The sequence below is a fragment of the Chamaea fasciata genome, unplaced genomic scaffold, assembly GCF_029207755.1.
Source record: "Chamaea fasciata isolate MVZ Bird 193981 ecotype frontalis unplaced genomic scaffold, bChaFas1.0.hap1 SCAF_2, whole genome shotgun sequence".
Taxonomy (NCBI): domain Eukaryota; kingdom Metazoa; phylum Chordata; class Aves; order Passeriformes; family Sylviidae; genus Chamaea; species Chamaea fasciata.
The window spans coordinates 54,795,880-54,923,462 of record NW_027094087.1 but is presented as its reverse complement, the minus strand read 5'-3'; the positions used below and the strand labels follow the sequence as shown (position 1 = coordinate 54,923,462).

Sequence of the window (127,583 nt, the reverse complement as noted above, 5' to 3'; positions counted from 1 at the left end):
TCTTTGGCCCGTCCTCCTCCAAACTGAGGACTGGTCATCAGCTGTCGCAGATGGGCAGATCCAGTTGGCTCCCTGCTGCTGGCTTCCTGCCCTGCCCGGCCCCATCACGGTCTCCTGCCCTGTCCAAGGCCACGTTTGAGAGGAGGCTCTGCAGTGTTGCTCGAGAGGAGAGCTCTCATGCCAGGAGGGCAGCAGCCCCTTTGCCATCACACACTTCTCTTCCATCTGTGGAACATGTGGTCCTAATTAATGAGGTTGAGCTGGGAACTTGGTTTTGACTTTTTTTTCCCCCCACTCCGCAGCAGCTTCTTAAAGACTTGATGGTGTCAGTGTTATGAACATGTGGGGGAAAGTGGAGTTGTTGAGAGTTCAAGTTAAGATTTTCATTACTTTCTGTAAATTGTATGAACCTTTGAACTGAATTAATAAACAAACTCGTCTCTTACTCATGCCAAGCCATTCCATCAGATAGTCATTAGAACAAGCAGTAACACAGTAAATTACAAGCTCTGGAAGCTTTTATGGGAAAAGATGAGACATCTTCTACAATTTGGACAAGTTGTAAAGCGTTTCTGCTGAAATGTTAGGGGTGTTTTTTTCAGAATCTCATTTGAAAAACCAGAATCTTTTTCACAGAGAACCTTCACCATAATTACTATGCAGTGTTTCTGGTAACCAGCTCCCAACACAGATTCAATGTGTGCTGTTGCTATTCTGCAGTGCCAGCCCGTGTCACAGCATACTGACTCCAGGCATATCACGAAAGCCTGTTTTGTAAAAAAAATGTCAGGGACATTTTCCTGGATGTGAAAAATCCACCAGCCTAGATTTTAGTGTGTTTGCCTTTGATTTGTGCTGGCATGGACGTCCTTTATTTGTACTGATGTTCAACATTCCTGCTCAAGAGTGAGGTCTCCCTCCTGAAATGTTGAACAGGTGTGTAATGCATGGTATAGCCGATAAAAAGAAGGCTTTTGTGGTAGTGTGTGATAAATTGGGTGTTTAAAAGGAGTTGTAAGGAACATTATATGTTAATAAAAAAAAAGGGCAAAGAACAAAAAAAAACAATTGTTGAGTTTGCTGTTAACGAGGAATAATTTAAAGCAATAAAGACATTTCAAGAAGACTTGCTGATTGCTTTGTATGTGTCTTCAGGACAAATATATTGAGTTACCACGCTGTCTGAGATGAAAAATTTTGTTAGAATATTATACAGTAACACCTGGGTAAAATCTCTGTTTATACTCTTCCAATGTAAACATCTATTTGTGGAGTTGTATTTTACTTTTGCTGTTGCAGAATGGATATTGGTGGATGCCCTGTGCATGTTGGCTTTCCTGGGATAAACTGTATTTCCCAAATAATCAATAGAACAGCAATAGAAATGTTTTATTTAGGGATTTGATGGCGTCATATTGATAGCACCAAAATGGCATTGTAGAAATATCTTCTAGAAAGAAACATTGAGATGAAACATTGATATATTTCTGTCGAATAGGAAACAGGACATAAAAGAAAATTTCAACTGCTCTACAAAAAAGAAGATTTAAAATGGTCCAGAAGATTCTGAGAGTCCAGGACTATTGGACTTGGGGACTTGTTTTGTTTCTGAAATGTAAATTTGTTGCTCTTTCTGTCCAGCCAATTACAAATCATATGTTGATTGAACAGTCACATAGCAATAAAAATCAGAATCTGAAAACTTTCTGTGCATGCATCCTCAACTCCTCCCCCCCACCTTGCATACAGTGCATATAGTTTCTAATTGCATAATTACATAATTCTCAAATAAAACACATGCATGTGTTTTCCTGTCCTTATGAATTGTGTGCAGTGGTTTATATGCTGGGGGTGGAAAAAACACATCAGGTTATGCAGTGTCTTTCAGACAACCTCTTCAGATTTTTCTCACGTGCTCACAAAGACAGTTGAGGAACACAATTGCCGCTCCCCGTTGTTGTGCACCTCTGAAATGCATCTTTCTGATGCTTCCAGCTCTGGCAGATGTTTGGGGAGTGGTGACCCACGACAGGATCTCACACAAATGTGGCGTTTCTCTTCTTTTCGAACATGACAAGAAGGCTGACACCTTACCCATGCAGAGCTGATTTTTTCATAGCAGCCACTTCTGGGTCCTCTCGAAGTGGCTGTCGCTGCAACAGCCACTGGTTCAGTTCATCTGTTTTCTTACATTGGTCCTAAAATCAGTAATAAGTCCCATTGCTCTTTGAAATTACACCCATTTCAAATCAGCATGGAAATGAAGTCTTCGTTTTAAAAAACAAGGTCTTTCTTTCAGAGTGAGAATTTAGGGTCTCTAGGAGACAGCAGTACAAACTGTCACTTCAGCAGGAGCAGATGCAGCTGTGACTTCTTCCAAATAATTATTCCAAACATAAATATTCAAAAACAATTCTCATAAACAGATTTAGAGGAAGGGGGAAAAAAATAAGTGGCTGACCCTCTCAGCTGCTTAACATTGCAACCACTTGCTTCACTTCATAGAGCTGTAGCCACTTGTCTTTGCACGTGTGACACCTGGCCAGGAGTTTGACAGCTTGGGGCAAATTACATCTTCTCTCTGTCCTTACCTGACCGTCTCTCTCAGGGAGCCTTGCTGGTACCTGGAAATTCACGGCCCCAGCTCTCAGCCCTGCTGCAGCTGCACCACTCAGCCCTCTTCTGCTGCTCCCCAGCCAGTCCAGCATCACGTTGGCTGTGCTCACACACACCCACTCAGATCAGAAAGAACACTCTGGTTTAAACCAGATAAAAATAGGTTCTAATGAGAATACAGAACAGATTGGAGTGATCAAGTGCAGGCAGGGCTCAGGCAAGCACACTGACCTGCCCTTTTTATACTCCTTTTTTTCCCCCCACACTTGCTGCTTTCCAATCCACCTCAGTTCCTTCCTTTGCCCACTTTTAATCCATCCCCAGCATCTTGAACTAAGTCTTTTATGTTCTCATGGCCCTTGGAAAACATCCCAAAACAACTTCAATCCCAAAACTCAATCCCAAAAATGTTTTTCCCACCACATCCCTCAATGAGCCTTATACCCATCATCTTATTGTAAATACATCTAGGTGTTTCTCCATGACCCACAAGAGGGTCATGTGTTTGCTCTGCAGGGCCTCACATACTATTGGCACTGAGGCCATGGCAGCCTAATGGTCCTTTCCATGCTTGGAGTTCCCATTTTTCTGTTCAGCTGCTTTGTACCTCTCCTGTCAGGGCAATGAAGGGTTGGCCTGACCTAGAGGGACATCTGAGCTGTGTGAAAGCAAGCAAGCCAAGCTCCTACTGCTGCTTCCCAGTGCAGCACCACTCCCCATCTGATGCCCCACAGCACCAGGAGATGGTAAACCAAAGTGGTCCATTCCCATTGAGGGAGAAAAGGCACAGTGGCTAAAAGCAACTTGAAGAAAAGGAGACCAGCTGGCTGCTGGTGTGTACAAAGCCTGTAGCCAGGGGGAAGCTGTCTAGAAGTCATGAAGGTGTTCCTGTTGTTTCCAAGGTAACTTCCATCTTCTGCCACCAAGGTGAGGCTCAGCCTTTATCATCATGTGAGCAGAAGACAAATAATGGGTCTGATGTGAAAAACAAAGCACACACAAATTCCATGTGTTACCCCAGCTGCTCTGCTAGTGGTTTCTCACCTTCTACCCTTCCACATCAGCCTACTGAGGCAAAGTGGCAGGAACAAGGAATTAATCCACAGCAGCTGAGCCTTCCTGACTAGCTGCCAGATGGAAGTCAGCTAATTCAAAATTACAACAGGTGGCTTTCCAATTGGAGTTATGACTCAAGAGCTCAGGAACCTCATCAGTTGCACAGCTCTTTGATGCCCATACCACATGGATCTGACCTTCCCTGCATGCTCATCTGAGAGGATCCATGAATTCTCCAGCTTGCATTGGCACCAGTTAGGCTTGTTTGTGGCTATTGCCTCAAAGCCATCCAAGGATCTTCTAGGGAAATAAAGGAGTGAAGGCTTCTCAGACTTCATCTCTGTGGCAACCACAAGACAGCTGGGCTGTTGTCACTGAACCAAGTGGCACTTCCTGTGCCGGGTCAGGTGCTTTTGACCTCTGCACCACCTGTGACAAAAGTCACTGTGTTTTAGTTGCCTCTTCCAAACCAGCAGGAGAGAGGAAAAGAGGAGTGAGAGGATGTGCCCACAGTCATGTACTGAGTGTGATACTTTAATCCTTTGGTGTATGCATTATTGTCCACAAAGGAAATTTCCAAGAGCAAAGAAACTATAGGCCATCACTGAAGACTCTGTGCAGTTCTTCCTGACATTATCATGCTGTGTGCTGGCAGGGAGCCCAAATCAAAAACACCAGCCTTCCACAGAGCCCTCCCAGGACACACACCCAGGTTATGGCCCTGCTGCTGCCCCTGGTCCAACATCTTCTCTCCAACACCTTTTAAGAACAGAGACTTCAGTGGGGATAGGGACACAAGTCCTACACGAGAGATCAGGCTAAGCTGTTATGGCAGAATCTAGTACAAGACCAGCACCACAGTGTTGAGGGTTGTAGGGAGATAGTCTTGAGGAAGTTTCTTGAGGAGGTATTAGTATTGATACTCTAGCACAACAAGTGCATGGCCAGGAACCAGAAGGGGATCTGCAATGATACTAAATGCAAACATTATCTGAAAAATTGACAGCAAGAGGCCCTCCTTTCCAGGTATTTCCAGCTTTCCTGGAAGCTGGCATTGTCTTCTCCCAGGTGTCAGCTCTGATTCACCCATAAGACCCTGTGTCACAAAATGTCACATCAATGTGACTTTTTTAGAGAATTTCAGAGCCCAAACCCCAGCACTGCAAATATTGAAGAGTTCCTAGAACTGTGTGCTAAAAAGCTCTGGTTTGGAATATGGACTTAAATTTGGGAGAGGCAAATTTGGGTCTCTTGCAAGCATAAGGGAGTTTTTTTGTTTGGTTGGTTTTTTGTTTTTGTTTTTGTTTTTGTTTTTGTTTTTACCAAATATACCCCCAATTAGAAGTCTTCAACCCTCTCAGGTCACAAATGCTGAGAAGAAATATGTTGGCACCTGTCTTGATTTGGGAAGACAGGTATCTGCCAGGTAAAAGCTGGAGTTTCCCTTGGAATGGAGAGTGTAAACCACCCCCTTTTTTTCCAATTATAAATTTACAATCAGAGGCTCTTAGGCAAAGATTTGGGAATAGGAATAGCAGTTCTTTAGTAGTATGTATTACAAAGCAAACAAACAAACAAAAAACCCCAAACAACTACAGCATTAATAACAAACGAAAACAGTACCAAGAACCTTGAGGGCTTTGTTTCACAAAACCCAGGGCAGTTTGGTCTCGGTGCCCCTGCAGGATCCTCAGAGCACCAAGCTGAAACAGTGGAAAGTCCTGGGCTGGTAGCTGGGATGGCAGGGTGTCCTGGCAGGCAGGGGGTGCAGGGTCACGCTGTAGCAAGAGGAGCAGCGCCGAAGAAGCCGAAGGTGAGGCAGGACTGGCCCAGCTCCCGCGGGTGGCAGAGAAAACTCAGGATTCAGGCCGAACCGGTGATAGTAGATTTCCCAGGACTGGATCCCTTTGGCCACAGTGAAACTTCTCCAGCCAGCAACAGCCCAGCTGTTCTCTCTGTTCTCTCTCTCCGAACGGAATGCCGAAAAAAGAACAACCTCCAGCTGCCTCAAGCTCTGTCCTTTACCTGCGTTATCTCCCCCTTCCAACTTTGTCCACCTCTTTGTTTTGGTTAAGTACTCTCATGTATCCAACACTTGGTCTCCTTGGTAACTTATGGGGAAAAAAATTCTTTAGAGAAAGAAGGAACAAACTTAACTCCCAATAGCACCTAAGAAGAAGCTCCCCAAGTCCCACCCTGGCAATGCTGTACCTCAGGCAAGGAGGCTGGCTGAGGTCTGCTTCCCCATGCAGGGGATGCAGCAATGCCAGGATGAGTGGATCTGTGAGCAGGGAACCTGTCCACCCCAGAGGATCAGACTTCTCCATCTGTGTGGCTGAGCTGACCAGTAGGAATCTTGTGGCCTGCCATCTTGGAGGATGTGGAGAGATCCACTTTGCCTTGTAAACTTCTGGGATGAAATTAAGTATCACAACCATCAGCTGAGGCAACCAGTGAAATTTCTGTCCCATACCTCTTTATCAAATCCTGCTCATCACGGTCCTGGAAAACTGAGTGTGGAAGGAGCTGGCTGGTCACCCACCAGGGTGACCTCAGCACTCAGGGATGGGCACAGACCAACAAATTGATACCTCCTGGGACATGGACAAGTGAATTTGTAACCTCTCATCTAGGATTAAGCATACAGAAAAATCTGGAATCTCGACCAACATCCAAATAGCAATATCAAGTGAGATGATACAGGGAGCTGAGGCATCATCCTACTTTGTCTGCTGTACCCCCTCAATTAGCAATTGAGTAGTCTTGGTTACAAAGTCATATTAAAAACTCTTCAGCAGGAGGAATTCTTGGTTTTGCAGTAAATATGAGACAGTGAAAATCTTCCGAATGCTTGGGAATTTGAAATACATTAGGCACAACTTCACAAAGGCAAAAAAAGCCTTCTTTCTCAGCCTGTCAAAAGATACAGTCTTCAGCTCTTCAAAAAGAGTCAGCCGGGATGAAGTGCTTCCAACATGCAGCATTTCTTACAGCGTAGTTGTTCCGTTTCTGATCTTCCAGCCCTGCTTCTCAAAGAAAATCCTACAATATCTTTGTGAGGTAAATCTGGGAATGATATCTCATTACTTACCTGAATACTAATGTTTTAGAACACATTACCATCCTCCTCTCTGCACCTTTCCCAATTATCAATCTCCCAGTGCTCTACATCGTGCTACTATTATTCTACAAATTACCTGCATCTCTTTTCTCCTTAGGATATAACCACCAATATAGTCTTTATATTCCACAGGTGCTGTCAGATGTCTAGCTCAGACCCAGGTCTAATTAAACCCAGAACAATTTTTCCCAAGATGCAGTTAGGTTTGAAATTCACCTCATCTTCCCTCAGGAGCATACATGCCCCAAAACTCATCTGCTTTCTTCAGATATACTAGCTGGCTTCAGAAAAGCTATTACACCTACATAAAAATCTTTATCTTGAAACCTTTGGCTCTTACAACTGGCATGCCAAAAGGCTTCATAGACTGCAAATAGGAGGGACAGAATGTGACTGGGTCTGTTTTCTAAAAAATAGAGGCGTGACACTGTGACATGCTTCACAGAAGATCCTAAATTCTGTTTCCCAGGACACAGTGGGGTTTGAGCACTAATTTAAAATAGGTGCTGACTTCTGAGTAGCAACAATGATCCATGCTACAAACTCCTGCGAAGTTTAGACTCCCCTGCATTCCTTCAGCCCCTGCCTGGAAGATACACCTCTGCACCCCTTCAGGAGACTCCTCACCATAAGGGAAGCAGTATCTGAGCTGCCCTTTCATCGAGCCTCAGTTCCCCATCTGTAGAATTAGGAAGGAGGGCAGGCTCAGGCTTAGACACTCCAGGCTGTCATCTCCCTCACTGCTTATCCATCGCTGCTTGTGTTTACTTCTGACCACAGCCAGTCTCTCTCCAGACAGCCACCTGCACTGCTCTTTCCCAGGGTTTTGGGCATTCACTGTTGACTTACTGCATGAGAGGGACAGTGTGTCGCCCCAATATTTCCCAGGGCAGCTGTATAATAACTATATTGTACGCTTCCACAGTCGGGAGAGGACTTGAATCTCTTCTCCTTGAAGCCAGGAATCCTGACTGAGACCTTCAGACATGGCTTGGAGAAGGAGCACAGTTCGTGGAAGGCAGCAAGTAGGGCAGAGGATGAGGGAATCTGAACAGTGTGGGCCAAGCCAATGCTGCAGCAATGCCCCCACGGGAAGTGCTGACAGCGTGGGCTGCACGGTGCAGAAGAGAGAGCAGCTCTGGGACCAGCAGGAACCCAGCCTGCAGGGTGACCCTTTGAAGGAGAATCACCACAATACATATTTATCCCGTTTAGAAAACAGTGGAAGTAAACTTCAACTGTGGCCAAGGTTTTAATAAAGCATGAGACCAGCTGAGGCCTTTCTCATACCTGCAGTATTTTCAGCATTCTCCTCCCTCAGGTTGCTCTGTTAGCCCTTAAGGGCTGGGTTTACACTGCTCTTGCTCTCTCTCTCTTCATCTCTAGCAGCATCTCTTTCCTCAATTGGACCTCTAATTTCCATAGATATATGGCAGTATAGTACTTTTAGGCTTTGGTTGAAACTGATGGATGGTTTCAAAAGTTAGGGATGGAGCAACTGTCAAGCAGAAACCTACAGAGACAACATGATCCCAAGGGCTTCCTTTCCACAGAAAAACAAGCTAAATGATATGTAGTCATGACATTCAAGGCTCTATTATAAATCAGAAGCATAGCAGTACAGAAATAATGGGGTGTGAGGAGTCTAAACTTTGGCTTTCTTTAATGTTTGGCTACTTGACTTTGCAATTTTAATGACTCTTTCAAGGAATCATTTTTATATTCAATGCAGTACTTTGTGCAATGCCATGTTAACTTTGATGGACTCTGTTTAAGTGGGGAAAGATGCCTTGTAATTTTCTGTTGATTTTCACCTTTTTTGCATTTTTCCCTCACACACTCGCCCACTGAGAGCAGATTCACAAACCTGTGCACAAATCACAGAGAGTATCAGCAATGCAAAAGCCATCCACATCCTTGTCCCCATGCCATGGATGACGGGAGGCCTATAAGTGTGATCCTTGAGCCTTGCACAGACAGGCTTATTGAACTTGACAGCACCACTTATGTGCAGGGAGATGACTCACTTGAGCAGGGGGCTGTGGAATCTGCCCCTACATGTTGAGCCACTTTCTTCATAGCATATACTGGCTGTTCAGACAACACTCACGTTTCTATTTTCAGTCCCTGTTTACAAGCACAGACTAACAACAGTGAGGGAATGGAAATGCTGCTACCAGCCAGCACTCTCCCGGCACTCTCAAAAGCAGTTTACAGAAACTATGTTATTGGAGAGGATCAGAATGGACAATTGCTCTAAATATATTAAAAGGATGTTATTATCTGCCAGAGACTTCACATTTCCTAAGAGGAACGTGAATGAATATCTGGCACTTTCTCTAGCAGGTTCCAGGAGTAATTACTACTGCGGTGACTGGGACTCTTATCTTTGACAAGTTGTCAAGGATTTCTGAGACTACTGAAGTATCACAATGTTTTCAAAATATCAGCAAATTTTCTAGTGAAGAGCTGTACAGTTATGGGTGCTTGACTGAAGCACCTCTTAATGGCTGTCAGGAGTAATTTGTAGTGCTGCTCAGCAGAGGCAATGGATGGTTTAATATCCAGGCCTTTAGCTCCACACAGACACGTCAGCTAAGTACATATTGTACCCAAAGGAAATTGCTACCCATTCTTTGTACATTTGCTTCTCTTTGTGTGAAGTCCCCTGCTACTCCAACAGGCCAGTTCAAAGTCCCTCATCAAAACTGTAATTGTGGCTCAATCAACAGTGTTTTACAAGAGGAAAAATGGCTTCACCACAAGTGCTCAAAATGGATGTCATGCCAAACTTACAACTCTTCAAGGTGTGAGGACACTTTGCATGACCTGCCTTGATTTTCAAAAGCAGAGTTTTATTAGCAATTATCTCAACGATTTTGTGTTGTTCTCCTTTCTAATACAGCAGTGGGCTCCTTTCTGCAAAGAGTTCTGTATGCCTTGAATGCCCACGATGAGCTGGCAGGCACAAGTAACCTCTTATGTCTGGGTTTTCTTCAGTAGAACATGGTTGATATGTCACTGAGATCAGAACAAAAGGTCAAGGAAAGCAAAACAAAGAAATTTAATCTTGAGTCTACTACTCATCTCTCCACATGCTGAGAAAATCCTTATGTATTTCCCTTTTACAGTTTCAGGCCTCCACATGTTGAAAAACATTATACATCTGTATTAACATAGTATTAATACCTAAGATTAGGTATTAATGAGGGAAAAGCCTATCTCAGCCAAAACAAGGACTCAAAGTCAGTCAAATGAGATTCCATTGGAAGGGAAACCAGACTTCATTATTCCTAGCATTGTTAGAAAGATACCTTCTCTTTCACCCTAGAAGTTCTCCATGTGAACAAAGAAAGTTCAGGTAATTTAACAAAGAGGTTAGCATTCAGCTTTGTTAGAAAAAGCCCCAATGACTCATCCTCAAGATTACATGAAATGAAGAGTTGACCTGATCATGCGGAGACTCCAGAAATGACAAGTGTGTGTGAAACAGGGGGTGAGCTTCAGGAAGGATGTGGTCATATCCTGCAATCTGCAAGTGCTGATTCGAGGGCTGCTGCTGCCAGATTCTCAGTCTCCAGAAGAAAGTGTTCTCACTGGTAAGTCTGCAGTTTTCAAAGAGAAGTAGGCTATAAGAAATGGCCTCTGACAATAAATAATCCTAGAGTCATTGTATTGCTTCCCCCCAGCCCCATGTGTCATTTGCCAGAAGATAAAATTAATCAACATGAGGCCATCAGGGCTAGCTATGATCACGGCCCCTCTCATGACCATTTGACCCCCACATTCTCATTGGATCTTCTTAATCTCATTGGTTTTATTTTCTGTTTTCCTCGGTTCCTTTTCTGTTTATTTTCCTCCCACTGACTGAAATTAATTTCTGTTCTTTTTTTTTTCATGTTTAAGCCATAACAATTAACTAGAAAGCAAAATTTCAGACCTTATTTAACCTCACCCATCAATAGAAATCCAGTAAAATGTGATCCAATTGCAGGTCTGTAACACTTCCTAGTTTATTTATTTCAATTTGGTGGGAAAGCTGTTCTTTGTGGCAAAGAGAATGTGTTTTGCTCTGGTCTGTAATAGTATTGTTAGCTTACGCTGAAAGGAGATAAACCACTCTTGCATAATCACATTTATTAGATCATTAGCACTGTTTTAGAGAAGTGCCAACAAGCGGCACATAGGGAAAAAAGTGAGTTATCAGCAAAGCCCAATAGGCGGAAAAACTATGGAGGGATCCTGCAGGCAGCACACAGCAGTAATGAAGTAGATATATCTGATGTCTCCAGTTAATTATCTCAGTGAGAATTTGTTGTGAAGCACTGCTGTGGCTAAGTTGCAACTAGGTGCAAGGGTGGAACATGAAGTTAGGTGTAAATGCATGTGCGTCGTTTCCTTTAATGACAGCACTGACACACGTGGCATTGAAGGGTATCAGAGTGATCACTTCTGAAGAAGTGACACCCACAAGCTAGATGCCTTTGTTGCTTTTATATGTACACACAATCTCAAAATTATATACACCTGCCTATGCTTTCAGGCTGGCAGGCTTCCCAACAGAAGTGTCCTGTTTTTCTTTAGGAGCCTTGTAGATTTGTTCTTCTGGTCACTAATGTTGTTTTTGCTCAGTTTAGTCACACAGCCTTCTCTTAGTCTCATTGGGGAGCTCCCTCTGCAAAACAGTAGTTCATTAGGAGATAATTTATGCATCAATAATATACCTGGGTGACTGTGCATTGTCCATACCTATAAAATAAGGGGAATATCAGTGGCATAGAATCAAGTTTGTTAAATAATCTTATCTTGTCTTGTCTTGTTAAACACAAGAGAAATAAATCCATTGAAAACAATTTTTTTGGTAACTGAACAAAGATTGCCTTGCTCTTCACCAACTCATTAGTGGAAAATCCAGGAGACGAGTGACTGTAGATGCTGCTGACCTTTTGTGCTGAGGTAGTACATTACCAGAGAAGAGGATCAGAAAAAATGTCAAGGAGTGCAGGAGAACAGGTAAAAACTCAGTTCAATGTAACATTTTCTATACACCTATGATGAAAAGGCACTTTAGAAAGCAACAAGTTGCTGAGACCTCACACTACCTTTGTACTATTACTAGGTTGAAAATGTTGCATGCTCAAAGTCCCTTCTTGAGAGACACTGGTGAAAAAGGCTTGATAATGCTTTTTTATGCTTGAGAGGCACAAAAAGTACCTTGAGTTAAAGAGATAATGCCAATTTGATGGTCATTTTAAAAGAAATTATTTTAAATTAGGTTCCAACCAAGTATCTGAAATTCTCTGACAAGTGTTTTCTTCCTTTGGGGAAAAAAAAAATGCAGTTGTACCTTTCAATTCTCTCTCTTCCCCCACTCCCACTCCTTCCTTGATATGGTGAAAATCGTAACAAGCAAGGGTCCAAGCTGCCTACAGTCAAATTTACTGCACACTGTTAATATGATGGAAGACATGGTATGGGTTGGAACTGCAAGCAGAGGTGCAGTGCCATTACCATGAAAACTAAGTGTTCTCGAATACATAGCACAGATGGAGCTATGTGGGGCTGTAGAAAGAATTAATAGAAAGAATTAAAAAATATTAATTAATGAATGAAGACTGCCCTCTGTTCAGAACTGCCCTTATGTATTGTGTTTTGCAGCAGAAGTGCCATGTTGAAGATTTCATAATGCCTAGGATTGTACTGAAATAGGAGCTCAGCCCTGTGCTTGATGTTTTCCAACTCTCTGCCACAGAACAGCTTGGAGTAAACAAGTCTGATATTAACATGTTGCTCAAAAGCAGTCTGAAAACACAAAAGCTCCAACATGTATTTTTGTCTTAAAAAGATTCAGTGAGTATTCTTTGCTGCCTCAGGAAATAGATATGCAGCTTGATGGGCCATGCCCTGTTTTGGGAATAAGTTACACAGAATTTTTTCTCTTATTCCAAAATAAATTATCATGATCTGCCCAGATGATCTTTGCAGATTATTTCTTCTCTTTTTTCCAGTTTACACAGACCAAAGGCGCCAGAAACAAGAGAATGATGCACTACAGTTGAAGATGGCAAAAGTTTGCCTTCATCTTACTCAAGCAGTTCAAGCAATAATGGTAGTTTTGAGATTTAATTCTTGCATCCTTGTAAGTCCATGAGGTCTTTGCTGGCTGAAAATTCAGGTATTCAAAATACACGGGAGATCCCGGCTGGCCAGCAGAGCTCCGCTGATGCTGTGTTGGACTCGTAACAGAGTAGGACAAGCAACTTTGTAACAATCTCCCTCCATTAGCTTTCTTCCAACATGAGTTTCCCACATGCCGTAATTCGTTGATGAGGAAGTTGGCTGGCAAGAACGAGTGAAGTTGGAGCATCAGCTGTTGGTGGAATGGTCTTCCTGGCTCAAGGCTCCCAAATCAAAATCAGCTTCTGCAGGAGGCTCCCTCTGCGCCTCGCAGTGGATCTCAGCTCTGGCTCCAGACCCAAATATTTTGACCCCATGGAGGCCCAGCACAGCTCTAGTGTACAGAGCTGAGCTCAGGGACTGTCCAGATTTGGGCAGCACTCAGTTCCTCCAGCATGTGGAAACATCTCTGATGGTGTCCATCACTGATATCTTGTGGGACCACCAGCTCCCAGGAGCACATCTTCCCTAGTTCTTGCTGGGCTTTGAGGAAAGAACATGGATTCTCTAATGCAGAACTCCCATCAGCTTCAACAGGGCAGCATCAGGCCTTTTGCATTTTCTGCTGCACTGGTTTTCACCCAGCACTACCAGGCTGCATCAATTAGCCCATTCCTAAAACAGATGAAGAGAAGTTCTGTGTGGCTACTGATGACAATGCCGACTCTACATCTCACCTAGTTGGACAAGGGTAAAATAAAGAGGGAAAGTCTATGCAAGTGCCATCTCACTTCTCAGACACATCTGTTTCCATGCAAGCATGAAGAAAATGAGTGACTAACACACAGCTCTGCAGCTCAGCAGCTGGCCCCTGGATCCTCCTCCATGGCACTAAATGTGTCCCTGGCAAAAACAAGGTTGAGATTTTAAATGAGGAATTAATGAAAATGCACTCTTTTTCCATCTTGTTGTCCCTTTAAATTCAGTTTCCATGGAAACAGGTATGGAAAGGCTGCCTGGAGGAAGCCAGGAGAGATCTCTGCCGGGCTGCCTACCCCCCTGGGTTGCCAGCTGAGACACCCCAATTGTCAGGCTTTTACAGAGGTTTTTGCTATTGTCATTTACACTTGGAATACGAGTGATGACTCCTCATGGATTCCCTCTCTAAGGAGTCCTGAGGTGGTCAGCTATGCTCCTGTCACCTGCTGCTGGGCTCTTTGCAAGCGGAGCTCCTCTCCTTCCATCCAGTGGAGCACAGGCTCATCTGAACCCTTGTGACACTGCTTTGCTGCAAATGTCACCCCTGTTAGAGACATCCGTTCCACTGCTCCTTTCTTTTTGAAATGTGCTGGTGCATGTGATCTGAGTACACAGACTGGGCTGGGAGCAGTGGCAGAGGGACAACGTTATTGTTAATTCAGTGTAAACACTCCGGGGGGGGGGGGGGGGGTGGGCATTTGAGATCCCTCCTGGAGGACTGCATCCAGCCCTGGGGTTCCCAGCGCAAGGCAGACACAGACCCATTGGATTAGGTCCAGAGGAAAGAAAGTAAAATGGTTAAAAGGCTGGACCACCGCTCCTATGAAGGCAGGCTGAGAGATTTGAGCATGTTCAGTCTGGGGAAGCAGAAGCCCCATGGAGACCTTTTTACAGCCTTTTAGTATATTGAAGGGGCTTACAAGAAAGAAAGAAAGAGAGACACCTTTTATTGAGGGTCTGTAGTGAAAGGACAAAGCACAACGGTTTTAAAGAGGGTAGGTTTAGATTGGACATCAGAAAGAAATTATTTCTAATGAAACATTGGAACAAATTGTCCAGAAAGAAATGTTTCTAAATGTTTCTAATGAAATATTGGAATAAATTGTCCAGAGAAATTGTGGAAGCCTTATGCCTAGAAGTGTTCAAGGCCATGTGGGATGGAACCCTGAGCAACCTAATCTAGTAGAAATTGTCCCTGCCCAGGGCAGGAACTAGTTTGGAACTAGATGGTCTTTAAGGTCCCTTTCAACCCAAACTGCTTTTTGATCTTATGAGCAGGATCCAAAGCAGACTGTAAAGTAATGGTGTTTGTGCAGATCCACTCCTTTTCCAGGTGAACAAAACCAAAGGCTCTTAGACCTACAATATGTGGGGGCGACTCAGTCCCAGGAAATGGGGTTAGTCTTACAACTGTTGAGATGCATCCACCTCCATTTTTATTAGCATTTCGGGAGTCTCTAGTGTGTCTGTGTAAGGTTGTCTTAAAGAAAACTGAATTTTCAGAGGAAGTTGACTAACAATATAAGATCTATCCACCCTCCCAGCTGAGTTCTGCAGACAAACACAGTTCCAATGTAAAAACAAGAGCAATTATTAAATGTAATTAATTTTAAATGAAACTAATCCTAATCACCCTAATAGTTCAGTGTTAGCTGTTATTGCTTCACATACATATAAAAACATTATCCTCCTTGGTTACCTAGATGCTTGCCTATAATTAGAAAGCCAGACTATCATATCTGAGATGTAATACTGAGATCATTTTTTGTGAGCCAGATGAGCAATTTCTTGCATTTTGTACCAGAAAAAACCCTCGGCTTGCTGCTGGTAGAGTCTCAGATAGAATATAATCTTCACCGTTGAACAACACGACTTCAAAGAGGATGTAAACTTGTACTGAGGGGAATTCACAGAGCACTGGACATAACCAGAGGCCAAGAGAATCAACCTAAGAGACAGAATTGAACAAACTGAAGTTATTTAGTATGAGAGGAGGCAAATCAAAGCGCTACATCTCAGTAAAAGGATTAAGTAAAGAAGAGAGGAAGATAATAAAATGCTTCCTATACCATAGAATCATGGAGTGGTTTGGATTGGAAAGGACTTTGAAGATCATCTAGTTCAAACCCCCTGCAGTGGAGAGGGACACCTTCCATTAGACCAGGTTGCTCAGAGCTCTGGCCAATCTGGCCTTGAACACTGCCAGGGTTGGGGCAGCCACAACTTCTCTGAGCAACCTGTGCCAGTGTCTCCTGCATGTCCATGTCTTTCTTGTGCTCACAGTGGATAGAAGGGAAGTAATAAGGTTAAACTGCAAAGGGGGAAAACCTTCCTAGAGACAGAGACAGTAGTAAAATAAGGACTTAGGTTTTTCTAAGCCAAATGCCCCATCTCAGAGTAGGATGGGCAGGCACTTTCTCTCTCCTGACATAGGACATTTTCAGTGTCTGAGATGCCCTCCTATCTTCAGACAGACCATTTCAACACTTCCTTGTGAGTTCCCTTTCTGGGAAGCTAAGCTTAATTCTTTACTTTTTATTACTGGTAAACAATTCATCAGCTGTGTTTTCCTCACTTTCGTGGCCTTTGGGCACACCATGATGCTCTGATCCCTTTCGCAGGAGCTGCTCCTCTAGCTGCCATTTCCCTCCCACACAGAAGGGCGCCGTCATGGTAGCGCCTCCTCTCCCCAGGCTGCTCCTCCAGTTCCCCTAGATCATTTGCATGCTGCTGTCTTTCTTCAGCATGCTGGGATAACTCTTCTGGTACAAGGAGGGAATAACTTTCCGCTCTGCTTTGCACTGGTGCTGCCTCACCTTCAGTCCTGTGGGCAGTTTTGGGTGCCACAATATAAAAAAGACATTAAGCTGTTGCAGAGCGTCCTAAGGAGGGCAATGAAGATGGTGAAGGGCCTTGAGGGGAAGCCGTGTGAGGTCCAGCTGAGGCCACTTGGTCTGTTCAGCCTGGAGGAGACTGAGGGGAGACCCCATGGCAGTTACAACTTCCTCCTGACAGGACCCGAGGGAATCGCCTGAAGCTGTCACAGGAGAGGTTTAGGCTGGATATCAGGAAAAGGTTCTTCACCCGTAGGTTGGCTGGGCACTGGAACAGGCTCCCCGGGGAAGTGGTCACAGCACCAAGCCTGAAGGAGCTCAAGAAGCATCTGGACAAAGCTCTCAGGCACATGGTGTGACACTTGGGATATCCTGTGCAAGGCCAGGAGTTGGACCCGATGATCCTTACGGGTGCCTTCGAACCCAGGATATTGTGTGATACTGGGGCTTTATGCGGCCACCACCGATTCCCGCCCTACCCACGGCCCCGCCAGGGCGGGGACCCGAACCCGCGGCCCCAGCGCAGCGAGGGCCCGCCCCGCCCCGCCGTGCGGTGCGAGCGGAGGAGGTTTGTCCCTCACGGGCCGCCGTGTGCCGGGTGCGCTTCTCTGCCGCGCTCGCCGCTTGCTCGTCTCGTCCGCCGCCCGGCCCGGCCGCTGCCCCGCCATGAGCGACAAGGGCGAGCTGGACCTCACCGGCGCCAAGCAGAACACGGGCATGTGGCTGGTGAAGGTGAGGAGCCGCCGCCGCGGCCCCGGGCCCGGCCCAGCGCGGCCTGTGGCAGCCGGGCCCCTCCGTTCGTCGCCGCCCCGCCGTGCCCGGGGTGGGCGCCGTGAGGCCTGGATGGCCCGGGACAGCCACTGTGCCTGTGCCCCTTCTGGGGACAGCGCGGGGTTGGCCCGGATGCCTGCTGAGTAAAGGAGACACCGCAGGGAAAGTTGGGCTGCCGGGGAGCTATCACAGAATCAGAATGTGGAGGGGTTGGAATGAACCTTAAAGATCATTTGGTCTCACCCCCCCCCTGAGGTGGGCAGGGACATCTCCCACTAGACCAGGTGGCTCAAGGCCTTATCCCGCCTATCGCTGAACATCTCCAGGAATGGGGCATCCACAGCCTCTCTGGGTAGCCTGTGCCAATGTCTCACCACCCTCACAGTAAAACATCTCTTCCTTGTCCTTGCTAGTGGTTTGTGACGAGCAACAAACATGGCAGTATAACTTCTATTGCCCCAAAACTTTATGAATTGGAAAAAGTTCTGGGTGTGCCCAGATTCACGCCTTGATTAGAAAACTGTCCTCATCCAAGAAGGAAGGTGAATGCCAATGTTTTGTCATTACAGCTCCCTTTGGTGCTAGTGAAATACAGCTGCAGTGGAGGGGCTGTGAAAAGGCAGTGAGGGTGTCAAAACAAATATGTTTGGTGCGGGGCCACGCTCCAGCCCGGTGCCACCACTAACAGGCTGGCACTGCTCTGTTCCCTGGAGTGTTTTGCTGTCAAGACATTTTGCTGCCAAACCCAAGCATTGTTTCAGTAAAACGAACTTGAAGCTGATGGGGGACCTTGCCCCCTGCCTGCTTTGAGTCCCCTCTGGGTGTGCTCCTCTTTTTCTAGAGCTATATTTATTCTGTCTTGGGAGAAACAGTTCCTTCATCCCCTTCCTCCTTTAGGAATAGGTTCAGACCATCAGCTTGAGAGAACCTGTGGGGACAGGGTGGTACCCAAATATTAGTCCTGGGTGGTGAGGGGGGTGTAACACCATCATGCTTCAACTACCAAAACTTCTTACTGTGGCCCTTAAAAATGGTTGGGGATTTTAGACTTGCTTTGCTGTGCAGAATTTTTGGTGGGCTGGTTGCTGCCTCTTCTGTGGTGACACCTGAGTGTGTGGTGTCACAAAGCCACGATGGACACTGTGCGAATGCTCCAATGGTAGTAGCTTTTCATGGGCACTGTCAATGAATGCTGGCAGCAGAAAGCTGCAGAAGTAGATCATGACATGCTGAGGGACAGGATGGTAAAATAAATGGCAGATGAAATTAGGAGTTGAAAGATCTAACCTGGTGTGCATAGAGAAGAACTATCCTAATTTTATGTGAGCAGCAGTTGGGTTTCTGCTGGTTGTTGTCATTCAGGAGGACTGTTTTTTCCCGTACATGGGGATAACACTGTAAGAACATGTCAAATGGGCTGAGTCAACATTGGACATGATTACAAAAGACATAGAAAACAAAAAAGAAAATAATATTATTGTGCCATCATATTGCCTTTATCTGGAATGCTCTGTGTAGCCCTGGTCTCATCCCCCTGCTGTGGGAACTGTACACTGCACCTGGGAACAGGACAGGGGAGAGCACCAGCTCTGGTCTTGGCAACAAGGAATGATGGCTGTGGAGGGAACTCCTAAATAGATTGTTGCTTTTCAGGCTGGCAGGAGGATTGATTTGGAAATCTGGTAGAGATCTGAAGCAGTGAATAATGTCATGGGTAGATAAGGAAGAAGTGAACAGGGAAAGGTGAAGAGGAAAGAATCAGTTCAAACACAATTAGAGGTGTGTCAGATTATTTCATTGATGGGACTCACTGCAAGCAAAGGAGGTTTTGCACAATGTGTAGTTAAATTTTGGAACTTCTTGCAATTAGAAGTTCTGAATGTCAAAACTTCCCAGAAGCTCAAACACAGTCAAATTCAGGCAAGAAAATTGAATTGAGAGATTAAAAAGTAATAAGCTGCCAAACCCCATGTCTGCTAAAACACCCTATAAATTAGAAGAGCATGCTGTGGAGATATGTTTTCTTCATATGTTCCTCCTGAAGTAACTGCCATTGGCTGCATTTGGAGACAGGACACTGAACTTGCTTGTCCTTTAGTCTGATACAGTTTGATGTTTCCTGAAGCAAGGAATTTTCAGGCACGTTTGTCCTTACAGTTGGTGCCACTCTGTTTAATGAGAAAAGAGGACTGAAAGGAAAGCTGGAGTATTACCCTTCCAAGTAAATGTTGGTGTAGTCCTTCATGCATGTGTTCTGGACTTACATCTGTCTTCTTGTATATTAATGACAGTAAAAAATATTGAAAGGATGCTGACACTGATAGACCATAATGTGGAACATGCAGGAATTTATTGTTTGACTTCCTTCGGACTTGAACTTGGAAACAACCACATCTGTTAGTAGGACTTCCAACTCCGAGGCAAGACAGTGCATAGTACCTGTACTTTTTATCTTCACTAGCTAGGACAACAAGGCTGAATTTATCCTACCTTTGAGGGAGAGAGCATTCAGTTCTGATGGAATAAAAAACCTGGCTTATTTGATTTCCTTTTATCGTGCACTGTGCTAGCACAGGAAGTATTCCAGAGAGACTACTTAACAGGCAATAAAGAAATGTAGTGATGAGTGTTTTAGAAGCATGAACACTAAAAGGAGGTACCATAAAGAGAGTGAGTTGCTTTAGTACAAATCCAGAAAGCAGCTGGATTTTTATTTCTGTGTGTTCAGAGAAAGCTAAGGTGGAGAAATAGTAAGAATATTTTGTTATGTACTTGTGGTAAAGTGAAGCACATATAGTGTTAGTCATTAGAATGTTAATTTCTTGTTCACTGAGCGTGTTGGTCAGATTTTTTTTATTTAATCTGCTGCATTGTTCTACAGCTAGAAAGATAATCTTTATTTAATTATTATTGTATGTTCAAAGAAAAATTAAAACTGAATCTGACATCAGCCTTAGTTTCTGTTGTATGCAGTGCTGTGCAGAGATGATTGGATGGATTGCTACATAGAGAAAGAGCTGATTTAATTTTTTGCTTATAAGTGGAATTAGTTTGTTGCAGATGCTTGTGTGTTCCCTTCTAAAGGGGGTGGAAAGCTGTGCCCAAGCTGGAAGTTGAGTGGAGAGGGGCCCTTGTGTCCTGCAGTGCCTGCAGCCTGCCCTGTGTACTGCAGCCTGGGAGGTTGTATGATATGAGTAACAAGAGAACAGCAGTGGGAAGAGGACTTGAAGTGATGCTCCTCAGTACATCAGATTTGTTCAAGGGATGAAATTGTATTTTTTCTTCTTTGGAGAGAAGACTGTTCTTACCTACAAACCCTAGAAAAAAGGCCACTTGTCCTGAAAGGCTGCATTCAGTTGGGCAGTCACTCAGTCCACAGGTCACTCTTTCTGTGGGTATGTATTTTTAAAAATCCTGCTGTGGCATCTCTGAAAATTCTGCCCTGTAAAAAACAGGTTGCTCTTGTTTGCTCCGTGTTCTTTCAAGGATTGTTAAGACTTTGAAACCTGACTCTTTACCATAATTATTATGTTGAAGTTAAAAGAAAGGTGCATAATGAGACGTCTACAACATTTAAGACTTCATTTAGTCTTTCCTGGTTGTTTATGTCATTAGCATGTGGGTTTGTGAGTAGCACCTGGTTTTATCTGAAGTACCTATGGATAGCTGGAAGTAATCCTTCATAACCCTTTGTCTTTCTCTGCATAGGCCTTGACTGCAGGTGGGCCAGCAGAAGGATGATTAAATGCACTCTTTGAGACTTTCCCATGCAGCTGAAAGGAGTATGATTGATCTGCAACCTCTTAATTTGACTAAATTCCCAGTCTGAATGTATTATATAGCAAGTCAGTGATTTTAACACCATGAGAGCCCTTCAATCCTTGTCCACTCATACTGAATGTGCATCTACCTTATTAGCTGGCAGTATAAATAGAGATTAGGTGCAAGCATGTAATTATATTGCTGTTGAGTCAGCTGGAGCATGTCACAGCATTTATCTTGACTTCAGAAAGAAAACTGTATCTATCTGGCATGGAGTCTCCTGTAGAAAGTTACCACTTTGAAAACTGTAAAAATGTAAGTCAATAGATTGTGCTAGTTCATGGCTTTCTGTTGTGCTTTTGTGGTATTTTTGACCAAAGTTGTCTGAACTTTATGGGAACCTAGAACCTGCCATTTAGTTTGTCTGAGCAGTTGGGGCATCTGGATTTTGTAGTTATTCCACATGTACTTCATGGCATGCTGTGAGTCTAAAGGTAAGTGCTAACTAAGCACCAGTTCCAAGATACCTTCTGGAGTTCTTGAAGAATTGATAAATGCCAAGTTAGTGTTAATTTAATTTGAGCTTTACGAAGTTAGGAGGTTGTTCTTTGTAAGCAAGTTATTGGAATGGGCTCTTTTTCTCCCCAGCTTGGCTTAGTTGGCTCTGTCCAAGACAAAAATTAGGCTTCAAAGTGCTTCTTTGCCCCTTGAAACAGAAAATGCCCCAGGCATAGCTTAGTGCATTTCTCTTACTGGCTGTGCCTCACACCGTTTTTCCATGTGGGCACAGGTGTTTTCAGTGGCTGTGGTCTGTGTGAGCCAGGACAAACTGTGCTGTGGACTGTGTGAGCCAGGACAAACTGTGCTGTGCCAATAAAAAACATGGCTGTAAAGTTCCGGGGAGTGTGCTCTTGCTGGAGGCCTTTATTGTCCATTTTGAGCCCAGGTCACCTGATGCTGCAGTTAGCACAGTCTTTGCCACTGAAGGAATTAGTGTGTAGGTGAGGTAACAGCACTGCAGCAGCTTTTCATCCTCAATTTATGCAGGTCTTGTTCCTCTCCCTGGACTCATCACTACTTTGTGCAGCTGTTCTGGAAAATGGGTTGGGGAGCTGCTTTGGTTGTTCCACCTGCTAAACACAAAATCAGCACAGCTAAAACATAGAAGTCACCCACTCCTCCTAGCTAGATCAGTCTGCTCTTTCCAGCAGCTGCACGCAGACTTTGCCCAATGCAGCAAGGAGCTGGGAATGAGTGGTGGGAGGCAGATTTGCCTGGGGTGGTTCTGCTGTTGGAGGAGTGGCAGTAGGCTGTGGTCTGCTGCTCCATGTGTCTGAGGTTCCCAGACTCTAAGCCTTCCCTTCACAGCAGAAATTGCCTGACTTCTCATCCCTGTGATTGATTGGTTGGGGTTTTTTTTCTCAGAGAGATGATAATTTCTAATGAATATTTCATAGTATAATTTTAGCTGATAAAATATCAAGACTCCTTAGTTTAAGAATATGATGCTGATCTTTTTCTGCCTTTTAGGATTGGATAGTAGTATTTGAGGTTGAAGTTACTAAGATTTTTCTCTCATTTGAGACACTATGTTGGTGTTATTTTTGTGCTACATTGCTCTTTTCTCTTGCTAACAGAATATGTATACACACATATATAAATGTATGTATATGTGCATGTTTATGTATACAACAGCTCAAGAAGTGGGCTGGCATGAGCTTCATAAAGTTCAACAAGGCCAAGCACAAGGTCCTGCACTTGGTTTGGGGCAACCCCCAGTATCAATGCAAGGTGAGAGAGGAAAGGACTGAGAGCAGCTCTGAGGACAAGGACTTGGGGATGCTGGTAGATGAGAGGCTGGTCATGAGCTGGCAATGTGCACTTGCAGCCCAGAAAGGCAGTTCTGTCCAGGGCTGCAACAAAAGCAGCATGGGCAGTATTTCAAGGGAGGGGATTCTGCCCCTCTGCTCTGCTCTGCTCTGCTCTGCTCTGCTCTGCTCTGCTCTGCTCTGCTCTGGTGAGACTTTCCTCTAGATTGCTGTGTCCTGCTCTGGGGCTCCCAACATAAGAAGGATGCAGACTTGCTGCAGCAGGTGCAAAGGATGCCACAAAGATGATCAGAGATCTGGAGCACCTCTTGTGTGAAGACAGATCAAGAGATCTGGCTCTACTCAGCCTGGAGAGGAAAGGGCTCCAGGGAGACCTTATAGGTGCCTTCCAGTGCCTCACAGGGGCTGATGAGAAAGATGGGGACAGACTTTTTAGTAGGGCTTATAGCAGTTGGACATGGAGTAATGATTTTAAGTGAAAGGAGGGTGAATTTAGACTAGTTATAAGGAAGAAATGTTTTATGATGAGGGTGATGAGGCACTCGCCCAGGTTGCCCAGACAAGCTGTTGTTGTGGCATTCCTGGAATCATTCAGGGTCAGGTTGGATGGAGCTCTGGGCTAGAACCAATCTAGTTGCAAATGTCCTTGCTCATTGCAGGGAGTTTGGACTAGCCGTCCATTAAGGCCCCTGCCAACCAAAACCATCTATGGTTCTCTATTGTCTACTATATTTAGCTCATACTTTATTCTGAAGTGGTCAGTATAAAAACATTTAAAGTATTTACACATACACAATTTGTATAGAATTTTAAAATCTGCTTTTCATGAAATCTCTTTTCTTAGGTCCCCAAATACTTGTCACAACAATGGAGTAAAGCTTCAGGAAGAGGTGAAGTGGGAAAACTAAGGATTGTCAAGTAAGCCTTTACTCTACAGTTACTGGCTGCGTTTCTTAGAAGTTACCTGCGTAAAATAAGTGTATGCTGCACCTGTTCTAAGACATAATCCTGTTTCTTGCCAACAGTGTGCATATTCCTGTGATCCATGAACAGTATTTGCTTGTGTAGTGATTAAGAATGTAAACTGTACAAAATTATACTGGGGAGTCACTCTGCCCCATTACATGAGGTTTGATTTCCTACGTTTAAGGAAGCCTAATTGTGAAATTTGCTTTTATATACATGTTTTATTTTGCTGCCTCTGTTCTCACATGCTGACTTTTCCCGTTTATTCTTGGGCATCAGCAAAACAAAAAATTGAGCAGCTCAGGAGTGAAGACAAATAATAGAACTAGAATTTGAATTTGCTTTTTTATCAGGAAAGCTAAACTTGAGGAATTAAGTTATGGAAACATTGTTAAATATTTTTAATATTTATATGTTTATTAAATAATAAATATTTTCTTTTTCAGAAATCAAGGAAGAACGGAAGTAAGTAATTGCTAAACTTTATGTTTTGAATTCTAAAAACTGTTTAGAATGTGCTGGTTTCTAATGTCACTTTTTTTTTGCTATACCTCTAGTGAAGCATTGTACCACAGAATCAGAAAGAGAGAATTCCGTTAGTAGCTCTGCCCATAGATGCCTGTGAGGCTTGCATCAGGTCTCTCTGTTCCCTCACTTTGATTGCCTTCTCTTCAAACATTTTTGAGATGTGTTAGTACAAAAGGCTAAGGAGGATGCACAGGAAAAGCACAGGAAAGGTGTTTGGTGTGAAGCATCCCTCTCAAGTTCCTGGCTGTGGCCTGTGTCTAGGGATTCTGGTTATCCAGTCCCCACTTCCTTAGCTTCTGTACTTAGCATACAGTGTGAACATGGCAAAGGAGCTGTGTTTAAGCCTCTTCTGGGCTGTGTGCAATTCAGGAGTCCCAGGCTAGTAACACTTGTTGTGGTACTTCAGCACTTTTTCTGAGCTCACCTGGCTGTGTGAAACATTTTTCAGCACTCATACTGAGCAGTGGCTGAAGATCTGTTATGCTGTATATTTTAATAAGTAAAATCAAGTTGTTCTCTGGCTTCAGGAGGAAGTAATTTACAACTTTCTGAAAGCTGAGTAAATTTTATTAAGTACATGAACGCTTTGAATTCTGTATTTCAACAAGAGATCAGTGCGGAAGGGCTCTTATATTGCCCTTTATTTTTGGAATAGAAATGTGCTATACTGCTTGTGTTTTCTTTTTGTTTCCCCATAACTTGTGAAACAATGTCATTGAGTCTGTTTAGTAACACTGTGGCAATTGTGACTGTTAGGTGTCATTTACTTTGAATGAAGAGCTCGCAAGCATCAATGATATTGGAGGAAAGCCTGCTTCAGTCAGTGCACCCAGGGAACATCCATTTCTTCTGCAGAGTGTGGGAGGACAGACCTTAACAGTGTTCACAGAAACTTCAGTAGGTAAGTTAGAATTAAACTTGTTATGACTCCAGTATTTCTGCCTTCAATAAACTCAGTGCTGTAACAGACAGAAGACTTGGAAGTCAGATTTTGGCTGTTTTGTTGTTCTGAGTAGATAATAGTGTTGTAATTTGTTTGTGTCTGTCTCATTACTTGGTGCGATTGAGCAACTGACTTAAGTTCTCCAGGGTTGTGTACATTTCAGCTCTGCGTCTGCTGGAGAGAGCAGAGGGAACATGGAATGCAGTACAGAGAGCAGTACATTGTGTGCATTCTCCTTTAGGGTTTTGACTGAAAAAACATGCTTTTGTGTTCCCATGTATTTTTTGTTTGAACTAGTATTTGGTTTTTTCTCCTTGAATTGGTCTCTGCTCTGAATATAATTTTATAGGAATTCTGATTTTCCCTCTATCCATTTTTTTTATTTAATCAATTAAAAATTTTGCATTTCCTAGCAACTGGAAGAAGTTATTTGGATTTACTGAATAGAAGTTATTTTATTAACTGGGAGCAAAGGGTAGTTAGTTACATGAGAAATGGTTGGGATGAAGCATTGAATATGCATAGACCCTGTCAAAGTTGTTTTTGTTTGAGATTAGCAAGCATAACATGCAGTCAGTGAGTTTTCATGAAACTAATTTAAATGCAAAATGGCTAAAATCTTTTACTGTTGTGTTTAAGCTTATACAGTGAGAGTACAATCAAAAATATACTTCATTGTCCTTTTCTTGCTTGACTATTTTTTGCTTTTAAAAATGAATGTGACACAAGTATTCCAAACTCCAGTCAGATTCCTTAGAGGCACCATGTTTCTGAATCTACACTCATGTGCTTAAATGTGTGGGCATGTTTTGAGCTCCGTGTCCATTTTCAACAAATTTCAAAGTGAATTATGGCTAGTGAGAAAACAGATGTCTGAAGAGTGGACTGTGCAGATGTCCCAACTGAAAGAAAGGCTGCTACTGTATTGGATGCCGGAAAATCCCCATGGAAAAACCCACTATACTGACCATGGAAAAACACTCTACAAAAACTTACATATCTTTGCACATCAGTCAATCCACAGTAAGGCAGTAATAGGAAATTGAAATTCACTCATTTCTAGCTTCACAGACCACTATTAGTCTTCATATTATAATTAGCATATTTTTTCTGAAAAGCGTCTTGTTCCTTTTCTTTTTTTAAACTGCACCATGTAACACAAGCAATATGTCAGTTTGAACCCTGGGCCAAAGATTAAGCTGGTATGGAACGGCAGATGTCATTTAGAAGGGTGCAGTTGAGGAATTAGGCAAATGAAATATGGATTTAAAAAGTGCTTCATGCACTATTAGTCTCGGTCAATACCCTTATTGAGGACTGACTTAAATCAACCAGAGCAAAAGGTGTGAAGCAGTTGGGTTTGCTCTGTACAGGGTGGGGGTTTTTTTGGTTGTGGGTTTGTGATTTGCTCCCCCCTCCACCCTTTTTTTGAGCATATTGAATGTCCTAAGATCTATTCTCTGATTAGTCCTTTGACTTTGGGATCCTTATGTTGTAGTGACTGTCTTTTTGATGGCTTTTCTGAAATATGCTGTGGTCTTGGAAGATGCTGTAGGCAGTTTTTATATTCTGGATAATTCGGCACTTCACATTGACTCATCAGGTCATTTAGAGCAAGCAAAAAAGATCAAATTTGACAAGTAATTTAATATTTTCTGCATGATGTAATTTCTAATCTTCTGAATGGCTTTTCCGTGAGTTTTGTTTTGCTTTGTCTTAACTGAACTTGCTTCTCCTACTTGTAGTGTTGGAAGAAATCCTTTAGTTCTTTCGCTGTGAATGTCTGCATCTCTGGTGGTCCCATATTTGTTAATGGACAGTAGCAGGCTCTTCTGAGGTGCAATTTATTGTGTCCGAAATGTAATGAATTGCAGTTTCTTGCTCTTCTGCAGTGTGTATCTGAGCTAATAGGAAGCTTAGTAAAGTAGCTCCCATCCCAGATACTGGCCTGTTAAAAATCTTCACACGTGCTGCATCTTCTCTTTGGATTAGCTTGGGGATTTCTCCCATTTATTTCTTCTCTTTTCCTTTTTCTGTGTTTTGAAATAGCCCCAGTGAATAATACTGAGTACTCTGAAGGTGGTAGTTGCAGAATATCTCCCTAGTTCCTTTGCAAGGCTGTTGCACATGTGGACATTGTGTTGTCTTCATGGCAGGGCAGATCACTGAGGCCTGTGCTGGTGTCCCTGAGCAGGAGGGTAGCAAATCTGGTGGGAAGCATGGCTGCCATCATGTCTGCAGAGGGTTCCAAACCACACTTGTCTCTTGCTGTCTAGGTCTTGCTGTCTAGGCTGCTTTTGGTATTATTTCTGCATTAAATATGAACTACATTCTGTTCCATAAACATCACCATATGTACATCAACAGTTGCTATGCAACAATGCTATTTGTGCTTCCAGTCATTTCGTCTTATCTTTGTCATCAGCTATCATAGCTGTGGTTTTTTGGCGGGTGAAAAGCAGAAGATTTTGCGTATATTTTAATGTGTCTTATTGAACAAAATGAATTCTTCTTATGTGCATGTCGCTAGAAACTATCTAGGGGCAATTCGTGGGCCTGATATGTGGGGTATATTTGGTTAAAATTGTTTTCTGAGCTTCCCACTGGCAGACACCCTAGCATAAGATAATGCTGCAATTTAACAGTAATTTCTTTCTTGGTTGAAGGAATGGGAAGACACTTTTGTTGAACATTTAACTGCAAACCTTTCTGATTATTCTTATACATTACTTCCCTCACTGCTTTAATTGCCTGATGCTTAATTCTTCTGCCAGCATGTAGGGTTTGCTAGATCTTAATATAAATAAAATTGTGGCTTTGTTAGAAATACAAGTTTCTTATTGAACTGGTTTTTGGAAAAATGTGCCATTAAATGACTTGTGAAAACAAAGACCTTGGCAGGCAATTGCATCCCAGACTGTAAAGGACTGATGGGTGGAGGAGAAGATTTTACACTGTAGACACAAATAAAGTATAAGATATTTCTGTAAAGTTGGATGAGATGATTCATTTTATTTAAATTTTGAATCTATCTTCACAACTCCCCCTTCTTAAGTGGGATAGCCGTAATGTCTATTTTTGCATCTTTAAATTTTTTCATGCTCTTTCCATCTTACTGAAAGTAAAAAGTGTTCAGAGAATTCCATTGACAGAACAGACACCAGAGCTTTGCTTCTGAGCAGCGTTCATGCATGGATTGTCTCACTCTTTCATGCTTCACAGAACATTGCTGGCTTTTATAATTTTGTTTTCCTTCAGTTTCCTGAGCCTTCTCTCCTTCAGAAATTCAGTTAATGATGCTCAATTATTTTTTGTGTTCTTGTTCAACAATACACATAACTCTGCCTAATATACCCAAGAACAGCTCCTTTATTCCCATATTCCTTGAATATTCTCCCATTGTTTTGAATTGTTGGGTTTTTTTCCTTTATACATCTTCTCATATATGAAAGGACCTTTTCTGAGTTTGTACATGAATCACACCTACCATATAACATACAATGTGCAATTATATTCCAGTGAAAAAGAATATTCAGAGGTTTTTATTCTGTATTTTGTATATATTATTTTAAAATATCAACTATATCTGGCCATTAAAGAAATGTGAAGGGAACAAACCGTAATAAAAACCTTTCATTAAAGCTGTTACTTCTTTAATTACACTTATTTATTCTCAGTAAAATACACTGTGCTCAGAATCTTGATGCCTTGTAATACTGTTTGCAGTTCTATTAGATAAGTGTATGAATTCTGAAATTCCTCATCAAACTGTTATTTAGGAAATAAACACCCTCACTGTTCTGCCATCTTAGTGCAGCTTGATGAGGAGTTTTGACATGTACCTGTCTACATTAATACTACTTTCCAATTGTTTCTGTTCAGGCTGTTACTTACCCACATATTTCAGTCTCCAGAAGGTTTTTGGATCTAACCTAATGCTTCTTTGTTCTGTTATGTACTTTAGTCTTTTCTGGACTGTTAGCAGAAGCAGAAAACTTATCAGCAGCCTCATGATCAAAAGAAATAGATACAACAGCAGCCTTTCAAATCTCTGGCATTTATGCAAATTTCCAAATATTTTTGAGAATCATAAAAATGAAACCCTTGGTCAAAAAAGGAGAATTTGTGGCTCAAGCTAGTTTAATTACAGACATCATTTTGATGCCTCAAAATTTTGTATGTATTAATTGAGACATACAGTCCATTTAGATAACAATTGTAGTTCCTTACATCATACCCCTTCTCCATCTCAAAAAGAAAGGAAATTATGTTTATTTAATTACTTCATATGCTTGTTGGAGGGTTAAAAAGTACTGTAAAGCAGGTTCAGCTAGCAGGGATAAGCTAATTTTATTTTCATTTCTGTTACTAAAATATAGACTGTTAATTCCTGTACAAATTTAAACAATTGAGGGTATAACACACAAAATATATGGTCTGTTAGAATGGGCCAAATGTGATGGGAATAGTATTTTTGCATGCTTCATTGATCTAAAATACCTTTGGTTTTCAGTCTCACTGATGTATGTGTAAAAACCAGCACACTACCACCACCCCCTACCACAATGACAGCCAAGAACCCAGTAACAACAAAATCCCCAACTAGCCCACCCCTATCTGTTGATGTTTAGCAGTGATTTTTATCAACTCTTGCATGTTGTAGAGGAGGCTGAGCAGCTGCAGTCTGCATTAATGAAATTTATTAAGTAGACATAGTACAACTTCCTTTGCCTTCTTCATTATATTAATGCTGAGGAGATTTTTAAAGCAGAACTTGTGACTTAATCATAACAAAACTGATTTGTCTAATGATGAGGAAGAAAAAATGCCACTTTTTTGCAAGACTTGAATTTTGTCTGGTTTATTGTCTCTGCTGTTAAGGGCAGATACAAACAAACACACTTTCCCTGTAGATGTGAGGTACATTTATTGGTATTTGAATCAGAGATGCTCTTAGCAGTGTTGAAGTGTGGTGTCTTTGGTAATAGTTTCCGTGAGGTAGCTCTTGTCTTCCTTTGAAACTGAGTTGAAATTGAACAGCTTAAAGTCCGGCCCCATCTCACTTCTCACTTTTACAGGTGTTCGTATCTTTGTATGTTTTTATGTTCTTCATTTCATTCTCTCTGCTTCTTGTGTGTGTACTGAACGTTTCCTTCATTAAACTACAATTGAGTTGGGGTATTGGTTTTATGTCATGCTGTAAATGTGTCAAATATGCACAAAAAATAACGTCAACAAGAAAATACTTGGTTTTCTGCAAACAGGCGATCCTGAATGTCTATCTGAAAGTTGGCAGGGTTCTTTACTCACTTCGTGAATACTCATGGATGGGAAGGGGCCATATGATGGTTGTTTCTCATAGAGGAAAGCAGGTGCCTTCAGCTGCTAAGACTAATGACAGGCACCTGGTGTAAAGAAAGAAGGAGCTGTAAGATCCTGGTTTTTATGTTTGTATTTAGTCCTCAGGCTCTCAAGCCATCTTGATGAGAAAAGAGGGACAGAAACCTTCAAAGGCAGCAAGAATCAGTGGCAAGAAAAAGGTTTTCTAAAATATTTTATGTGTTCAGTTCTTTTATTACCCAGCCTTTAAATGGCAGAAATTATCAGCCGAATTGAACTTGAAAATTACTTTGAGTTAGAGCAGTAATTCACTCTTGGCTGTAAGTAAATAGCCTGTAATGACAGCTGTAACTTGCCTGAGTTGAAAGCAAAGGACAAGTATGTTTTACCATTCATTTCTAACTGTGTTTCAGGGAAGTGAAAATGTTCTTTTTGTTCTCTGCATCAGAAAATGCATAAAAAGGAGAAATATAGGAGGAACAGTCAAATATAATACTGACAAATTAATGGAGGGGTTTAATCTTTTAGGATTTGGAAGGGGTTACAACTCAGGTTACCACAATACAACTACTGGAAGCCGTTTCTTGAAATGAGGGATTGGAATTCCTTTCAGAAAGCTGTTTCTGAATCTGACTCTGCCATTCACCAGAGTGATAATTTTTTTTAGCAAATCACTTTGCAACACTGTGTCTGTTTCATACATACTTATGATTCTCTGCTACATGGAACAGGAGATGTTTCTGATTGTATATATTGTACTTAACAAGTACAAATGCCTGACAAAAAAATACCAGTGGGCTATAGTACCATTTGAGGACAAATAATCAGAGAGGAAAAATCTTGAAGAAATTAATTCTTCCATGGCCTGTAGAAAGGGTAGAGCAAAGGTTGATCAAGGTCAAAAATTTAACTAATGTCAATTAAGAACATTCTTTTGCAGATCCCTGATTATTTTTGTAATATACAGAAATATTTGTTTGTCTGAACTGACCAGTGAGATAAATGGATCACGTACATTGCTTGAGCATAAAATCTTCCTACTGATTTTGTATAAATGTGTAACTTTGTTCGCAGAGTTCAGTCAGCAGTGCAATAGAGTTCTCTCATTTAACAGTTTCTTTTTAATGGTTTCTCCCATTCCTGAGTTTGGGCACTAAAGGGCTATTTTTTTGTTGCTCCTGGTAGCAAATTATTCCTCAGAAGGTATAGTTATAAACATTAATCAAATGCAGTGATTTTGATTGTATCATAATTTATCGTTCTTTACTTTGCAACCCAGTTGTTAGATGTAATTTCGGATAATCATCACAGAAACGTAGTGATTACTTTTCTGTTTATTTTTTCCAGAAAACCAATCAGAAGAAAAATCAGAAAGTGGCGGTGCTGGTGAGTACAGACACTTTCTTTGAAGCACTTAAGAAATTACTTAATGTTGCAGATTTTGAGTTTTACTTCTTAAGAAATTGGTAGATTAAAAAAAAAAGTGTCTGTTACATTTTGTAGAATATCATTACATTAAACAATAACATCATAAACTGTTTATCTGCTGTGCCCAAAAGTTTAAATTATTAGTATTTTTTATTTAAAAGAAGGGGAATAAAATGGTGAGGGAAAGGTTTAGAAACATAATGTTCTTTGCAATGTTGTTTAAGATTTTTTATTTATTTCTCAACCTTTTTTTTTGTTTGTTTGTTTTAATTTATTATTTAAATAAATTTAGTTTTTGAATTTTTTTCTTTTGGTTGAAAAGTTTGTAACACATTTCCAGATCTTTTGCTTTTTGCCTTCTATTGTATAAACTAAGCAGTCATAAAAATAGTCCATAAAAAGTAGGATTATCTCTGATGCAGATGGATTTAATAGTACTGGGACCAGAGTGGCACTTGTCAAGTGGTAATGGCACAGATAGGAGTTGGCTCATGTGTAAGATGTGAAAGAGTTTCGAAATCCTACTTTTCTTAAAAGCATTTCCTGAACATAAGTGCTAATGCTAGTGGGTGTTTAAAATGTCTTTGTGAAAGTATTTATTGGACACTTAAACATGGAGACATCTGCTTTTTCTAATATCTGACTTCTTTGAATTGCATTTCAGCATCAGATATTGTCAAAAGTGTATAGTTTGTGTCTGGCTAAAAGTAGGGTTTGGGTTTTGTTTTCTGTAGCAGGGAATCTTTTGTAAAATGGAGATTCCTTCTATTACACTGGCCTAAGCCAGTCGGAAGACTGCTGTTAGGAATGTTATAGTCTGCAGACTTGTACTGAATCCAAGGTGTGTTTTATAGCTTGCAATTCTTCTTCTGGTAAAACCTGTTCACTCTGATTCTTTGTGAATTGTGGTGCAGTTTTAAGATAAGAAGGGCTGCTTCCTAGAGATTGGTATTTCTTACCACTTGAAAACTGAGGTTCACTGCTGTGTAGTGTCTTGTGTAAATCAGATATTGAGATTTTAACTGCTAAAATGAATCAGAATTTTGATACTTTCATTTAGTTGTTTTTTTAGTTGTAAGGGTGCACTCTTGGTTTTGCTTGGCTTTTGTGGTTTGTTTTGGTTTGTGTTTGAATGGTTGAATTGTCTGCTTTTCTCTCTTGGTGCCTCTTCCTTGTTCTGTGAATGTTGTGTAAGATGGCCACGTGTTTAGTTGTTTGTATTTTTGTTTCAGCCAGAAGAATGAATTACTGTATGGTGTGAGCTGTTTAAATGTGCTGACAAGATGAGTTCTAAACCCATTTGATGGAATCAAACTGGTTATGGATTCACTCTCTGAGTAATTGCAGTTGGTTACCCTGAGGCATATAAAGGAGGACTCTCAGCCATCAGTTACACTGTTGGCTTATTCACTTTTTTTCTCAAAATCATTTTCTCAAAATCAGATGACCTTTTCCAAACTACCTCTCAAGTAATTCCGGTTATTTTGTACACAGTTTTTCTGTTGATCTACTGTTTCTTGGCCTACATCAAGTACTTTTGAGGCAAAGATGATGTCTTTTATGTATCTGTTTAGCATGTTAGCATAACAATATCCTTTTGGGTGTTACTGTAATAAAAAAATGTAAGGTTTATTTACAGTAAGTGAAGAAGGTAAATCACGTATGACATTCAGAAACCATTTGATTTACATGCTTAAAACATTTTTACATGGGTAAGGTGCTATCAAACTTCAGAATTTTTGTCGTGAATCCTTAGTATTATGTATGACATTTTTTATCACATTTATTGTTGGGATAATTCTAAACCACCTAGAAAAGCCATGGTAGTGTTGCTACTCTACATGATGCTGTTTGAGAGAGACTGTGAGTATCTGATACTGATGCTGGGTTGGACTAAAGGTCATCTGGTTGGTGTCCTGTCCTGAGTGGTGGTCAGCAGCAGATGCCTTGAGATAGATGAGTGTAAGAACATGGGAGAAGCACAATGGTACCTCCCCAAGATGCTTCTCATAGGATCATAGAACAGTTTGGTTTGAAAGGGACCTTTAAAGCTCACCTAGTCCAACACCCCTGCAATGAGCAGGGGCATCTTCAACAAAAACAGAGCCCGGTCCAACCTAACCTTGAATGTTTCCAGGGATGAGCATGTGCCTTCTCTCTGAGCAGCCTTTAATGATTCACAGCTCAGGGAGCTCCAGAACCACAAGTGATGGTGTTTTACTTAACAGGACCTCATGGACTTTTCTTCTATGAAGTGTCCCTGTTGGTTGAGCCCATTTAAATCTTTAGTATCCATGATATCTCGAATGATGTTTGCAGTCAAAATATTCAGGAATGAAAACATATGTGAGACAAGTTTCCTTAAACTAAATTTGAGTTCCTTTTGCATTTTATAATTTTAGATCAGTTTTTCCATACAGAAATCCTATTTGTTTAGGGCTTGTGATAAACAGTGCTTGGTGATTCAACTGGTGTTACTTAGTGCCTGAAGGCTGGTTTATGCTAAAAGTGAAAGGAGCATAGCAAATGACACAGTAAGCTAAAGGAAAAGAGGAATGAAATTGCTTGGTCCTATATGAGGATGAGCAAGTGATTCAAATCCAAATATGTGTATATGGCTCTTGTTTGTTTATGGCATTTCTTGCACCTACCTGAAAGTGCTGTCAGTGGTGACAGAAGCTGTGAAAACCAAGCATTTGTGCCAGTATAAAGTGTTACCTGCTCCCCCCCAATAAAAATATGCAGAAGCTGCTGCTCTGAGCCTGTGTAGTCTGCTGAGAATGATACAGTAAAGAAATGCATTCTCATGTAAGAGCAAATGTAGTTAGGTGTTGTCCTTGTGGAAATGCATTATATGGAACCTGCATGGGCATCAACTGAGTATATTATATTGCCTAAGCTTTGGGCATGTAGACAGACAATATAGGGGGAATTTAGTATTAAAATTTTACCAATTGTGAGTGTGTGAATGTGACTGCAGACACATATATACAGCACTCAAACTGTTTGTAGATACCACGTCCTCAATTTCTTGATATTGTGGTAAAAAAAGGATTCACATGTTGATTATACATATGTTGGAATATTTGAAATTTGTTGTAAGCATGATGATAACCACTGAACTCCATGTGATAAAATCAGCAATTTTTTGGTAAAGACAGAGTCTTCTTATGGTATAACATGGGATGGTATAAAGCTACTAAGTGCACATTTGATTTTATCCTCTTTCAAGCAGTTAACATACATTAATTAAACTTCAAAAGCAAAACTTAACTGGAAAATGATTGTGAGGAGGGATAAAACAGTAACTTTTAATTTAAATACAAGCTTACCACTCAGTGTTGAATATAATTTAGATGCAGATTCTGCCATTTTCAAGACACAGAAACAGTTTTTGTCTTAAAAGTATAACTGGGTTTGTTGGCAGATAAATGCAACACAACTTAAAATGCAAGCTTCCCAGTAGCTTTCCAGGAGCCGTAATCAGTGTAAGACTCCATTGGTACCTGTTGAAATACACAAAGAAGCAGTGATTCCTGCTTTAAGGTATGTGTAGTCAAGGCCTGTGGTACTGGTTATAATAAATACTGTGGAAGAACATGGAATATGCAGTGGTAGAATAGCAAAATTATATGGATTTAATGTAGGTCAGCACTAACTGGAATTAAATTTTTTGAGAATTTGCGTAAATGTCCTTGGTGTCCTTCAAGTCTGGCTATTTATTTTAGTATATTGTATGAATAGTCTAACATGTATGTCTGAGCAAACTAATGTACTTATTGTTGTACAGTTTCTCTCTTGAGAACAGAACCTGATACAAAACAATGGGAGTTAATCCCATGACTGTATTTTGTCCTTCTCTGATGTTCATGTCCACCTTGTAGTGATGCCTTAAGTTTTAGCTTTCTTGTTTTTCAGATTCTGTGCTGCCTAGGTGTGTAGTTCTGAGCCTCATATTAAGTGTTAGTAAGCTCTCTTCACAGAGTAGACAAAACAAATCCTTTTCCAGATGGAGACCAAGGACAACTGTTAGAAGTTTTCTGGCCCAAAAGTGTAAACAATGGTGGACTGAAGAGAGGAGCAAGAAGGAAGGGACCTCATAATCTGAAGCTGTAATTGGACAATAAGCCCCAATATACAAATGGACGAAAATTTATAAAAATGTAAGACCTCATGAGTGGTCGTCCATTTTGTGACCATTTTGGGTCCACCTTGGGCGTAGCCCTGGTCAGGCTCTTGTACTGCCCAAGGTATATCCTTAAAGGCCATTTAATGAATACCTACTTTATCCTCTAGCTCTGTCCACTCTCTTTTCCAGGTCAGCCTTCCCAAGGCATCAGTAGAAGTACTGAACTAAACAGAAGTGTGCTTTTGGCTTGTACCAGAGTTCTTTGTTTTCCTCATGACTCTTGAGGAATTCCAGGAATCTTAGCCATTTCAGGCATTGCAGATTATAACTTCGCAAATTGTGTTTGTCTTCCATGAGGTATTTTGCTAATTATTGCAGTTCACCCACCTACCAGCATGATCACGTTTGATGGATTCAGATTTCTGGAGTATTGCAAATTCAGAGCCTTGAATGATGGATCAAAGGGGCAGAGAAAAATCAAATGTTTTCTGTCTTGGCCAGTGTGAGATTGACGTGCAGCAGATGTAAGGCTTGCAGGAGTCAGTTTCAAAGTAAATAAAATTAGGTGGTTCTGCACTCAGAATGTAATTGAATTCCTTGACAGAAGATATGGACATAAAGGTGGTATTTGCTGAAGGCTGACACAACCTTAGAGACCAAAGGGATATGAAAGATTGTAGAATGATAGAATAGTTTGGGTTGTCTTAAAGACTTTAAAGATTATCTGGTTCCGATCCCCCTGCCATGGGCAGGAACAGCCTTCACTAGGCCAGGTTGCGCAGGGCCCCATGCAGCCTGGCCTGGAACACTGCCAGGGATGAGGCATTCACAACTTCTCTGTGCAGCCTTTTCCAGTGTCTTACCATGCTCACAGTGAAGAATTTCTTCATAATATATAATCTAAATCTACCCTTTTTCACTTTTGAGAAGCCTTTGTCCTTTGTTCTATCATGACATTCCCTTGTCAAAAGTATCTCTCCTGTAGCTCCCCTTAGGTACTGGAAAGTGCTCTAAGGTCACCCTGGAGTCCTCTTTTCTCCTGGCTGAACAACCCTAACTTTCTCAACCTGAGCTCATAGGAGAGGTGTTCCAGCCCTCTGATCACCTTTGTAACCCTTCTCTGGCCCTGTCCAACAGGACTGTGTCCTTCTTATGCTGGAGACCCCAGAGGTGGCAGCAGTATTCCACATGGGGTTTCAAGAGAGGAGAGGGGCAGAATCTCCTCCCTGGACCTGCTGGCCACTCCTCTTTTGATGCAGGTGAGGGTACAATGAACTTTCTGGGCTGTGAGCTCACATTTCTGGGTTCTGTTGAGCTTCTTATCAGCCAAAATCCACCTAAGGGGTCTAAGATCAAGGGGGCATCTGATTTGAGAGACCCCAAGCCACAAAATCCAGGTGGGCACTGGGATGCATAACCGGTAGGAGAATCACACGTCTGCACTGTCCTTAGGTTTCTTCATAGATGTCCACTTGTGACCACTTTACTGGAGTCATGATGGTGAGCAAACCAGACCTTTAGTCTGACCCAGTACTTTTACACTCAGGCTTTATTTCCCTCTTTTTCCCGCCTGCCTTTTTTCTTTTTTTTTTCGCCCCAGTTCTATACTATTGTTACACAGCGTCCACCAGTGATATTTAGTTAGAAGTTTCTTCTTTTTACCCACAGAAATAACTTTTTTGGGGGAAAGCAATTAAAGCAAAGGCGAGATCTGCTCTTCCAAGATTGTGTGTAGTCATTTATCTTTGCCTTTGGTAGCTGCAGCTGCAAGAACACTGAAGGCAGTAGTGCAGTTGGAGGACCTGAGCTTTCTGTATGCTTGAGTCTGGAAACAGTCTAGCAAAGCTCATTTTGTGCTCTTCCTGAGCTGTCAGGCTTTTCCAGCCCCAGCATCTTGCCAATAGCAGTGGTGATGCAGGAGCAATGTGTAGCTGTGCTTCAACATACTGTCCTACTAATGCGGGTTGTCTGAGGGATCTCTGTGGGCAAACCCAGAAATCATAATCTTGGTGTGGCAGAAAAGTTACAGAAGTGGACTTTAATCATCATGTGGAAAGGCATAAGATAGCCTACATGTTAGATTTTTGCCCTGTTGGGAAAGAACTTTATTTGCTGTTCATTTTAGAAAATGTGTTGGAAATGTCACAAGAACTGGCAGTGCTGCAGGCTTTAGATAATGTTAGTATTGATAAGACTTCTAACCTCAAGAGTACCTTTTCCTCTCTTTATCTGTTTCTTACCAACCTGGCTGGCAGGACCTTTAATTTGTCTCCTCTGAGATTACCAGTTTCAGTACTGAGAAAATGTACTACTTTATCCCTACTTGCCAAAGGCCTTATTTAAGTAGTGGAGAAGCAATAAATGACTGGGTTTGATGTTATAGTTGCTTGGTCTATTTACATCTTTTCATGCTTAGCCTGTTCATTGCTAGTTTATTTGCTTATTTTTACTTCCTAATTGAGAGACTCTGTATCCACCTCTGACCTGTACTTTTTTTTTGTTTTTTTCATCTGTTCACTAAAATATAAAAGTCAGAATGTCCTAGGAGCTAACAAATATATTTCTGTGGAGCTGCAGCAGGAGATTTGTAGTTTGAAGTTTTCTATTAACAATTTTTTAAAAAAAGTTAATTCCTCTGACTTTGTCTACAGTAAAGAAAATTTTCTCTTTGAAAGCTGGCATATGAAAAGCAAAAGGAGAATTTTGTTAAATTTTCCCCCTATTATTTATTAATTTCAGGATTATTAGATATTATTTGTATTGTATAACCTCAGTGTTCCACTGTGTGGGCATGTGTCTTCATCGCAAAACCAAGACCCTCAGCTGACACTGAGTGATACTGGGTCCCTTTCTCTTCATCTCATAGTGCTCATAAGCTCTCTCACCACACTTCTTCCTTCCCATTCTCACAGATGGGGAAGTCCAGCACTGCAGACTTCCCTGAGCATCAGACTCCAGACTCTAGCAAGCCCCTTGGGACTTCATCTTCCTGGGGAATTTACCCTGCAAGCAGCCTTGCGTTTTTAAATCTGAATTCTTGTCTCCTTGATGTGTTTCTGTTGGTGATCAAGTGCCACCCCCTTACACAGGATGCCAAATCTCTCTTCAGGAGCTGTGAGCAAGGAGACCTTGTGCTTTGGTTAGAGCAGGCTTTCCTTACCTGGAACAAAGCTGCCACTGGAAGTTTGGTGGTGTCAAAGGAAAAAAAAAAGATGTATCCTGGAAAAGCGTAGAGATCTAGCATTTCACAGAACTAAAAGAAATGTTTGGGGTGCAGCGAGTGGAATCCCCCTTTAATGCCCACAAAGATGATGGCTTTCGTGAACTGTGTGTAAACCAAGGTTATGTCCCCTAAAGTCACACCACCAGTGAACAAGGCAATATTGTGGTAATTTTTAGCATTATTAGGAGAAGCTTACAGACATTCAGAATGACTCAGTTTATAGGAGTCATCTTCTAACAACTTGGTTTCGAAATCCTAGCATGTTGAGCTTGCATATCATCATGTCGTAATACTGTTTTAAATGAGTAGCTGCTGTTTACAGCTATAATTATTGTACCAGCTTTGAGCAGCACAGACAGAAACAGCTTCTTGGGAGACTTGCATTAGCTGTGTGTGGTACTCCTACTATGAACGTTTTTGGGAAAAGAAATCAACTGTCTACCTACAGAATATTACGCAATTTCAGAAGAAAGGCAGCCACAGTTTCTTTTTCGGGGTGCTTTCTCATCCGTGTTCCTCAGGTGTCATCATACATCTTCCTCCTACCTTCCCCAGTCCTTGCCATGCTGCTTGTTTTCTGGCGTTTTATTGAGAATGATAATGATTTAAGGAGGCAGTGTTTTGAGACAATGTTCTCTGTGATATACCAATACATAGGAATTACAGAATGTCTATTTCAAATGTAAATAAACCCCCAAATGTTATTTTTTCTGATCCTAAATTTCTTGCGTCTTACTGATTTTGTTTCAACACAATAAATTATGCAAGCCTCTCTCTTCATATAAGGATTCCTTCATTTTTTTAACTAGTAGTCACTTTCCTGTCAATCTACCCCATGTTGCAGGGCAGCAGACAATGTTAGGTTTATGTAATAGTTATTTAGCAAAGATGATCTAGCTGAGGAAGATAGTATTTATTTTGTCACAGACCCAAGTGAATTTGTGCTCTTCATCCCCAGTCCTGATTTATCAGTCAGCAGCATTAGGGCAACATGACCCTTCTACACAAATAAATTAATGGATTAGACACTGCTCTTATTAAATTTTGTTATTTGTTGCCTGCCCTTATTCTGCTTGTATACTAATGAAGAAAGGAGGAAGAAGATCATTTTCTTAACCTCTTCTGGTCTTACTGAGTGGAAACCTTGTAATGCTTTTAAGAGGCGAAAATAACAATGCCGCCAATTTTCTGCAAATGATGATGTAATTTTTACCTACTGTAGAAAAGAAGTGACCTGTTGTCACTTAAACAGTTGTAATAGGTACAAATGCAAAAAAATAAAAAATAAGATGTGAGTGTTTGAAAATATCAATAGTGCAATTATGAGGCTGTGAAACACTGGTCAGTGGGTGAGTCAGTACTGAAGGTACAGAACTGGAGCTGCAATTTGACCTTGTTGTGCAGCCTCTGTACTTCACACCACCAAGATTACCTCCAGAAACCACATCTGACTCTGGAAGTCATTGGGCAGTAAGTGATTAGAGGAATCCTTTGAGCAGGCATTGTATATGTTTTTCCCAGTATTTATTCTTTCCTAGGCGTCCCTGACAAAGCCCCACAACTGGCCTGGTGAAAGGAAGGGATATGGTGAAACTAAAATGAAAAATAGTTGTATGATGGGAGGAAAGAACAAGACAAAGGAAAGAATGTGAGGGTCAAAGGCCAAAAAATGGGGATTCACCCAGACATGTGAAGTCTCTAAATGGAAACAGTTCCCAGTCACCAGGGAAAACTGGGCTAAAACAGGCTTTAGTCTGTCATAGTGCAGCCTTGTATGTTTATTCTACAAACCTAAAAAACTTGTAGGTTTTGTTCTCATATGAACATTCATATAGTTGACGCCTATGCCAGTGCACTGCCAAGTGTAATAGAGTCCTTGGCTTCTCCTCCACCACTGGGGAAAGATGGGCATCCATGTGTCAGTATTTTGGTCAGTTTGGCAGCCATTTATACTTTTCCATGAGTAGTCATTCAAGAAATTAATAGGAGCAAGGACATTTTTTTGTAGTCTATGGAATTTAGTCCTGCCTCCAGTTGTCCTTTCTGCTGGTGACCCGTTTTCTCTGTCCTTTATGCTTGGTGACCCCTCTTCTCACCTGACAAAACAGGCAGGGAGGCAAGCAGAGCTGACCAAACCTGGGAGAAGGTTAAGTGCCTCCTTGGGGAAATGGGAGGAAGTTCCTTCTTACTCCAACTGGAGCAGTTGAAGATCATCAGAGAAATCATGGTAATTGCCATTCCTTCCTGATAGTTGTAGGACAGTTCTGATACGTTTGTTGTGATCCGAGTCTTAGTGAGAGAAAGGAGAATAGAAATATTTTGCATGCACATCATATACTAAGTAATGTTAATGTTGTTAGAACAACTGTGGGTATTTCTGACTTAAGTGCTTGATTTTGCAGCTTTCATATTGTCATAGTAGTTATTCAATATGAAATTTCCAACTTTAAAGAAAAGACAGAAAAGGTAGCTGATGCATAACTGGGTGTTTTTTCTGGTTCATCCCACTCTGATGGAACCCAAGTATCCACCTGACTGGCTGAACATATGCACAGTATATTTATGTTATATTTAGTATGTTTATGGAGCACAAATGAAACATTATTCACAGTATTGAGGTTTTATGTGGTCTCTTTGTTCACGTACCAAAGCAAGACCGTCCTGCCCTGAAAAATTGCTCAAGTTTATATCTAGTTTGAAGTGTCTGATTGTAGCTGATATGGCATGATTCAAGACAGTTGTGGATTTGTTCAATGTGAATAGGGAAGGGAATTAATTATTTTTTTTTTACCTCCATGTTCCTTTCTGCTGTGTAATTCAAAGAGCTGAGTGAGATGCCTTCCATCAGAGGTAGCATGTAAAAATTTCAGACCCTGACACTTGCAGAAATGCATCACTGCTCATGAAAAAGGGAAAAGAAACAAGATTGAGGTGTGTTGCAGTGGATGACTTTGCATGTGTGCCATAGATGTCAGTGTTACTTACACAGAAATATACAAAAAATCCAGTGAAAATTACATAAGGTAATGAATCATTGAATTTTGAACAAACAAACAAACCAACCCAATAAACCAACCAAACAACACAGGCATCTGTTTTAATAATGATTAGAGAGATACATTTTTCACTTAAAAAACCCTTTTTTCCTTCAAGTTCTCTTTTGTGAGTTGAGAGGGCAGTAGATACTCTGAACCAAAAGCCTGGCAAATAAATCTTTTATGAAAAGCTGTAGAATATTCTTAGAAGATGCTTCAGATAGTTTCCATGTTACCTGTGATTATCAGCTTCTGAATAACTTATATCCTGAAAGTATTTTCTACAATAAATGCAGACCCATCAAATTCTCTACTGATTTTTCATGAGCAAAAGTCATGCTCCAATAAAATCTGGTGCTGCTTTCTGATAGGGAAGTGCTAACAATTGATTTCTTGGTGTTTGGCATCCTAAGAGCCCAACAGAAAGACGAGCAACCACAATGTATTTTAGTTAACAGATATTAATTGTTTATTAATTGGTTTTCGCTTTCCTTCTTTTCAGCTGCAATTACATTTTAAATCTCAGTCACAGACCCAGGACAAATGAAGGTTATAATCAAAAGTGTTTAAGTGCAAATGGATGATTTGACATCCCAGGAGCAACAGCCTCCTCCAGACTTTGTGCTGATGCAGGCTGTGTATTTGACAGCACTTTGAGCATGCTGCTTTAAAACTTGTGGGTTCATTATGGAGCTTTTTTAGATTGTCTTATCACTTTTTCTTGCTCATGTAGAGAATTGTATCTACAAAGAGGTTTTCATGTAATTGTCCTCCTGTGTGATTGTGTTTCTAGTTCTTGTCCTAGAAGATCAGCAGGATTTTGTATTTCTTTTAGGGAAGCTTTCACATTTGCTTTTCACAGAAGTCCTACAGATTCTGAGAAGCACAAGATTAGTGGTTAATGAGGATTTTTTAATACATCAATTTGAAAATAGCTTGGAGGGGGAGGAAAGAAGATGACACATGCTGGTGGCGGATGTAAACAATAGTATTTTACTATGTATCTTTTGTGTGTATATCATTAATGCATTTGGACAAATTCAGAGAAGTTTTGGGAGACATAGACAGTTCTTCAGCTTGTATGCCTGAAATGTAAAGTGATCTGATTTTTAAACATTAGAGTCTGGAAAAGTTCCACTTAGAACCATATCTTTTATAGAACCACATTTTTTATGAACTGTAAGTCTGTATCATGAGGACTAGACGGAAAACTTCATTGTTTCTAGACAGTGGATTCATCCTGATGGAGTATCCTGGAGAGGTTGAATTCCCCCATTTGATAAAATCAAACTGGAATATATTTCAGTCACTGCTGCCTGGTCTGGAGATGTAGCATCCGTGTATTAATTCATCTCTAGCAAGGGACCTAGTTAACAATACTTGTTGTATGTTAAAAGTGAAAAAAAATTTCAGCTTGATGGATAAGTGGACCTTGCATTTGTATTCTCAGCCCTTGCTACTAAGGGTTAATTTGTTCCCCCTAAAATCCAAACCACAACTGTTCTCAGCCTGTCCTGTGTTAGCTGTTTTTCTTGATTGTCACTTCTAGTATGGATTGTACTGCCTTTTACTAACATTTTTTTCCTTTACAAGATCGATGTTTTGGGAGAACTACTTAGTTGGTTTTTTGCTTTGTTCATAAGCATTTTACTTGAATTTTGGGTTCATGTGAGCTATGAATGATGATTGGTTTCAATGACAAGCAAAGCTTAGAGTTAGTGCTGCTTCTTCTTACCTTTTGTGATGATTCTTCAGTTTGCTTTTGTGAAGTGTCTGGTTCGTAATACTTGCATTTAAATTACTTACAGTTGGTATACAGAAACTATTAAACCTTTGTTTAAAATATAAATTAAAAGATTTGATATATAGTGGAGATGAGGAGAATGAAGGTATTTATTTCAGTACTTAGAGTGAATTGTCTTTAGTGCCAGCAGGTGGTCTGTTCAGAACTGATAGTACTCATTGCATTTAGTAAGCCACTGTGCAGAGCAAGGGCTCTGTTCATTGCCTGTCCTTACGAGCACAAATGATTGCTAGGAAATACTGACTGGCATTGTAGGATGCCATTACTGGAAATATGCTAAACTTAATGTCAAATACTTTTGTTAGCTATTTGATATGTATGTATGATTAGAAAATTTCACGTTCTTGTGCAGATTGGACCCAATTTCTATAATCAAATTCAACTCCCCCAGCATTATTTTGTTGGTTTACGTGTTTCTGGCAATTGCTATTAGTGTAGCAATATGGTGTAAATTTGGGGTTAAGTGAGTTGAGAAACCATTAAACTTAAACATTAAGTTGGTTGTTTTAAACTCTTGCAATCTTGTTTTTTGTAAATTCAGTACAATAGATTACCATAAACACTAATGAACAGTCAAAATCATTTATTCCAGTTAAAATCCATTCTGGATTTGTTATAAGCAAACATACTTTAAGCCTGCTTATTATATGAAAATTCTCTCACTGCTGTTCAGCAGAGCAGTTAGGTATATGCACGTTCATCACACAGGTACACAAAAATTCAGCTAGACTCTCTGGTTGAAAGACAGCATTGAGAAAACATATTACAAAGAGCAGAAAGCATTCCATCTGTGTTTACAATGTAAGCAGATAATTCTTGTTAAATTCAGGCATAAAATTTTCATTCAGCTTAAGTAAGCCAGAGATAGATGTCATTATGAGATTTACATACCATTAGCTCACATCAGTTGATTAGCAGCTGAGCTCTGTGGTACAGGTCTAGTTAGATGCGTTATTTGTGATGCCAGGAGGCTGCAGCTCAAGGAGCTTTACTGGCTGCGTGCTCGTTTCCTTTGCCTTTGTGATTACTTGATAAAATGCAGTGCATCACTGTGAACAATCGACCCTCTTGAACAATCCAGACTGGTTAGCAGTCTAAATCCACATTTTAAAGCCGTCATTATAGCCTCAAATTTAAGAGTTTCCAGGGTGCAGACAAAGGTGTTGTCCTCCTTCAGTACCAATCGTGTACCGTTTTCAGACTTTATGAAGTACTTGAATTGAATAATATTTGAAGATACTGAAAACTCCTCTGGAAATCCATCCAGCCTGCTTTTGGACACCAGTACAATTCTGGATTTTATTTTTGCAATGAATTCAGGAGCATTACAAAAGATTCTAAGTCCTTGTGAACGGTCGTGGCTGTCAGTTATTTCCAGGAAAGTAGTCTCTCGAGATGCTAGCTGTTCCTTCTCCCACCTTGATTTCACTGCCTCTGAGAGTACCTTAAGCTGGAAAAATTCTGCTTCTTGTGCCAAAAGTTGATTTTCTCGAAACCCCTCTGGCAGAAGAAGTTCTCCGTTCCGTAGGAAGTTGAGGATGTGTCTGAAAAGGAGTCCATCTCTGTCTATGAAGTAATGACCATCTGCATCAAAGGGGCACATTATTCTTCCATTTATGATCCCCTCCAGAAAAGAATCTGGATACTTGGTCAGTGTCTGTTTTTGTGTGATGTATAGATAACCACCAACATTCAGAGTAATCAGAGACGTTTTATAGTCCTTGTCTAGCTCGGAGCTTTCAGAGTTGCTGTTTTTTTCTTCGCATTCGTTTTCTCTCCTGCTTGCTTTTCTCTCCATTATTGAAGCTAGGACAACAATACAGCTATCCTGCTTTGCTCTTGTCAGCTTACAAAGGAGAATGTTTCTTATTAAAAAGCACCTTTATTCAGCTCCAGCTCGATGTTGAAATGGAAATGCTGCTTGCATTGCTCCGACTGTCAGCTTGGGTTTGCAGTAGGTGGCGTATCAGCTGTGTGTGCTGGGAGATAGCAGGAATATGACTGTAAGGGAGAATTTGCATTTAACTGTGTAAGGGAAGAAGTGTATAACAACTGTTTGTTTTGTTTCTTTCCTTTAAGTCCAAGTAGTTTGCATAGCTTAGGGGGTTCTGCACAGAAATATATACTGCTATACTAAATGGCAACTTATTTTTAATACTTGAAGATGTATTTGTTGTGTCAGCTGGCCAAATCATATTTTGTGCTTATGGTGTTAAACAGCTTCATTAGTGTTTCAAGGATTTTTATTTTCACAAAGCCTGTTTTTTCACATTGTTTTTTCATCATTTGTTACTGGTTACAGTATCTGATGCATACAGCAGAACAGCACAGAAACAAAAGGTGTCCCTGTGTGTATAAGGGGGAGTGTCATCTGTGGAATGTGTGCACATGCATGTCACTCATTTATCAGGCATGTGTGCAGCAGTTAGATGTTTTCACAGTAGATACCCTGGAAGCGGTGCTAAGGACTTGTTGGTCTGACTGTTTTAAGTTTGTGGTAAAAGCTTTTATTTGCAGTCAAAAGGGACTATCCTCACTACCACAAGAACAGCAGCCTGATAAGGTTTTGCTTTTTTGCCTTCCTGTGTGCCTTAGACAAAAACAGTTTTTCAGGGAGGATTTACCATTCATATTGGTGACGGTTTTTAAGTCACCAAGACTGTCTAGCATCAGTTTGTTCTTTCTCAATAGAAAAACTCAGCTGCCCTGTGGAACAAAGGGCTTGTGTGCCTACAGATAGCTTTGAGCATCACATAACACCATAGCTTAGCAACACTGGGGTACAGGGAGGCAGAAACATCGGCACAGCACACTGAAATCAAATGCATATCTTCTCTCCTGTACTTTGAGCCTCACAGTTGCCTCTCAGAAAAAGATTTCCCCTTTAAACGTTTGCAGTTTGGAGCAGGAAAGGAAAAGCTCTCCACACATTTCTATGGGCGTTTCCTTGGGGAGTGGACAGATGGGAGCCACTGCATGCATTCCCCAGCATGGATGGGAGCAAAGGTTTTCCTTGAGTTAGACCTGGAGAGGAGGAGGTTCTATCTTTTTCAAGATGTATTTTTCACTTTACAGGTAGAAGTGTCCTGCTTTGTCTGACTAGCAGTGGAAAGGCAGATTTTTTTTCTGTAAAGTCTTCTGCTCTATGTATCTTACTCCTACCGCTCCCACTGTCTGTAAGGTCGTTTATTGATACCACAGAGTAATCACTAAAATATTTTATTATTTGGCAACAGACTCTGGTGGAAATAAATGTTTTTCTCTCACTCCTCCGTGCCAAGGTATCCTATCCCTAGAGCTGATAGGCTACATTTTTCTGCTCCTGTATGTGATATATTAAGCAGGTATTATTAATTAGGTTTGATTTACCAGGAATTAGTAATGGTTGTATTTTTAACTCTTTGATTCCATGGATATGTTTAACATAACTTCAGTCAAAGAGATTTTAGTTGGTTTCTAATTTTTAAACATTTGAGTGTTTTTTCAAGATTAACTGCTATCACTAATTAATAAGTTATTCAAGTTCAAGTTACTGAATTAGTAATTGAGAAAATGAAAAAGCCAATTAGTTACAAGTAAGATTTTTTTTTTTCTATTACAGGAGACATCCATTCAAATTTATTTTATTGGCAAGTGATGGAAAATTCATGTAGTGTGTTTAGATTGTACATAGCTAAAATACTGAACCATCTTATTGTCTTTTAAATCTTAAGAGAATGATTGGTGGTGCTTTCATCTCACACCGTGAACTTGAAATATCTTGAACCTGAGCTAGGAGCATCCTGGTACAAGTGAGTAGGGATTTCCAAGGAGAGAAGGGATTTGTAAAAGATAAGAAATTTTCTATGTCCAGTTAAGCTGTTTGCGTTTTAATAGACAGAATTTACAGAACAGTGTGTGTTCTCTTTTCATCGTCTTCTCAATGTTCTAACACTTGCAGTTGGTATTTTCCACTTCTGTGAACAAGTAAGTATTCTTTGAAAGATCGTGCAAAATCATTTTAGTGGTTTGTATGATAAAATATTCAAAATGGATTTGGTGTGGAAAATATACTCTGTGGAGTTCATGAATATTTACACTTAAACTTTTGAGACTTGAAAAATTTAGAGCTGCTGTAAAATTTTCATCCCCACAAACCCATGTAGCTTTATTTCACTGCAGCTGACAGTCATCTGTAACACAAAATTAAAGCCTGGCATTTCTCAGCAAAAGTTTTCCACTTTCTGTGCCATACTACAAGACTTTCTCAAAAGGCCTCATTCTTGCTTTGCACTTGGTGATACATATGGTATTGTAGTGCATGTAATTTTAGTGGGGTGATTTCATATAACTTACTGGTTTTTGTAGGTGTAGCTATGCTGGATTTCCTTTTTCCTGTCCGTTTGTCCATGCACTGAGAGATCATCCAGAAGTTCATTTTGGCAAAGATAATGGAAATATTTCTTGCAATCAAGTTAAAGACTCTGACCATTTTTTGTGCTCTGAGAGTCTTTTGTGTTGTGTACCAGTGTGTGATAGCTGAGACTTGCCAAGTGCATCCCAGATCTTCTTGCTTCCCACTTGGATTTAAGTAACTTGCTGTTTCTGCCCTATCCAGCTGAAGTGTCCTGCTTGCCAGTGTGGGGTAGCAATCCTGAAGTGGCTGCTGCTTCACAGATTATTAGTATCACCTCTATGCTGGGATTGCTGTTGAAGTAGGGAATAGTGCTGGAATCCAGCAGTTGAAAGGATATTGTTTTGGTTTCAGATTAAGTCAGAAAATACACTGAGCACCCTTGTGCACACTTAGAGTAGCTGTAGTAGTAGTAGTACTCCCTTCCCAACTTACTCACACTTTGGGTTGCACCAGAAGGGCAATCCACAGAGATTTCCAGGTTCTCGCTCGGACAAACTGTCCTGGAGACCGTGACAATTCAGTGCTGGTGTCTAGCAGCTACACAGAGAAACAAAACCTAGGAGGAGAGGGCCAGGCATCTGCCCCTCCTTCTGCTCTACATGTTTCCTTTTAGAAAATAGCCTCACTCCCACTCAACTTCCACCCTCTTCCTGAGCCTCCTGGTCTGTAAACTTGAGCATGCCATAGAGCTGAGGATTCAGGACCAGAACACACCGTGGAAAAGTTGGTGCTTTACCAGTGGTTCAGCTTACTTGCCAATGCAAAGAACAGCAGTTTTACTGACAGTCTGCTGTCAATGAAAATAACCTGGGTTAGAGAAACCAGCTATATTTTTTTATTAGAGTACAGAAGAATATGAGGAAAATTCTCAGCTATAAGAGAGAGAGGAATTTAGAAGTGTATTAGGAAGCCATGCTAATGCAATCTGTTAGGGTTATTGAGCCAGTTTGCTAGTCATTTAATATTGTAACACAGAAAATTGGTCAGGTTGTTGAACAATTAGACCATTCAGTAGCTCCTGTCTCACAGTGTAGCATAGAAATTCTCATTTCAATAATATCTCCAGATGTTGATTAACAGCTATTGAAGACAAGCCCTACACAGTAATTAAAATTAAAGATTTTCAAATCAGCAAGTCTGAACAATTTGCAGTCAAGAGTTTCTAAAGGGCCTGTCTAAAAAAAACTATCAAAGTTTCTGTTAATATTTTTAACAATTTTTCAACACTGCAATTGTACAAGACTGGAAAAGCAACTGCTGTGCCAGTATCTGAAAGATGAATTGGTTGAGCCAGGTATTTAAATATGAAAAGGTGCTGTATGAAAAATGATAAAATATCTGACTTGGAAATCAATCAGTTAGAAATTAAGGAAAAGTAGTATAATTCTAATCAATGTGGATGGAGAGAAAATGGGTGGTGCCAATTGTGTTTGCCCTTTTTTATTTTAATTAGAATTTGTTCAGCAAAGCAGGTGATGCTTTTTTCTGTTAAATCCTTCAGTATGTTTCATTTGTCATTTTGTAGTAGAATATCTACTGCATTAGATTCCCTATCATTTAGCTATACAGAACTTAACCTGCAGGTTTCAAACTGGCAAGTGTTTAGCAGAAAATTGTCACTCAGATGTTGCTGTGATTTGGTTCTTGGTCCATTTTTTTTTCTAGTGAGTGATCAAGGAGGTAGTTGCTGATGGTTTTGGAGATGATACACATGAGAGTACAGTCAATACATTGCTGATGCAGAACCATTTGCATAGTTGGTTTGGATAACGTTTTATTATCACCAAATACAAAGTTTATATGCCCAAGAATACACTGTAGACAGAGCTTGCAGTACTTATGTTTGCACAAGAGTTAGGGCAGAGGCTCTGATCTATGTATAATAAGTCATTGACAGCCAAGCATGAGGTCATCATTCTGTGCAGTGGTCAGTAAAACAAACATAGAATGTATCACTGGATGCCCAAATAAGGGAATGCCAAGTGAAAACCTGGAGATCCTGTTCCTTAGTTGCATAACTACCAGGGTAGGATGGGCTGAGAAGGGGACTAGCTTTGAGGCAAGAGAGGTGCCACAAAATGCCTTTGGTCTGTAACAGCAGAGCTGAGGTCTGGTGAGGTAAGGGGCTATTCCTTGTCCAGCCAGCACACTCAAAAGCCTGGGAAGCTGCACACCATTTTAAGTGAGCAGTGTGAGCTTACCAGGGCTTCTGACTTGGGTGCTGTGTGCTGATTTTGGCTAGGGTAGAGTTAACTTTCTTCACAGTGGCTGCTGTGGGGCTGTGTTTTGGATTTATGCTGAACACAGGGTTGATAATACAGAGATGTTTTTGTTATTGCTGGGCAGGGATTACACAGAGCCAAGGTCTTTTCTGCTTTTTGTACTGACACACTGATGATGAAGTTAGGGGTGCATGGGAGGTTGGGAGGAGACACAGCCAGGACTGGTGACCCAAACTGACCAAGTGTTCCAGACCATGTGACATCATGCACAGTATATTAAGTGGGGGAAGAAGGAGGAAGAGGGGAAACATTTGGAGTGATGGCATTTGTCTTCCTGAGTAACTGTTATATGGGATACGGCCCTGTCTTTATCCCAGCCTTTAAAGTTTTCCAGCTTCACCCTGATCCTGGAGTGAGTGGCTGCATGGGGCTTGGTTGCTGGGTGGGTTTAAACCATGACAGCTGGGAAGCAACAGCCCATCTTCTAACAGCAGAGGAGCTGGAGGCACATGTGCCCATAGCCTGTCTTTACTGCACTTTCATCTCCTTTTTCCTGCTGCCTGGGAACCATGCATCCTGAGTATGGTCTTTTTCTCCTTTTTTCCTTGGCACTGCTCACAAGGCGATGGAGTTGGTGAGCTCCAGAACCTGACCCACGTGCTGTCAAGTTTGGCTGTGAGAGACAACATCTCAGGAGAGATGTACATGAACTGGACTTTCTCAGGCCAATAAGAATGATTAAGAAGCAAAAGAATTGGCATAATGGAAGGGTCAAGAAGACATGATTTATTTTTATTAGGCTTGATAAAGGTGGAGACTGCCTAAGTGCTTGGATGGGCAGAAATGCTTTCCTAGCAGGCTCTTCAGCTTAGCAGTCAGTGGTCCAACAAGACAGTGGCTGGAAATGAAAGTCCAGTCTGAGTGCAGTCAGACTAGAAGATTAATACATTAAAATCTCCAAGCCAGTCCATCTCTCTCTCTAAAAGCCACAAAAATCCAACCCCTATCAGACCATCTACTGCACAATTCCAGTAAATTTCTCTCCTTCCTGTTTTAACATTGGTTTAAATGTTTCCTACCATATTCTGTTCTTTGGTAATGATTGTCAGCAGGATTCCAAGCTGGAATCTGTGTCTCCCCAGCATATCTATCATCTTATTGAGACAATAGTTGAAATTGCTTTATGAATTGGCACCAGAGCATTCAGGCAGGGAGGTCAGGGTGAGCATATATTTGGCAGCTAATGATGAACCTATGGTTTCTGTGGAGGAGCCTGTCTGGAGCTGTGCTAAGTGTGTACTTTGTACCTGCCATCACCTGTTTGGCAACTAAGAGTGAGAGACTCTGGGAAAAGGTCTTATTTTCCCTTCTCATCATTGATCTTAGCTAATCTTTCGGACCTATTCATTAATTTTGTACTGTCTACTTTGAGTAGGTGTTTTTAAAAGGGAACTACCACTTTCATGCCTTTTGTTACCTTCTAGCCTGATGCTCACAAACATCAAAGCAGATGTGTAGCATTTTGGATATATTTTCATTGCATCTCTGGTCCTGCAACAGTTGAAGACAGACCCAAGTCTCTGAAATTGAGTTTGGTGAATGAGATCTAATTCGGCTGCAAAAGGAATAAGAACTGTGTTCCCTCACTACAGTCTTGCATCCGGAGGTTTGTGTGTATCTTTGTATTGGACTCTCAGGTTGTGTTAAAATCCCTAAGAGGGTCCAGAGAAAGTGGGACGTCAGCCTTGGTTTTTTGGACTGTGGATGTTCTTAGACAGCAGACAAGCTTAGCTGCCAGGTGGTGTTTGGGAGACCATGCCAGCCTTGTACATGAAGTGATTGGAACATTTCATCTGGATTTGATCGCAGAAGTTAAAAAATGTCATTTTGAGATTGAACAAGATGCATATAAGAAACCCCAGAGTGATTTAAGTATGGCAAAAATGTCTTGCGATGAGATAACACATGAGTTTAAATTGGTTCATTTATTGAAAAGGTGATTGAGAAGCAACTTGATTACAGTTTATAAGTACTTTCAAAGGGAGAATGCACCAGGTACTGAAAGGCTCTTTACCATAGTGTAGAAAATCATAAGAAGAACCAACTGGTAGAAGCTGAAGCCAAATTCTTACTAGAAATTAAGCAGCAATAGTAGTACCACTTTAGCCACAAATAACTTCTAGGTTCTGTAAAGAAGAAAGGCCATAAAATTTTTCTGTCCATGATACACAGGAAGTCAGGCAAATTTGCCAAGTTGTCCCTTTTGACCATTAACCTGGGAATCCACAAAAGCAGAAGTGTTTTGAAACAAATTTTCTGTGTTTCATTCAAACCTATCTGAAAAAATATGGCATTCTTACTGCTTTTAAAAATTTAGTTTTAATCAATCCAAGAAATTTTAGATTACCAAATTTTAAAATACATAATATCTGAGTAATTGCTTCTGGCATTATTCAGGGAGAGCAGACCTAGATGTGCAGATGTAGTAATAATTCAGTCTATGAGGTGATAGGAAACACAGAGGTGTTTCAGAGTGCCTTGGGTTACTTGGGCATCAGTATTTCTAAGCATTTCTGTCATCTTCTGTGACATTGTCAGCAGAAGGTGACAATGACAGTGTAGTGTCCTTGGAAGGACATTTTATTACTGAGAGCTAATCAAGCCTTTTAAAGTCATCCTTTCTTGTAGCGCAAGGCTGTTCCAGAGGTGTTTGTTTAACACATATTGCACTGGCTGTGCCCAAAAGAGATGGATATATTGACATGCACTCCTCCCACATCCACACATTATGCACTAGAATCATAGTAGAAGTGAAGCAGTTTGCCCACCATCACTTCTCTCTTCATTTCTGCGTTAAGTTCCTTTTAATTTTGGGGTTTACCTACCTTTATGGTGTAGGCTGGTACTTCCTTGCTCTGTTAGTCATTGTTGCTTTAGGCAAAAGGTGGTCACGAAGGGTAACAAAGTGACTGTGTCACAGAGGTGAATGTACAGAGAGGAGTGTTACCTAAAGCCGTGTATGTGCTGTCCTGGATTATTAACTGAAAGCTTTTACTTCTTTTCCCTGACTGTTACCAAGTGCTGTATTATTACTTCTTTGCCTTGTGTTCCTTTAGTGTACTTCTAAAAAAAAGTTTTAACAAGAGGATAGTGTGGTACTCTTTTCCTGAGAATAAGAATAGTTTTGTTTTATCTTCCACTAATTTTGGATACTTTGATTATCGGGTTCTCTTTGTAGGTTATTTTTTTCATAGCCACTGATTGTATTAATTGCTCATTTACAGAAAACAGTTCTTGGTTAATAATCTGAGTGCAACATCTAGAGAAAGGAGTTTCAATCTCTTATTTAAAATTTGAGCTCTGTGATTCAGTCTTAATATGTGAAATATCTGAAGGCAAAACAAGGAAGTCTAGCGTGTACCAGTTCTGCAAACATGGTTTTCTTGCTTATTTCTTTGGCACCTAAATAGCAGAGATTTTAGAACTTGATTTGAGAACTTTCAATTATGTGTTATATTTAGTAAATCCTTAATTAGTGAAAAATAATCCAAATGTTGACCATCTTAGTGGATCTTATTTTAATGTCCAGTTTTACTTCATTTTCTTTTCATTCTAGATAAACTTGCCTTGGAAGGAATAGTGGTGCAACGTGCTGAATGCAGACCTGCAGCTAGTGAAAATTATATGAAACTGAAAAGGTAGGAGTCCTTCATGACTAATGATATGTGATATCTGACTTTGGTGCTTTTATTATTGCCTTACTAGGGAAGGGTGATTTCAGTATTATCGTGGTCTTACACAAGATTTACACAGAATCAGAACTGTTCTTGCTTTGGGGGTGGATTTACTGTAGGGAGGGAATGAAGGCTGCTGTGGGAGTTGTATCTCCCTCTGGTTTTGTCTGGTGGGATGATGCAGACTTCTGCATCCCATCATATGCAGATCTCATACTAGAACATGTGTACCTTTTCATATCTGAACATCTGACTGTATTCAAACGTGATTGAAGCTGAATTTCCTGAGAAGTTAAGGGATTACATTGATCTGCTTGGGACACACTTCTTGAGTGTGGGTTTCTGTGGATCACCCATGTTTCATTCCACTTTACATGGTGCTGTGCTAGACAAAAAAGATATCTGAAATGACATTTAAAATGTCCAAAACAGGAAAGACTTTCTGGAGAACTGCTGGACCTAAACCGGCATGCTTCTTAGAAAAGGTAGTGACTGAAAATACCAGAAGTGGCATAGAAAAGACAACGCACACATTTAACAGGATCATTTATCAGCTTCTGAAAATTTAAGTGAATACCTCTAGAATTTACCATGTCATTCATATACCTTATGGGTAATTAGCTTGATGATATTCTCTAGTAATCAGATTTGGGATTGAATTGTGCCCTATATTAAGTGCATTTGTATATGTTTTAAGCGTGTAGGGTTTCATTAAATCACTCTTTCATACTGTGAGTTTGTTGTAAATAGAGAAATTCAAAGCAGGAACTTTCAGGAGGAGCATAATCTATGACTGGTTTTAGAACTGTCAAAAGAAACACAGAAAATGCAAAGTGATGTTTTTCTCCAATACCTGATCTGATTTCTATGTATCATATACATTTTCAGTATCTTGTGTTTTATTAACCTTCTCTGTCATCTGAATTGCTCCAGTATTTCCTTACTGAGTTCGTTCAGCTGACATTTTACGTTCTAGCTGTTGGCAAATTAGTACCATAAGTTTGTTCCTGTACAGTGAACTACTTCATTTCAGATGGAGTTCTGTAATTATTGTCATGGTTTTTGTTATCAGTAGGAAATGGAGTATGAGGCAAATGTAATGTTGTAGAAAAAGACTCATTTCAATCTGGCAATTTTAAATATACATGAATATAGAATGGAAGATTTATTTGCTTCATAATTGTTCTAATCACAGGTTTCCTGATCCAAGTGCTTTTATTCCTTTCTTACATAGTTGTTCAGATAAGCTGCTTCTGGTAAGGCCACAGAAGGAGACCGAAGCAGAAATGATAGCTTTAATTGAGTATTACCCAAACTTTGAATTTTTCAGCATTCTACTTTCTGTCACGCATGCATGGATGCAGCCCTCCTGGTCTTCAGTTTTGTCATGTTCTGTTCCAATAGGAGCAACAGAAGTAGAAACACTAAAGCAGATTTTGTCTCTGAAAACACTAACAGATGAAAACAATGGTACCGTTGTTTTTTCCTTCCTCTAGTAAAATTGTCAGACTGTGTATTCCTCTTTATAACTTTACATGTTATTAAAGATTTTTTGCCTTCTACCAAGAAGTTAAAAAAAAAAAAAGTCTGATTGAGAATCAGCATGAGATTTAGCACATCTAGCAGTCACAGCCTCAGAAGGAATTGGTTTATATCCAAATACTGTATCTGGTATTTGAGTAGTAGGATCTAGCTTTCCACTTCCTTTATGCTCTCCCACCCTCAACATGCTACAGTCTGTGCATAAAAAAAGATGACAGCATTAAAGATAAAACACAGACATTATAGAGCTGTGTTATATTAAACCATTTTGTTCATTTTTCTATTTACTGTTGTGCTTTATAGGAGAGAGACTCTTCAAAGGTGGAATTTATAATATTGATAAAACAGCAAGTCTATTGTGTAGGCTTTGAGTGCTATAATACTGAGTTGAGTTGGGAAAGAAATAAAATTAAAAATAAATGCAGTTGCTTCAAATGTTTAAGATCTAGAAAATGAAGCTGCACGCTCTCAAAATCTGTAATCACTTTTTTCTGAGAGCTGGCAGTAACCAAAAAGGATTATGTACTTCCTGGTATTTAATGCAGATACAGATCCTGTCTATTTTGCCGTCTGCATCTGGGTCAAGGAGATCAGCTGATGGGTTCATGGCGTGGCATTGGTTTCCTTGCTGCTCTGTGCCATTTCAGCGCGAGGGTGAAGCGATGGTCTTGTGATGGGCTTGCCAACAGTTAAGAGGGAGACAAGTGTGACGTGGGGGTTTAAGGATGGATGATCAAACTACAGAAACTGCTGACATGTGTGAGTGAAAGTGTTAACAAATATAATAGTCGGGAGGGTTTTTTCCCCCAGCTTTGGATTTGATTACAGAAAGTATGGAGATGGCTGATGTTCCCAACATGTTGAATACAAGGTAGAGATGTGTGTCTAGGGATAACTACTCCCTAACCGAGGTAAAACAAAAATTGTATGACCTTCACTTGGTATTCCATTTTGTGAGTTTTGTTGTTGGCAGATTTATTTAAAATTTTTCGGTTTTCCTGAAATTCACATTCTAGAAGAGGGACAAATACTGTGAAACTCCCACTATCCTGCACTAGTAAAGCTTTGTGGTATTGAACTTCTTAAAAAATTCTTATTAGCAGTGTATTTCTTCTTCATAGCACCTTAATGATTGGTTTTACATTTGCAGATATTGGGGCTAGCTGGAAAATAATATATGGTTTCCAAGCACCTGTCACGATTTCTGTCTTGTGGGAGTGGATCTCATGATCCCATTTAAAAATATTTGGACTGTGTGGGGAAAAAAGTAGGCAGACCATTCCTAACTGCAGACAGCTTTGCTGTGCAGTGTCACAGAAAATACTGTGCCCACACTACTCTATAATAGTTCCTTTCTTGCCCCATGGAGCCTGTCAGACAGTGGGGGCATGTGCGAACTGTGGTAGCAGTGTGTGTGTCACAGGTGGGGTCACACACGTGTCTCACTGTGCAACACACTCTGTATTTGCACCAGGCTTGTGCCCCCACCATCCATATCATCCAGGTAGGTTGCCTTGCTCTTCTCTCAGGCTGCCTTAGGCAGGCTCCACATCCTCCCTAGGCAGTCCCACACGAAGCAGACTATTTTCTTACTGTAGTCAACTTTCCACCATAAAGATGCATTATCTGTGGATTAATTTTGTTTTTCTGTGGCTTAAGAGATTTTAATTTCATGATCCCAATGTTTAACCACTTTGGATCAATGACCCGCCCCCAAAGAGAGAGATCTTCCAAGCAGCTTGTCTTCACTGGGAAACCTGGGACACAGGAAGAGAGGAGTTGCCTAGACATTCAGGATCCCTTCATGCTCCAGTTGACTTGAGAGGAGATGAGAAGATGATTTTGATACTCCTAAGGGGTGTTTGCCTTTGTATCCCTAAAGAGGGAAAATGGAGGGCTAGCGTTGTGCAGGGGGGAAAAAAAGAGGTATAAAACATTCCTTTCTTCTTTTTTTTTTTTTTTAAATAGATTTTCTAGCATATGAATTATATTGGTTATGGAAACGGATCTGTCCTTAAATTTTGAAAGAGATCATTGATCTTATCACTGGATCTCAGTTTCCGTTTTTTTTGTAAAAGCCTGGAGACAGAGGATAAAAAAAGTAGGCTTTGCTGGCTGACTTACTATTTTCCTTTTGTTTTACCTTAAAATGGCTTCATTACAGCATGGCATGAAATTTGCCTCCCTATGTATATTAAAGATCATCATGCCAGCTGTAGCCATCTCAGATTCTTTCTGCCACATTACCTGTTTCCATCCTTGCACTGGTCCTCACATCTGTTCTCTTCATCCCTTCGATCATAGCAAATTCTCTTCTTCCCCAGTTCTTTCTCAGTCCCCCTTTCCCATTTCCTCACCAAAAAAAAAACCAAAAAACCAAAAAAATCCCACACAAACAAACAAAAAAACCCCAGAAGTATTTGGAACACAGTATCTTATACAATTAATTTTAAGATAAAGTTAGGAAGAAAAAAGAAATCTCTGAGAGTGACTTCTGCAAAGCTCCAATTCAGACTGACATTTTCAAATTGAGTAGCTACAGAAAGGTCTCCAGGACTGCTCAGGTCCTCTGCACTGGGGTGGCTGGGCACTAGGCTTGCAGTTTTCTGAGGAGCTTTTGAAGGCACATGTGAAGTGTAGCTCAAGCAGTTGATGAATTTTGTGCAACAGTGGAGAATGGCAGGCAAAAAAGGATGAGTTCAGTACCCTTGTTTCATTCTCAAATGTGAGGCTGAAATGCTGGTCACCTTTCGCAGTGGCTTTTGGAATACTCTGCTTTGACTATACCTAATTTGAATTACTGAAGTCTCACAAACTGTACACCAAGTGAAGATAGGGAAGGAGTCCTAGGATTACCAAAAATCTACAAGAGCCAACATTTAACACTGCAACAAGGCTGGTAATCCCTATGGCTTTCTTAAGTAATTTAAAAATATGTCTTGAAGTGACATTAGTGAAAATAGTGATTGCCAGTATGACAATATACAGTAAGAAGGCTGCAAGAATTTTGTGTATTTTCTTGCTTTTTCTTAAAAGAGTTTCCTACAGGGTATATAGTGAAAGTCCTTAGAAAAAGCTGCTGGAAGAAATGTGCATAATAGACTTTTAGGAGTAGTGGGTTGTAAAACATTTTAGAATAATTAATGAACTTTCACATTTGAAAAGTCACATTTCTTTACAACTGTATTATGGAGGCCTCTAGAAGTCCTGAAGCATGGTGTTCTAGGTCAAGCAAGTGAAATTAAATTAGTGGAGATGAGTTGCTCACCTTTTCTAAAGTACTGAGAGAGTATTGCCTGACTGACAGTTCAGTATATTGCTGAAAATTAGCATTATGCCGGGGGTTTGCAGGTTTTTTTTTTTGGTTGTTGTTGTTTGGGTTATTTTGGGTTTATTCCTTTTTTTTTCCCCTTCCTTAATACTTCCTTCTAGCAGAAGAAAATGAGTCATTTGACCACCATGCCACTTCCTATTCTTGTAAATATGCTTAGTTGGCTATTAATTTCTTTCCAAAATACGTATGTATGCATACATCTGTGCATTTTCCACAAAGGTTGACGTGCTGCACAAATGCTACTCAGTTTGTTTGAGGTAGAAAGCCATTTTTATGCAGGGCTGAGATTGCATCTGCCTGTCAGTCAATGCGACCTTGATTTTTGGAGTATCGAAGATTACTTTCTCTGGCTTGAAGTAAGATTCAGCATAGTACAGAAAAACATTCCTGGGATGTTTTGTGTTACTCATCAAGTACAAAATAATTTTTATTTTTTTTCATATGCTTGAGTATTTCCAGTCACAGTTTTTCCTGAAGAGTTATGTGTAGTTTGTAGAAAATTAATGTTAATCATGTTCATATAGGTTAAGCTGTACTGTTAAGATATGTATTTTATATTATTCTTGTGTTCCTGGACACCCACCAGTTTTTAACAGGTCAAGCAAATAACACTCTAATTGTGAACAATTGGACTGCAAAGTAACAGACACAACTAGTACTTCCAGTATCTGTGTCCATTTTCCACAGTTTTTTAACAGAGTAGTGGAAAGAAGCAGGTAAGAAAAACAAGGCTTAAGTGAGATGATCTCAGCAGGACAGAGAAGTGGTTTTCCCCATTGCTGAGGTCAGGAGTGTTGCTTTTGTTTCTTTGCTATATATTTTTTTGTGATCTTAGACTCTTTTCACTGTCCCTTGTCCTTTTCATTTTGTCTGTCATTTTTTGTTGTTCTCTCAAGTGGTGTTCTGAGACTGGATTTTAATAGGTGCTTTATATTACCATGCTTTTCTGTTCAGTGATATGAAAAAAGTTGTAATTTTGGTCACTGCTTCCAGCCATTATAATGATCCTAATAAATAAGGCATAGCCTACTGTTGGCAATGCAGCAGGTATTTTATTATGTTTCTCTGAAATCTGCAGCTTGATGCAGAAGGTTAGTATGTTCTTTTTACCCCATTGTTGTCTTCAGCTTCTAGTAACCAGGTGTATACAGGCTAATCTGAGTGGGTTGTGGGGGAGTAAGAGGCATAAGACATTCCTTTCTTCTTTTTTTAATAGCCTTTCTAGCATACTGGTTATAGAAACTGATGCTTCCTCAAATTTTGGGAGAGACCATTGATCTGATCACTGGATCTCAGTTTCCCTTTTTTTTGTAAAGGCCTGGTGACAGAGGATAAAAAAAGTAGGCTTTGCTGGCTGACTTACTATTCTCCTTTTATTTTACCTTAAAATGGCTTCAGTACAACATGGCATGAAATTTGGCTTCTTTCTGTTTTTACATATCATCATTTCCAGGTGAGAGTCAAAGAATCACAGAATCACAGAATAGTTGAGGTGGGAAGTCATCTGGTCCAAACACCCCTGCTCAGTCAGGGCCACCTAGAGCTGGTTGCCCAAGATTGTGTCCAGTTTCCTCTGCATTTCTCTGGAACTGAAATAGCTTCTGAATAGAGAGCCCAGTGAGTATGTTCTGTGCCTTTTTAGAAAGGTATGTTGTTGATAGAAGCCCAGCATGAAGGTCATTTTCAGAAAGAAGAGAGATGCTTTGGGATGAATATTTAAGAGTTTATGGCAAATATTCCATGAATTTTTCCTTACACCATGGGGAAGGAAATCAATAGTTATAATTGGAGCATTCTCGTTGTCCTGGGTTTTTTTTTGACACGAAGTTCATGAAACAGAGGCATTGCATTTAAGAACATATCTAGTTTGCCTTTATGGTAATTAGCAAAATAGCATCCATTTCCCTTCTCTCTGCTGAAAGCAGTGAGGCTAAAAATAGTCACCCTGGAGTATGTTCAGGCTTCAGTTGTAGCCAGCTTCTTCAGGCTGGAAGAAAGCTTCACTCAGTACCAGTACTCAGCACCAGAAGTTCTGGATATTTATAATTCTAGTAAACCTTAATGTCACTGGCACTGTCTCTTGAAACCAGAGTCCTTGGTGTTGTACAGTGCTGGAGGTCTTCTAAGCTTGCTGTTTACCAGGGCAACAATAATTACAGTGATGTCTCTGCTACTAAGGTGCTTTCCAGATTTCAGTGGGGACTTGTTTAGTATGTAGGAAGATCTTTCCTCTTCCCGGGGTAGCACATTCCTTTTCATCCTCTTTTCCATCTGTAATATGAAAGTCACACTATAGTGGGTGAAAATCAGACAGTTCAGTTTTAACTGCCATGACTGATCTGGTGTTACTGATGTAAATAAAAAAGCTCATTTCTTCATCGGTGTCAGCATTTTCTCTGTTGCAGAGCTCACTGAAGCTCATGAATCTCTTCCTAGCCACCATTCCAAATGCTGTAGTCATGTTGAGTACTGCCAGTGTTCTGGGTTCTGCAAAACTGTTTTGGCAACTACCAGCCTGACAAGCTCAAATTTTCACAATATGTAGAATGTCAGCACCATACCACGTCTTCTATTTTTAAGCCACTTTGTTCACATACTGCTGATGATATTTGGAGTTTGTAACAGATCAGTAGACAGGTATCGTCCAACAGTTCCCTGCTGCAAAGGAGCTCCAAAAATTCTATATAATTGAGTACTAAAAGTTACCTGGTACAGAATCAAAGATTAGAATCATTGGGTGGCAAATTCTGTTGCTGCGGTACTGATTTCCCAGCTTATCAAAACATCCCTGAAATTTATGAAGCTACAGGAAGGCACTGAAACAACGGTCTGAAAGGTGGCAGGGTGCACATGTCTCTCCAAATAGCACCTGATACTTGGGATGTCACCAAGTTCAAGGAAATTCATAGACGACAAACTGTCCATCCTCTGTTTCTGGTTCTTTTTTGAAGGAATATCTGTCTGTAGGATTCCGGTGCTTATCAAACTGGGTTTCCCTGTTATCAGTGGGTGATTTAATTCCTGAAGGCATGTCAAAATTTCAGTGGGAGCTTAAGTCCTAGAGTGCCATAGGACCAGCTACACCGTGGGGGAAAGCAGTAGAGGTATCTCCTGTGCTCCTCAGAGGCTCTGGGGGGTGGAAAAGATGCCAGCTTTAGAAATTAATCACAGCCTTGTGTTTCATGGAAGACTCTTTCATTCTCTAAATGCCTCAAAAATTAATGCAAGATACTGAAGCAGTGCAACAATCAGTTAGTACTCAGGCACAATCCTGAAATGTTTCTCAAAAGAGAGGATACTGTGCAGCTGCCTGCTGATGCTTGAGTCTGGGATTTTTTTAAAAAGATATAGGAGTTGAATTCAAATTAATGCCATAAAATGGAAAAGAACAGTAAATCACTTTCTTTTGCTTTAAATGAGTGATATAATGTAAAATTCTTTGAAAATCACTCATCTAGTCTGCTTAAGCTCACTTTTTTTCTCTTGAGTCATCTGGATAGAAAAAATGGGATTGTCAGTATCAAAGGCCAACAAATTGTACTTAAGCTGCAAATACAGTGAAGGAACTTTAAAATCATAGGAGACTTATTTACACTTCCAATCAAGTGCAAATCATTTTCAGTAATATTTTTTTCACAAAAACTCTTCTACAGAGTGTTACTTCCCACAGCTTGAAAGAAGCAGAAATTCATACAAAGGACCACTGCCTGAAATATTTCTTATGTACATTCATGTGCATGCACAAATTTAACAATTTCATATAAAAACAATGACTCTCAAATTCTTTCTTCTTTCTATGCCTTCATTTAAATACAGATGTGTCTGCTTATGGCTTTAAGAAAAATATATGCTGCTATTTTAATTCAGTTACCACTGCAAGACTGACATGACTGTGAGAGAATGAGATGGTTTCTTTTTGAAATGGTATTTTATCAACAGAATATGACTTAAATGTCATTTCTAGTGATGTGTAAATCCTGAAAGTATTTCTTCCTTTCAAGTCTACATTGAGTTTGAAATTTGCAAGCTGCTTTGTGCTTTTTAATGAAATACATTTTTTAACTGAACTTTGTATACAATAATTGCACTATTCCTGAAGTCTATTATGATATTTGTGCTAGACTGTTGCCTCCTTTGTTGTCAATCAGTAGATTTGCCTGGGATTTAATCACTGTCATTTTAGTATCTGTGATACTTCACTGAAAATTTTGCACTGTACACTAAGCCAGTACCACCATTAGGACTCAACACAAATACCTCTGCACTAGTAGCAAGAGTATTACAACTCAAATGTGGCTGTGTGTTTGTTGAATAGTACAGTTAAACTGTTTTAGGGTTGATGTGCTTTACCCATACCTGAGATTGAAATGAGAAGTTTTTTCTGAGCTAACCTTGTACCTTGAATGCTGTGATGACCCCAAGAGGAAGGCATGAAGAGTGATTATGGACTCTGCTGCTTAGTTCTTCCCCTGCTGGCCCTGGCAGAAAGCTGGAACTGAAACAGCTTTGTGACATCCACCAGTGATCATTAAGGTTTAGGGTCAGCATTACTTTAACTCACAATTTTGTATGAGTATGTTGTGTAGTATGTCTTCTGTAGAACACATAAATGTATGATAATAAGCAAGGTCCTGCACCTGGGGCAGGGCAGTCCCCAGTATCAGTGCAAATCAGGTGATTGAGAGCAGTCTACTAGAGAAGGACTCGTGAATACTGGTAGATGAAAAATAGGACGTGAGCTGGCAATGTGGGCTCACAGCCCAGAAAGCCTCTCACACAGGAGTTGTAAAGATCTGTTTTGCTTTGGAGTGCCATGTTCCAGGTGAAAGCTCTGGGCTTTCCCAGTGCCTCACAAGAGAACTGAAATGTTCAAACCCAAAGTTAAAATGAATATTGCATCACCTGATAGCCGTCAGCTTCTCCTGTTTCAGGTGCTTGCAAGCCGCAAGTTTGAAAGCAAGGTATAGCATAAAGTAGAGAAAATTTGAGAGATTATATGCTGCTACTTGAAATTAAAGTTTCCAACAGAGTGTAGTGAATATAGCAAAGCCACTAAATGCAAATTATTTATAAAATGCTCTCATCTTCACCCAAGTTTCTGACACAGCTCCAGGCTGATAGTGTTCCACACTAAAAGTGACTGTGTGCCTGAATTAGTATGCTATTGTTTTCCAAGCATATTCTGTTGGTAGGCAGTGATATATGTTACCTGCTCTATCAAAATTACTTAATTTTCTTTTCTTTGGGATCCATTGTCTCTGCTAGGGTGTTGTAACATAAGCTATCTAAAGCCATTGCTAGTTGAGCCGTCTCTTAACCGCTTCTATTTTCAAAACCACTGTGTGCACAGACCAGAATTAAGGTTTAGAAGGTAGAAAAGGGCAATAGTGAAACCTGTAGCAGCAGACTGATGGGATTTGGGGTGTTTCGGAGGACAGACTGACTTTTTTTTCAGTTGATTACTGTATGTGTCTTCTTCTATCCCCTACCTTCCCTTCCCTCATCCCGGGTACTTTTCTCACTTAAACTTTAGGTGTGGTGGATGCTTCTGGTGTTGTCAAGCACTCAAATACCTGCTGGTAGAAGTTTATCTGTGCTCAACTCATAAAGTGTCTTCTATTGATAATTTGATTGATTTTCCAAATCCAAAGATTGCAAACCTCCTGCTTTATTAAAGTATTAGTCTATCCTGACAGTTCTGAGAATTAATTCTGCAATTCCAGAAATACCTGCCACAAAATCTTGCAGGTCTTGGACACACTGAAACAGTAATTGAGAGAAGTGTGAACAGACTGGATCCTAACCGAAGTTAATGGCAATGAAGTCTCTATGTTAGGTCTTTGAACAGGTCCCTGTTTTTTCAGGAGTATATGTCTAACCCCTTTCTTAATGACAGTGGCAGAATCAGGAAGAACTGTACCCTGTGACTCGTAATATAAATTTGAATTACGGCCCTGCTGTTCCCTTGGATTGTGTGTGTGTTCTTGAGTGCTGACTGAGACCTTGCCAAGGAGGAAAATAAAGAAGAAAGAGTAATGGATTAGACCAAGAAACAGCTCACCGAAGAGCTTTCCTGTGTTCCTTCTGCTCTTGGTTGTGTTCAGTTCTGAGGCTTTGCGCTGCATTCCCAACAATAGGCATGGGGAAATAGGGGATTTTACAGAGTTCATTTCTGTTTGTAACATAAGGTTCTGACTTCATGATTCCAGTCTGCAGACAGTGGAGACACACAGGCTCCTGTCCTTCAGAACTGGTTGAACAGTGTTAACTCAGGTTAGGGTCAGTCAGGAACGTGACAACACCTTCAAGGTGAAGAATCTAAATGTAAAAAAATAGCTTAACACGAGTGTTTATCTTCCCATGAACTCAGCCACTTGTTAACCCTTAGACCATCATGACTGAGACAATGCAATCACTTCAAATCCAAAACCAGGTGGAGGTGAAAAAATCACAATCAAAATGGTTCAGATTTTTCAAAAAGTTGTTTAATTGGGCCTAGAAGTAATGAGACACACATTCTGTCTGCTAAGCTTATTTATAAAAGTCCCTGCATCATATCTGAAAAGATCCTAGCTCTCCAGCAGTGTTAACTATAGCTGTTTCTGAGGTTAAAGAGAGCCCTGTGTTCAAAACCTGTTATAAGGTTGAATATTATCTTTATCATAGTTGACTCCATTTTTTTTTTCTAAGTGGAAAACAGACAGAAGAAACAAGAGCACAAAAATATCCATGGCCAGATTTCTTTTTGTAAAAAAAGAGAAGAAAATCCCTGTATTCTGGGATATATTCTGAATTGTGAAGTCATCTTGAAAGAGAAATTTCACTGTATGTGAGTGTAGGAGGGAGTAGAAAAATATGGGATAAAAATAGCAGACTACATGGAAATCAACACCAATATGTGGATGCATACCTGAAGATGTTAAGTGATGATATCTGAGAGAGAATTACTCTTTAGATCTGTATTTATATAATACATTTCAAACCAAATTTAAAAAAACAAAAAACACCTGTATATAATTTTTAAATTAAATTCCAAATAATTTCTTTATTTTGAATTCTAATTTCAACTGGGACATTGGCTTCTGTTTTGACTTTGGGAACTGCTTAGAAAAATCAAGATCATTTCAACTATTCTGCAATTGGTGTCTTATGTTGACAAAGAACTTTTCAACAAAGTCAATGAAAATAAGTACTCTTACTCTGAAGTGAAATTCAGGGAATAAGTACTACATCCTGAAAATATGAAACTGTGATCAAAATGCTTAGAGCATTAAGAAATCACTGTATTGTAGAAAAGACTCAGTTAGTAAGAGGTTAATCGATCAAAACTATGATTTTTAAAACAAGACTGCTTTTGTAGGATCTCATGAAGCATATCTGTGGGTACAGCAAACAATTTTTTCATATGCCATGTTTATGGTATTGGAAGCAAAAGATATATTTCATAGATTCACAAAACATAGAATTTCCTGTGGTTAATTTGTACCGTATAAAATAAACTGCCTTCTATCTCAGTACGGTAAAGCAACTGGGAAAACCACTGATACATTATTGAGCACTGTTTTTTTTATTCTCTTACTGCACCTAATGTCAGAAAACCACACTTCAGATATGCTCTTAAGTGTCAGCTGGTCTTTGTTATTATCAGCAGGAAGCAGGAGCAGCATATGTCTATGGGAATGCAATTTATGGTAAAATACACCTAATTAAATCTCTTGGGGATTTATATTCACACATGCTGTGAAACTGAATCACATGAATATTTCCTAATAAAATGTAGCAGAATTAAAGCATCCGTTTTCAATTTCTACTGTGCACCTAAACCTCATTTCCCAGTCTTTATACCACAAATTTAAACTAATATGAAATGCACTTTATTACTGCAATACACCAACCATGAGAGGTACTCGGGGCAACTTGGAGAGAAACACCTACAGCAGAGTTATGCTGCCGCATATTAGAGTAGGAGTAATGGTGTAGGTTTTAGAAATTGATGCCTAAATCACCCAACTGAAGTAGATAATTAAAGCTGTTTTTATTGCTGTTTCTTCTTTTAACTCTTTTTAGCCCATTTTCATATTAGAAGACAGATGCCTGATGTAGTATCCACTCTAGGGGTAAAAAGTGCTTCTCTCAATTTGTAAGATCTTAGCAAGGACAAAGCTAGCAAAGAGATCTGCCAGATTTAAGACATTTCATTGCAGTCCTACACAGTATTTTTTCCCTCTCCTCTATCCTGTACTCTTAGATTTGCATGGTCTGGTACACAAAGTGTTATCAATTAATACATCCTTTTGCTGCTTTAAAAAATAAAAAACAAACTTTGTATGTCACTTGGAAATTATTTGAACTGGCTGGAGGTGGTTTATTATATAGCATTTAGAATTTTTTTTTTATTATTTCATTAAGCTGCATGGAAGTGAAATGCTAGGTGAGTAAATGGTAGATGTTAGCCACAGTGAGCATGTAGGTTTTTGTTCCTGACATGCCTAAGAGCCAATGCTTATGGAAAGTGAGCTATTGCTTTGTGTATTCAGTGAAGTAGATTAGCTGCTGCATAGTCTGTACTTGCATCATGAAATTTGGCAGAACATAGATTGGAATATGGCAGTTATTTTATTGCCTTATAAGCTCTTAAAAATCTAAGTTGTTTTCTATTACACTCTACTTCATGTTTATAAGTGTGCATAATACAGCTGAAAGAAATATTTCACATGCTTCAATTATCTAAGCCTAGCAATTGTGGAAGTCTAGAAACTGGCTAAAGAGAGGACAATAAATAGTATTGTACTTTTGTTGTCTGTGTATATAATGAGACTTCAGCTGTATGAAGGAAAGTAAGACTTGTGAAAGCTGCTTGAAAAGCAGCTGCTTGGTCTAAACAGACAGTCATTCATCTAAATTGATGAGAAAAGAGCAAACAAATGATAAACTGATCTATTGTTACTATTTTCCAACAAAGATTTCAAACTGTAATTTCTTTTAATATAATTTTTTAAAGTACTTCAAAATTATATGTAAGGAATCACAAGTAAAGCATTACCAGCTTTAGTGAATCCAAGCTGTCATATTTTAGCTGTAGATACACAAGTTAGGAAATAAAATGGCAGACATACTTTATTTGTGGTTTTATTTCTCTGAAAGGGTCAGTAAATTCAAATGATTTTATGCACTTCAGGGACTTTCTGGTCCCTGAACATCTGGGTATGAGCCTGGAACATGGCCCTTGAAAACCATAACCTCGCTTGTAGAGGAATAGAACCAAATGAAATGTACGTGATTAGTGGTGTGTTCCAGTCTGTACATGCGCAGCTGTATGATTGCTGCTGTGTAAATAGTGCAGCAATGAACGTGAGTAATGAAAATCTAGAATTGCCTAATTTTGCATGAAGTAATTTGAAGATTATGGGCAGATCCATTTCAGAAGCTGATGAGTGAAGCACAAGTGTCCTATATATCATCCAGAGAAGATGAAGAAGAGTTATAAGCATATTTGCCCATATGACACATGCGCAATGATTTTAATGAAAGAATAAACACAGAATTCAAGTCTGGGATTTAGGAAATCTGGTAAGTGCAAAATAGAAGTAATACTTGGTGTAGATATCTGAAACTTGCTAAAAAGGAAGTGCACAAGCTCTGACTAAGTTCAGAAAGACCAGTGTCCTTTTTGGAAGCAATGGAAGCATCATGTTAAATGGTCAGCTTTGATGTTTACCAGGGTACTTTTGATCTATTTCTGTGTCTGTATAAGAAGTGACTGATGCATAAGGCATTTATTTAGAAAAATTTAAAGGGCAGAAATCAAACAATGTTGTGAATTCATGTGATGCTGCACTAACCAAGTAGTTACTATGAGCTTTTAGGGCCTGATCCCTAAATCCTGTCAAATTGAGGAAGACTTCCCTCAGGTGCAGCAGTTATTATATCACCCCATTAATGGTGGTGTGGAATCCCATGTGTTAACTGTATTTTGTGATCATATAGTATTTGGTCTGCTTTTTCAATTCTTTTTTCCTTTTCTCATGGGTCGACCCATACTGCGTAAGCAAAGATGATACTGCCGTAATAGGGAGGGATTTTCCCCTGAAATAAAATGCTGTGTGGAGGCCGCTCATTCTGCAACGCTGCCTTCAGAATGATTAAGTATTCTGTGTCCCAGGTGCTCTTCAGATAACCTGGCTTCTCACACTGGCTTGACAGTTGCATCTCTTTATTAATCACTGTGAGCACAAGCAAGTGTCCTGGACTAAGTTAATGACAGATTAAAATAAATTGAACCTGCCTTTCACTTCAGTTTTGTGTGTGAATTGAAAGTCCCCTGTGAAAGGAATTGAGGCTAAAAAGAGTCATCTACTCTGAGCTCCCCGGGACCAGGCAATTAGTGCATCCTATGTTTTTGGCTTCTATTAAGGTAAATCAGTAGAGAGTATAGACATTTTCCTTACTTTTTAAAACATAGTATTTTACTTTGGTTTTGTTCAGAATTTTTCTGAAGTTAAAGAAAAAGATCGTTGAAGTCTTAGCAGAATGCAGAAATACTTTCAGTTCATTGCAATATTAATAAAGAAGGGAAAGAAAAATCAGTTTTAGAGGATTTAAAAGCTAGATGACAAAATTATTCTTATTCAGATACAGCTTCTTGCTGCAGCAAATAGGACCCTTTTAGAAACAACTCTGTCAAAGGCACTCAAAACAAGTAGCTAGTAGCCCATTTTCAAGGAAGATGAAGCTCTAGACATTAAAAAAAAATCAACAAAAGACCTGTAAAACACCCCTCAAGATTATCTCAAGAAAGAGATACTTCATTCCATCCACGGTTTCTATTCCTCATTGAATTATCCTTGAAGATGCCCTATTTCGACTTCTGGATGGAGATTAGAGTGCAACAGTAGTTTCACTATGTCCACCTACAAATGAATGTGTTTATCTAAGAACCCCAAGTAGACAAAACTTTATCTGATGTCCCTCTCTTAAGTGAAGTACAGAAAATTAATATCTTAGGAAGGCTGTTCAGGGACCTCTCCTTTTTATTTGTTGGTTATTTTTTTTCCCTCATTGTTGTGCCTTTATTTCTTTTTGAAGAAATCTTTTTTTATTTATGTAATTGTGACTTCTTGATTATTCAAAAAACTCTTCCAAAACCCTTCCAGTTATCTGTCACGTGTTTCTGTCTACATTTTCATTCTTCATTTTCTCTAGCTTTATGAAGTGGGCCTATCTGAATGTCTGTATGGATGCATAGGGTTGGTTCCCTGCTTGAGACTATCCTCATTGAGTCATGATTATATTACTTCATTCTAAATAGTGCACTAACTCAAACTTTTCTTTTTTACCTCTATTTTTATTCTTGTAGTTCTTTTCTATCATGGGTGTAAATATCCAGCTTTGTCATGTATGTCCATCTTGAGGAAATAATTTAATTTCTCTGCAGTTTCATTGGCCAGCAGGAAGGAATGTTCTACTTTTTCCTCTTATGACTGGTTTTGGCTTAACTGTTCAGCTTGCACGTTATTCCAAACTGATGCCTCTGTGTTTATTCATATGGTCATGGCATCACCCACTGGGGTTTCTTAATACACTCTGTAATATGCCTGTACCCGAGGGTCATAAAAGGCTTTGCACTTTGAGTGGTCGATTTTATGCTATGATTTAGGGTGGGGAAACAGAGGTATGAAGAAGCTGACTAGTCCTGCTTTGGCAAATGAACTGATGGTGCTCTTCTGCATGTCTTGACAGGAATTCTGTGGCATGATCACTTCCCAGTTTCAGGCAAAGACCAGGTTCATCTTATTTTCCTGTGTCTATATAGTTCATATGAAATGCTTCTTCCCCTGAGAGACTCTGAAGTCAGAAGCCTTGGTTTTGAAATAATACATACTCAACTCATAAATTCTTCCTTTCAGTTTTCTTCTATATCTTAGACTTACTTCCACCAGTAGGATTGCAGCAATATAATGCCTTTGTGTCCTTGTGTTGGATCCCATCTTTCTCTTAAGAGGTACCTTTGAGAAGAAGCTAATTAAATCTACACACATTTAGTGTGACACTAAAACTTTTTTTTTTCCTTATCTGCAGCAGCTGTTTATGAAACACAATTACTATCCCAGTAATTAATATTTCTCAAGACTGTCGGAAAAAAATCACAACAGTGTCTGATGTGTTTTTCTTTCTGGAGTCTCAGTTGTATTGAGCCGGAGTAGTGCTTGGCACATACAAATCTTCAGACTTGCATGGCGCTGTGCTTAGTGACACAGAGCAGGCTGTGAGTGCTCACTTTTGGTGGGAGGGCATGGCTCAGTGCATCACTCTGCTCAAGGGAAGGAGGTAGCACTGGTTTTCTCAGTTTTCCTGCTAAATCCAGCGCACTGTGCTTGTCCTGTGATACACATATCTCAAGGACTGTTGGGTTATCCTGGTGTTTAGCAGTCATCAATATAAAGTTACTTTTTGGGAATCCATATGCACTTTTAGCATTCATAATATACTGCATCAAGAAGTTCTGCCATTTTTTTACAAGTTGTGTGAAGAACTGTTTGCTGTGGATTTTCCTGTGATTTAATGCCTGCTACTTCTGGTATTCACATCATAGAGTTGTTCCCTATTCCTGGACAGAATGAATTAATACACCTCAGTCATACCTTTGTATCTCGTTTTTTTTCTTTTCTGGCCCTGTAGAGTTCAACACATTTTTTGCTTAGAACTTGTTACATTCCTCTGTGCATTAATTCTGGGGAAAGTTAGTCCCCCGATAGTTCTTGTTTCTTTTATGGTCCTTTTGAAGAGAAGACCACAATTAGTGAAGAAATACTGTTTCATTAATTGCAATTGGTATCTTGCTGTCCTGGAAATAACCATCCTTACTACTGAGGGTGCATAAAATAATAATGGTGAAATCTCACCCTGGCTTCTCAAGCATTTTCCTCAGGTTCATTTTTACGTCGCTGTTATATCAGTATGCCACAAAATGTCACACCAATGTGTCAGCCTGACTTTTCAAATGCTTATAAGAAGGGGTCCTATGTGTGAGATTTCGGTGGCTCTAATGTCACCTGGCTGGCTGTATGGACTGTGCAGGGCTCTGGCATTCTAAGCAACTCACACGGCTGCACTGTCAGAGAGAAGGGCCTGCAGATGCTTCGGCAGTCCCTGAGCTGGAGTCTAAGGTAGATCTTGTCATTTTTGTCACCACAGCAAGCCATAAAAATGGCAGTTGTGAAATGAAAGGAATTGCATTAATTTCAGTCAGCAGCTGCTGAGGATACTGGGAAAGCATATTTTGTTTTGGGAACATCATGTTTGGATTTCCAAAACAAAATTTTACAGGATTTCTGTTCCATGAAAACTTCAAATGTTGGCTTTCCTCCTGATTCAGATCTGGGTTGTTTTTCTTGGAAGCACAAAAACACATGTAATAAAAATTCAGATTTCCAGACAGCCCTGCTTACGCTTCAGTTGAAAGATTCTTTTTTTTCCTACATGTTATTAGTAAGAAACTTTATTATATCTACGCTTTTCCCATTTGTATTTCTCTCATCACTGCAATGACTGTTAGTGTTCCGGTGTGCTGCTTGAATTTTCTTTTGCTAATTTCATTTCATTACTTCATTATTGCACAGCCTTCAATAAACTAAGTGCTTCTTTGTTTACACCCTTGACATTCTCAAATGATGATGCTTTTCAGCCATTCTGTAGCTAAGCTATACCTATTTGTCTTGTAGGCTTCTGATTACAGAGTAAATATGCAGTTATGGAACATACACATTCTCTAATGTATATTAGTAGAAGCAGATGGTGCAATCTGTTCATTGATGGAATTCAGTTTCTAAAACTGATTTAATCTGGTTTGCAGCAAATACTGTTCCAGTACTGTCTGTCATGGAACGTGTGTAAAGGGAGGTGTCCCATTTCAGGTTGTTTGTATTTCATTGCAATAAAGTGTTTGCTTCATGTGTTACACGGGATATGGCATAACAGAACATTTCTTGTACAGGCACCTTGTTTCAACGCACAATGCTACGTTGTTTGTTATTTGGTATTTTTATATGTTATTATTTTTCATTGCCCCTTTTGTATTACAATACAGCATGCTGCTGGTCCCCTATGTAAACCTAGTTTTCATGCAGCCATTAATAGAATTTGCTCTTGAGAAGAAACGGTGGACAGTTATTTTCTTCATTTATCAAGTGGAGAGGAATTTTAAATTAATTATAACAGCATTTTGCATCATTTGGTATTTTTCCCATTGTGAAAAAGAAGTTTCCTTGTTTCTTCAGAATGGGGGTTTTTCCAGAATTATGGAGGCCAGATAAACTGTTTGTTTTCTGCTTCTGCTAAGCCAAATGCAGAAGGAAATACAGTGCATAGTACCTGTCTGTAGGAGATGGGAATACAGGTGATCTCACCCCTGATATGTAACAGTTGTGTTAATTAACAATACAGCTTTGCCCCTGATGAGTAACAGCTCTATCCAAAAAGGATGAGTGAGATAAAAGAGGGGGCGAGCGGGTAAGGGGAGGATCATTGTGGAGGGGGGTCTTGGGGAGTGTGAAGGAGAGAATCATGAAGCAGGGTCCTGGGGAGGGAGAATTGCTGCAGTCAGAGCCTGTTGTTGGAACCTGCAGCCATAGTCTAGCTGGGTAAAAGCCTGCAGTCAGAGTCTGCAAACTGATACAGCCATAGTTTAGCAGGAAATAACCAGCCGTCAGAGGCTGCAGGGGAAACCTACAGTAGGAGCTCGCTGCAGCCGGAGTCAGTGAATAGTTGGAGTTTAGATGATTAAGCCATGAAGAGGAATAAACCAGGACCCTTTTAATGCTCTATTTAGCAAGAAGTCTGTGCCTTGGCTCATTTTTACCCTCTAACAGAGGGCTGCTGCAACACTTACCTTCTTTAGCTCGGGGGTCCTGTAGTCTCTAAAAACAGGAAGTACTTGGCCTGGAGTGCCGAATTGTCATAGAAGTCTTGAGGCTCTGTATAGCTGGAGAAACAAAGCTTGCAGAGGCAGTTTTCTTCTCCCCACTTAGCACAAAATGTTTGCAGCTCTAGCAATAAAGAAAGGAAAGTGGTAGGTAATTTATGTTTCATTTCCTGCTGCAGTGAAGGATATGTGAATCCTCAAAAACCTTGTGGAGTTATTAAATTAAAGGATGTGGTGGAGTAGAGCTAGTAGTCCAAAAAGTATTGCAGAAATAACATGCTAGAAAAGCATCTGTTTGGAAAAAAACCCAAACTGTCGAGCTTGTTATCTTTCTGAGTAATTGCTTGACTGTTCTCTAAATTTTGAAAATTAAATATTTACTGCAGCTGTTTTTTGGGGGGATTTTTGAGTGAAACTGTTTTCCAGTTCTTTTCTCTGGAATATCTTCATCTCCTTAAGACTTAGAGCTAGAATTTAAAAATTGATCTCCCGTGGAATTTAAACCAGCTCCAAAGAGCTTTCACAAAAGATGGTTTCTGCTTTCCCCTAGAGATTCTTATAACTTTGTTTTTGTACAAAGCCAATAAATAATAACAACAAAAATTCATACATCTTTCAAGGTGATTATGTAAACCATAAAGAACTTAATAGGAGACATGTCATTAGAAAAAAGAACATTTCCTTTTTCATCTATTCAAGTAATGGCTTGGGGTGAAAAGGGCCTTAAGGATCACATCATTTCAAACCCCTGCCATAATCAGGCATACATGCCACCAGAAGATGTAGTAAAATATTAATTGTATGTGATATCCCGTGATTGTTCCTGGAAGTATACCATGTATGCCACTGAAGAAGGAGCAGATATCCAGCGGTTCACATCATTCTGAGCTGACCTACATTGACTGCTGTGTGTTCTTTGCCAACCGCAGCGTGTGTATTGTTGAGTCCAGAGAACTACTCCCATTGATGTTAAGTGTTTTTAAAACGTTTACAGCTCTAAATATCTCTAATACTGAAGTAACTTTCTATAAAGTTACAAATTTTCAAGTGTGGTGGGTTAACCTTGACTGGCTGCCAGATGCCCACCCAGCTGTTCTCTTACACTCCCTCCTCATCAGGCAGTGGAAAAAAATAATATGGAAAATATCGTGGCTCAAGTTAAAGGCAGTTTAATGAAAGAAAGCAGAGGTTGTGCATGGAAGCAAAGCAAAAATATAGATTTAATCTCTTCTTCCTATATGCAGGCAATGTCCAGCCACTTTGTGGGAGGCTGGGCCTCAGTACATATAGCAGCTGCTTCAGAAGAGAATGCCTTCATAAGCAATGTCATTCTCTTCCTTTCTCTTAACTTTTATTGCTCAGAACAACACTATATGGTCCAGGATATCCCTTTGGTCAGCTGGTGTCAGCTGTCCTGGTTGCATCCCCTCCCAACCTCTTGCCCACTCCCAGCCTCCTGCCCCTGGGAGTGTTGGTGCAGTGTGGGTGCTGCTCAGGCGCTTCAGGGGCTGCTGTGGGGAAGGCTCAGCCCATCCCCGTCAGATTCAGTGCACTTATACGCTCTGTTTAACCCTGCCATTTGAGAAATGTACACATACTGAATTTAAAACTATAGAAGTTTTTGGGAAACTGATGCTTTCCTCAGTAATAATGGTTTCACAGTTTATTAGTATAGTAATAACGGTTTCACATTACATTTCATGTTTGGATTACTGACTAACAAATTCAGTTCATGACGAACCAGTGAAATTTGTGTGGAGCATTTCTTGTATGTGTTCATTTTTTAAAATTGCAACCTTAAGTTTTATTAAGGAACACCATGCAAAGCAAACTTTAAAACACAGTGGTCCTGAAACTTTGTTCATGACCTTTTTTTTTTTCTCTGTTCCATGTGGAAGACATACTCAACCAAATTACACGTGAATGGAGTCTGCTTTCACACAGATCGTATAGAAAACCCAATTATCCAGCTTCCTGTTGGGGAAGCTAGAGAATGTTTGTGCTTCAGCCACTAGCTGTTTTTGGAATTTGTCATGCCAGACAAATCTATAATCAAATCTTTGTTATTTTTTTGTGTTTTTTGTTTTTTGGTTTTTTTTTTTTTTAATTTAATAACAGAATAGGTATGGCTTCACAAAGTCTGGGTGAGTTTATTTGTGCTCACAAACAAGATGGACTCCTCTGAAAATCTCTAATTAAGAGAATACTAATGTAGCAGACCTCAAAGTGCATGGAGTTAAGTTTATTTCTTAAAAAGTAAGCTCTCTAGGGAATGTTCCTAAGGTGATGTTCTGAACTACTAAGTTGATGTTGGTTTCTTCTTCAAAACAAAGACAGAGTTATTTTTTAAGTTATATTTTTCAAATGCAAAATGAAGTCTTATGCTTTCTGGACTCAGTTGCCTTAAAACCTAGTCATGTCCTTATTGTGCCTTGTGGTTATCAGTGTGCTTTTTAAAGAAAGATATTTTGAAATAACTTTGAGAATTTTTGGTTTAAAGCTAAAGCAGAGCTTGAAGCTGAATGTTGAGCCACAGTCTCCTGGTCCTGAAGGTATTTTCATTTTACTGAGAGCTTTTATCAGGGCTAATGGTGATACAGCTGTGCCCTTGATAAGCACCACCCTGAAGGTGATGCACAGAAGCCTAGTCAAGGCTTTTTAAGACAGTAACATCCATGTTTGCCCTCTGCAGCAGCATTTCAAGGACCAGACCTTGAGGAAGGTGTCTCAAACCAAACTGAATGGTGCAGGGCTGCAGTAAAACCTTCCTTCACAACCTGGCGAGCAGTTGTAGAGTCCTGTGGTAGGTGACCCTTTGGTGGCTCTTCTTCCCCATTGCCATCATCTCCCAGCTGCAGAGCAGCCCTGCAGCTCCCAGCCCTGTTCCTGCTTGCTGGGCTCCCTCAGCACAGCTGGTTTCTGCCTCTGGCTTTGCTACGGCTCCCTATCCTCTTGCTCTGCTTGTGGGAGCACAGTTCCCACTTGAACAGGTGAGGATGTCCGGCAATGATTTTCCAGTGGAGATGAGCAGATATATAATATATTGGGAGAGAGAGCTGGGGGAGCATTTGTTTTGCAAAATAGGAGGAGGTAAAATGTAATTAAACCACTTGAGCAAATACAGCAGAGCAGTGGTTCTGTACAATTGGCAAAGGAAATAAAATTGGCTGAAAGAATCATGATTGAAGTTTACAAAAATCTCCAGTTTTCTGATTTAACTGATACATCTTTCAGTCTGTCCTGTGTTACCTCTTTTTTTCCTGTGGCTTGCGGGATAAACTGGTAAATTTTCCACTTGGGGGATGAGCAAGACTACTTTCTTTCCTGCATTTGCTTTGGTTTTTATAGCGTAGGGTTTCTAGGGTTGCTGAACCTACCCAGCTCTTCTTTTTAACGTAATGCTGATTTCGTTTGGATTAAGCATGATTTCTGAGTTCAGTTAAAACGAATTTCATTTTCTTTGCTTGCAGGAAAGTGTATTTGGTGGGTAAATCCGGCAGTTCAGTGTGAGCTAATTCTGCCGTTTAGTGCAACGATATGTTTGTACTATTGAACTGCAGCTGAACTGTGCAAGATTCCCCTCAAAGCTATCAAAGGCAGTGTATAGCCATTAACCCATGGGCACGTGCAGTACATTCTCCTGGCAGCTGCCTTGCAATGCCCTTTGCAGCAGTTCCTTGATGGTTGTTTCCAAGCGTATTTTAACTGAAGGGAGGAGTGGGTCCTCAAAGAGATGTTCTTGCTATCCAGCATTTTAGGGTCTGCAGGCTGAGGAAGGAAGGGACAGAGAGAAACCTTGAGGATTTGAGGCAGCTAGGTTTTCTACGGAGGGAGTCCAAATGTTTTCTGGATTGTCACAAACTGTTAAATTGTTTCCAGTAAATTTAAACTGGAAGATCCCCAATTGAGCCAGGTGCCATGGCTGTTTGCAGAACAATCAGGATAGTGGTGAAGTATTTGGGAATTGGAGTTTTAGAGATGGCAGCATGTAGTTGGAGGCAGAGTGCTGGCAGCTGTAATGTGATAAAGACATTTTGCATTAGTAGGGGAGGAGAGGTTCAGATTGATGAGATGTAGCTGAGGTACTGTAGGGTTGTTGTTTTTCTTTTCATTTGAGGACTTGTAGCCAAGAGTTTGCCTCTTTCTTTCTACCTCCTTAGCTGTGAGCAGTTTCACTGTGGAGTGAATTGACTGAGCTTGTAAATTATCCACCTTTTTACCAGTAATTCAAGACCTAGGCCTTTCAGGGTATGGTAAAAATGTACCTTTTCTCTCTAACAAACTACTTTTTAAAATTCTTTGTTCTTGTCCCCATTAGCAAAGTGTGTATGATTTCTGCATCTGCAGACTGACAAGAACTGTTTAGCTTTTTGTTGCCTGGACGTAAAAATTCCTGTTACTTCTACCATTGGTTTCAAAACAGCTCTAAGCACACCAGATGAGTTTTGGCAGGAAAACTTAGACTATGTATTTTTGAGACAAGTCTACTTGTTTTAATTTTAAAAATAATAGTTCAGAATTTGGAATTCCTCTTCTAAAATCTAAATTGAAATCGTGTCTAGCAAGTAAATCCATTTGTTATGGAGAAATTTGAGGACTGAGAAAAATAGGAGCAGGGGAGGAAATTGCATCTTTGAAAATGGAAGTGAGAAAGGAGACTTTATCTGGCTTTAATTCAGGAGATAATATTCATGGGCTGGGCTTTTTCTGTTTTGCTTAGTTTGCTAATGAGTCACTTTTCCTAGATCGCCTTCTCTAGTATTAGTAATGGGCTTGTGAGGCTGCTGGTGCTTCCCCCGGAGCCAGGAGCCGCTCCGTGGTTACTCATCCCTACGGTATTTCAGATGCTGGCATCTGCCTGTGCTGTATAGACTGCAGTGTCCAAGGGCTGGCTCAGACGCAGAGGCCTCTGGATCATCACTTCTCAGTCTTAGCTGAACAAACACTAAGGCTTTTCAACCTACTTTTTCCCTGTTCTTGCTGTTTTTCAGGAGTACACTAGACTCCTGCCTATCCAGCCATTCCTGTTGTGTTGTCCTATTACAGGCTCTGTGTTGCCTCCCGCTCTTTTTCCATGTGGAACTGATGTATGTCACATACATTTGCATGGTTCTTTACAGCTCTCTCCCCAAAATCTCACCTGCATTCCCATTTTTCCTGGCATGTTGCCTAATTTTTTGTTTAAGGTGTACCTTTTGATAAGGTGTACCTTATCACTGCCAGTCTCAAACTTTGTCTCATGCCTGTGGTCACGGTACTCTTATATGCTCTGGACAACACAAATGGACATCCAGGTTTTACTTCACCCTAGTTTTAGACCTTTCTGTCACTGGAATAAGCCACAAGTATAAGCACCCTGGTATAAAAATCTACTGTGTTTTATTCACATAGAAATTAAGATGAAGTGCCCCATGTAGAGCTACAGCATGTAACCGGACCTGCATGGATGCACTTTTACCCTGACTTAGTCCTCAGGGAAGACTGTCCTCTTTAGCTCTGCTTTTGCTTGTCCTCAAACTTGATCTCATTACTTGTGTTGGGTGGGAAACTGGGCAGAACAGAGATGTTTGTGGTATGTGTATTAATAAGAAAATATTGGAAGTATGGCAGGAACCAATAACAGAGAGCTCTTTTCCTTTTGGGCACTAATTGATTGACCACTAAATGATGGCCATAGGTTGCAAAGGACTGCAAAATCCTGGTATTTTTAACAACTGCAAAGCTGCAAACTTCTCTGCTCTTCCAGAGCACATGAATTGTAATAAAGAAGTGTTCATTTCTTTGCAATTAATGGTAGGACAAGAGGAAACAACTTCAAGCTATACCGGGGAGGTTTAGATTGGAGTTTAGGAAACATTTTTTCACTGAAGTGGAGTCAAGCATTGGAACAGGCTGCCGAGGGTCGTGATTGAGTCACCATCTCTGGAGACATTTAAAGGGCCCATAGGGACACTTTGGAACATGGTTTAGTGGTGGATTTGGCAGTGCTGGGTTAATGGTTGAAATTGATGACCTTTTCCTACTGAAGTGATTCTGTGGTCGGTTGTGCAATTTTCTATCAATCAGCAACCTAAACAGTGCTGAAAGGCCTCTTCACCTGGGGGGCAAGGGGGTGATGCTGTGCCCCAAGTCATGAAAGGGCAAGGAGGGTGCAGAGGCTGCTGTGCTTCACAGGGTTGAATGGGAATCTCTTCCCTTAAGGATATCTGGTCAGGGCCCCCTTTCACTGCAAAAAGGAGGTGGGTGCTGAGTAAAAAGGGGAGTCAGCGAACAAAACATAGAGACCCAGACCTGGACAGACAAACCTAATGGAGACAGGGACAAGAAACAAACTTTGTCAGCCACACTAATGGATAGGCTACCTATAACTTCATTTAATGTAGAAGATAGAATATAATCATAGAAAATACCTCTGAGGTATGATTCCTTTTTGAACTTAGCCTCAGACAGAACTCTTCCACCTTGTCCCCAGTGTGGACCAGGCCATGCCAGAGCCTGACTTCTGTGTCAGAATGCTTCTGCAGAAGTAGCTGTAGACACACGTGAACTTGATTAAAAAAATATCTTTGATGTCAAGCAGATGTTAAAATTTTCTTCATGCTAATTGCGTTAGTGCATCACTTAACATGTTTAAACTTGTGCATCAAACAAATAGAGAAAATTATTCAATTAAATCTCTCCTAGAATGTTAAAATAGGTCTTATTTTATCTTTACATTATTTGTTCACACAAGCTTAGCTGAGAATGTTCTACTCATTTGCAGTACTAAATTCAGAGAGGAAAACTTGGATTGGTTTTAATCAGTTATTCACTTTTTGTCACTCCAGAAAATAAAATGCTTGAGAAATTCTTGCTTATTATTGAATTGCCATTTATATCATCTGATGTTCTGTACTGGAGGAAGGTATGATATGTAGAATTGGAGTCATCAGTTGTGGTTGTAGTGCCTGTCTGAGTATTAGACATGAAATTATCATATATGCATATAATTCATTGCTTATCCTTCAACATATATAGTTGAAGATGTCAACTTCAGAAAAATCTAATATCTAACACAATAATTGCAGCACTTTTCTTGAAATGCCAGGGTTTCAGGACTTAAAATTAGTTATAAATCATATCCTGTATTAATAATCTGAAACATTTCATTATTTAATGCTGAGAAATGCACTTCTTAATGCCATTTTCATTCAGCTCATGTTCTTCTCTGTCTGCCTGTCTAGTCTTCATAAATGGGGACAGACTCACTTTGCTTTGACTGTACTGGAGTAACACGGAGTGTCTGAAGAACAGTGGATTCATCCGTGCGATGGAGGCGGCCGTCCGCCTCCATGGAACGTGAGACTGTGGGGCTCCTTGCAGTGAAACACAACGTGCAGGATTTGCATGTTCTGATCTTGGAGAGTATATGACAGATTGTTTGGTGTAGCAACAGATTGTCATTTTTATTATTTGGTAGTGTGTGTTTTTATTGGTGTGGCTGTTCTGGTAATTTCCAATGTTGTTTGTGCTTGAGCACTTCCATGGGTTTGTTTTAGCAGAAGGTACACCACAGGGTGCTGAAGTCCCTTAGTTCTCACAGAATTACAAACTTTTTTAGTCCCTGTATCTTATAAGAATGTTCATCTCTTGTTGAGCATCTGCTTGCTTCTTACATTACTGCTATTCTTGCTCAGAAGGAAAGTCAAAAAGATGCTACCTGAACCTCAGCAAGGTGCAGAAGTCCAGGTGAACACTAGGGGAGTAGGTGTGAGGCTATATTGTTACATTTATTTTATGAGTTTGTTTTGGATTAGACTTTTCAGGATGTACCTACTTCTGTCATGTTTGGGATGCTTAGCAAAATAATGAAGGAAAGAAAAAGCTTTGTGGCTCATTCCAGGTATCATGAAACTTCATGTAATGCCGCTGTCAATGCCTGTTCTAGTACAGAATTACTGAGGAAGGGATGATGAGACCATTAGTCCTTGGCTTTCAGTTCCCTGATATTGGACTGGGAACTTCTGTGAGCAGTCAGAGAAAAGCTGCTAAACTGTGCAAAGATGGAGAGTTTGTGTTTCTTCTCCTCCAAAGCTTTGAGTAGTGGGCATACTCTCTTCCAGTGCATCTGTGCTGGATGATAATGCAGAGAGAGAAGAAACACAACTTTTCCTTTTTTGCAACAATAAGGCTGACTCCTTACTTACTACATTGTTACTTACACTGTGTACATATAGCCAAGCTGAAAAAGGTATATAAATTTTCCTCTCTCATCTGTAAAATAATTTCTTTAGAAATGCAAAGAATTCAAGCACTAGCAGTGTTTCTGATTAATACCTGCTTCAAATCTTTGAAGCACTTGTTTTGTGACAAAAGATTAATCACAGTAGATTATAAGTTCTAAAGGTCTTCAGTTTATTTATTGTTGCTGAAGATTACATGTATTTTAAAAAACAATGACTGTCTCTTCCTAGGAATGTACATACTGTCTTTGTCTCCTTGTATGGGCTTGCTACATGTTGCCAAGTCCTAAGGAATTATTTCCAGCCTGTTTGAATGTTTTTTTCCCCTTATTCAACTGTAAGCACAATGTCGAATCAAAGGTGCGGTATGAAATGTGTTTTGCTGGGAAATGACCACAATGAATTAGATGCTGTGCTGGTTACTTGCTGTATTTTGAGGTGGAAGAGCTATAATTGATCTTGGGGGTGGAAGAGAAAATCATAGTGTGCAAACTGGTGGCTGCTCCGTTGCTAATTCATTGGCAGTTTGGGGGAAAAATATCTGCATTTTCTCTTTTTTTTTTTTGGCCAGATATTAGCATGAATTACGGCTCTAGCTATTTCAACAAGAATTCAGTGTAAAATTTAATTCCTGGGAGATTTGTGTATCATTCAGAGCCATAACTAAGTCTTTTAACTCCTGCAAATCGTAGTAAAAAGTAATAGGTAAAAATCCTCTGCTTCTTTAAATCAGTGTCACCAGTGACTCAGAGTCTCTATTGATTTTTTTTCTTTATTCCTACCAGCAGTTTCAATTAAGATTCAGCAGGTCCACTCTGAGAAAATTCTGCATAAAGCACTGCCTGATAATCTTGGTTAATACTGCTTTTTAAATTCTGTTTGAAGAAATGAACATGTAAAAGTAGTTATATCTGTAACATGTTAAAACATCTAGCTAAAAGGCTAGTATTATTCCCAGTTTACAGCTTTTGTTATGTATTTTTGAGTGTATAATTACTGGAATGTGTACATTTATGTATTTCATCAGGTTTTTTTCAGACAACAACTATGCAAACCTAAAAAGTCAATTATATTCCCCCAGACATACTGCTTTCTGATTATAACAGAATTGCAGCATGATTTTGAAAAAACCCAAACAACCATGCTGTATTTTGCCTGCAGATAGTGTCTATATCAACGAATCATCTGGACAAAATGATTATGGGCTGTTTGTCTTTACCCTTTGTAATGCACTAAGCAAATTTCAGTGCTTCATCCCCATGTGAACCATTTGCTAATTTGGTGTTTATACCGTGTTTGTCAGTCCTTTTATTTGTGCATTTTTGGGAGGCCAACTCCAGATGTGGATCAGCTATTATTCCACACAGGATTGTGTGACAATATTCCACCTGGAAACCCGGTGGAAGGAAGGTAACCTGAGGCTCTGTGAAATTGTGAAAGCTGCAGAAAAATAAATGGGAAGGGCAGCCATTAGGGAGAAGAGCAAGATGCATGTGTAGAATAAAAGCTATTAATAAAAAGGTTTGCTTCCTGAGTCACCATGCTTCCCATATAAATTTCCATATTGGCATGTGGCCATGGCTATAATTGTTTGCATTAAAAAGTAGTATCAGGAGTGTAGTGTATTTTTAACTCTCACTGCAGCAGTAGAAACAAACAAAAAAAGGTTAGCATTTTGCTGTAAGCCAGTTTTCTAAAGTCCATCTGAGATCTGTAAGATCTGTGGTTGTAATTTGGAAACCTTTGGGAAGAAGTATCAAAGTACAACACAAACATCTCTGAAATTTTGGAGACATACATTTGTAGCTGAAGTATTTGTTACTTGCTATGTATAGTTCTTTCTGAAGTCTTCTGCCATTTCACAAACGAACTTAAATGGCCCCTTTCCATTTTCACTTGGTTGGCTTACATTCTGTTTCCTAAGCAGGCAGTAAGTTTTTCTTTGTTTTCAAGATTGTGGGCTGGTGAACTTTACAGTTACATCTACCTTCACTCCCATCAGCCTTTGGAGGGAGATCTCTGACAAGTGTATTAGCTCTCTTACACATTCAGTTTTCTACTGGTTTGGAAATTGGTAGGTTAACATAAAAGAGCTGAAATGCATATCCTGCATGGTGAGTGAAAAATGTTAAGAAATAAATCGTTGGTGTACTTTTGTGCAAAGAAGGATTAATTCAAGGAAGCTGCACTGAATGGGGGTTGAAATTTCCTCTATTGTAATTTTAAAATGCCAGATCAGGAAGTGGTGAACATAAGTGGTGTCTAAAGTCCATGGCTGACAACTCATCATTGAAGAGCTAATGTTCTTTGGCTGTTTACCTGAAGAAATGGAGGATATTGTAAATTTACATAGAGTAATGAATGTAAAGCCCAGTGCAAGGAGGATTAATCATGAAGAAATGCCACTGTTGAATGCCTGGTGCTCCCTAAAAATGTGGCACCATCTGTTGTATTTAAGTATTGTTAGGACCCTGTGCTGTAGCCATTATGAGAAGAACTCTGGAGCAACATTGCAAATCAAACAACTTCATCTAGGGCACATGAAGTTGGTGCAGTGGCCTTGGAGGGAAAGAGAGTGACAAGAATTCCCAGTTGGTCTCAAGGAGCCTCTGTCTCATGAACAGGAGCAGTATCTGTAAACAGGTTGAGCAGGAAATCTCTGGAAAAAATTAAATTATTAAAGCCAAACTATTTAAAATTTTAAAAAGTTATTGAGACCAAAAAGAAAAATATTAAGCAATGGAGAAGTAGAGAAAAAAGAGAGATTTGTAGAAAAGATAGTGATTTAGTTTGGGCCTATGCCTCTTTGTGAAACGTGAGTTTAGAAGACCGTTGGTAACCAGATCAAGAAAATCTTTAAAATAATTAAATTAGATTGAAGGCCAAAAGATAAAGTCTTGTGATAAGCAAAAAAATGTTCATTGTTCATTTACCTTCCAATTGATTTTCCTTCAAGCTAAGGAAGAAACACGCTACATTTGGGCATAAGGCAGCATTGGTATAAAAATGTAGAATATGAGGCAACGGTTGCTTAAGAGTAGTTAAAACTACAGAAAAAATAACAAGTCTGCAAAGATTCAAGAGGAAGCAAGTTTTATCTATGTATGAGAAAGAACTGCCCCCACCTACTGTCCAGCAGTACCAGCTATGAGGGATGATTTTCTTTCTTTCAAGATGCTACAACTAGAGAATTTATTTCTTAATTTAATACTTCCTTCAAATGTAATTTATTTAGGTTGTTCAGGTATTACATCAGAAACACGCTGAATTTAAATTTTATCTTTTTCGGTATAAATGATATATTTGCAAAAATAAATCAGTGATCCTAAACATTTACAGTTGTTTTTAAAGAACTGTCAGTTTTATCATGTTTTACACTTGTAGACTTGCAGTTATTATTCGCATTAATGTCACCATATTAATTTTTGTTTGGAAAGAAAGCATCACTGTGCATTTATTGGACTGTGTTATACTGTGTTTAGTGGAAATTGACGCCTCTGCCTACAAGATACACCTTTGGAAACAAAAAAGCTTCATTGATAATTAACATGTTAATCAGATGTGCCATAAAGCCATTGTGTCTGAAGGGCCATTGTCCTGTGCTTTTCTAGAGCTTGAATTCTTGCCTCTTCATTTCAAGTAGAAATTCTTGGGTGCTAAATCTGAATTAAATGGAACACTCCCTCTACATCAACATACAGAAGCTTTAAATTACATAGGGATGAGCTTGACAGGATGTTCTCAACCTCTGACCTTCTGAGAGTCTTTCCCAAAGAGGACTGAAGGTCACCCATTGTTATCTGTGTGATAGAGACTTGATTGCGTGTTGATTTGAAGCTGGGTGGATTTTTCTGTCTTTATAATACTCTTAAAACTTATTTACACTCTCTTACTGCACTGTAATGCCTAAAGAAAGGTCACAGACATTTATGTTTTTACATTTCAATGTCTAAAAGAAGGTCTTGGGTTAGCAGAGGTGGATGAAAAGCTTTTTCATCCCTCAGCTGCATAAGCTGTGAGATTTTGCATTTGTTTGGGTTGGGTTTGATCTTTTTTAAGAGCAAGGGCTTTTCTTCAATCTGAGCATTAGGCTTTTGCAGTGAAATTTGTGTTCAAACTTTGTTTTTAATATCTTCTCTTCAGTTGTTTGATTTTCAGCATTTCAGTGTCTTCTGTAGCATAGAGCACCCTAATAGTTCAGTGTCCTTAAGCAAAAATAGAGTAGGAAGAACTTAATCCAGAAGAGTGCATCTGTTTTGCCTTAGGGATTGTTTGCAACTGACCTTTGATAATGGCTGGTTCATAATTGCAGATTTTTAGAATTGACTTTGAGTGTGCTTGTCTGAAGTTTTTATTCTTGTTTTCTTTTTTGTAGATTACAGATAGAAGAATCTTCTAAACCTGTAAGGTTATCACAGCAGCTGGACAAAGCTGTAACCACAAACTATAAACCAGTGGCTAATCATCAGTATAATGTAAGTAGCTTTTAGTGTTTTCCCTTTTTTTTCTTCAGGAAGAATTTGGCTTAGGACTCCAGGACTGCTCTGCTGCTGTCCAGCAGCTCTTTTGCTCACAGGTGGCCTCTGTCTTTGGCAATGCTTTACGTCATCTGTTTTCTCCTTGATTTTGTCTTCTGGGGATCTTCTTTTTGTCTGAAGACCAATATCACCCTTGGGGCTAAGGTCTGCCAGTTGTAACTGTCTTGTATTATCTGATGGAGGGCAGACCACCTTCACCTAACTCTTTTTAGTGACTTTATTACATTCTTCCTCTAATCTTCTTTTTTGTTTAATTAATTTTGACATTTGTGTATGAAAGGCAGTTCTGACTTTGAGCTATGAGGTATGAAAGCAGTTTTGAGCCAAATAAACTTATCATCTGCAGGAGGGTAAAGGACTTGAAAAGAATGATTAATTTCCAGTTCTTTGGAGGAATTGGCAATAAGTAGAAAAGAGTAACAGCTGATAATTTTTCTCAGTTTCATACCTTCACAGTACATGTTATTGGCATCATTGGCTTTGTCAATATTACACCCACACTGCTCTTCCAGATGAGTTGATGTACATATAAACTATAGTGTCCTTTTCCTTAAAGATCCTCTTTGAGTATGTTGAATATGAGAAACATCAAGTCATACTGAAAATGAATCACTGTGTTATTCATTTAAACTTTTACACTTTTTATTAAGATTTTATTTACATAAAACAAATTACAATATACTGGATGATATTTAAGCATTATTATGATCATCCATCTATTGCCACAGAAGCAGAAATAATCATTTCTTTCTCATGGGGCTGTTTTGTAGTAGGTACTGTTCAAAGTCAGCTTTGTACATGGGTGATCATGCCAATGTAACCGTTCAGCTGAGGGAATGCCATTTAACCAAAACTGTCACACTGATGTGTTCTTCTATGCAGATGTAGTTTTACATGAGTATATTGTTTTATGATGCTGCTGGTGTTCTCCTTCTTTTAATTCTGGAATAACTTTTGTTGGGGTACAGCTTCTCTTTTCAGTGGGATGCTGTTCCATTTCCCTGACACCAGCATAATTGCAGCAGTATGACTTCAACCTGGAGATGATCTTTGTATCTTTATTCTAGCTGCAAACTGCAGGTCATCATTTCATTATGGAAATTTAAATCTTGTGTGAGATTGAGGGGGTATAACCGGGACATCACCAGGCCTGTTAGAAGTGTTGATGCTCCTGTGTCCTGATTGTAATGTTTTAATTGGTTACATAGCTGTCCATGGTCATGGAGATACATCAGCAGTGTGTTTAGTTTTCACATCTACTTAAAGGTGTTCTGACAGGAAAAAATCTTGTAAGATGTACTTGAGTCACCTTGACCTTGCCTTGACTCTAAAGGCTAAGGCATGACTACTTTCTACAAAATGTTTCTTTTCATTAAGTCTTTTATTAAGGTTCAGGTTAGATGGCTGAAAAGATATATAACTGGGAGGAAAAGTCCATGAACTTCTAAAACCTCTTGGTTGAATTTTTCGGCTGTTTTCAAACAGCAACTGCTTTCTTAGAACCTGCTGCATTGCATGTAATCGTATGTGTGCTGTTTTGGAGACAGGACTTTCACAAGGAAGAAATATAAATGTACAGACTGTCATATATGCTAATACAGTTATCATCTGGGCAGTTTCTGAGGGAAGAATGAGTATTTACTAAGTAAGACAGAAAGGGTTAACATTTCTTGAAGGAAAATATAAAATGGGGCTTAAATGTGGCTGCTTTGTATACCTATAAATGAACGTACAATAGGAGGGAGGAGGGAAATAAATTACATGTGGATGGGGAATAGCAATAAGTTGTTTGAATTCAAGGACTGGGAAAGTGATTAGGTTATTTTTGCAAGAAATTATATTAACCCTACATTTTTACTTGGAGAAATTGCAATTGCATTACAATACATATATTGCTATGATTGTAACTTAGCTTTTCTTCTCTGGGGTAGAGACCTCCATTATATCTGTAAATACTAAATGTGTTTACAAAGTTGCAAGGTTAATATTCTTGCAGCTGGAACCTTTCTGCGGCTTAATTATTTTTCATAATACAGCAATAAAGTTCTTCAGTTGTTCTGGTTACCCCTTCAGAGGTTTCTTTTAGTGGTTTCTTTCTAGTCCTTTCTTCCCAATGTCCGGTACTATAGAAGTTGGTAGCTATGCTTCAGGAGAAAAGAAAACCTTTAGGACTACTTTAAAGCATCTTTAGATGAAACTTTGGAATTATTCTAACTTCTCTATCGCCTTTGTATTTGCTGTCTACCAAAGTGGTTACATCAGCTTCAGTATTAATGATACTTTCAAGAAGGCAATTTTGGCAGCTTTTCAGCAAGCTTAGCAACATCCTGGGAAGGTAAACAAAGAGAAATTGATTGCAGTATAAAATCTTCTGGGGATAAACTCACAGCTTCTCTGCTAAACAGCTTATTCTGAAATGGTCCTTCCTTGAAATCAAATAGTATTTGAATGTTTTTTAGATTAAAAAAACCACACAACTTTAAAGAAATCTAATTAGTTTACAATGTAGGTGTGTTCTATTACATGACTATTAAAAAGTACTTTAAACCTACTATATGAAGCATCCTGTTTGCAAAGAAAACAAGAAGGAAAAGAGTGAAAGGCTGCATTGTAACTTGATATGAGCAGTGTATTCACAAGACCAAAAAGCTGAAATCAGCAAGGGAAGACACCAGGCTTTCTTTTTTTTTTTTTTTAAAGCACTTCTCAATGTGCTCTGTTTTTAGACAGCAGTGGAAACTGTTGCTGAGGTTAGAGGGAAATGCTAGGGTGTTGCTAGTTAGAGAGTGGACAACTGGGGCACTTTTCAGTAAAGGGAGGGTTTGATATTCAGTTTTCTGTAAGTTGATTTTATACATTAATGAATTAAGAATATTAGGCTATTCACATGGAATTTTTATAATAATTGTCTATTTGACTTTGGGAGGAAGCAAATGTTTTGACATGCTGTTGTTTAAAGGAAGGCCAGTGTCATGGGTTTACGTTCTTCCTCTTATGTCTGTGGTGCAGCAGTTCTGCTGTGGATCATGGCAGCCAAGATGATGTACTGTCAAGCTGGTTTGCTTGATGTTACAGTTTGCTGTGTTGCAAGTGTTACTGTTTTGAAGATTTATTCTGCTTTAAATGCAGTGGCTAAAGAGTTCAATAATTATGCTAAACTGTGTTACTGGATAAAAATCCATTGCATGATGGGCAAGTGTTTGGTTGTGCATGCCCATTTTAGGTTTAAAGCAGAAGTAAGAAACTTCAAGCAACAGGTTGGGAGCAATTACACTGCATCCAGTTTAATGATGTACATCCATTTCAGAATGTGGCTGGTAGTTGGCTGGGAGACCTGGGAGCTATGGCAAAGGTGGCAATAGTGTTTAGCCACTTTGGGACAGCTACCAAGAGATAGGCTATTTTCACTCTGAGAGTAGGAGGGAGTTAGCTGGCAAGGGTACATATGAAAAAATAAATTGTGTCATAAAACCAATATTTCTTCTTAAAAATACCTTTAATATCCAGTAGATCAGTGCATTTTCCTTTCTAGCATTTTCATCTGAAAGTCTTCCTTTGGAGAGTCAGATTTGAGCCATCAGAAGCAGAACGGCTGCAATACAGAATAATCCCATTTACAGCCAGGCGTGTGTCCCTTACTGATCACATGCATCTTCTCTGCTGTACATTGTGCTGCTATGGATTCACCCACGCAGTTTGCCTGAAAGCATTTGATGATTGCATGACTTACTCTACCTTCTGGATCACTTTTGTTGGTTCCAAGGAGCTGGATGGTTTTCTGCTTGAGGGTGGTATTGGGGGTGGATGGGGTGATGTGCTGGCAGGTGTCGCGGTTGGTGCTCTCTGGTGATTGGGGTTTGGTTGGGGTGTGCTGGGCTGTGCTTCTGATGATGAATCAGAGGAAGTATTTTTGGAGGCGATAAAAGTTTCTGTGAAAATATGTAGTCATCTGGTGCAGATTATAATGGTTAAGTAATTTTTAATGTACAGTTTGAAGTAGGATGATGTGTGGCAACAAGCAGCCTCTGCCTGCTTAGAAGGTTTGGTTTTTTGGGACTTGTGTAACTTCATGTGTGTTCCTCTGGTTTGTCCTCAAGAGAAACCATCCAGATCCTCAGAGTGTGCCTTTGAAGATTGGTTGTATATCGATGGAGTTGATACCTTGAGTTCTGTTTCTGGAGAAAATGAGGCAGTGTCCAAGGGCTGTTGGGAACATCCTTTGGGCACATGCTTGTTATGATTGTGGATGTAGCCGTGTTGGTCTGCGGATTTTCCTAAGCATGGCAGTTTGGAGGTTGTTTAACATTTGTCATTGTACCTCTGAAGCTGATACCAACAGAGGTGGAGTGAGAATACTGTCTCAGTCTGGATTCTTGTGCTATTATTAATTCTCTTTCCAGGTTTGGCCACCTGCAGGCTCTGTTTCTGCCTTTTTTTTTTTTTCCTGGTTAATGCAGATACATCTGAGAAGCTTATTGTGCTGAGGACAAAATGCTTAGCTTATGTTCATAAAAGAATATTTGAATGTTGAAAAGAAAACTTTCCAGATGAAAAGCACTGAGTCATTAAACAGTGTTTTATTAAATAGAAGAGGGTTTTTTGTAGCTTAATGTTCAGCACTGAGAATTATACAGCATTACATATGAATGTCTTTAAAACATGTTTTGTAACAGATTGAATATGAGAAGAAGAAGAAAGAAGATGGAAAACGAGCTCGAGCTGATAAACAGCAAGTGTTGGACATGCTTTTTTCAGCCTTTGAGAAACATCAGTATTACAACATTAAAGACCTGGTGGACATAACCAAACAGCCAGTGGTATGTACTGGAAGTCTTGTAAATACAACTATTTTCAGTAGTTACTACTGTGTGTATTTTACATATCCAGAAAATAGTTTAATATATAATGTATACCTTAGAAACTCCTATATAAATATGTTTTACAACAAACTGAACCCGCCAAGTTTTAAGTTCAGTGTTGTAGGACAGTGTAGGGTACCAAACATTACAGCGTGTGCTTTTTCTCGACAGAGACGGTTTAAATAACCTAAATGGTCTCTTTTTTATTTAGGTTTGCTTTCATACTAGGAACCAAATTCTGTAATGCTCTCATGTCTCCCTTGGTACTCCTGTCCTCACTGAAACCTAGTTCTCTTGGCAGTAGCAAGCTTGTGTTAGTCTATGGTTGGCCCTGCCCTCACCTTCTGAACTTTATTTTGGCATAGCAGCAGGGGTTGCTCTTTTTCTGTATGTCATGGAATTTGTATTAAATGCAGGGATTATCCATGTTAGGAGCTCAGGCATTGTGGCAATGCCTCCAAAATCACTGGATTTCCTTTACAAATTGGGTCATTTTTAGGTTAAGGGCTTAGGTGGTTGGTACTTAGGATTTATTTGGGGTGTTCTTTTAAACAGTGTTTGATACACAGACAAGAAAAGCACCAAGACATCTGCGTATGTGATGGTTTTGCTGTCTTGCAGTGTCTCTCAGCCTCTTCCTGTATGAACCCTAACTTGCCAGTTCTTTCCCTTCTCTCTGTGTTCAAGCTTTTCTTGAGCAGACCAGGCAGGAATGGGAGGGAGACAATGACATGTGAAGGACCTTTGGCATTTTTGATGTTTTTCACTGCCGGCTTCAATACCTGTCCTCAACCCAGCTGCAGATTTCAGAAGACTTAAGGGGACTTAATAATGTTTGAGTCTAAATGAAGCCACAATGTCACAAGTTGTTAGAGCTAAGGCAGAAGAAAGAACGGTAGCAGCTGGATTATGGAAAAAATACTCTCTAACAAAAGGGGGCAGAAATGAAGATACTCACTAGTTTTGCTTGCTTCACACTTAGGATGAGGTGTGTCTCTGTCAGGGCATTTGTATAAGTGACCAATCTGGTTAGAATCTGCACGAAGATATTACCCTAGTGAAATCTATGTAGGTTCACTGTGTTCTAGTGCCTTGAAAGAAACTCGAAAGTTGGGTAACATATCCATGTCTTCTATTCATTTATCTCATGAGTCAGCTCTGTATCTCTGTGGCAGAGAAGGTGTGTGGGTCATGGGAGCTGAGAAGGAGGAAGGAATAGAAGGAAGATATGGAGGAAGTGGCAAGAAAATTTTAAGTGGGTTTTTTTTTTTTTTTTTTGGGTAAGAGAAGTGTGGCAGTCACTATCTCCATCACTTTGAATGCAAGTCAGTACAGATTTATCTCATCTACCATGACATCAGCTTGCAGTAGTCCCCCACAACTCCCACTTAAGCCACTGGACAACTTGAAGTTACAAATAAATAAAGGTATTTTTCTTTCGTAATGGTAAATGTAAATAGTAAATGAAACCCTTGCTACAGAATATGTTGCATGTTACAGAAGAAGTTGCTGCCATCTTTATTTGTGTCATGAAATCCCAAAGCACATCTTTTCTGAATGTAAATTACTGTTATATTAGGGAAACCTAGATTTATTTGTTTTTCATTCTAATGCAAAATAACAATTTGCAGTAGTAGGCAAATCTCTTGCCAGCTACCCAGATGTAAGTACTGAATGCTCCCTGGAAATATTGCAGTAATTCCAGACTTGGGCTTCATGGCTGAGAACATAATACAACTCTCTATGAGGAATCAAATATTTGTGAAGAATGGAACCAGGATGGAACCAGTGGTCTAAGATGAACTGTATTTTTTTAAAAAAATGAGTAGATTGTTCAGATTTTTTCTTCTATTTTAGCTTTAAGTAATTCCTACCCTAAATACAATGGGGTTTGTTTCCCCCTCAAGGTTTCAGAAGGATTTTCAGAGCTTGTAAGTTAACTCCTCTGAAATTTTTATCCCATAATTCCATTATAACATTTCACTTTATATAGAAAAAATCATGAGGAAAGGTAGAACAGAGTAGAGGATGCTTGAAATATATGAACAGTTCACCTACAAACGAGCTTCTGTTCTAGAATTATATGTACATAAACACACTGGATCCCTTTCTGAGAAAAAATTGTGGGCCCCTCATTAGCAATCACCAGGCTCTAAACTTCAGTATTTGGCATCCCTGGGAGTAGTGTGGGGTTTGTCTCCATGCTATAGTACCAGAGCACCATGCCTCGATATATAGGCCAGCCTGGTGCAGTGCAGACCCAGGTGGGGAGTCCTGGTTTCTAGAAGGAGAATTGATCCTTCAGGAAAAATCATAGCATCCCCTAAACTCCTCTCTTCAAGCTACTTGCTCTCAGGAACAATACAGCACAGTAGGATTATCCTTGTTTCATAATTGTCTAAAGCCTCCAGCAGTTTAGAGTTGTCTGTGCACACACAGTGATGTTTTGGGGTTAATGCTCTCAGCTGCCCTCCCTAACACCTCTGCTGCCTGGTTGGTTTTGTTCCATTTTGTTACACTCTTGGAAGTTTTGCCCTGAGAGAAGCAGAACTGCCTGGGTAATTATGTCTGAAAAGTAGTTGAAATTAAAAATAGCCTTCGTGTGGGTGGGTGGGTGGGTTGGTTTGGGTGGATGCTGTGGAAAGTTCAGCCATAGTGGTTTCACTCTGCCTGAGCCGAGCAGCAAGCATCCCACCTTGTGTCCCAGCTTCACGGGCAGACTAGATCTGGCACCTCAGGAGCTGCACATGAATATACCTCATGGCACTGAGTGCAATTATGAGGGATTTTTTCCAGTTCTCTGCCATGTAATCTAGAGTAGGATTTAACCTTGCAGCCAGGTGTTTCTCCCACCCGTTCTACCATGCTTTGAAGTGTCTGTCAGTGACACTGCCTCATGTTCAGGGATTGCAGAGCAGGCACTGGATATGCAGGTGTGCACATCTGCACACCCCCATGCAGAAATTACTGTTTCACCTGCTCTCAGTACCTTCTACACCGTGGTGCATTGCTACCATAGCGAGCGTGTGTCCCGGGTACCTGATGGGAACAATGACGGCATCTCTGCAACAGACGAGGTGTGCGAGGGGATGTCGGTGATCTCCTGCTGCCACCTGCTGGGGTTTGCATCCAGCGCCCCTGAAGGCTGAGGCGCCATCCCTGCACAGTGAACTCCCTGCTCCTGCGCTCAGCTGCTCTGCTCAAAGGAAACACCCTAAAAAGACCTAAGAAATGGGTTCATATGCACATCCATGACGGTCACATTTCTTACGTGTCGGGCTGATTGCATACTTCTAATGTATACCTGGAGAGAGAGAGTAAGGATAAGTTCTTCTAAAAGATACTTCTTTGACTGACTGACTACTTCCTAGCTTTTCCATTTAGCAAAGAGGGGAAGAGTGTAAGAAACAGACCTTAGACAATCAACCTTTCTTATTTTCCTGTGTCTTCAACATGTATTTGTTGGTTTTAATGGCTTGGAGTATGTTGATATTTGTTCCTAGAGGAACCGTAAATGCAGAAAATACAAACATTTCAACAGTTCCACTTCAATATAAGCATTCCAACAGGATTAAATTACTCAAACTCGAGCAGTTATGAATTTAATGTGGGGATTCTTAAACTGTGGTCTGTGGTTGCCATGACAATCCACTCATCTCAGTCCCAATTAATAATTAAACAAATAAGTAGGCTCTTGTGACTCTTAAAAATTACTGGTGTTTATTATAAAGAGTGGAGGTGGGCTATATCAGTGGGCTGTGTTTTGTCAAAGATTATACTACTGGTTTAATAGCTCTACTTGTTTTTTTTTTCTTTCTCTTCCAAGTCTTAATATTTTAAGGTATTAGAAAATTCTCTGACACATACTCAGCTTTCTTCTAAAAATGAGGCCATAATAAAATGCTTAAAGCTTTGCAAAATGGCATGAAAACCAACAGCTTGAGGCTTTGACAAAGTCTGAATAAGGCAAGGATTTTCAAGATAATCCCAGCCCAAGCAGGAAGAAAGGTCAAGAGCTTTTAGCTCAGTTGAAGGAATTCCAGCAGGAGGAAGATATGAGATAATAGTTCCCAAGAGGTGCTGGTAACTTCATTTCAGCAGCCCTTGGAGTACTTGCCTCTCAGAGGGACTGCCTGGGAGCCACCACCCCTGGGGCTCCAGTGCTCCCTGCTGCATCCCTGGGACTTGCACAAATCCCTGCTGGTGCCTGAGGGTTGAAGTCTGTCCCAGAGTCCTTCCCACCCCAGTTAGTGCCCATCAGCCAGACAGGCTCTCTGCCCCTTAGGAACTGAGTCCATGCAGTTGAGCAGGTGTGTAGAAACTCCGGCAATTGCCTGCCTGTTTAATTGGAACTTTTGTTTCCTTTCAGATCTACTTGAAAGAAATTTTGAGAGAAATAGGCATCTACAATGTGAAGGGGACCCACAAAAACACATGGGAGCTGAAGCCAGAATACAGACATTACCAAGGAGAAGAAAAGAGTGATTAAAAAAAAACATTTATGATGTAAGAGTGATTGCACTGAGGGAACTGTGGTGTTTGGAGACAGGACTGAGCACAGTGCAATTCTGCAAGGATGAAGATAAATTAAAGCAGCTGATACTTTGTAATTTTCTGTAGCTTTTTTCTCCAAGGAATATTTCTTGTATGTTTCTATATATGCTTTGTCTTTTGACAGGAAAAGTTTATAGAATAAACTTGTATTAGATTTATCTTTATTAGAAATCTTTTTGAGTTCTCCTCTTACTTTTTCTTGGTAGCTTTGTGGCTTTTCCAGGCCTCAATAACTTTGATGGAAAATGTGTCTCAGAGGAACCCGTAACTTTGTGGGTTTGCATTCCAGCATAACCAGGTTAATACCCTCGGTTCTGCTGGGATCTGCCAGGGCTTCATGAGGAAACCTACAAATGTGCACAACCCTTTGTGCAGTGTTTGTGTCGAATGGACATGATGCTCCTCTTGGTATCAGGCTTTAGGAAAAACAGCCACAACCATGGTGCTCATCACAATCCTTAGACTCCCTGGGAACAAACCAGTCCAGTTTAAAATGCATAGTCGGTGGGAAGATGTCAGTCCATGTGATTACTGAGAAAAAAAATGAAATGTCTGTTAGGTACAGCAAGGAATAGTTTTATCTTTTGTTTGGTTTTTATGCTGATACCTGTGTTTTGTTTAAGCATATCAATAAAAGCATTATTTTAATTTGTACCACACAATGTTCTACATTATTGACTGAACATGCTGTGATTTAGGTGGTATAAGTCTGAAGTGTTTTTTCAAAGCATGTTTTTATGGCTGGCTTTGCCACTGGGTTCCTCTGTGGTTTGGGAAAGATTGCTAAACATGTCTGTCTCTCTGTTCCCCTGTTTTTGAAATGCACACTGCAAGGATTGTCCCTTCAACATCCTTTTTAGGAGGGAGCAGGAAGGGCACTATTTGATTATATTCTCAAAACTTTTATGTTAAAGAGCAAAGAACACAGAGTGGGATAACCTCATTACTATACCTGTAAATGAAGCAGAAGGTGAAGTTAGCTCAGCTTTCACATTCTCTCATGTCCTTCAGGTGTATGTATCATTTCTGCTCACCCTAATGGCACAGGAGGTCTGTGTGAGAAGCAAACATTCCATTACTGGTCCACGTGGAAGCAATGAAAGGCTCAGGGAGTGGTCACATGCTTTCAGAGGTTTGTAAAACAACTCTTATACATAACTCACACAATTTTGGTCAATTCTTTTTTTTCTAGGGTTGTTTCTGTAGGTATCTCTCTACAGCTCACTCTGAGATGGTGCTTAGTGTCCAGTGGCATTAAGGGCCCAGTTCCCAGGAGAGGAACTGCTGAGAGTTTTGAAGAGTAGATCACATTCCAGGGGGGTGTGCTCTCATAAATACTGCCACTGACTCGTGTCTCCTTGGGCCCTACAGCAGGACCCAGCTTGCAGATGGCTGCAGGAGCCATCTGAGGATGCTGAGAGGAAGGCAGGAAGTCAGCCTTTGTGTCTTGCTGTGGAACATGATGTACTCCCAGACAGTAGCCAGGGCCTGCTCACACTGCTGTCCTCATTGTACTGCTCAAGTCCTCTGTGGACTTGTGTTCAGGGATGTGTAGGATGAGAGCTCTTGACTTTCAATACCTGTCCTCAACCCAGCTGCAGATTTCAGAAGACTTAAGGGGACTCCTCTGTGGGATCCGTGTCCTGTTTCAGCAGTCAAAGCTGAAGCACCCAGCAAGTCTAGGTCAGCTTCTCCCTTGTGTTGCTTCTCACATGGTCCTCTAAAACCATGCAGGGGATACCATGCAATCCTGATTAAGTAGTGGTGTAATTCCCTACCACAGGTAAAAATGACTGTGCCATTTCAGAGGGAAATGGTTACCTTGAGTGGGATCTCCAGCAGGATTAGTTGAGCACAAAAGTTTTGGATCTGCTTGTATTTCTGGTTTTATGTGAGCTGCTTCACAGTTTGTCTTCAGTCAGCATGAAATGCCTGAACATGTAAGTGAAGGAGGTGTTGATCTGCTGAGTGCCTTTGGACAGGGTAAATAAGTTCTGCTCAGAAGTAATGGAAAATGTGCAGAGCACTCAGTTTTTTACAGGGTTTATGGTTTTAGCAAAGGGGTGATTTTTTATGTGTATCATTAAAAATGTGTAGAGTGCTAGAAGTAAACAGAAAAAAGAAGTGGGGTTTTCAACCAGTGAGCAACCAGAAAGGTTGAGGAATGCCAAGGTGTACTGGTTTGCTTGCAGCTTTCTGTGGAGTAGCACCAGTTATAAATAATGAGGAGCAGGACAGTGAGGAAACACAATTTCAAAAATGGAACTAGGAAATGTTATATTAGAGTAAACTAAGACAACCAGTGGAGAGTCCAGAAGCCAGGCAGCTTGTGAACTACTTTTTTTACCTGCTTGCTGCATGATTTTGAAGTTTTTCTAGCATGTTAGGGTGCACTTGGAATTTTAGCCTCAAAAGGTGCCACTAAATCCAAGTGGCATGAGAGAAGGGGACAATGAGCCCACAGAGATGCTGATCTAGAGCATAAAAGATGCTCTCCTGTGCTGGCAGCAGGACCTGTGCCATGCATTCAAGGGCTCTGCTGGCTCCTGCCTGGTGGCAGCACGTGGTAAAGATGAAGGTGGAGTTTTTATGTACCCTTAGCAGGTCATTATCCAGCCTGCAGTTAAGCCATGGGATCTTGCAGTACAAACCATCACAGAGACAGAAGCAGCAAGATAAACATGCTACTCTGGGCCCCATATTCTACCTTCTGCAGTAACCCAGGGCACTGCTGGACTAGTCTAAATTCATGCAAGGCTGGGATAATGATTTGAGCATTTGGGAGAACCTCGTTTGGACCCATCGCTTAATAACCAGGAAAACCTCTCCAGTTCTGCTGTGCTTGTTCTGCATGAGGCCCTTATGCAAGTGCTGTTGGCAGGATTTCCATCTGCCAGAAGAGAGGAGAGGAGGCTTGGAGGCGTTCAGGTCTGATTCCCCGACCCCCACATTTGGATTAATTTAAACTCTGGACTCGCAGCTGTGATGAACAATTCCCTGCCGGTCTTCCCATGTGCTGCTGTCTATGCCTGATGCTGAGGTCTGCTCATGCAGATGTTCTTGAATATTAGTGGTCAAAACGTTGCTTGGTGTGTGGGTCCCACAGGCATGAGCAGAAGTTTCTGTGTGCTAAATGCCATTAAATGAGATTAAAAACATGTCCTACTCTCCAGCATTGCTTGTGCAGAATGACTGGTTTTAGTCACTGGAAATTTCAGTCAGTAAGCTCAGGCAGTACCAGCAGGGACCTGAGCAGACATGAGGTGACAGCCACCCCTTTAGAGATCACCTGCTCACTCAACCTCCCTTCTCCCCACCCCAGGGAAATGAGGAGAATCCAAGTAAAACTCGTATGTTAAAAAAGAACAGTTTAATAATTGAAAAATAGTAAAATATAGTAGTAATGGTAAAAAACTGTAATAGAAAGGGAAAAACAAGTGATGGACAATGCAAGCGCTCTCCACGCTCTGACTAATGGCAGACCCCCCTTCCTGAACCCAGGTCAGCCCCTCTTTATGGGTAAGTCCCTCCTGTTTGTATACTGGGCATGGCATTCTGTGGTGTGGAATATCCCTGGTGAGCCCGGGTCACCTGTCCCAGCTGTGCTTCCCCCTCAGTTTCTTTTGCATCCCTTCTCGCTGGCAGAGCATGAGACAATAGAAAAACGTCCTTGACTTAGGGTAAGCACGACTTAGCAGAAAAACAAAACATCGGTGTGTTATCAACACCGCTTGGACTCCGAATCCAAAACACAGCACTGTAACAGCTACCAGAAGAAATTCACTCAGAAATGAGCAAGGCTGATAATCAGGACACAGCGGGATTGGGATGGCATGTGCTGTCAGGCGTGGCTGGCAGACTGGGGCAGCTGCAGCCAGTGGGTGAAGGGCGGAGTTGACTCCCTGAAACACCTTTTTGTGGGCAGCGTGAGGAAGTACCAGCAGCTGCAGGCAGTTCTGTGGGTGCAGCAACCACACAGCTGCAGGGGTAGCAAAATCATCCCTCCCTGCTGCCATTTCCTACTAAAAAAAAAATCAAACAGCTGGACTGCTTTGTGTCGGCACACCGGCACCTTGCTGAGGATAGAAAGAAAGAGGCTTGCTCTCTGAAATGCCAGCAGTGCTTCCCTCCTGTTGCTGGTGGTTACAGATGGGGAGGTGAATCCCAGCTGTTAGCTCCCAGGATGAAGTGTGGGCTGCAGAGAAATAATGGCTCAGCATTTTTATCAGTGCGTCCAGCTGCTGCCACATTGGCAACATTGGCATCACACAACCAAAATGGTCTTTAAAAGGTCTTCAAGGGTGTTTGGCTCCTTTCTGCCTGAAGTGGAAGGTGATAAATGCAGCTCTAGTGGATTAAAATGTCCAGCGGCCATGTGCATGCTCAACAACATCCCACCCGCTCCTGCAGAACACAGTTGCAGGGTTGCCAGGATTTGCTGGCACCCAAAAAAAACTCCCTCAAGCCACCAGCCGTGGCCACAGGCATTTGGCCGTGATCTTTGCACAACAGCTACCAGCTGCAGCTTCAACCAAAAGGCAGCCAAGACACAGGGACTGCAAACCAGCAAGATTGTACTCTTGAGAATGGATTTGGTTCTGTTTAGGGCAAAAACTTCCAGGCTTGGCTAGGGTTTTTTCCTCCTACCAAGATGTTTATCTCTGAGCTAATAAACACGGTGTTTAACTGCTGCTCTCCCACTGTTGGCTACAGTGACAGAGATGTCCTTGTCCAGAGCAAAACATCCCAGCTTACAATGGCAGTGACAGCCTAGAGAAGTGGCTACAGAGCTAAAGCATAGATGGAGGTTCACAGGAGCAGAGGGAGGCATCCTATCTGCTCCAAGACAGCAACAGAGTGTGAGAAAGCAGAAGTATTTTGATGTAGATACTATTGCTCTTTAATGAAAGCATCCTCCCTGAACGGCTGTCACTGAAAACACTGCCAAGATTGCAGCAGGCTGACCTGTGCCAGCTCAACAACCAGAGACTTGCTTAGGGAAGAAAGCAAATTGCAGCTTTCCCAATTTTTTTTCCACGTTTGAAAAAAAAAAAAATAGTCTTGTATTTGACAACAACCGTGTTCTAAGCTTACTGTAATTGCCTCCTGGCTGTGAGCTAAACTGAGTTTAAAAATAAATTCACAAAAAAAGCCCACAACACCAATCAAACCAAACTGTGTTTCCTACATACTTTTATTTAGAATGTTCCCTTTGCAGGTTCTCCCTCCCTCCAAAGCTGAGGGCTGCACAAGGTTCCAAGACCATCACCCACTTGGGCTCTGCACCCTTTCTCCTCAAAGCAGATGGCCAAATAGCAAAAGGCTGCTGTAGCAGCATTCCAACATTAACATCAGTTACTGGCACATGGAAAGTGTTTGGGGTTGTTTGCTTCCAGAGGGCAAAAAGAGTGGATTTGTAGGTGGGGGTAGCAAAACTGTAAGACAAAAAACAGACATTGAGGGAGAACAGTGGGGTGGGAGGGGAAGAGGTCAAAGGGACCATGGGACACCTGCCCAGCAGAGCAGCTGCTTCCCTCAGCCCCAAAGCACCGAAGTATGAAACTAAAAAGGCAGGTTTTTCTCTTCATAAGCAGATCAGCCTTCCTTCCCCTGTCAGCATCTAGCTTGTAGTGGGTGCAGGAGTAGCCTCCTGGCCCCACAGAGCCTGAGACCTGAGCCAGCATAAGAAAGGTTTCTACACCCAGCTGCTTAACCTGCTCTATGAGGCTCAAGGAATATGCAGTTTGGATCTTTCCCAAATCCACTGAAAGGATCTTTCCAGGAATGCAAGATGCCTGATAAGCACATTTTAAAACAAGACAGGGCTAAGTGTTAAAGCTGTCCTTCAGTTCCAGCTATATTTTAAGCAGCACCAGGGTAATTTGTTGTCATGGGGGAATTATTTAGTAACTCTGAAGCTGTTGTTTGAAGTATGAAGACTTTCCTTTCCAAATCACGTCAGCTTTTTAGGGCCAAGAAAGAAACAGCTGCCTGAGATGAAGATGGACCGGAAGATGAGGAATTACACTATGAGGAAATACGCAGAGTTCCTTCCCAAGGCAGAGCTGCGTCATGGGCTGTGGACAAGTGCATTTCCCAGCACGGGAAAGCTGGGAATGGGAAAAAAAAAAAAAAAAAAAGGGAAAGAGCATTTCCCATTTCCGGGCCTCCCCCTGCACAGCATGTAGTGACTCCCAGCTCTCCCTCAGCCTGACTCCACAGCAGTGCAGCTGCTTGTCACTGCCGCAGTCCTTCCCTGCCACACCCTCCCTGGTACATCTGACAGATTTGATGCTGCAGAGCAGCACGCCTTATCCTCTTTCCTGAGAAACTGAAGGCAGCAATACATTTTTGGGAAGTGCAGCAAGAACGCTTCTCTTGCAGTTCACTGCAGAAACAAGCAAAATCTCACATCTTTGGAGCCTTTGAACTGACATTTCCTTAGAGCAGGCTGAAAGGAGCCTTTCCACCAGAGGCTGTGCCATGCAGAAAAGCACACCTGCTTGGAGCAAAGAACTCCCTAGTTAGGAATGTGTTGCACGCAGCAATTAAATACCCCAATGAGCATAGAGTGCATACAGGATGACACACCATTTGCCATTCAACCAAGCAGCAAGGCTGTGCTCATCGTGCTTTGAAGCACCTGCTTTTCAAAGCAGCCCAGCATCTGTACACAGGTGCCACGTGGCAATTTGCTCCAGGCTGCTGCCCAGGGCTCCCAGCCTCGGCAGGACCAGTGATGCAGGGGGAGGAGTCATTTTCACACCCACATATCAGCTCCACGGAGTTTTAAACTTTGACTCACAGGAAGCGGGAGCCAGGGCTATGAGGGGTAGCACAGCCGTACCAGTACTGCCCTGCCCACACCAATTTTACTTAACTGAGAAGTCAAATTCTCAACTGTTTCCCCTCCCTCTCCTTTAATGCTCTCATTTTTAATGAAGATGCAACAGGAAAGGGAAGATAACACCCTCACCTGGATCCATTAAACACATCATCTGCAAGAAAAGCAAGAGTTGCCTTTATCTAGGCTTTGAACCTGCCTCCCTGCCCTTCAGCCCCACTGGGTAAAGCAGGTTACATGAAAATTGTACCTCATCCAGGTGCTCAGCCTGACCCAAAATCCTTTCTTGAAAAAGCTTAGAAAAAAATTTAAAACCCCAAATATATATGATGTTCCCACAGAGCTAAAATAGGGTGTATTTAACCAGACAGCAACCTGAGATAACTAGGGCACACTCCACTCCCTCCTCTAGTCTGTCACTCCTCCCAGCCTGCTGTCACATCTATCTCACCCCTGCAGAAACCCCCCTCCACCTCCACCCTCCAGCACCAGGGGCCAAAAACTGACACCAGACAGCAAAGATGCAGAAACTTTGAAGGAGATACAGCTGGCAAGTGAGCCATGCCCTCCCTTTTCAGGCACCTTAACCTCCTATGCCTCTGCCATCACTGCAGCAGGAAAAAGTTAATGATTAGCAGTCCAAGGCAACATCCCTGGTCAGGAACACGGTCGGCAGCAACAGACAGCCCCATGCTCCATGTGGGACTCTGAAGTAATTTGTGTTCCTTTATTCAATCCAAACTGCCACGGGGTCAGGACAGGCAGAAAGCGCAAGGAACCTGTTACTGTTGCATCTCAAGAGAGAACCTGAGAAGCAACAGTGTTTGCTCCAGGTCTGTCAAACAGATGCATTCTCTAACAAGGAACACAGCACGAACTTAAAAATTACAAACACTCGCGGGTAAGCCTCCCGGTTTGGAGGAAAGTCTAGGGCAGGGCTAGGTCATTCCAACACCTCTTTCCAAAAAGCCAAGTACAGAAAAACCCCAAATGCTGCAACTTGAATGAGTTCTAGTTCATATCCTCCTCAACAGCTGTCAAATATGAAGTACCACAAACAGGCTGTGATGGAAAACAGCCATTTCACTTTCTCTCCCAAGTATTCCCATTCAGCCTCCTGCCTTGATCTTGGCGACATACTACAGCCCAGGAGAGGCGCAAGTACTCTTGTCTGACAAAGCAGCTCAGCCAGCACTCTGCTTGAGTAGCACATATTCCATTCTGGGATGTTTTTATTATTTTTCTCTTATCTCAGGAAGAGATAAGTCTCTGGACAATCGTATAAGGTGAAGGTGGTCCACTCCATTATGACATTTCTTGGACTTTGCCTTATTGACCTTAACCTACTTTTGCACTCCAGTGCCACAGGCAAACTGTGAAATCTGTCTGGAAACAGTCCAGTTGTAGTGCGCCTGCACCAGCTGTGCTACTGACAGCACCCAACCCACGGTGCAACCTCTCCTTCGAGTCACCTTGAGACACATCAGACCAAAAGACATCACCTAGAATGGGTTTAAATGAGTTTTATTTAGACAACCTACATGATAGATGTTTTTTCGTTTTTTAAAACAATGCCTCCACTCCAAATCAGGGTCAAAATAAGTGAATAAAGCTCAAGATGACATCAGTCCAGTTGTTAGACATTGCTGATTCCTGGTGTTGTGCCGATGAAGAAGAAACAGCAGCCAGCTATGAAGACAAGTGATCCAAAACCATACTGTTTGATTTGTTACTGAAACAAGAGTAGCAAGTGTTAGTTGAAGATCATGACGGTAACAGCAAGTTTCTGTGACTTGTTTTTGTATTCCCTAATTCAATCTGGGCTGCCACAGCCAGGCAGGCAGAAAGCGCAAGGAAGTTATTTTTGCATCTTAGTGCAAACCAGGGAGCAACAGGAAAAATGCCCATGGTCTATCAGAGGATGCTGATCATTTTTACAATTGTACAGAGCAACTGGCGCCCACCAGCTGCTGAGCAAGCCAGGTGGAACACTCATTCACACCCTTCCTGCTTGACACACCAAAGTTCAGATTTCCTCTCAAGTTAGAGCACATCCTAAACAAGTCCCGGAGCTTACAATGTACCCTCTGTCTCTGAAAACAGCTGCACCAAGAGGCTGAAGCAGATTTTACTGCACATGGGAACACCCTGCTACTGTCCTTTTACTCCACCTTGAAGTAGATGGAGTTACCCAAACAACACATCCAAAAGGTGTGCCCCTGTAGAGGAGATGCACAGAAACTTTCGCTCCCAGGAGGTTCCTTCCAGGTGACCACCTGTTCCAGGGCCAGGACAGACATTCCCCCTCCATCAGGCTGTCAGAGGTGCTGTGTCTGTCTGGCCAGTTCAAGTGTTCTTTTGATTGGGCTACTACTCCACACCAGAATCTGGTTCATCTTTACATGTCTTGCATACCAGAAAGCCTGAGAGAGGCTTTACAGATAAATTTAGCTGTCTATATACAGACTTCACAAGTCCACAATAACTGGGACAAAGCAATTGGTGATCCCATACTGCAGTGAATTCCACAGGTCTTCAAGCAAGCCAAAACCCCACAAGTGTTGGGATCCAAATACTTTATTGTGGCAACCACATTCCAATACAGAGCAGTTAAGGAAGACCACAGGAGCTGTCCTGAACTCAGGTAGTTGGAGATTCCCAACAGAAAAAGGTTAAGTACCTGGTTAAGTATTACTGTGCTCCCAGATTTAAGGCAATATTTAAACTGACAGTTCTTGTACAAGGGCATCAGATTAAGGGAAACAAGATGGAACATGACCATGCAAGGTACTTTACAATTAACCCCCAGAAAAGGGATAGAAGTGTTCCATTTCAGAGGACCTGCTCTTTAATCTGATGGTTTAAACCCATTCCCGATTACACACATCTCACCAGGGCCATCCCTTCTGCATTTCTTAGCCATTAAGTCACCATGAATCACTGCAGTGACAGTACATCCCCTTTTAGTACAACTGAATAGTACTCGAAGTTTCAGGCACTCTGTATAATATGAAAGCACCAGTCAGGCTGTACTTACACAAAATTTAAAGTTTTCAAACTGGCAGCTGCTGTTCAAATTCAACAAGGACACAGGAGAACAAGAGAAGAAGGAGCTCACCATGTGGTTGGGCACATTCACCCACTTCAGTACTTACACATTTCTCGATTTCTAAGCCATCCTTAAAGAAAATCATATATGGGGTCACACCGTCCTCACGGAAATCCAGGAGAGCCACCATCCCATCTGGATTCATGTTCTCTCCTACAAAGAACTTCAGAGGAATGTGTCACTAAGACATCTAGTTGGCTAATGCCAGGAGAAAATGCGTTTTTGTACACAAAAAATGGATCATCACCAAGCTCAGTGTAAAAGTCTCCTTGCCCAGCCACAGGGATTTTCCTTCTCTGCAGCCTGTCCCTTTTAGTGCCACCATGGCTGACACACCAGAAGAAAGGGATGCTATCCAGAGGGACCTTGACAGGGTGGAGAGGTGGGTATATGGGAACCTTGTGAAGTTCAACAGGCCAGGTGCAACGCCCTACACCTGGGTCACAGCAACCCCAAGCACAAATACAGGGTGGGCTTGAGAACGGACTGACAGGAGAAAGCCTTGGGGTGTTGGATGACCAGTAACTCCATGTAACTCAGCACTGTGAGCCTGCAGCCCAGAAACCCAAGCGTATCAAGAGTGACCAGCAGGTCAAGGGAGATGATTTTGTTCCTCTGCTCTGCTGACACCTCACCAGGAGTGCTGCATCCAACTCTGGGGCCGGGATCCCAAAACAAGGACGTGGGCCTGCTGGACCAAGCCCAGGTGGGCCACTAAGATGGTCAGAGGCCTGAAGCACCTCTACTATGAGGACAGACAGAGAGTTGGGGCTGTTCACTCCTCGAGGCTCCAGGGAGACCTTACAGCACCTTGCCCTGGCAGTGTTCAAGGCCAGGTGGATGGGGCTCTGAGCACCTGGGTCTAGTGGAAGGTGTTCCTGCACAGGGCAGGAGATTTGAACTCAAGGATGCTTTTCAACCCAAAGCATTCTGCAATCAATAATTTTACCATGCTGCTATGAACAGAGTAAGAGACAGCAAGGGCCCAAGTGATCCACCTTCCAAGTCTAACTGCACACTCCCTGAATCACCAGAACAAAAAATGTAGCTAACTACAAGCATTACCAGCTGAAATGAGACCCCTAACAGCTGACTGTCTTTGGCTGTTCCTCCTCCCTGACTCTCAGGGCCCCTAATACTCTCAGCAAAGGACAGGTTAGTATCCTCACAACAGGAGCCCTCAAAATTATCAAAAAGCTGTTCAGCAGATGAACCAATCACAACTTATCAATAATGCTGTAAGGAGACATAACTTACCTGGTAGTTTTTGAAGTTGGCAAGGATGTGTTTGATTTGTTCTGCAGCTCCAGTCATGAAAGGCTTTACTCTCTCTGGCTTGTGTTCCTCAAGTCTGGCTTTGATTCTGGAAGGAGAAAGAAAAAATGCTCAGAAAACATGTTCTAGCTTAATAACTTCACTGTCTGGCAGGGTGTCACTGCAGAAAGAGTAGCTACCTGTCTTGGATTTTGCTGCCTTTCCCCCCAACTCCCTCTCAAAGGCCCTAGATTTTAACTTAATTTTGCAAGTGAAACCACAGAACACTACCTGCCACTCCTACCATGGTCATTTTTATGACCAGGCTAGTGATAGGCAAAAATCAGCAAGCCCTTTCCACAGCAGCAAGAGTATCACCCATTCATGTCACAAAGCTTTTTCACTTTCACTATTAACCCCACTGAACACCAACCAACAGAAATTACACCATGAACTAGCAAAAAAGACCCAATTACACACAGTTTTTAGCTCTTTACATTGCCATGCTAGAAAAGCTTCAGAAGCTTTTCTTTACCACTTCAGTCCCTTCCATATGAAAGTTTGGCATGGAAAATACAAAAGAAAACAGCAATGTTACAAGTCAGATCCAAAGCACATGATCAGGTCCTCTACCTCAGCCAAGATAAACACAGATATTCCAGCACCCATTCTTTAGGGCTCCAGTTCTGCCAAGCATTAAGACATAACTCAAGTTCACAGCCAGTTTCACACCTGTATCAGAACTAACACAAACTAGGAATAAATCCAATGCTGTCTTTATAATCTCGAGCACATAAAACCACTGCAATCCAAGGGACAGAAAAAGCCTACCAACACTTACGCTTTCATGTAATCCTTGATGTACTTCTTGTAGGATTCTTTTGTGAAGCTGGTCTCCTGAAGGTGGTGGTTAATTACTATGTCAACACCAGTTATGACCGTGGCTTCTGTTCCATCTCCCTCAGGACCTTCAGCAGAGGCATTGCCACCAATTAGAGAGTCATCAATTTGACCCTCTGTCCTGGTGACCATCTAGATTTAGAGACATCAAAAAACTTAACGGCTCTGCAAAAAACCTTAATGCTACTGCTCTTACACACCTATGACCTGACAGCAGGGCACAACTCCATTCAGAGACACAGTTCAGTGCAAGGAACCTGGCTGCAGCTCGAGCACTAATTTCCCAGTGACAGGAGAAGGGGAATGGGTTTAAATTGAAAGACAGTAGGTTTAGATTAGATATTGGAAGAAATTCTTTAAGTGGGAGGCACTGGCAGAGGTTGCCCAGAGAACCTGTGGATGTCCCATCTCTGGAAGCGTTCAAGGCCAGGCTGGATGGGGCTTTGAGCAACCTGGTCTAATAGAAGGTGTCCCTGCCCACGGCAGGGAGGTTGGAACTAGACGATCTTCAAGGTCCATTCCAACCCAAAGCATTCTACGACTCTATGACTCCCAAGCACCACTCTCCCCACGGTGCCTAACCCAAACTCCATTACACTCCAGCCTGGCAGACCTGGGCTCTCACAGGCATCACCCACGGCAGCACGGGGCACTGGACCGAGGTGGGTCTTCCCTTCTCTCCCTCCCTCCTCGCCCTCCGCAGGGACGCCACCCCCACTCCCCACCGGCCGTGAGTCACCGCGGCAACGCTTCCTCCCTCCCTCCTTCGGGGCGGGCGGGCACTCACCTTCCCCTCCACTTCCAGGCACAGGCCGTCCGCCACCTCCCGGATCTTGTAGATGTCCGAGAACATCTCATCCTCTGCGGGGGACAGACAAACACACACACACACACACCGAGGCGCGTCAGCCTCCGCCTCCCGGCGCCCACCACTTTCCGCCCATCGCTCCCGCCCCCGGGCCCCGCGCCCCCCCCCGCCCGGCCCAGCCCCGCACATGCGCGGCAGCAGCGCCGGGCCCAGCGCCCGGGCCGCGCTTCCCCCCCCCCCAGCTCGGAGCGCCAGCCCGGCCGCCCCTCCCGGCCGCGCCGCGCCCCCCCGCGGCCTTACGGCTGATGCAGTCCCGGTAGATGATCATGGCGGCGGCGGGGGGCGGCGGGGGCGCGGGGTCTCAGCGCAGCGACCCGGGCGCGGGGCGGGAGCGGGGCGGAAAGGGCCGAGTCAGCGCCTGCCGGGGCTCATATAGCGGGCACGGCCCCGCGCGTCACCGCGCAAGCGCACTGCGCGCCGCCCCGCCCCTCCGCCAGCGGCGCCCCCGCGCGGCCGCGCCCGGAACCGCCGCGCGAGGGGGGCGCGAGTGTGGGGTCCCGCAGCGCGCGCCGGGGCAGCGCCACAGCGGCCACCGGCAGCGACAGAGCCCCGCCCCAGGGGCTGTCGCTGCACAGAGCCCTCCCCTCAGACTCTTCCAGCATGGGCGCACCGAGCGACCTCATACGGCTTCCCCTCAAGGCCCTTCGTCGTTGTCATTGCCCTCCTTTGGGGACTGTAATAGCTCCATGTCTTCCTGGCATTGTGGCACCCAAACCAGCCCCCAGCACTCGAAGTGAGGCCGCACCAGCTCAGAGCAGAGCGGGACAATCCCCTCCCTTGCCCGGCTGGCGATGCTGTGCCTGGTGCACCCCAGGTGGCCCCCTCCCGGCTGCCAGGGCACTGCTCAGATTCAGCGTGCCCAACGGGGAGCTGGGTTTCATCCTTCCCGAGTCAGAGGGGTCAGGGCTGGCAGGGACCTCTGGGGAGAAACCAGTCCTGCTCCGTGCCAGAGCAGGGCTGGTGCCTCTCCCTCATTGCCTGTGGTTGCATTTCATGGATTTCAACACCAATTTTCCTCTTTCTTCTAATCTTTTAAGCTCTCAGTAACACTTTTCTTTTTGTCTAACTTCTAATGCAGTGTCTGGGATGTGTGATCACTGGCCCTTTCCTCATTACTTGGAGTCACTGAGCTGGGATGATCACATTTTCACTTTCTTTTTGCCAGTTGATGCAAGATGGTACAAGTTTTGGGCACATCTATGCAACCTTTCTTTTTCCTCTTTTTTTTTTTTTTTTTTTTTTTTTTTTTTTTTTTTTTTTTTTAGGGAGGCAAGTATGTATATCCACTCTCTTTTCCTTGTGTTGTAGAAGCATCTTTAAACCCACATTTTCCAAACTAGCCTCCCATCTAACACAGGTAGCCTCCTAAATCCACTGACTGACTTTCCAAGGAGAAGTGCTCCCAAGCTTTTCCCAAGCACCCCGGGGAAGCACTGCTGCCCATGTCCCACCAGAGTCAGGGTGTCCCCTCTGTGGGCAGCCTGACAGGTGTGTGTCTGTGTGACCTGTCCTGGCTACTTCCAGCTGCTGCCTCCTCACCGTGATCCCCACACGCTGCTGAGGGACTTGGGCCTTGCAAGGGCTGTGACACAGGGACACAGAGAGTCGTTCACCCATTCAAATGTATGTACATGGACATAAATTTGCTCTACTGGGTGCTGCACCTCCTCCAAATAAGTGATGTTTTCAAAACAGTGAACTAATTAGGAAGCTGTTGGACTCTTCTTGTTATTAATCCCTCAGGGAAATTGAGTTTGGTATGTTCAGAGACACTGCTCATGCATTTGTGAAAGGGGAGCTCGGGCAGGTATATTTTTCTTAGTTTTCTAAGGATAAGTGAGATTTAGCCCAGTCGTCAGGGTCGAGATGAAAGACAGAAGGACAGTAATGCCTAGACCTCTTTTTCCCCCTTTGGACATACTTTTCTGCAGCAGCCTGTCACAGCTGAAACAAACCTGTACCTCACTTGAACTCTGATTCTTAAGAGACATTGATAAAATACCTTCAAAAGACATCATGGGACCTGAAATGCTTAATGCTGCTAATGATCCTGGACTTGGCAGAGACATCAGGGCACAGGACACAATTCCCTGTCCCTCACTTTCCTTAGGCCGTAAATTGCTCATTGCCTTCTTTGTGTGTGCTAGTGGAGCTCCTTTTTTATCTCCTCCTCCCCTGCGCTTCCTTCCTTTGCTCCAGATATCAGTGCCTTTTTTTTTTTTTTCAGATGGTCTAGCTGCTTACATAATCTAATTAAATTTATAAGTTGTTCTCTGCTGGTTTTCACCTTCAAGACTACTGCTGCTATTTCAGGCCTGAAAAAGGGGCTTCTGCCCCAAACCTTATCCCTTTTTTTTTTCTCAGTGGCAGCTGGCCTGATAAAAGCTAGCCCCTCTTTTTACAAACCACAGTAGAAAAAGAGCAACTTACATCTTTAGCAGTGTGTTGAGTGACAGGGGAACATTTGGCTCCTTCTACACAGTGTAATATGCAGCTAAAAACATCCAGTTAGTAGGTGTGCTTCAATTTGGTTTTATTTTTGAGGGACTGTTCTAGAAAAATGGATATTTCTGCAGTAGTCTGGAAACCTCTTACAAATTCATCAGTTGACTCAATTTGCTGAAGTCAGGGTAGAAAGCCTTTAGCATAGTGTGAAGGTAGCTGGACCTTCAAGTTGCTTTGCCTTGCCTGTAGGTCTGTTTTAAGAGTTGCAGGTGTGGAATGTGAGATGTCATTTAAAAATGCATCTGTTAAATGGGTCAAGGCTCCTCTGTGAGCAGCAGTTTAATATGGAGTTAAGTTAAATCAGTATCAAGCTGAAGTTAGCGGTGATTTAATTGGCATAGGCTTCACTGAGGTACCAGTGCTGAAATTTTCCTGTGATCCCCTATAAACAGAGAATTATGTCATGTGCTGATACTTTGTGAAATAGATTTGAAACTGCTTTTTTTCCTCTCCTTTTTTTTTTTTTTTTTTTTTCCCAAAAACAGTGGCATTTGAGCAAACCTTCGTGTTCCTCACCTGCCTTCTGTCCAGGCACCCTCCTCAAGCAATTCTCACATCCAGCCAGAGTTGAATTCACATTTCAAAGTGATAGGTTAAAAATATGGTCCCTCCCTCCACCTTTTTAGCCGCCGATTGACAGCGAAAATGATGTGACAGGTTTTCCTGATGGTGCACCTCACCTTTCGTGTTGTGTAAATCCCGGCGGACTGATGGAAATCCTGTGGGTTTATAGATGAGTCTTCCAATAGTATCTGAGGAGGATTTTCTAGGCAGGTGTCTGCAGAGTCTCACAAGAAGCCTTTCTCATGGAAAGCCACACCTCAGACAGTTGTGAATTACTGCGATATCACTTCCATCAAGTATTAGCATCTGGATATGGCTGTGCTCAACTAATTGTGTCTTGGATTAAAGTGCCAGATGACAGTTGATACTACACCATTTTTCCCTAGATAAATATTACATTTTCAGCCCATTGTGGCAACTCCCATTGAACTGTAAGAAAAGGGAGGAGATCCTACTTTCAGCTATGTCACCTGCAGGGTGCAATCAGTGGAAATAAAGCAGAGATGAGGCTGGAGGTAAAGGTGATACTGGGCTACATCAGGGATGGCACCAGAGGGTTCTTCTAACCTTTATAAAAGGCTGTGAAAATCACGTAATAGTGGTGATGTTTTACATCATTTGCTGGGTGTGGAGGAGAGGATCCTAAGTGTATGTATATATATATATATATATATATATATATATATATATATATATATATATATATATGTACATGTACATGTACACACACACATATATCTGCCAGTAGAAAGAAAAGAGGCTGGCTGGACAGTCTGTGCCCAGTGCCCCCTTCCCCAGTGCATTTCCCTGCACAAAGGTTTTGGGAGAGAACATGTACACGATCAGCCCATGTCTTTGCAAATCTGTCTGGAATACAGGACTGAAAGAAAGAGCAGTGACTTTGTAGCCCTTCTTTCAACATACACAGGTGGAAACTGGAGCTTTTAACTGGTTTCCTTCAAGTTCTTTCCCTGGGGCATTTCCAGGCAATAAAGATTTGATCACGGTTTGTCACCCCTTCTTATTAATTGGGAATTGACCTTACAAAGCCAGACCATCAGTCTGATTCTTTCAGGCGAGTTTATGTTATGAATATAGTCAGTATTCCAGTGCTTGGCAATTCTTTGACTGCTTTGGATCTCGAGCCAATATTCATAATTTAGATTTACATTGGCAGTGTACTAAGCCAGAATTCCAGATCCCAGGATTAGTATTTGAAAGAGTTGAGCTTTGATCATTAGTGTAGCTTATCAGCTCAGATCTATTCACAAATGATAGACCATGTTAGAGTGGACTAGATAGATGAAGGTATCCCAGACTAAGGCATCACTTTGTTATAGACACTTTTTAGAATACAAGGAAAGTCTTCGGTTGAGCAACAACCCCTTTTGCACTCAGAACAAATGGAGGTATTCTCACCTTGGCGTTTTCAGTATTTACAGTTCCTCTGGCTGCAGCCAAGACCCTGAGAGCTTTGTTTCTCTCGCTGGGAGCTGCACTTCTGCGAACAGACACAGAGGTCACTGCGCAGCTACAAACCCCTTTTATCTGTGGCACTGCTTGCACCAGGCCAGCTCACCCAAACCTTGCCCTGAGGGGTGTGAGGCTGTCAACCAGCACTGCAACTGCAGCGTTTTTAGGAAAAACAGGACTGTGATTCCCAACTTAAAAACTATGAAAGAAAGCTGCTACCCACCTGCAATTTTATACTTACTAACCTTATAAACGTCCAGGTGACTGAAAGGGCTGTGGTGGAAAGGCCTTCACCTGATCCTCAGGTCTGCTGCCAGTGTGTCCCACTGATATGCTGAATGGTGGAATAGTGGGTGCATTCATTAAAGTGGCAGTAACATTACGCTGGAAAGGACCACAAGTGTATTGGAGATTAAGATTAGAATTAAAAAGTGATCTTGACACATTGGTCAAGTTGCCTGAATTGTTCGAAGGCATTTGGACAAGGCTAGCAGGTCAATGAGCATTCAAACTCTTACTAAAAGGAAAACCTACCAAAGGCTTTTGAACAGAAAGATGCAGCATAACATTCAAACAAGCTCTGAGCAACACATTACTAAAAATTGAAAGAGTGCATAGAGGAACTGCTGCCTTATTCTGGCCCTGGCCCTCTGCTCTGTTGTAGGCTTCTGTTGCTGGCAAATGCCAGGGAATGCTGAGGTGATGATGTGCTCCATATGGGTGCTCTGATGTCATGCTCATGAGTGCAGAGCAGAAATGATCAGCCACGAACAGAGGACAGAGAACTGGGCAGCAGTTCTACAGAAAAGATCTGGGATACTAGTGGATCCAAAGCTGAACCGGAATCAGAGCCATGGAAACATTTAAATTGAAAAAGGCCTCTGAGATCATTAAGTCCAATCATTAACCAAGCGCTGCCAAGTCCACCATGTCTTTGAGTGCCGCATCTACTTGTCATTTAAATACTTTCAGGAATGGTGACTCAACTACATCCCTTGGCAGCCTGTTCTGATGCTTAACCAGCCTTTCAGTGGAAAAAAAAAAAAAGTGATTCTAATGTCTATTTCACCTGTTCTGAGAAAAGCCCATACCATATTGGAGTAGATAAGTGGTGATGTTATGAGTAAGAAATTTGTGCTGTCATAGATATGAGGGGCTGAGCTCTGTTAGGTGGTGCTGGTATTTCCTGGAGCACTGACTCCAGCTTTTAGCAACGTGCTTTGAAAAAGGTATGGACTGATCAGCAAGGGTCCACAAGAGCAGAGGGAATGAGTAGAAGGAACATGAGTTAGTTTGTTTTGCTGCGAGGAAGATTTAGATTAGCCATTGGAAATGCTTTCCAGTACAGCAAATAGACAAGCAAATAATAGGCTGCTACCTAGTTCTTGGTCCTGGCAGGTTTTTGAGAATAATCTGCTCATGGGAGATCAGAAAGCATGTTAGATCTGTTATTATTGACACAGATAATGTCTGATTCTGCCCCACAGCAAAGGGACAGGCTGCCTCTAGGTCCTTTTTAACCCTATTAATCACCAAGTGATTCTTAGATGAACTATGTGCTGTCATTTTTACCACTGTTTGGAGTGGTTACACAATTAGGATAAAACCAATATCCTCCAATCCCTATTCAGAATGAACAAGGGGCTTTGGAAAAGGGACACTATGAGAGAGGAATGTTACCCTGCTTGGCAAGATGGGTCTGCATGGAAATCACATGTACACTGAAGGAGAAGCGTTCAGGTTCTGCAGTGCCCAGAGCTTTAATCCTAGTGAGCCCCTATTTTAGTCCTATTGAAATACAATGTGGTACAGTCCCTTGCCTCAGATTAGAGGTATGCTGCAGAAAGGGCTCTTTCCATGCCAAACCTAAAGCAAAGGTGAGCAGGGATCTAATTTCTTGTGTTGGCTGGGACTTTCCTTAGTCCCTGGGCAGTAAACCTGGATGTCCCTCTGCAGCGAGATCCATTCATACAGCAGAGTGGAGATTTTATAAAGTCATCCACAAAAAAAAAAAAAAAAAAAAAAAAAAAAAAAAAAAAAAAAAAAGTTACCACTACATGTCTGCCTGGTTCAATTGTTTTGCAAAGAATGGGAATGGAATTTATCCTATTTAACCTCCACAGCAGAGATAGCTCACGAGTAGATCCCTTTGTTAAGAGAGCTCAAGCTGACTTCTCATGGAGCAGCCAGGCCGCTTACATAAGGGAAGGGGCGCTGGAGCTGCAGGCAGGGTAAGCGTTCGCCCCAGCAAGGGCTCAGTCGCAGGGTGGAACCAATGTCTAAAGCCACGGCAGGGCTGAGATGAGCCAGACATGGGGCTGGACACAGCCTGGCGGCAGCACGGCACTGGTGGAGAGTGAGGGACGGGCCTGAGCACAAACAGCTGCCGAGCCCTGGGGAAGGGGGTCCCAGCAGGGCAGGTCACGGCTCCATCCATGGAGCTGGTTTTACTGCAACGTGAGCCGAGGTTACAATTTCTATCCACAGGCGCCACTTCAAAGTTAGCCACTGCTTCTAAGGCAAACGTCTCTGCTCAGTTCTTCACCCTGAAGACATCTTCAGTTAACCTAGGAGCGATCCCTGTTGAGAAGACTCAAAGAAGACGTCCTCCCACAACCTCTCTATTTTCGTGCCCGTCTTAAGGCTTTCTGAATGCCTGTGCCATGTGGAGACAACCCACTAGATGGCGGGACAGGAGCCGGTGGATGGCAAGCAGGGCTCTGCTCACCTTGGTAGGAGGCCAGAGCTTTTTCCACTGCTGTTGGTACCGTTCCCATGTCACCTGAAATGCCCCAGGACCAGCGCAAGTAAAATTCGATCCTGGGCCTGTAACTGATGCAGCCGCTCTGGGCTCCTGGCCAGCTGGATGCTGCACACAGATACCATTCACTCCAGATAATTAGCATCCACTCGTGATGAGCTGGGGTCTGCTGAGATCTTAAACATTACAGGGGCTAATACTGCCATGCTCAACTCACTCAGTTGCCATTTTTCAAAATGGCATTTGCTTCAGAAATCTTATGAAGCCTGAAATTAAATTCTGCCATTTCAACCCATCCCTGTGTGCTTTTTAGGTCGTTGTTGCACAGTGTGAGCTCTCAGTCTTGTCAATAGGGAAACAATCATCAGAGCACTCAGCATGTTAATGGTGTTATCCCTAGAATTCTGACACTACCAGCGGGTAACACATTTAGAAAGCAAACTTTGCTGCAGATGGTCCAGGAAAATGGCAGGATTTATAAGGAAATGGGTAGACAAACCTTTTGGTCTCTCAAAGCATCACTTTGAAATACTGTAGAGAACAGCAGGCATCAGGATTAAAAGATTCCATTTTGGAAAACAGCATCTCAAATGACAATCCAGTAACTTGAGGTTGTAACACATGTCATCTGGAAATACAAAGCTGCTGTTATTTTCAAAGATCTCACGACAGATATTTATTATTTTCTGATAAGAATTTTGTGTCCACTATATTCCTCCCTTCTGTGAAAATCAAAAAGGTACCTGGGTGACAAAGGATCTGTTGGACATTTAGGAGGTATCTCCCAGCTTCTGAGTGATTTTGAACTGCTTTATTGTTCCAGAAAGGTATGGCAGCATGGTAAAAGCTATTCAAAAAGAGGGATTTTAAGAGAAGGATGAGAGAAGAAGGTGTTTGTAGATTCTACCTACAAATATGCTCTGTGGAAATAGAGACCAATCTCTTTATCTATCTGTGAGATGGCTGATAATCTGAGGCACTTCAAGATAAGGGTAGAAAAGGACCTTGAAAGTTCAGTCAGCCAGTCTTCTTTCATCAAGAGGATTAGTTAGACATGCACTTCTCTGGGGAGATATTTGCTTACCTTGTTTTTCAGATTTTCTGATGCTGGAGATTTCCATCATCCTCTGCAGAACAAACGCTTACTGAAAAGGGGGCTGGGCCCTACCAGTGTGAATGTTGCACATATAGGATGGTGGCTCATAACCTGTTTTAATGTGGATTTAAAGGTCTGTCTGATGCTCAGATCCTTATGGAGCTCAGTGTGCCCCATTCTACACAGACACTTGGCCACACAATTTCTGTATTTATTGTAAAAAACCGAACTATATTATTTGTGAGTACTTTCACACAGGATGAACCAGGGTGCTCCTCACTGTTTGGTTCCTTCACTGGGTCAGTGGGCAATGGAAGTCTCTCTTCACAGCTGTGATACTGTAGGTAGAGAGAAAAAATGGAAGGACCAGCTGATCTCATGTATTTCTTCAGGAGCTTTACATTAAAAAAAGCAGTTTAGCTAAAGAATACAATTCAAGGCAGAGTTTCCTGAAGTGATGATAGATAATTCCATGAAAATATAAGAACATATCACAGTGCTGATCACAAGTCTAAACTGTTAATGAAATCTTTAGAAGGAAATAGAGAATAATACCAGAAACATCCCTGCCATATGTCTGTATACACATACACACACACACACACACACACATTTGGTATATAATTGTTGTATGCCCAATTGTCCCGTGCCATGTGCAGGCCTGGCTTCTCAGTGTCTAAAAGGTATGATAAAAGTAGAACCAGTACCAAGAAGAGAGGCAAGGAGCAAAAATTAATCTGGAATAGGACACACCAACTTTAAAAAGAGGTATCTGGGGTGGTGGGTGTGATGGCGATCTTTGAAATCAGCAGCAGAGCTGAGAAAACGAAAACAGACCAACTATTCATCATCTATCAGCAGACAGGAAATATGGGAACATCAAGAAAATAACGAGGTAACAAGTTCAGAAGGGTCAAAAGAAGGCTCCTTTTTACACCCTGTGTACAGTTACCCTGTGAAACTTATTGCTTGAGGATGCTGTGGATGCCAAAAGTTTAGATTATTGCAAAAGCAATTTTTAAAATTGTAGAAAGGGCTACTAAGCACTTCTGGCTCAGGAAGAAGCCCTACAGTGAAGGACTGCTGGAGGTCAGGAAATTTAGCACTGAGATGTTGCCTTTCTCTGCATAGATTTGTATGTTTTTCAGGAAGGAGTTTGGAAGATACCTCTTTATCCTCAAATGCCCTTTATTAACTTGTCAATCATATGCAGCCTTAGGGAAGAACGTTTCTAGAAACAGAGGGGGAAAGAAAGTCGTAAGGAGGCTAGGGAGTCATCTCTGTCGGTTTCTCTGCCCTGAAATAACCCTTGGCAAACTGTGGGGCCATGCTGAGGTGAGGGAGGACTGCTGCCTATTCTGCCTCACCAGCTCCCAGCTATGCCGATAACATTAGCTGTTGCCCTGAGGATTTCACCTCGTCTGATTCTGCTGTCTCACAGTTCTGACCTGGTTTTAACATTTGAAAGAGCAAGCAAAACCTTCCTCCCATGTGACAGGTGGTTTAGATGCCACCAGCTTCCTTACTGTTTAATGACTGTGCTCAAATGCCCAGGCAAGGAGGTGTTGGATATCCCTGAGTAAGCGAAGAATTACAGAGGTACTGTGCGGTCAGGCTGCCTTGTTTCAGCAGTCCCAAGAAATCACATCCACCTTCTGCACTTTTTTTTTTGTACAGCCACAGGCCCCTTCTGTGAGTCTCATTTTTAAGTTGTTCTGAAATGTGGTCTAGTGTACCTGTATTCCTCCAGCTGTGGCTCATCAGGCATTAAATCACAGCAAATTTCCTTCTGGGACATCCTGCCACATGTGAATACCTCAACCCACAAACATCTACATGTGTACAAGCAAAGTGCATTGGGACGTAGAAAACCCATTTATGCACATCCAAAATTGAGCAGACATATTTTTCTGCTGTAAATAACAACTACTGTGGCCATGGTACACACAGTGCCTGTTAGGTTTGGGCTTGTTTTTCCTAAAAGGTCATGCTATCCTTCAGTTTTGAGAAGCTCACAGAGCGTGGGTGGTAGCACAGTGCACACCTGTGAGGCAACAGAGAAATTCCTGTGTGTCAAAACTGGTGCTTACAGCCCCTCCTCTCCATGATGGCAGCGTGTGCATAACCTTCCTGTCTCGGATTCTCCATGCATGAAATGAGGCCAGTAATGTTTATCCACCTCCTGCAGGGCTTCATAGAACAAATCATTATTACTCTATGGTGATAGAAAATCAGGAAGAAATCCCACTGAAAAAAATTATTACATATGGGAGCAAGTGAATGCAGAGAAATGAGGGAGGTGTGGGGGCGTAGCTCTTATTGCACAAAGCAAATGATTCTCCTCTGAGAACAGCATGAATATGGAAACCATGCAACAGATGTACTATGCTCAACATCAAATATATGCAAATTATTCTGATCATCTTTTTGGTGCATTTTCTCACTATTCACAAATGGGTTTGTGCTGAACATCCTAGAGAGAAGCTGCTTTTGGGGAAAGTGGATGTTGCAGACACAGGGTGAGAGTGTGCAGGGTGTGATGTGCTTGTGGTGCCCAGAGCTGTGCTGGGCCCCTAAACAGCAGGTTAGAACTTGGCTCAGCTTCAGAATCCTGTGGGGCAAGGCAAAGGGGTAAGCTTCAGCCGGGCACATAAGAGCAATGCCATGAAAATGGGGATAGTTTTTATTTCTTTCTGTTAATCTGAGCTACTATCCACTGCTTTGGATTTCTGCTGGAGGCCAGTGCTATTTAAAGACTTGGCTTTCATCCAAAGCCCTCAGTCACATGCTTCACACAAGAAATACAGACAGAAAAATAGCAATTTCTCCATTAGTTTATTGAACAAGTCTGCTGCTGCTGAACACAAAAGGCACCATTTCAGTTTCTGCATGCAGTTCTGTTTATAAGCAAGCTGCTTCCCTGAGGGTCAGCTTTTTCAGAGGAACAACCTGATCATTTGTGGGTGTCTTTACTGTATGGAGTCTGACCTAGGCAGAAAAAGGCTCAGGGCATGATTTTTATTTGGGTTTTTTTTTTGTGCATTTCACATGAAAAGTGCAAACATAAAGGCTGAATCTTCTGATTTTTGTAGCCTACTAAAAATTAAGGACCAGGAAAATTGTTTTTCATAATTTCCTTGATTTCTGACTATATCCTCCATTCCCAAACACAGCCATGATGGTTGGTAGTTATATTGACCAAATGTGTTTGTTCATTCACAGCTTCTCTTCTAGTGTAATGCAGTCATAACAAGTTATTACTTATTTCCATAGGCAGGGAAACAAAATTGTGGAGATCATGGATATTCAGGATGGATAGAGAGAACCTGAGATCTTGCCATGATAATAATATTTCAGTGGTGCTGATGCTGAAGTTTTGTCTACAGAGAGGTACAAGGCTTGTTCTCACAGTGTGGCATTTGGCCCAAGCTACAAAATGTTTATCCTGAAAGAGAAGCGTAAAAAAGGGCTGAGTTTTGGACTGACAGTGGGGAACTCCCATGTCCCAGCTCTGCTGGAGCCATGCTGCTTTCTAGGGTGTTCAGAGCTAAGCCTGTAAGTATGTTTTTAGGAATCAAAGTACTTTTCTGCTTCCTAGCAGAGGCAGGATCTTCCTGTGATACTCAGGTCTTGTTCTTGGCACTCAATTTGGATTTCCATTTTTTTGTTTCAGTCCCTTGATTCATAATGTGTACATGTGGGCAGTAACAGACCACACAGAGTCATTGCTAACAGGTCAGAAATGCAGTCTATGGGATGAGATCCCTTCAAGGCCTCGAGGAAGAAGACAGAGTACTACAAAGCTTGTAAGAATTGCACCCTCTTGTTCAAGCTCTATTGCAGAGAGATGAACAGCATCAGGCACTGTTACAGCCTTTTTTCATGGTCAGTGCAATTTCAGTCATTTTCAGAGCTCTGAAATCCTTTATTTGTTTTTTCATATCATTAATGTGAAGGCCCTACTAGTTTAAGAACTGTAACTCTGTAACTAAGAATAGCTACGAATTTACCAGAAAGGCACAAAGAGGAGAAAGACAGACTTGTATTATCACTACAACATTTAAACAATGTATTATCATCTATATGTCTATCTCATAGATTAATAATTATATAAAATTCACACAGTGTTAACTACTGTTAGCTTATATAAAAAATAATTTATGTGAAAAATATGAAAGTTACTGACTGTATATACTGCACACCTGGACTTGCATATTGAACTCATGGAGAAAGTACTTTAGTCTTTTTATACAAATGTCCAGTAGATATCTGACTGCTAAAGAATGTTGAATACATGAGTTCTGGTTTTGCCTAGTGTGTGATACAGTAGTAATACTGAGCTGGCTTTAGCTGTTGTATTTTTTAATCATGCAAGACAAGCTGTGATTTTCAATGCAATGTTTTATTTTCCATGCTCTGGCAAGTGACATAATGGCTTTATTTCGACTTAGTTCAAACACCAATTCTTATGTTAATAGTGTATAGTAAGAGGAAACGAGACATTCATGTAATTGCAGAAGTGAAAGGCAAAAAAGAAAATAATTATTTTTTAATACATGATCACAGATTGACCTCACAGTAAGGTCACACTGCCTGCTCTGGCTCCTGTCTGGGGTCAGGAAAGGTCTCTGGGAGCTGATTTTGGAACCTGGCACAAACTGGCTCTGTCATGTGCTACTTGGGGAAAAGTTCAGACATTCAAATCTGGGGCAGTGAGAACTAAGATGCAGTTCTGACAGAGTAGATTTATTACAATCTTTTTACTTGTCTCACAGAACTCCTGACTGCCCTTTTGGCTGTACTTTTTAAGATTCATGTTTGCAAGCACCTCTTCAAGTATGAAGTAAGGTGTTGGGAGTGGTGTGGAGTCTCTATTTGGGTGTGTGTTCTGTGATGGAAATGGAAATGGGAAACATTTCAGTCTATGCTCCAGAAGATTTTAAAATTGAGATGTTCTGGAGCCAAGCTGGACCAACATTTAAGTATGAATAAAACCAGCCAATGTCAGTCAAAAAATGCAGAGTGACTACAACTGTGCCTTGCACCATTGACTCCTCATCCCAATGGCCACAGCCAACTTGAATCAGCAGAGCAGAGCCTCTGTGAGCTCAGAGCACTGTTGGAACACACATCTCTGCATTTATGCCGTGCAATACCGACTGCCAGTATCACAGGATGTCTCTAGGTGTATTGTTGACTAGACAGGATCATCTGCTTCATAAATTCAGCCACATCTTTTGCAGCAGCACCACCTTAAGTGCTGGTGCACATGGAGTATTTTGACATTACTGTATCTTGCCTAATATTGGAAGATCAGACCTTTGGTTCAGGATGAGCAGTTTTTCTCCTCGCAAGAATATTTTGCTCTTGATTTTCATTCAAGGTTTTTTTCCCTCATTTTTACTACACTAAAAATTATGGTTTGAGAACATGACGAAATAATAATTGGCCTTCCACCACCACCCTCTGAAACTAAACCGGATTTTCAAGAATTTTCATAGTACATTGATCACAAGGCTGCGAGAGATCAGCTAAAACTTGGAGGCAAACCCAGGTCTGATTAATGAGCCTGTAATTCATTAACATTTATATGGCCACTTGTTTCAGTGCATTTGAAGTAAACAAAACAGGGGAAAAAAAGGAGAAAGAACTGAACATCAGTGAGAAACTCCAGGGCCTGATGCCATTGCCACCTGTCAGCAAATGGCAAAAACCTCCAAACCTTGCAAATGCACTCTGGGGTTGCTGGAACTGTTGAGAGAGTGGATGGGAGCAAGAATGCTGTGGCCTGCCTGAACATTTTTTTCCAGAGAACTGATGTATTTTGCCGTGGATTTAGAAGATTTAATAGGAGGAAAAAAAAAAAGCTATTCAGTTGAGCTTTCTGGGTAAACTTATTTTGACCAAGGATGTTAATTAATGAAAATGCAAAAAATGTTGCTCATTGTTTTGAATGCAAAACAGGAAAACAAAACATCTGCAGCACTGGCAGAACAGCTTGGATGGTAAGAGTCTCGATTCTGATTTTCCTGCTGCAAGAAGTTCTGCATTTCTGAGGGCAAGAATTAATTCCTAATGCTGTCCTGCAACACGTAAAGGAAGTTTTGAAGGTCTCACTGCTGCTGCAGCTCTGTCTCCTATCACAATTGTTAGGGGATTACAGAACAATGCAGAATTTAAGAAAATACTTAGAATTGTTTCTGGGCTGGTATCCAGAAGCCTGTGTTTGGCTAAGTTTAGAGGGCTTTTGGGACCGACTAATCCGATACTTGAAACCTGTGAAGTGAGGTATGTTAACCTTTACACGGAAAAGACAGACACATAACTACCTGCTAACATGGTCAGAGGAGCTCGGTTTGGGAGCTAATTCCTTCTGCACTGGTGACGTGGGCAGTGGCTAAACTATGATCTTTTTTGCTGATTACAGACTTGCTGAGTTAATTGAATGAGCTCTGTTCAGATAAACCAGATGGAGCGGCAGGAGTCTGCACACCACTGTTATTTTCCTCACCAAGTCTTTAACCACACCATTTAAATGCCTCTACCATGTGCTGGATTGTATGGAGTAAGATCATCTGCACTGTACATTTCATTGCTCACACTTACACGTCTCCCATTCCTTTCAGATGCTGTATACTTACTGATTAAAGGCCATCTTCTGGGGTTCCCCTATTTCTAGAACTGCTTTTGTTCTTCAAGGTTTTAGAAATAGAGAACTGCCTGTTTATAATCTCCAAAATTCAATGTTACAATGGAGTCTGCAGTGAAAATCAACATAAGAAAAAAGTGCTGTCATTTACATATTGATGAGATACATTTGGACCAAAAGTTGTGTAGCTTCTATAGTTACCTCATTTTCATACACATACAATTACCTCCATTATAGAAGCCTTTCAGGTAGGCAGTGTTTTTAAGATATAAAAATAATAAAAACTGTGGATCTTTGGAATCACATAAAATCCAGGATGTGTAAGAACTACAAGAGCTGGGCTAGTTTCCTATGAAATTTAAAGATATTACAAATCCATAAAGTTTAACTCCATCCAGGGGGAAGTATATAATCTATTGCTAAGTGCTGTGCTCCAAGCAGCCTGGAAGGATGGCCATGCTGGGTATCCTCAGGTGTGACTGCAGAGTGCTGTGACCTTCCAGGATCCTTCAACACCTCCTCCAGGAACTGGAGACAATCACTCAATTCCCAGATGCCTTCCTTAGAACATTTCTTCTCTCAGAATCCTCTAAGTGTCAGAAGTAGCTTTTACCTGTAGTGATTTCCTCTGGAACAAGCTACCTAGATGTCTTAGTCCTCATGTCAACTATCACTGAACTGGCAAACCATCTGTTTTCAGAGCATCGTTTATTCTTTTCACTTACAAAACACTCTCTTGTCATTTCAGACAGTCTAGCATGAGGAAAACCTTCTGCACCATTTATACAGGCATGTTCTCCTCATATCTCTTGTCTCAACGTTCATTTGCACTATCTTCTCTTGTTCATCTTTGTTACTCTTAATTGCTTTTTTGTCTCTCTTCTCCCTGTCTTCTTGCTGGCTTTGCATTTGAAATGTAAAGCAAGGAAGTTTGTAGGCTGGTTCTTTGATTAGGCAGGATTGGATTCCCCAAGGCCTTAGAGCTGAAACAAGGCCAACCCGTCTTTGGCATGAATTAAACTCCACATTTTTAGCTGTGTTGTAGGAGGCCATCCAAAGCTCTTCGAAGAGGTTTTACTCAGGATCCAGCTGGAAGCCTGCAGGCTGCAAGGTGTCTCTGCCTTGCCTCTGTTCTCTGGCCTTGAATGTCAGAAAAAGTTGTTAGCACACTGTGTGAAGTCTGGGCATTAATTCCACTTCCGGTTCTCACTGCAAGTCAGACAGAAGGGCAGAGGAAATAGGATGGGGTGTTAAAGGCAGGATGCATACTGCAACCCCTCAAGTGTTTTTGCTCTGCCAGGTTCTTGTGGCTAAGTCCTGTGAGATGTTGAGACAGTCTAATATTTCAGTGCTCCCAACAGGATGAACCCACTTCAAGTCATGCACTGCTGCTTCTTCTGTTACACTTGTGCTGCTGACACTGTGAAGCCAGTTCAGCTGCATCAGCTGGCAGAAGCCCGGGGTTTGATGGGTGCATTCTGTAATTACTGACTTAAACCCACTTATGAGTCAAATGAGAGCAATCACCAGCCTGAGCAGAGGGCCAGAACTGTGTCTGGGAGTAGGAGGGGAATGTGGGAAGGTATGGGAGCATCTGCCTTTTTGGCAGTGAGCTGCTATGAGTGCTGATTGCAGAACAAAGACCTTTTTTACAGGTGTGAGGCACATCACTCTGTTCCCTGGTGCTGCCTCCTAAGGCATGAGCATGTCCAAAAGCTGGCATCCACTGAACCAAGTGTAGGGAAGGATAACTGTGGGAAATAGAGGGACATGAGCATGTCAGCTGCCGTGTTTCATGGAAACCCAGGATGTCTATCACTGTAGTTTGTGCTTCCTCAGCTCTGGAAGACAATTGTTTTCCCATTCTGCCAGGCTTTGTTACTAGGAGCAGTGGAGATCTGAGTTCCTTCGCAGCATCAGCAAGGAATCCCACTGCACATTAAAGGTCCTGAGTGACTTGTTCAGGATGTGGTTTTTGTGACAGACAACTACCACAAAGGACAAAATCCTACAGCTGTTTTTCCCTGCTGTGCAGAATAACCTTTCTCAAGGTTAACAGCAATCAGCTCATCTCAGCCAAACATTGTGTTAGTTCTGGTGTTGTCATCCTGTGGATCAGCAGGCCTGTGAAGCGGGAGAATACTTCTTCAGGAAGTATCCTGACTTTTCAGAACTTTTTATTTTAAAAAAAGAAGTTATGTAAATGCTTCAATTTAAAAATGCTTCAAAATTTTATGAAGTACATTTTTAAATTTAAAAGGAAGGAAATGGTATTCAAGATGCTGATATCAAAAGCTAGAAATCCTGGCGTAACCAGAAGAAAAGCTGCATTATTTGGGTAATAATTTAGTGCAAGGCATTCTGTGAACACTACAGGAAAACCATCAAAACTCGAGAATCAGGAAAGAGAATAGTGAAGCTCCTTTAAGAAGTTACAGCAATGAAAACTTGGAATTTTCCTACATAGGCAGTTCTGTGTGCTGATCAACCTAAATCCTGGCACTGTGAAGAACATGGCTTGGGGTCACCTGCCAGCACATCTCCCTGACCATTGTCTCATTTGAGTCACATTTCTTTTACCGTAGAACTACTTCAACTGCAACTCTGCTTTCACAGGATATTCTAGTGCAAATATGTATTTCCCCCAGCAGATGCTTCCACAAATATATGTTTCCCCCAACAGATGCTCCCTACTATCCCTGGATATTGAGTACTGCCAGCAAGGGGTGTACTGAAAGTGACAGAAAACATACTATATGTGAGATGTTTTTTAGTGCCACGTCAACCTCTCTGTCATTCATTTAATGTTGAATCATCTCCCTTGTGGGAAAGGTTAGGCTGTATCTTACACCGTATTCTGTCTGGTTTTTAGTAGGACATAGAAAAATGTTTGTTTTCTTTGTGTTGCATCTACCAGCATTTAAATTGGCATTGTTTCTTCCAGTTGCTGTTTGTATAGTGCAGTGCAATGTTGGACA

At 41.2% G+C, this 127,583-nt stretch overlaps 3 protein-coding genes and 2 non-coding genes across 6 annotated transcripts; 1 reads left to right on the top strand and 4 right to left on the bottom strand.

The window, feature by feature from the left end:
- Positions 1 to 17,082: 17,082 nt before the first annotated feature.
- On the top strand, positions 17,083 to 97,236 carry GTF2F2 (general transcription factor IIF subunit 2). 2 transcript variants are annotated; one of them, XM_066176198.1, is made up of 9 exons: positions 17,083 to 17,235; positions 23,710 to 23,783; positions 24,278 to 24,296; positions 25,116 to 25,260; positions 31,990 to 32,028; positions 54,496 to 54,577; positions 87,007 to 87,106; positions 91,843 to 91,986; positions 96,398 to 97,236. In XM_066176198.1, exons 1-9 carry the CDS (start codon positions 17,170 to 17,172, stop codon positions 96,515 to 96,517), a joined length of 789 nt encoding a protein of 262 aa, XP_066032295.1. In that variant the 5' UTR covers positions 17,083 to 17,169; the 3' UTR covers positions 96,518 to 97,236. The 2 variants fall into 2 exon arrangements, with proteins under 2 accessions (XP_066032295.1, XP_066032296.1); XM_066176199.1 differs by lacking the exon at positions 17,083 to 17,235 and adding an exon at positions 21,224 to 21,351.
- Positions 42,629 to 46,201, bottom strand: KCTD4 (potassium channel tetramerization domain containing 4). The gene has a single exon (XM_066176200.1). It carries the CDS (start codon positions 46,057 to 46,059, stop codon positions 45,286 to 45,288), a length of 774 nt encoding a protein of 257 aa, XP_066032297.1. The 5' UTR covers positions 46,060 to 46,201; the 3' UTR covers positions 42,629 to 45,285.
- Positions 97,237 to 104,141: 6,905 nt separating the features above from the next.
- LOC136286167 (small nucleolar RNA SNORA31) lies at positions 104,142 to 104,278 on the bottom strand. The gene has a single exon (XR_010719804.1). It is a non-coding gene; the product is annotated as a small nucleolar RNA SNORA31 (small nucleolar RNA).
- A 656-nt stretch (positions 104,279 to 104,934) lies between these two features.
- Positions 104,935 to 109,904, bottom strand: TPT1 (tumor protein, translationally-controlled 1). The gene is made up of 6 exons (XM_066176197.1): positions 109,798 to 109,904; positions 109,477 to 109,550; positions 108,631 to 108,821; positions 107,793 to 107,898; positions 106,582 to 106,698; positions 104,935 to 105,158 (listed from the first exon to the last, which is right to left on the bottom strand). Exons 1-6 carry the CDS (start codon positions 109,823 to 109,825, stop codon positions 105,156 to 105,158), a joined length of 519 nt encoding a protein of 172 aa, XP_066032294.1. The 5' UTR covers positions 109,826 to 109,904; the 3' UTR covers positions 104,935 to 105,155.
- On the bottom strand, positions 105,224 to 105,353 carry LOC136286166 (small nucleolar RNA SNORA31). Its single transcript, XR_010719803.1, has one exon. It is a non-coding gene; the product is annotated as a small nucleolar RNA SNORA31 (small nucleolar RNA).
- Positions 109,905 to 127,583: the final 17,679 nt, after the last annotated feature.

Coding starts and splice junctions, on each gene's coding strand:
- KCTD4 (XM_066176200.1), bottom strand. CDS start 46,059: ATGGAGAGAAAAGCAAGCAGGAGAGAAAACGAATGCGAAGAAAAAAAC.
- GTF2F2 (XM_066176198.1), top strand. CDS start 17,170: ATGAGCGACAAGGGCGAGCTGGACCTCACCGGCGCCAAGCAGAACACG. Junction 25,261..31,989: donor GTTCACAGAAACTTCAGTAG/GTAAGTTAGAAT, acceptor TATTTTTTCCAG/AAAACCAATCAGAAGAAAAA. Junction 32,029..54,495: donor ATCAGAAAGTGGCGGTGCTG/GTGAGTACAGAC, acceptor TTTTCATTCTAG/ATAAACTTGCCTTGGAAGGA.
- TPT1 (XM_066176197.1), bottom strand. CDS start 109,825: ATGATCATCTACCGGGACTGCATCAGCC. Junction 108,822..109,476: donor GCCTGGAAGTGGAGGGGAAG/GTGAGTGCCCGC, acceptor CTCTAAATCTAG/ATGGTCACCAGGACAGAGGG. Junction 106,699..107,792: donor CCAACTTCAAAAACTACCAG/GTAAGTTATGTC, acceptor ATTCCTCTGAAG/TTCTTTGTAGGAGAGAACAT.